This window comes from Apodemus sylvaticus, chromosome 5 (assembly GCF_947179515.1).
Source record: "Apodemus sylvaticus chromosome 5, mApoSyl1.1, whole genome shotgun sequence".
Classification (NCBI taxonomy): Eukaryota; Metazoa; Chordata; class Mammalia; order Rodentia; family Muridae; genus Apodemus; species Apodemus sylvaticus.
In genome coordinates this window covers 139,316,273-139,457,866 of record NC_067476.1, presented here as the reverse complement: position 1 = coordinate 139,457,866, position 141,594 = coordinate 139,316,273, and the positions used below count along the sequence as shown (strand labels likewise).

Genomic DNA, 141,594 nt, shown 5'->3' with positions numbered 1-141,594 from the left:
TTGACACAGGCTGGAGTTATCACAGAGAAAGGAGCTTCAGTTGGGGAAGTGCCTCCATGAGATCCAACTGTGGGGCATTTTCTCAATTAGTGATCAAGTGGGGAGGGCCCCTTGTGGGTGGTACCATCTCTGGGCTGGTGTTCTTGGGTTCTATAAGAGAGCAGGCTGAGCAAGCCAGGGGAAGCAAGCCAGTAAGAAACATCCCTCCATGGCCTCTGCATCAGCTCCTGCTTCCTGACCTGCTTGAGTTCCACTCCTAACTTTCTTTAGTGATGAACTGCAACGTGGAAGTGTAAGCTCAATAAACCCTTTCCTCCCCAACTTGCTTCTTGGTCATGATGTTTGTGCAGGAATAGAAACCCTGACTAAGACAGTGAAGAAAGGAAACCACAGAAGACAATGGATGGATAGATGGTTGGATGGATGATGGATGGGTGGGTGGGTGGATGGATGGATGGATGGGTGGGTGGCTAGCTGTCTGTCTGTCTGTCTGTCTGGATGAATGGCTCTTGATGTGTGTGTATGTGAGTGTACATGTGAGAGAAAGTGTGTGTATGTGAAGGTGGGAAGGTAGGAATGTGCTCATGGAGACTGGAGGTCACTCTTGGGTGTTGGAACCCTCTCAATTTCATTCCCAGGAGCTGAAATTACAAATATATATCACTAGGACTGGCTTTTTGATAAGAACTCATGTTTGCATGGTTAGCACTTTGTAGGCTAAGTTACGCCCAAAGTTCTGAGGTATCATTTTATAGATTTTAAAATGTGAAATTGGAGAAGAGTTCAGTCAGCACAGAGAAATCACTAATGAGTACATGGCACATGGATGAATAGTCTCAGCTCCTCTTAGAGAACTTCCCCCAGCATCACTCTTGTAAAGATTGCCCCCTATATGTACCAAAACTTTGCATTCCTTGGTTTAAAAGGAGAGCTAATTCATGCCTAGCTCACACTCATCCACATATTCATACTGTACCTGTACCCAACAGGGCTTCTTCTGTGTTGTCCTTCACGGCTCATCTAGAAATTCTCATTCTCAAATCGCCTCTGTCTTCTGTCAGCTTAACAGTTACCACCTTCCTGCTTTCTTAACCCCTTGCTTGGTATTCCTAAAACACCAAGCCCTCTGTGTGGTGTTGTTGGCTCTGAATTTCTCCATTCATTGCTTTGGCTAGAATATAACAAAAGCCCCAGGAACACAGAGAGCCTTGTCTGTGTTCTTCATTGTGGTGGCCTTAGGATCCAGAACAGTGGCTGGCATCTTGTAGATGAGTGAAGGGAGGAGTGACATACATGCTGATGCCAAAGGTCAGAGTCCACCACTCTAGGTGTTCTCACATCCTGCTTTGTCACCACATTGACACATGCATTGCTCCTTTGCTTTGAGGCTCCTAGTTCAGGGGCTCAGCTGGACTAACTGCTGAGCTTCGTGGCAGGACTGCGCTTAGCATTTAAGAGACCTCTAATATTGGTGAAGGAGAGGAATAATGTGAGTGGCTGGGATGGCTTTTTCCTACAACAATTAATGGAAGCAGGGTTCTTGGAGCTGGAGACCCGAGGCAAGAGCTACTGGTTAGCGACTGGCTGGCTGGGACCACTTCACTGACAGCTGTTCTTTATTCTTTCTTCACTTCTGGCCATCCAGAGGAAGCAAATGCTTTTTGATGGAACTCCTAATCAAGATGTGATGGCATTCAACATTCCAGGTAGTGCATGGATTGCAGTGTGCCTCTCTGGCTGAGCAATGTGAGCGCTCTCTGACTCTGCCATCGTCTTTCTTTCTTTTTTTTTTTTAAATTTTATTCGATATATTTTTTATTTACATTTCAAATGATTTCCCCTTTTCTGGTCCCCCACTCCCTGAAAGTCACATAAGCCCCCTTCCCTCCATCTGTTCTCCCACCCATCCTTTCCCACTTCCCTGTTCTGGTTTTGTCTTATACTGCTACACTGAGTCTTTCCAGAACTAGGGGCCACTCCTCCGTTCTTGTACCTCATTTGATGTGTGGATTATGTTTTGGGTATTCCAGTTTTCCAGGCTAATATCCACTTATTAGTGAGTGCATACCATGATTCATCTTTTGAGACTGGGTTACCTCACTTAGTATGATGTTCTCCAGCTCCATCCATTTGTCTAAGAATTTCATGAATTCATTGTTTCTAATGGCTGAATAGTACTCCATTGTGTATATATACCACATTTTTTGCATCTATTCTTCTGTTGAGGGATACCTGGGTTCTTTCCAGCTTCTGGCTATTATAAGTAGGGCTGCTATGAACATAGTGGAGCATATATCCTTATTACATGCTGGGGAATCCTCTGGGTATATGCCCAGAAGTAGTATAGCAGGATCTTTTGGAAGTGACATACCCAGTTTTCTGAGGAACCACCAGACTGATTTCCAGAGTGGTTGTACTAATTTGCAACCCCACCAGCAGTGGAGGAGTGTTCCTCTTTCTCCACATCCTCGCCAACACCTGCTGTCTCCTGAGTTTTTAATCTTAGCCCTGACTGGTGTAAAGTGAAATCTCAGGGTTGTTTTGATTTGCATTTCCCTGATGACTAGTGTCTAATTTTTAAGATGTTTCTCCGCCATCCGAAGTTCTTCCCGTGAGAATTCTTTGTTTAACTCTGTACTCCATTTTTTAACAGGGTTATTTGGTTTTCTGGGGTCTAACTTCTTGAGTTCTTTGTATATATTTGGATATTAGCCCTCTATCTGATGTAGGGTTGGTGAAGATCTTTTCCCAATTTGTTGGTTGCCGATTTGTCCTTTTGATGGTGTCCTTTGCTTTACAGAAACTTTGTAATTTTATGAGGTCCCATTTGTCAATTCTTGATCTTAGAGCATAAGCTATTGGTGTTCTGTTCAGGAACTTTCCCCCAGTACTGATGTCCTCAAGGGTCTTCCCCAGTTTCTTTTCTATTAGCTTCAGAGTGTCTGGCTTTATGTGGAGGTCCTTGATCCATTTGGAGTTGAGCTTAGTACAAGGAGGGCTGAAATCAGTCAAGTGGAAACAAAGAGAACCATACAAAGAATCAATGAATCCAGAAGCTGGTTTTTTGAGAAAATCAACAAGATAGATAGACCCTTAGCCAGACTGACCAAAGGGCACAGAGAAAGTATCCAAATTAACAAAATTAGAAATGAAAAGGGGGATATAACAACAGAAACTGAGGAAATTAAAAAAAAATCATCAGATCTTACTACAAAAGCCTATACTCAACACAACTGGAGAATCTGGAGGAAATGGACAATTTCCTAGACAGATACCAAATACCAAAATTAAATCAGGACCAAATAGATCATCTAAACAGTCCTATAACCCCTAAAGAAATAGAAGGGGTCATAGAAAGCCTTCCAACCAAAAAAAGCACAGGACCAGATGGCTTCAGTGCAGAATTCTATCAGACCTTCAAAGAAGACCTAACACCAATACTCTTCAAACTATTCCACAAAATAGGAACAGAAGGAACACTACCTAATTCCTTCTATAAAGTCACAATTACGCTGATACCAAAACCACACAAAGATCCAACAAAGTAGGGGATGCAGGGTTGGTTCAATATACAGAAATCCATCAATGCAATCCACTGCATAAACAAACTCAAAGAAAAAACCACATGGTCATTTCATTGGATGCTGAAAAAGCATTTGACAAAATTCAGCATCCTTTCATGCTTAAAGTCTTGGAACAAACAGGAATTCAAGGCCCATACCTAAACATAGTAAAAGCAATATACAGCAAACCGGTAGCCAGCATCAAACTAAATGGAGAGAAACTTGAAGCAATCCCACTAAAATCAGGGACTAGACAGGGCTGCCCACTTTCTCCTTATCTTGCCATCTTCTTTCTACACACGATCAAATTTTTATTTCCTTTTCTCTGTCCTTCATCTTTAGAGTATAAACAGTAGTGATGCACACTTCAGGGGTCTTTCTAGACTACTACACAATGCTCATTATGCCCTTGTTCACAATAAATCCTTTACCAGGCCCAAACTCTTTTTTTTAGTGTTTCCTACAGAAGAATCATGAGGTGCTTGCATCCCTGGTTTTAATTATCTTAACCATGGTTTAGGAACAATGGTTTTCCCCAAGTTACATGGAGGAGTCCATCTCCTAGCAGGTGATCCTTTTGAATGGCACAGTGGAAGTCTTTACTGTTGTAGGTCATCTAAATTTGCCTACTCACCTCTCTAAAATGGTGGCCCACTAGAGAAGAAAGGGTGCTGCCTGGGCTTTCTTCCTCTCATTTTATCTTTCTCTGCAACTGGGATAGCCTGTGTCTCCATAGTGTTTATGTAACCCCACCCACATTAGCTTCCTGTATTATAATCTGGAGAGTCTAAGGGAGTATTAAGCTGGCACAACCAAGGACTCTGTGTTCCTCTCTCCTTCCTCTTGTTTAAGGCAGGAGACAAACCATGCCAACCTCTTTATGAAGGCATGCAGTGCTATGAATTTTCCTCTTAATACTGCTTTTACTGTGTCCCATAAGTTTGGGTATGTTGTGCCTTCATTTTCATTAAATTCTAGAAAATCTTTAATTTCTTTATTTCTTCCCTGACCAAGTTATCATTGAGTAGAGAGTTACTCAGTTTCCATGAGTATATGGGCTTTCTGTTGTTTCTGTTGTTGTTGAAGTCCAACCTTAATCTGTGATGATCTAATAGGATGCAAGGAGTTTTTCAATCTTCTTGTATCTTTTGAGGCTTGCTTTGTGCCCAATTATATAGCCATTTTGGAGAAGGTTTTGTGAGATTATGAGAAGGTATATATTTTTTGGTTTGGGGATGTGTGAAAGGTTCTGTAGATATGTTAGATTCATTTGGTTTATAACATCTATCAGTTTCATTGTTTCTGTTTAGTTTATGTTTTGATGACCTGTCCATTAGTGAAAATGGTATATTGTGGTTCACTACTATTAATGTGTGGGGTTTAATGTGCTATTTGAGGTTTAGCAATGTTTCTTTTACAAATGTGGGTACCCTTGCACTAGGGGGCATGGTGGTTGGAATTGAGATGTCATTTTGGTAGATTTTAAATTTGATGAGTGTGAAGTTTCTTTCCCCATGTCTTTTAATGGCTTTTGGTTGAATATCTATTTTGTTAGATAGTAGAATGACTACTCCAGCTTGTTTCTTGAGTATGTTTGTTTGTTTGATTTAAAAAAAAAAAACCTTTCCCAGCCCTTTACTCTAAGGTAGTGTCTATATTTGTTGCTGAGATGTGTTTCTTGTATGTAGCAGAATGGCAGAACCTGTTTATGCATCTACTCTGTTAACCTGTGTCTAACTGGTGAATTGAGTCCATCAATGCTGAGAGATGTTAATGACCAATGTTTATTAGTTCCTGTTACTTTGATGTTGGTAATGATTCTGTGTATATGTTTTTCTTTTAGTTTTTCTGTGAGATGATTAATTTCTTATATTTTCTTGGGTGTAGTTACACTCCTTGTATTGTACTTTTCCTCTAGTATCCTCTGTATGGCTAGATTAGAAGAAAAATATTGTTTGATTTGGTTTTGTCATGGAATAGCTTGATTTTCTCATTTATAGGATTGAAAGTTTTGCTGGGTATAATAGTCTGGGCTAGCATCTGTAGTCCCTTAGGGTCTACAAGACATCTATCTGTTCAGGCCCTTCTGGCTTCTAGAGTCTCTGTTGAGAAGTCAGGTGTAATTCTGATAGGTCTCTGAAACTATTGATACTGTTATGCTTGTAGACAGGAGCCTAGCACAACTGTCCTCTGAGAGGCTCCACCTAGCAGCTGAATGAAAAAAATGCCAACACCCACACCCTAGCACCAGAGAGAGCTCAGGGACTCTTACAGAAGAATTGAGGGAAGAATTGAAGGCCCTAAAGGGGATAGCAACCCCTCAGGGAGACCAACAGATTCAACTTACTTGGACCCTTGCTGGATCTCTGATACTTAGTCACATACTAAAGAGAATGTACATGGGCTGGACTGAAGCCCCTGGCACATATGTAACATATATGAAGATCAGTGTTCATGTGGGTCCTCCAACAACTGCAGTGCAGACTGCCCCTAAAGCTGTTGCCTGTCTATGGAATCTGTTCCCCAATAGGGCTGCCTCACCTAGCCCCAGTGGGAGAGGATGCATCTAACTCTTCAGAGACTTGATGCACCAAGGTGGAGGGGATACCCAGGGGACCCCTACCCCTCAGAGGAGAAAGGGAGGGAGGATTGTAGGGAGGGACTCTGTGAGGGGAGACTTGGAGTGGAGGCAGTAATCAGGGGTATAGAATGAATGAATGGATGAATGAATGAATGAATGAATGAATACAAGCATGCATGCATGGAGAGTGAGGATAGGAGACAGGACAATTGGTTCTCTGCTGTAATTTTTTTTCAGAAGGTTTAAAGACACAAATATGAGTGATAAATGAAGGGCTGCTGGGACCTCCAGCAAATCTCTACTAATTGGAGTGAGGAGAGCTTCTGAAAGGGCTGAGGACTGACCTAGGCAAAGAACTCAGAGGGATCCTAAGACCTTGGCAGGGATACTGCTCCATGTGCTGCGGAGGATGAGTAGATCCTAGCCACGGTTCTTTGGCCTGTGACCCTGGAGCCTTCACTGCTAGCCAGATCTGCTCATCCCTTGCTGTATGATGCTGGACTGCTCCCAAGATCTCTCTCAGTCTCCCACCTGTCTGCAGTGAGAATTCTGGTTTCTTTAAAAACTCAGTTATGTTACATGAATGTGTGTTTGTTTTAATCCCAGGTATGGGATAATGAGATGCTTCAGATTGTCCATAGCCATAACTATGATTTGTCTTATGCTCTAGGAGAGATGGGATTTTTGCCAACTGCAGAGAGTTTATGTTTAAAATTATGGAAATTCTTGAGAGGGTATAAATGCCAAATCCCTGAGAAGACCAGTAGTGGCTGCTCCCCATGCTATAGACCCCAATGCTGCTGGTTACTGCTACTGTGTTGGCTGATTTTGCTATTTCTGATTTGTTATACTGCTGGTTGCTGGTTGGAGATAGCCTGACAATGACCATTGGACTTGCCCCTAGGAACTCAACACCCCTAATCAGCAGGAAGTAATCTAAAGAGATCTATATCCCCTTTCTCCTCTAAGCTTCCTTCTCTCCAACCTAATGTTGGGGGCTGGAAGGGATTAATGTGGAGTAAGGGTTGGAAAGCTGGAAGACGGAGAGCACAGAACAGAACAGCAGGCCTACAGCTGTCACACAGGGGCCTCCATTTACAGGGAATTTTCACAAAGACTAGTTGAGTCTTCATAGGATCCTTCAGATAGAGGAGCCCTTACTAGCCTGAGCATTCCTGACACCATGGCCACACTTCCTACTGCACACAGGGCTCCACCTAGATGCTGTCATGTTTTAAGTATGAAATGCCCCCATAAAGGCTCATTTGTTTCCACTTTTGTTTCCAGGCTATTGGTACTAGTTTTGAAGACTAGAATCTTTAGAAGGTAAAGCCTTATAGGAGACAATGGATTACTGAGAGTGGGCAGTGAGGTGTTATAGCCTGTACCCTGTTTCTACTCATGCTCCTCTTGATGCAATGCGACCAGCTGGCCTCTGGCTCCTGCCTGCAATGCTTCCCTTGCCATCGCTGAATGTTTACCCTGGAACTGTAATCCAGACTAACCTCTTTAGGAAATGGTTTCTAGCCAGTTGTTTATTACAGCCATGAGCAAACTTCTAAAATGGGTATCTACAGGTCTCCTTGGAAGACATTCCACATTGCTGGCATCTTGGATTATCAAGTGTCACTTGGGCACACCTACATAGATTTATGCACCACTCCCCTTACTTCACTAAACTGTATGTATCTTCATGTTCTGATAATTGCTCTGGAATTTCGCAATACGCCTGGCTAAAAGTAGCCGGTCACAAGCATGGCATAACCTGAGTGGTGTTCTGTCTTGATATTTTCTCTGACAATCCAGTTAGTCCACTACTTTAAAATTTGGCCTCATTCAGATTGTCAGGGCATGGGCCAAGCACAGCCATACCCTTACCCTGATGTAGCTGAATGGCTTCTTGTTCATTTCCCCATAGGTTCCTTCTTATACCCTCTCAAACGCCACATGCTCAGGTTTTCCTGTCTGCCTCTGTGTGAGCATTTGGGTTTTCACAATTCCCATCAGCATGGTGTGTTAAACTATTCTTCAAGAGCTGTGACATTTCTCTAGCCCACAGCTTCAGACCCTTCTACTTGTCTCTTATAAATCAGTTCCAAAGCCCCAAAGTCATGATCAAACTTGCTAGAGCAATGAACCTGAACTCTGGTACTAATTATCTGTACCGAGTGTTTTCTTGTCACTGTGACCAAACACTTAACAGAAAAAAAAACTTAATGCAGGAGAAGTTTGCTTTGGTTCCATTATTAGGTGATATAAGTCTATCATGGTGGGGAGAACGTGAAAGGTGGAGAGGGATAGTCTGTGGTAGCTGGTACCATGCCTGGGTCATATCTTGACAGATGATATAGCAAAAATTGGGACCAAAGAACATCCAGTCTCAAAAGCCTCCAACACAGTGTCACCAGGAGGAGGCTCCATGTTCAAACCTCTGAGCCCATGGAAGGCTTTGCAGATTCAAACTATAAAATCCTTCTAGGACACCAAGGATGAGGCCAACAGATACTGTCCCTGAGTTGTAAGCTTCTCCATATAGAGGCTTTCTAAGAGAGGTGGATTGTCCTCCAATTCTGTCCCAAAGAAATTTCCTCACACCCTTAATAGCCTATGGAAAGTGAACAATCATGTATCTAGGAAACACAGAGCCCTCCATGCTAGATAATCAATGCAGAGTATCAGAGTCCCTTAATTTTGCCTTGTGCCTAAGAGAGAGCTCATGCTTGGGAGTCTCCTGGTGCTGAAGCCCAGGGATAATGTTGTTAATGGCATAAACCACAGTTACATAAATGTTAGATGAGGGTCAGTATAGTCCTGGCTCTGATCTTTGCTCACTCCATGACCTGAATGAATCACTTCACCTCTGTGAACCTCAGTGTCTCCCTCTTGGCATCAGGATGTGAAGTATTAAGAAGACCTCTTTAGATGTAGCCTCCATGATAAGGATGGAATCAGGAACCCCTGGGTATCACCAGAATCACTGGTGTTCCCAGGGAGACTACTGGAGGTGATATCCAGAAACTAAGTAGCAATGGAAGGACTAAGAGAAGGTGGAGAGCATAAAGTCTTGAGATGGCCCTTAGGAAGAGGCAAACAGGAAAGGTCACAAGCCACCTAACCCCGGCTGTTTTCCTGGGTCTCATCAGTCAGGATGGCGCCATTATACGCTTGTGCATGTATAGCTGGCTGGATCGTGTTTTGCCACATTCACACAGTGACTGTGCACTCACTCTCTCAATGTGTCTGCAACTCTATACATTTCTTTTGAAGCTATGAGGTATCCTCCAAGTTCCTTGACACTCTGGCTTCAGCCACTCACTTGAAATTTCACCAGGCACACACCTCACCCCCTGCCAACAGCTCTTATTGCAAGGACTAAGGCAAGCGACACACCAGGGTGCAGTTAGGATTTTAATGCTGGGATGGTGGTAACAGGTGTGGAGACTACTCAGGGAGGAAGGGAATTTGGGAGGGTCCTTTGGGTGGATGATTTCTAGGGAGAAATGCCACCAGAAGTAAGATGAAACCACTGGAGAGTAACCTGGAATGTAAACAGAGAATCAGGACATTGGCCGTCTCGGCAGAAGACAGAGTAGGCTTTTACTGGACATTAATTAGATCCATGGTAGCCTAGCCTCTCTGTGCCCACTCAGTCCTTCTGTGCCCAGCATGGCTGGGGGCATCTAGAGAGGAGATGCAGATTTGCGGTCTTGTTCTTGCCCCTTTGTCCTGATCACTTCTCATCCATTCCTCTGGAGCAGAGACACATGGAAAAAGATTAAGGAGAGACCATGCCCAAGCCAGGGTGAGGATTCAACCTCATGGTCAATGGTCTATGCACAAAGTTAGCACTCAGTCAAGAAACTCCCAATTCATTTAGTAACACAGATCCCGGCTCACTCTGGGTTCATGTTACTGGCTCTGCATTTAGTCTGTACTCATACTCAGAGTTCAGCCTGGAGTCAAGATCAGGTCTCAATTTCTATGGTCTTGTGACAGAAACAAAATTAGGTTTGTCCTGGATTCCTGACAGGCTGCTGTACACAGAGACACAGAGTGCAGAGCCTACTTGTGTTTGATGAGAACCACCCCCATAGACTCATATAATTGAGTTATATTTTGTAATAACAGTTACAAATACTATTTGGGAAGGATTGGGAGGTTTCAACTTATTGGAGAAGGTGTCACTGGGGGTGAGCTTCAAGATTTCAAAAGGCCATGCCATTGCTAGTTTAGCTCGCTCTGCCGGGTGATTGGCTATCGCACGTAAGCCCTCAGCCACTGCTCCAGCTCTAGGGCTTCGAGACCATGGTGTGAGGCGGTCTGTAGCCTGGTTGAGCAAGGCCACTCTGGAGACCCAGTAGAACATTCTACAAGGGATGGAACCTGTAAGCTATGTTCCCAGACTGTTGACTCCTCAACTCTATAATCGTGTGGCCATCAATCTCGTATGGCCACGTCCCAGGCCCCTAATGTTCTGGCTGGACTCCATCCCTACAGTCACCTGGCTACAGCCAGGCTGGTGCCAGGTAACCCAGCCTACTATTAAAAAAAGGGGGGGGCTTCTTGCCCCTCCTCGCTCTCTCTGGCCTCTTATCTCTCTCTGTTCTCTCTTGACCCTCTCTCTCTGTTCCCCCTCTCTATTCTTTCCCCCCTTTCCACATGGTTTGGCCATCCTTCTATCTTCTCTTTCTCTCTTTACTTTTCCTTCCTACCTTTTTACAATAAAACATTAAAACTATAAACTGTCTCTTCTTATCAAATCCCGCTGTGTAGAAGCATAGAGCAGGCCTCAGCGTTTCCAGCCACCAGGAGAGAAACCAGCCTCTCAGCCAAGCTTCCTCAACAGGTACCTGGGAGGCCCATGCCAAAAATGGTGCCACCTTCTGAGCATGGACCCCCCCTATGCCCTCCCCCACCCCTACCCCCGCTAGCCAGGCAGTCTCATGCTCTACAGGCACTGAGGTGCCCACAGTCCCTACTCTAGCGACCCACCGCCCCCCCCATTTCCTCCCCCCCCCCACTTGGCTGCCTGCCTGTTGCCATGCTTCTTATAATGATGGTCATGGGTCCTAGCCCTCTGGAATTGTGAGTCTTAAATGCTTTCTTTAACTATTTCCCTTGGTCATGTTGTTTTCTAATGATAATAAAAAAGTAACCAAGACACTGCCCATACCAGCAGGGTTGTCATGGCATCCTCTTGTTCTTCCTCTTCAGAGGGAAATTGGTAATTGTGCTGCCGATATATTAGCTGAAGGAATCAAGTCAAGATGAGCCTCAGTCTTTGTCATGGCGAATTGAACAGAAGCCCACAGAACTCGTTTCTTCCCTCTAGCCCATCACTCTGTCACCTGTGTGACCTCAATCAAGTGCATCACTATTCATTTGTGCCCCACTGTGCAAACTCTTTCCGAGGACCCAATGAGGCAGTGGAAGACACAGAAGGACCGTGTGAAGGGACATATCTATAGAAGGACCACCTCCAGAGCCTGAAACTCTTGGTGCCTGACTCCTGTTGTCCAAGAAACTCTGCAAGCATGAGCAGATAAGGCTCAAATGAAGCCTCCAGTGAGAAGAGGAGGAATCAAAGGCCTGCTTTGGTCAGGATGCGAAGTCCCTGTATCCCTGTGTGGGGTACTCCTACAGCTCTAGCCTTGACCCATAGAAAACCCTCCATACCCAGGCTGTGACTTACAGAGGAGACCCTGAATAACATTTCCATTCAGATGGCTGAGGGCGTACTGGAGCACAGGACATACCTGAGAAACAAAAAGTAGGTGGGCGGAGGAAGAAGGGGAAGAAGAAGGAAAACAAATGAGACTTGGCTGGGAACACCTTGCCCACCCACCCCAAACAGAGCGACTCACTTCCAGGAGCCAAGAAAAGTTAATTTTGCAATCTGAAATTATGGAATTGCAGCAATCTGAATCAGAACTGTCCCAGACTACTAAGAACCCACCATCTCAGGATATCAGAAGTTCAGGATCTGATGATCCAGCATCCAGAACCCTAATACCCCAGACCCCTAAGAACCTTGAACTCTTGAACTCTGGAATTTTAAGATCCTCAGAAGGCTGAAGCCTTTGGGGAGGCCCAAATCCTAATTTCCTGCAGGTTCTCATTCCCAGGTGCTTAAATATAAATGTCTAAATAAGGGTGTATTGATTGCCAGGAAACCTTAGCTTAAAGGAAGATGTGCTGCATGTACGTGGTAAACAGCTCAGGGCAGGACCTGCACTTTCAGCCTCTGTAGCAATGGAAGAAGAGGAGAAGGAGAAGGAAAAGGAGGAAGAGGAGGAGGAGGAGGAAGAGGAGGAGAAGGAGGAAGAGGAGCTGGTAGACCTCTCAAAGAAAAGTCTTCCCCTACCAGAAAAAAAGTGTCCAGAGAACCCAACCTACAGATACATCTGCTTCCCATACCAGGCCTGGTTCTAGGTGCCAAAAGCTTGGGACTTACGATGTTTTGCAGCAGGACTGACACTGCATTTTTAAGGAGGCCAGATACAGCATCCAGAACAGTGTTGATGATGGCGAGTCGTCTGGAAAAGAAGGGGCTTACAAAGCTTGGTCAAGAGTTCAGCATAGATCAGAGTCTTCTGGATCAGGTGACCTACACCTTGCGCTGTAGTCTCATTTCAGCTCATCAGGACGGACCACCCTGGGCATCGGAGCATCTCATGCCTAAGTACCTACTGCCTCGGTGCCCGAGTGCTCTTCAAAGCCCTGACAGGGCACTGTTCACTCAGACTCTATGTACAGAGCACCAGGCTGAGCCTTGGCACACTGGGCAGCTTTTAGCCTCCCTCATAAACAGGTCTTGCTGAGGTTGCCTCCTCCCACCTTCAACTCCCATCCAGTTGTTATCTCCTGGGGCAGCCCATGCTGAGTGTCCACTGAAGAGAGAGGTTTCTTTCCTTATGTCCTACAAAGTTTGATGGTCTGCATAGGGTTCTTCATTGTTCTTGAGTTCATTGACAGACCAAATACTTTTCTGAATGCCTTTTCCTCGTTATATGTCTGTCTAACACAGAGCAGATTTTTTTTTGTTGTTGTTGTTACAAAAATGGACAGGGGGGGGGGCAAGTAGATAACTCAGTTCACAAAACATTCACCTTGTAAACATAAGGACAGGAGTTCCCTTTCTGGTGTTCATATTTTTAAAAAGAAAGAAACACCAGTTGATAGCAAATACATGTAATCTAGCACTGGAGAGACAGAAATGTGTAGATTTCTGGGACTGATTGGTGAGCTCCAGGCCACCGACATATGTGTGTGTCCACACACAAACATACTCCACCCACCCAAAATAAGTAAGAAAAGGTCCAATTAAATCTACAATAATACCTTGTATGGTGTCACCCTCCTTTGGACCCAGTCCTCAGGAGACAGAACAGGGAGATCTCTGAGATCTAGCCAGAGCTGTACAATGGGACTGTCTCAAAACATGCATGTATACAAAAGACAACAGAGATTAGTACTTGAAGGTTAAGGGTATGTTCTTATAAGAAAAAAGAGACGTAATCTAGCAAAGACCCTGAAAGATGAAAATATGAAAAGAGTTGGAGTACAGAGAATCGTGTTTTGCATAGACAGAACATCCATGCAAAGGTACTGTGGTAGGAAGAATCTTCTTTGAAGCACAAAACAAAAGCCAATGGGTCTAAATGCAAAGGTTCATTATGAGAGCCTTCTTGGCCATGTGCATTCGGAAGCAGTGGAACAGCATGAGTTTCCTGGGGCTCCTGAGCAAACAGGTCCTGTCATTAATTGAGATCAAATCTTTGGTAGAGGAGGATGGGTGGTCTTGGGACATGGCTGTCAAGGCTGGAAACAGAGTCCATACCTCCATTTCTGACCAAGGATCCCAACCCCAGCCCTTGACTCCGCCATGTTTTCTCTCACAGACACTGGGCAGTATAACCTCTTCCTACCCCTGCCTAAGCCAAACTGCTTTATTAATCATACAAATAAAGGTGCAGATTAAGGATCAGTGGGGATCTGTGATGGAAAAACACAGGGATAGGATGTCTGGATCTCACTGCAGAAAATTTTCAGAGGGTAAAGATTACTTCAGAATAACCAAAGCCCATGCTAGCATCTAATTTTCCAACTGTGTCCCACCTCCAGGTGGATGTAATGTTAACATCCTCAGAGGCATGAGGCACATTGACGCAGCTGAAAAACAACCATAGCTAGATACATGATTGTGGCTAGAGAGGTCCATCCTCCTCCTTCAGCAATGGAAAGGAACCATCCCTAGAGACTCGTGGATCACGGTTCTTGAGCCCTTAAGATGTTCCAGGCTCTTTGCTAAACATGTTTTCTTGTATCTTTATCCTAGTAGAGTAAAGGATCTCTACTGATCAGATGGGGAAACTGAGGCCTCAAAAGATGAAGCTGCAGAATAACAGTTGAAAATGTTGACACGGTTGATTCTTGAGGCTAGTATGATTGTGTGTTCTACTATGCTGCTTCCCAGGGGTAAGAATAGGACTAAATTCAGGGATCCGAAAGCCTCCCTGAGAGCCCAGCTCTGCTGGAATGAAGAAGCCTTACCTGCCCAACAAGGAAATGGAGATTTTGTCTGAATTACTGGAGCATTTTCCTATGGTTATCTCAGGAAGGCCAGTCTGGGCATTGGTTTGAACAGTGACTGAATTTATGAGGTCCAAGGAGACAGCAACATCGACCGCACTGCCAATGCCAGGCCTGTAGAGAACAAGAGTCACACTGCACACAGGTCTAGAAGCTTTTGCAGGTTCCCCAGTTTCCATCTATCTGTGTGGACCTAAGCCAGTATGTCTATGGGTGCAATGTCATAAAAGGATGACTTGTGTCCAATGTCAACATTGTAGCAGTAGTGGTAATATGTTACTTATTCTCTACAAAAGTTACACATTTATATTAGACTTCCTTGGGCCACGAATGTTTAGTACATGCAAGATTTTTGCTTGGCATGAGACTAATACTTAAAACAATTGTTAACATTCTGTAACATAATTGTAGCATAACATAAACTATAAACATTATATCTGGTTTAATCCATTTAATCATGACAACAGTACTAGGAGGCACTCATACCCTTTTTTAAAGTGAGAGATCCAGGCCATACAGAGGTTAAGTGACTGCCCCAGGATCTTACAGCTTATGCCTTTATAAGTACATCCAATACAAACATTCCCACCCCACAAATAGTGACTATTTGAGGCTAGGGTCACACATAACCTAGGCAAGTGTTCTCCCTGAAGGATCCCCCCTATCTCTAGAAAGTCTTTTGCATGGATTCTTGGACATTTTTCTAGATCTCTCATTTGAAAATTTAAAAACTTCAAAATTCTATTTTACTTATTCAAAAAAGTCTAGCCCAGATCAATGATTCCCAGGTTCTGTGAGAGATCTTATCTGAAAAATTAATGTGGCAAGCAGGAGTGGTCCCTGGTTCTGGAAAGACTCCGTGAAACAGTATTTGGCAAAACCAGAACGGGGAACTGGGAAGGGGTGGGAGGGAGGACAGGGGAAGAGAAGGGGGCTTACGGGACTTTCGGGGAGTCGGGGGGGGGCTAGAAAAGGGGAAATCATTTGAAATGTAAATAAATTATATCGAATAAAAAAAAAGAATGAAAAAAAATTAATGTGGCACACCACCACATTGAGGCAGATTGCTGATGTTGACCCTGGACTCCTCAAAGACAAGGGAGTACTTACACAAAGCTGTATACACATGCGTGCACACAAGAAACATACACACGAAGGTCGATCACATAGAACATTCTTTCAAAAGAGAATTAACATGGTCAGTCTTCACTAGAATACTTTAAAGGTTCGAATTTTAGGCCTCAGAGGGTCCCCTCTTTTATAGATTAGGAAACTTGAGCCGGAAGTCACATAGTAGCTGGGAAGTAAATGCCTACTCAAATTGGCCATATTGCACTGCACCCTTAAACTCCAAGTGACATATACTCACAGAATCACGGAGGCGTCCAAAGCCAGGGGCAGCTTGAGGTCGACGCCTTTGCCACTGGAAGACAGCCCCGCTTGAATATCCAGGACTCTGAGATTATTGATTCGCAACCTGCCCAAAACATACACACGTGCCCTCTTGTCCGGCCTCTCTGCAGCACTTCTCCTCCCCACCCTCTTGTCGCCCCTCCAACCTATGAGGAAGTGTGAGCCTCCACACTCTCAGGCACAGTAGGCTCAGGGAGGGAAACAACAGGCAGCAGAGAGAGAACCTGAATCCAGGACTCTGTGACTCAGAACTCCATGGAGTCAGTACTTGGGACTGGAGGCTATGAACTCTAGCTTGCTGTCCCTTGAAGAAACTTAGATTTTCACTATATTTGAAGAAGTAATGTGTTTTCATGGGAAAGCCTTTAGGTACCAAGATGCAGATGGAGATGAGACCAATGTAATGTTCAACTTGAGCCTTAAATCACTGACTGTGAGAACCCAGAGGTGTGAACTGTCCACACTGGCCCTGTAGCCCTGCCTCAGACTTACTCAAGCTCTAATAAGCCTTGCCTCAGAACCCCTCAGCTCTGTGGGGAAATAAGAGGCCTATCCATCTATTGTTGATATGGAGGAGTCAGGCAGTCCCTTTTCCTGAAGCAAAGAACATCAACTCACTGTAAACCACCGAAAGATAGAAAGCTTTTTGAATTGCCAAGGTTCGCTGTGTTCAACGTTTCTAGAAGGTTGTCCTTGGCTGATGACCAACTTGTGGCTTGCTGAAGTGACTCCACATTCAGATTCAGGCTCTGAGAAACATCTGTCAAAAGCAATCATCAGTCAGTGCCCTGCACCACTAGGGAGGGGGCATCCATCCTCCTGGTCTCTGAGAAGTCAGTTTTCCTGTGCTGTGTCATTCAGCCCTTGCAACAACTCAGTCGGGGCCGGATTGCCAGTGTCCTTTGTATAGACGAGGAACCTGAGACTCCTAAGGTTAGGAAATGTGTCTACACAGCTGGGTCCATGCACCTGGATAGGGGAAGGCTTGTCAGCAGCTGCCATAAGTTAAAATGCAAACCTCTTAAATGTTTGGAATCTTTTAAGACTGTATCCTGTGCCAATATATAATGGCAAGTCTCAGATAAGGTGATATCCCAGCACTGTTTTGTCTAAACTGATAAGAGCAACCCAGGAATTGAGTAGCAGCACATTTCTCAGTGAACCACCCATAAAAGACAACTCCGCCCTCTCCCAGCATCCTCTGCGGTTGCAGGCATGATGCTTATTAGAGTTTCTCCTGGGACCAGATAGCTGAAGAGATCTATAGTAACTCACCTCCAGAGGAAGGATTCAGAACGTTCAAATTATTCACAGCATTGCCAACTTCCTGAAGAAGTGACTCTGAGGTCCCAATGAGCAGGCCACACAAGACAACAAGGCCCCCAAGTCGGAACATCTTTGGTTCTGACAAATGGAGAATCAGAGCAGGAAGAAGAAACAAAAACCCGCAATTAATGCCTGCCACTCACACCCTTATCTTCCAACAAGACAGATGTGCTTCTCTTCACAACAGATAAGAAATGGAGCCAGTGGATGTGCCCACCCTCAGGAGTGGATAAAGTAAGGCCAAATCTGCAATGGAATTTTATTCAGCCACAATGAAAAATGAAGTCAAAGCATTTCAGGAAATGCATGGAACTGGTCGCCATTGTGCTAAGCAATTCAGAGAGGCAAAAGACCCTATTTCCTGTCATCTGCAAATGAGATTCATTATGTGTGTGTCTATAACAGGGTACATACATGTGCATATACATATGCAGCACATACCCCACCTTGCCTGCTCACTTTCCTAAGTTATAATTCTGTTTATCTATGTTTCAGTGAAACTTCACACCTTCTATAAAGCCAGACTCAGACCCCTCCCCCAGAGACCAGTTCTAGGTTCCTCGCTGTCTCCACCAAACTCTAGGCAAATAGGCCTTAGGGAAATAGCTATGTCTTCTGTCATTAATGAGCCTAGACTCCAGTAGGAAGCCTTTCTCTACATGCTAAGATAAGTCATTGATGAATAAAGTCTGAACAGTAAATAGAACCCACATGAGTGTAGGTTGCCATTAATTTGATACAATATCATCTATATCTTCAAATTTGTTAGAGTCAAAACTTTCCCAACACAAACAGCGCCTTCCCTCTGCCTCTTGCCCCAAAGCCTCCTGAGGACTCTCAGATAGGAACTCACTTTAGTGGAGTCACTACTCACTGCTTTGGAGAAGGATGCACACACGATCCTTGTTTCTCTGCACGATCTCCTGGGATTCTGGGGTGACCGTGGCCTTATATATTGTAGTCCCAGGACAAGAATCAAACCCCATTTCCAGAATGTTCTAAAGAGACTCCAAAGAAAATACCTAAGGTTAGCCAAGATATTCCAACCCAAAGGTCACCCAGGATGTTTGGGTGACAGTGATGGACCTTGTGCCAAGTCCAAGGCCCCATATTGTCAAACCTGAGGCTGCCAACAAGGGGTCAGTTCAATATTGTCTAGAAAGAAGATCCAGAGTGAATCGATGGAAGAATGTTCTGTTGGGATGGCTCATAGTATTTGCCTAGGCTAGCCGTGTCATCTTTTGAGAACTCATAGAAAAGCCAACAGCTTCTGGTTGTCCAGTTGTGGCCCTCAGGTCTCTTGGACCACCCTTCCTATGCACCTGACCTATGTTCAAGAGCTGTAACCACCTCTGCTGGGCAGACCCTGTCCCTGAGGGGGCAATAATGACATCCCTCACTCTTCTGTCAGTGACTCAGGCATCTGTATTTTAAACCAGCTTTCTAGATGATTTTGTTTAATGCTCCAAGGCTATTATTTCTCACCATAGAAAATTCCAGCAACCCTAAAAATAAAAGGAGGGGAAAAGTGGGTTCATGGCTACTGTGCTGTGGAGGGTTAGTCTTTCTTTGTGGAGTCAGCATGACTGGAGGAATGATTCACATCTGTCCTACCTTGGCATTGGCTGTGACTGAGGTGTGTCTCTGAGCCACTTGCTGCCATTGCATTAGAAGGAGATGACGTGTGAGTTCCCAAGCACAAATGGCTGTGGTCTAGAGGGAGGAATCCAGTTCCCCCTGGTTTTAGAATAAACCAGAGAAGCTAGGGGAAATTGTAAACTGAGGTGAAAACTCAGAGACTCCATCCAGGGTGGGGTATTTGCTGGATCCAGGTAACCAAATGATTTCATGTTCTTAATACTGGCTTCGTTCTCTGATGAACTTTACCAGATAAAGTAACTGAAAATGTTTCGGTGAAGAGAGAGAGGGGTGCGTGGAGATCCAACTTGTAAGTGGGTGTAGAGGTGGTTTACTGCCGTCAGTGAGGAGCTAAGGCATTACTCTGACAGAGACTCCATCTTCTAGGTAAAGTGTGTGTCAGCAAGAGTGTCAGCCCAACAGGCACTTGCTCCCTGGCATAAGGACCCATGTTTGTTCTCCAGAGTCCACGTAAAAGTGGAAGGAGGGACAGCACCTGATAGTTACCCTCTGACCTCAACATGTATGCTATAGCGTGTGCACCTGCACTCACACATGAACAGCACACACGCACACGTAAAAATAAAAAACTGATAATTCTTACGTCAGCTAGATTGTGGCCTCTGAACAAAGTTGAAGTGTCGTCTCCTCGGGATATCGGGAACAGAAGCAGCAGGACTATGGGTCTCATGAGTGACTTTCATCTCATGGTTACTGAGCTCACCCCACTGTGAAATTAGGAGCCCCAAATCTCGCTCGAATACTGCGGCTCATGCACACAGCTCTTCACAGTGTGGACTGCAGAAGCATAAACCCCCTATAAACAGCAATGACCACTGTTTTTTTTCTTTACCATCAGGAGCTGTCCTGCTCCATCTTATTCTATTTCCCAGTACCCTGACAGGAGGTTCAGACAGGATGGGACTTTGCTGCAATGAGAAGGCAGGGCCTTCTCCAGCAGAGCATGAGAGCAGCTGTTTCAGCAAATGGCCTCCTGGGGGCAGCAGTGAGCAGTTTTGTCCTGCCTGGCTGCAGGATGGGGGAGGGGTGTGCAGCAGATGCAGACATTTGCCTGCCGTCTGCCCTTCTGGATAGATATACCTCTTTAATAAGCCTGTTGCTTGTCAGAATGTTCGTTTGAGAGCCTCGTTTTTCAGTGGAAGAAATGGGTTTCTGAGAGGCCCACAGCTGTTAAGGTCGCAAGAGGGTAGAAACCCAGTACTTGGGTCCTATATCAGGTTGTGGATAGCCAGCCAGCAGGACAGGAATGTCCCTAGACTTGCGTATCCTGTCTTCCACAGGCCCCATTGTTTGAACTGGTCACCAAGTCCTCGGCCCATGAAAATCAGAACAGCACAGAAACAGGTGGGAGCTGGGCCTTGGGCTGGGGGACAGGACAGAGCCGGACCCCTGCTATTTAGCAAGCCTTTAGGGCATGGCCTTTTTTGTTTGTTTTGGTTTTTTTTTTGTTTGTTTGTTTTACTTTTATTTTTTTTTAATCCCAAATATGGCCCTGTCCTTGTCCCCTCCTCACAGAGTCCCTCCCCCATCTCTATCCCCTCCCTCCCTCCCCCCCCCCTCCCCGATATCTCCCTACCCATCAAGTCTCTGTAGGATTAGGGGTGTTTTCTCTCACTGAGGCCTGTTTGGGATTGGATACCACAGTCAGACTACAGCTTGACCCACATGGAGACTGAACTGCATGTCTGTTTCATATGTCCCAGGGGCCACAGACCAACCTGTGTATGCTCTTTGGTTGGTGGCTCAGTCTCTGAGAGCTCCCATGGGTCTCTTAGTTGACTCTGTTGGTCTTCCTGTGGGGTTCTTATCCCCTTCAGGGTTTTCAATCCTTCCCACAACTCTTCCATAAGAGTCCCTGACCTCTGTCCCATGTTTGCCTGTGGGTATCTGATTCTGTTTCAGTCCATTGCTGGGTGGACATCTCTGAAGTCAGTTATGCTAGGCTCCTGTCTGCAAGCATAACAGAGTACCATTAATAGTGTCAGGAATTGGTGCTTGCCTGTGGGATGGGTCTCAAGTTGGGTCAGTTATTGTTTGGCCAGTCCTTCAGTCTCTGCCCCATCTTTGTTAGGGCCTGTCCTTAACAAGAGATGTCCTTAACAGAGGATGCAATTCTGTCAGCTAAGGTAGTCAGAGTCTGCTGCGGCCTTGCCATGGCTGGCTTCTGTATGCAGATCTTCTTTTTGGCTGTCTGCCACCGTGTTCCACAAATCAATGAGAATCCTGTTTCCAGCTATAGGTCACAGAGCCAAGGACAGTTGCAAAATCTTGTTAAGTAGGGGTTTTTACACTCCAGGAACACAGACTGGGGGTGCTGGAGTAGTGACATCAGGCCTGCTGCTGGCGTCTGTCCCCAGTTGCCTCAGCTACTGCATGGGTAAACCCCTTGTACCTGCATCTCCTTAGTATAAAGGGGGTGCAAGGATCTAAGACATCATGAAGATGGTGAGGGGACTTTTCAAGGGATGCTCAGAGTCTGTCAATGGGACTTGGAAGATCTGAGTTCAAATCCTCACTCTTTCCACTGCTGGCTACATGACCTGGGACGGGGTTATCTCTTCCTCTGTGGAGTGAGACTGGGAACTGCAGTTTACCTTCTTGCTATCCCTGTCTAGATAAAACAGGTGGGAAACCTATGTGAGTGCCCTTACACTGGGCAGGCGCTGTGCTGTGGACACTCCTGACAATGTCTGCCATTGCATCACATAGGAAACATAGAGGGCTCTTGTTGGGGGAGAGGTTAGGCTGTCAGAGGTCATCCCAGGTCTGTGCTGACTGTTCCAAGTCACCTTGTTGTGAGCGTCTGTCAAGTGTATAGGAAGTCTCCTCTAATGGAAAGTACTAGGCTGTTTGGGACAAAAGACTGGGGCTATATGGGCCATGTTTCTCATTGAAAATCTCCAGTGATGCATTAAGGATTAGCTGTCCTGGGGCAGGGCTTCCTACATCCAATACAACTGCTAATCCCAGTCACAGCAGCTTCCTGTTCCCACTAACACCCACACTTAAACAATGATCTGGTCCTTGTTCCCAGCCACTGCTCAGATCCCTGTTTGGAAAAAGTTACTGGGAGCAGAGAGGCCAAATGGTGAGGCTGGTGTCACTCAGGAACCAGGCCAGGCTGAAGGTTAGGGGCTCTGCTCCCCAGACTTCCCTCACTCCTAAGACCAGAACAGCCGGTCCCCAGACCTCCTCATGAGACAGCCCAGTCAGTCTGTAACACCACCCACCAATGCAACGCCTTTTTGTACTTCTGTAAGTTCCGTATTGCTGAGCTATAACCCAGATGCAATGTTTATTTTCTTTAAGAAAGGATGGAAGGAGAGAGATAGACAGAGACAGAGAGAAAGAGAAAGAGAACTCATCCACTTTACCCCAGTTCTCACAGTTGAATCAACAACAGGGAAGTTTTTGATGTATAAAAAAAGTAATAAAAAATGTTGAAGCACCTGTCATTTTATCACAACTAAAAGTAGCAATTAGTGAAATTGTACAAGCTTAGTGGCTGCAGATTTTTTTATTTCACTTTTAACAATGTTGAGACACACACACACATACACACACACACAATTTGTATGCATAACGCACTGCCTCTTGGGCCTGGAGAGATGGCTCGGTGGTGAAAAACCTTTCCTTTTGTTCAGAAAGCCAGAAGACCCACACTGCAGCTTACAGTTTCCTATAACTTCCTGTCCCAGGGGATTGAAAGCCCTCCTCTAACCTCATCAGGTCTCTGCACACACATGATACACCTGTATATCATGCAAGCAAACACACTAACACAAAAATAAATAAACCTTAAAAACAAAAATTGCTCTGAGCCCTGTCAGTGCGGGTTACACAGAGCCCCTCTGACCTTGGCCTGGAAGATGGCACCTAAGCAGGGGTCTTTCCCGCTCTCCACTGGGATTTTCGTCTTCTTGTTCAGTGGAATGTTCCCTGGGCATTTGCTGAAAGCTTTCAAAGAAACCAGAAACTGGAGACCTGGAGAGAGTTCTTGGTGTGTCTGGCTCCTCTGAGCTGCTGGATGTCTGAGGGTCTTGCTATTACCATCTTTGTCACTAGAGCTGGCCCCTGAAGTACAATGGGTGACAAGTAGTTGAGGGAGGAGAGAAGTGTGAGAGAAAAGGAAAAGTGGAGGGAAGACACAGAGAGAGCAGGGGCGGTGTAGAGAGGGACGGGGAGAACTAGAGCGAGGGTGTGAGGGGGAAAGGAGAGTGAAGAAACAGAGAAGAGATAAATGAAAGGGAAGAAGAGGAAGAAGGGAGGAGCAAGAGACAATGGTGGAGTGTCCTGAGGGTTCAGGTGCTAAAGGCTGGACCAGGGTCCCTAGGCTCTCCATGTCTTCCACGGGCCCTGGCTGACAGCTTAGCTGCTCCTACAGGGAGGATTGGTTTGGTGGCCCTGAGCTGCAGCCATTTGGTTGAACCCCTCCATGCTTCTAGCACCTCAAGATTTGGCGTGTAACCTGTCCGTTGCCCTACATCAGCCTCCAGGTCCTTCCTGGGGCAGTGGGCCTGCCTTCATGACTCCATCCGTCCTTCCTCCGTTCTTTCATGCCAAAGTGTCCTGCACTGGAACCTCTGATCCTGCTGATAACTATCTGTTAGCTTCCGCTTGACAATGAGTGCTGTGTTGGAGTCAGTGATGAGGAATCCACAGAGGCCTTCCTGGACAGTCCACAAGGCCCAGTAGTTAGCCAGCTCACCACTGAAGGGGAAGCTTCCTAGCCTCTCTAGCACTGTGTGTTCATGGAGGAAGACCTGGGTGATGGGGAAGGGCCTTTGTGTAGAGGTAAACATCCAGACGGGAAGACAAATGCTGTGTAGTCTTGCATACAGGTAAAGTCTGGGAATGGTAACACTCAAATACACAGAGGATGACATGGGAGTTACCAGGGCAGTGAAGAAAATGACACACTCTATCAAGGCAGAGGTGGGGAGTGGGAATGAGAAAGGGAGATTAGGAGACCAAGTCCCAGGTCTGTGAGATGAGTGTGTCTGGGTATGTAGTGTACCACGAAGACAGGATTTCACTCCAGGTGGGAGTTGTATAGGGCTCAGGTCTTCTCGCTCATAACACTGGAGAAACCAGATATTTTAAACACATGGGCTTGTCTCTTTAGCAGAAGAAATTTATACCCGTGTTTGCTCAGAAAGCTGGAAATGGATGTAGTTCACAACCTGGTGACTTTTGCAATCTGTAGGACTAGACCTCACTAAATCTCCAGGCTATTATTCCGTTTATGCTAGACTCTTCCCGGACGCCTGAGCATTGTGTGTCAGTTAATAGAAGCCATCGCTATGAAAGAGGATCCATGCACTTTGCAGAAGAGTTCAGTATTTTACTTATCCCGGATCCTTCCTTCCTTCCAGGATCTTTATCCTGAACATTTTTCTCGGTCAATAAGAACCATCCTTGTGGAAGAGGGCCCATATACTTTGCAAAGGCATTTTAATGTTATCATGCCTTAAGCTTTAGTGTGATAATTTTCCTAAGAAAACTTCTTTTCCCAAAGTTGTGCTGTGCTTAAATATGTCAAAAATAAACTGCCTGCTCTCATCCTCTTGTCTCTTGGCACTCTCACCTCTCTGCCCCTTGGGCTCTCCTCCCCTCCCCCCTCTCTCCACATGGTCTTGGCCGGCCTCCACTCCTCCATTTCCCTTCTCTTCTCTCTCTCTCTCTCTCTCTCTCTCTCTGCCTTTCTCTGCTGCCACTTCCCATTAACTCCCATCCTCTAAATAAACTCTAAATAAATAAACTCTATTCTATACCAAATAAATAAATAAATAAATAAACAAACTGCCCATGGTCAAACTCTAGAACTTTGAATCAACACCAGATATAACTAAGGCGCATTGAACCAGACTTCCTTCTTGCCTCACATGGTCTGTTCCTCTGCCACCCATAGCACTTGAAAGGATCCCCACAGGGAGTTGGGTTACCTGAGTAAATTTTACTTCACTCATATATACAATATATGTGATATAACATATTTGATTTTCAAGACATAGTTGGTCTTGTGCTGGTCTTTCTTTTCTGCCAGCATCTGACTTCTTCAGGCTGAGGACCCTCATGCTGCCCTCTATATCCACAGCTGTCAGCCTGGCCTGGCTTTTTCTGGATCCCAACAAACACCATACTGAGTATACATGGCAGAAGAAAGCTACGGAACAAGCTCGTGAGCTGACTGGGTGATCGGGTGCTGGTGATGAGACCCAGAACCCAGCCAGCATTGATCTTCCACCCTTGCTCCTGTGAACCTCCCTTCTCCATCCCAGGCCTCCGCTTCAGCCACAGACTGCGCATGTCCATCCTCAGGCAGGGCATAGAGGAGGCAACACACGAGAAGATCTCCTCTACAGCGACAGCCTCCAGGAAATGACCTCTCACTCTTTTCTGCATCAGTTCCTCCTGGCACCAGAGCAAGGCCTGAGGATGTCACATGTCACAATCGCAAATCCCCTCTGTCCTTTAGAGCACCTCTTATGTAACCACCTCACTTTCTGCTATACACACACACACACACACACACACACACACAGGCCCTGCTCTGATTTCCACTTCTCTCTCATTTCCCACTATGCCTTAACAGAATGAACTAAATGCGTTTGTCAATTGCCTTTCTCAGCCCCTTGGGTTACTCGTAAAGTAGAAGATACAACCCCAAATGACTGAAGGAACAAAGACGGTTCTTGAAATGTCGTGGATTCCAGACACTCAAAGGAAATCTTCAGGCCCGTATTTACTCTGTAGCTGGTTTCTAATTTCTTCTGCACTGGCTTCAAGGTGACTTAAACAAGAGGAGGGCAGAGGCAATCACCAGGAACTCAGTAACCTCAGGAGTGAGAGGACATCTCTTCCCTAGCATCCCCTAGGAGCCTTCTAGAACTCATTCCTACCAGCCCTGTAAGGGTCACATGCTGAACTCTAAAGTAAACATCCTATCCAGGGTGAGGAAAACACCATATTTCAATATGAAGATATTAATCCTGCAGAGAAAGTCATGGCAGAGGGCAGGGGAGGAGTAAACAGCAGAAACCGCGGCCAGGAGTAAACTAGCCAGGGTGTGGTTGTCCCCACCCACTGCCTCCCTGTGGTTGTTCCTCATGGAAGACCCACACAGGTGAAGTGGGTGCACCGAAAACAAGCATTTTACTTTTGTACCACCAGTCTCTCCCCATCTTGGAGTCTCTACCCAAAGCTGTCGCAAGCATCTAGGTAGTTTGTATGGGTGGCCAAGACTCAGCAGGGAGCTTAGCTGAAAACTGAGGATGGAGGTAGGGGGGAAATAGAAAGCATGAGTCCAGGGTGACCTTTATTGTTCCTGAATAGAGACACTTGATACTATTTCTGCTACAGTGACGTAGGAGGAGGGACTTGCTTTATTTAACTTTCTCTTCACAACATGACACTTCATTAATGCTGCACAGGACACACTGATAGCTCCACAATAAGCAAAAGCCCGTCAAGTGTGTCGTGCAGGAAGGATGCATGTCTCGGTAGAGGGATTCCCAGGAGTCTCCCCTGGCAGAGCCTTGGCTGCCGCAGGTCTTGCCTTCCTCTTGAGCGTTCATGGCTGCTCTGGAGACTTTGAGAGCTACATCAAGGTTTACCCCGCTTGCCCCATCTCCTTCTTTGCACAGTTGTCTGGCTTTAGAAGTCTTCCTCAAGCTAGCAGGGTTTCTCAACTTGTTTAGGAAGAAGGAGCTGACAGGAGAGAGATGAGAAAACAAATGCTGTTGTCTGCTCACCAAGCACAGCCTAGGTGTTGTTGGCAGCTCTGTAAGGGTGGGGAGACTCCAGAGGCTGACGTTATCCCTTCTGTGCAGGGATCGCAGGGTGTGGTCTCTGGGCTGCCATGATGCTTTTTCCCCCAGGGCAGAGCCAGAAACCCAGAGGGTGAGAAAGGATTCCCCACTTTATACACCAAGCCAATGAGGTGCAGGTGGAGAAACGGAGGCCAAAGCAGCCTGGGAGATTTCACTAGGACATAACGCTCACACGGCTTCTGTGTGTGGACCATGCCAGGAAACTCGGTAAGGTTGAGTGGGTTCAGAGTCCCTGGCACCCAGATAACCACCTGAGATGGTAGGCGGCTCCCGGCTCCCTACCGGATTCCGGGCCTGGAACACGTGCCACGCTTCCCACATAGGAAATGTGGCCTATGATCAAGTATCCCAGAACAGAGTTCTCCATGCTAATAAGGTATCTAGAGGCCCCAAGGACTTAGCCAATAAGCTTCCCTTCCCGGACATTCCTTCCTATAAAAAGTATTTCATCTAATCTCTGGTCCACCCTGAGAAGGTGGTATGCAACCGTTTTCCACAATGAATAACCAATAAACAATTTAGAACTGAAGACTGCTGTCTTTTTTTGTTTGTTTGTTTTTGTTTTTGTTTTTGTTTTTTGAGACAGGGTTTCTGTGTAGCCCTGGCTATCCTGGAACTCACTCACTCTGTAGACCAGGCTGGCCTTGAACTCAGAAATCCGCCTGCCTCTGCCTCCCAAGTGCTGCAATTAAGACTATCTTTTTCATCAAGAACCACCATGGGGAGCACAGAGAAGACATTCACTTACAGAGCCACACTGCCTACGCCTCCCTCAGAAGGCTCCTCTGCACTCCCAGACTACCACCACTAAGCTGAGCTAAGCCAGAGTTGCCCTCCCGCTAGGCCCAAGCTCTTTATTGCAGGCCTGTGGGCCCCGCCCCTTCATTCCCAACTCCATGCAGTTTCCAGAAGCAACTGGGAACTTGGGAACCTCAGCTTCGGCCTCCCACATCTTAGGCTGCATGGGCGGTGTATAGGTGCTTCACTCAAGCCCAGCACTGGACAACTACAGGAGCACCACAGGTAAACACAGTCTAGCATCTCCACTTTTCAACATTCCAGCAGCCATTCAAGACAGTTAATCTCTCTGAGCCTCAGTCTCCTGATTTATCTACTAAGAATAGTAACAGCTACCTGCTGGGGTAGCTCTAAGAGCACTGAGAAAAATGACTCATGGCCCCGAGTCTAAAGGTGGAGGTGTCACAATGCCTGACCTCAAACTGCATGACAGAGCCACAGTGACAAAACGTCATGATTCTGACACAAACCCAGACCTGTAGATCAAAGGACAAAGAAACAAACTCACACTGCTACAGCCACCTGGTTTTTGATGATACATTATTTAAAAATAAAATAAAACCTCTTCAACAAACAATGCTTTGTAAACTAGGATCATGTATGGAAGAATGGAACTAGTTCTATACCTCTCCACGCTGCTCCAAAATCTGTCCAAAGTGGATCAAAGATCTAAATGTAAGAAATGAAACTGAAACTGCCAGAAGAGGGTACAGGCACAGGCCAGGCTCTCTAAAAACCATTGTGATAGATCAGGCTATATAGTGTAGGAGTGGAACTGACAAATGAGATTCCCTGAAGTCAAAGGTTTCTACAGAACAAGGGAAGCAATTGCTAGAGATAGGAGACAGCCTACAGAATGGGGTGTGGGTTGGGGTGGGGTGGGGGGTGTGGACTCCTGGCAGGGGTTTAGCATGGAGAATGCACAAGAACTCAAAACCAAAGAAACTACATCCAATCAATACCAGAACAGATGTCGGGAACAAACAGTTTTCAAAAGAAGAAATGCAAATGGCCAAGAAATACTCAGAAAACAAGTTATACGGTCTCACACTGAGATTACATCCCATCCCTGTCAGAAGAGATGCCATCGAGAAAAATTACAAGTGGCAGTGGGGGTGGAGGAACTCTATTCTCTGCTGGTGGGAAGCAGTGTGTATCTCCAGGAGGCTAAATATAGAACTACCAGGTGACTCCTGAGTGGACGCCTGATAAAGAAAAGTGAATAAACCCACACTGTGAGGCGTATACACAACAGAATCCATTTTCCTTAAAGGAAAACTATCCAGTCATTTATTATGGACCCCAGGCTGATCCCACCCAGGTTGTGGTGAAGAGTGTAGCAGTGAGTATGGCTATGCAGGTGTCTTACTGACTTAGTCTCCTTTGGGTATAGGTCTAGGAGTAGAACGCTGAAGATCTATCTTCAGTATTTTGTTTTGTTTTGGTTTAATCAAGACATGGTTTTTCTGTGTAGCCTCCCCCCCACCCCCACCCCCACCCCCACCCCCGACTCCCACCCCCACCCCCCACCCCACCCCCCACCCCTCGCTGTCCTAGAACCTGTGCTTTAGATCAGGCTGGCCTCAAACTCAGAGATCCATCTGCCTCTGCCTCCCAAGTGCTGGGATTAAAGAGTGCTCCACCATGCCCCACCCTATCTTCAGTTTTGTGAGGATCCTCCATACTGATTTCCACAGTGGTCAGTGTTGCACCAGTGTGGGGTGTGTGTGTGTGTGTGTGTGTGTGTCCCTTTGGTACATCTTTGCCACCACTCATGGTCATTTCTTTTCTTGATCTCAGCCATCTGAGTGAGGTGTGCTGCTGTCTTGGTGTGATTTTGATTTGCATATTCATCTGACAGCTAATCATTTTCCTCCAAAATATGTTGTCCATTTCTGCTTCTTTTTCCTCCATATTAAATGAAATAAAAATCATTTAAGCAACAAGAGACTAAAAGGGAAAAATCATCTAGAACCCATTTTTAAAAGAGTACTTTTCCCTACCTAAAGACACATTGCCCCATATGTAACAGCAGTGCACAACAACATCTGCAATATTGTCCTTTTATAATACTAAATGAAACACATTAAAGTTCTCCAATCCAAGTACACACGGCTTATTATACTGTTGGGCCGAGCCAACTGCCGTTTCTAACTGAGAGCATGTGTTTGGTCTTTGGCAGCCTTCTGGACTGAGGTGGTGGGTGCACTTGTTTGGCAGGGCCCCTCACTCACTGCTGGTCCTCTCCTCATCCTTCTGCTTCCCTTTCCAATTGAGCAGGCGCATCTGCCTCACCATCTGGCTGCCCATCAAACTGGAAACAGATTGACCTTATTGACAATCCCCCTGTCAATCTGGCTTTCATCAGTTTGCTAAATGGCACGTGCCCCCTCGATTTTTACTGTCCCATAGAACCACCCGACTCCACCCCAGTCAACTAACACTGCCACTCTTCTAACTAACACAGTGCAGGTGTCTGCTGCAGTGACTTCCCATCATGGCAGACTCTCATTAGGAAGTTTGAGCCAAAATAAGCCCCTTTTCCCTGAAGTTACATTCATCAGGATGTTTCATTACAGCAATGAGAAGAGTACTTAAGACATACATTATCTGGTCCTCTACCTACCCCTGGGGAGACCCTACAGTGAACCTTTGAACAAAGAAAGCAGCTTGTGAGCATGTTTCTCACTTAAGAGAGGAGAGTCTGGCGCAGGCAGAGCTAATTGCGGCTCAGAATCCAGGGCTTTGTGCAGCATCTCCTCTGGTATCTGTTTAAAGCATGGGCCAGCCTCTTAGTTGGCACACCTTACTGGAATGCCATTTGTCTCAATGGATTCAGCATCAACTTCAGGTGATCCCAAGAGTTGTCAAGATGGTAAGTCCTGTCTACTGTCTGAAATGGAAGGCTGTTCGCTGTCCTGTCCCTTCTCAAGCACGTGCCTTTGGTTAGGTCTTACACGTAGGCATACCTGAAGCAGCTCCATGCTAACACACGGGTCTGCGGATCCTTTCCCCCTGATCGGCTTCTGTGAGTGAAAGCCCAAGGTCTAGAGAAGAGGCTGGTAGGGGGTGGCTATGGGAAATCACTGGAGGTAAGATCAAGGCCAGAGCCTGCCTGATCCTATTAATATCCTACAGGAAACGGGGATGGGGGAGATCACTGAGCATCTGCATATCACAGCAAAGAGATTAGAAGGGACAGCAGATCTTAAAAGATATTGGCAACCATGAGGAAGTCTTGTCATGGCTTGGATTTTTCTGGAAATTCTTCTGGCATCTGATATTGTTCCCTTCTCCACCCAATACTCTTAATTAGTTAAAAAGCCTTCTGAACAGATGGGGAAAGAAAGACCAGAGAGAGGGAGAACAGGACTCATAGAAGGGCCACAGGATGTTTGTTGGCAGCTATGGGTAACACTGATTCTCAACATGACAGACTAGAGCCACCTCTGGGTCCCTCAAGGCAGTAGTTTATAAGTTGAACTAATGGAGATGTGAAGACCCACCCTACATCATTCCACAGGCTGGGACCCAGGATTTATTCAGGAGAAAAAAGCATTAGAAAATAGCAGGAGAAACACTAGCATTCACCTATGCTTCCTGATCACAGATAGAACGTGACCCCATGCTCCTGCTGTCATGTCTTTCCTGCCCCAACAAATTGTACCCTCAAACCAAAGTAAACCCTTCCTTCATTCCATTGCTTATTGTCAGGTACTTGGTCACAGCATTAAGAAAAGTAACTATGATACTGGCTGGACTTGGATTTAAGCCCATCCCTAATTCCCAGCTCTGGGATGGCTGTTCTGTGGAGTAAGCTGTCCCAGGAACAATAGCCTAGCACTTCCCACTATGGAAGAAACTTCTTCAGGAATCCCTCTATAATAAGCATCACTGTGGATAAGAAAGTGTCAGAGTGTCACTGTAATCATAATTGCTATGGAGTGAGCTATCTCAGTAACCTACCTGCAAAACTGGTCAATGAGGAAGACATCCCACAGTCATAGAAACCTTAATAGTTGAAGTATAAAAATAACTCTAAAGCCTTCTAAGGTAGCAGCCACCTAGAACTGGACAACTCCAAGAATTTCTCTTTAGCATCAGTCACTGAATTGTCCTAGAGACCCGCTTAGACACAACACCTCTAGAGTGGACTATCTCAGGAACCCCAACTGTAGAATTGACTTTCCAGGAACCCAGCATCAAGAAGGTTTACCCAGGAATAGGTTCTGTATCTCGGGGTTTCATATTCATTTTCAGCACCCTTCCCAAAGGACATTCGGCATCGAAGGGAAAAGTAGGATTGTGGGATCCTGGGATTGATATGAGAAAGAACACTTACTTTTAACCAACCAGTTGATGAAAGAAGCTGGGAAGCTTTTGTTCTGCAAAAACAAACAAAACCAGGAAACTTATGGTAAGTGTATACCTACTGTGTGCCAGGCTCTGTGCCTCCTGCAAACCTGACACCAACTTAGCAAATGAGAATAACAGACAGGAAAAGAGACTCAGAGATTGGAATGGCTTTGCCCAGGTCAAACACGGAACTTTCACAACTCTGTTCCCAATCTCTGGACAATCTCAGTCCTCAAACAGCTGAGGGTGGAGAGGCTGGAGAGGCTCTGTCCTTGGACAGCTGAGGGCTAAGAAGCAGTAGACTGCTGACCCCAAGATCCCACTTTGTGATAGAATCCAGGAACTTCCCCCCAAGTTCCTGGCCATACCACAACTTGGAAAAATTTAGGGTTGGGAAGATATAGCCAAGGCCACTAGGACCACTGCTCCAGCACTCTGAAGGCTTCATGTCAAGCAATAAACTTGATTGGTTGTTTAACTCTTTTAAAATCAAGGTCAAATCAGAACAAGCCAATAGTGTTCTGAGTTCCTGCTCTGATCCATGTACAGGCACTCTCTCACCTGTGTTCATGTTCATGGTACTGAACACCACCACATCAAGCACACATTACTTAATGGGCCAGTAAGACACTGTAAAACTTGCCAGTTAAACCATGCCATCCCTTTGAGCAGAAGATACCAACTCTGGATATGCTATGATACAGGAAAACATGTATATGGGAGAAACAGATGGTGGAAACTGTGTGTGGCTGTGAAAATCACCCCCACCTGACAGATAAGAAAACTGGGGTTTATAAGTGAGGGCACAGTGCTCAAGGCTGCATAGTCATTCAAAATCAAAGCTCAGACTGGCTTTCTTGATAGTACAGATTGGGCGCATTCCCAGCCAAGGAGACCTCACTTGGGGATGCCCGGCTTCTCTGAGGAGGAGGAGGAGGAATTGACTCTTCATACCTTCAAGTCCAAGTAATAAGTGCGCTCATGCAGCATGGGTTTTGCGGCATCGAGCAGGTTGCTGTTCCCCGACACCCCAAATGAGGCGATATCTGATGAAGAGAACAGGACAGGTGGCAATGGAAAGGTCAGAGAAGACACAAAGCATTCAACTGATGGAAACAGGGGCTCATAAAACTCACTCGTCCGTTCCTGTCACAAGCAGGCATGTCTAAATGAGAGGTAATTCCTTTTCTGCTGAGTGTGTACTGGGGGCACAGAACCCCACCATCACCCAGACCAGGGTGGTGGGTGCTCATACCCTGGCAATGGCAATCCACCCCTCCTATGAGCAGACCTCTCCCTCTCCTGGCCCAGCAGCCTCCTTCCCTGCCTCTCCCTGTGCTTAACCATTGCCCTTCACCCCCTTCCCACTCATCTGCGCTGTTTCCTTCTCCCTTTTTTCTTTCCCTTCATTTAGCCATCTCAGTAGCTTATTTTTTCCAGTCACTTGCCCACAATCCATCTCGCCTCCCTTCATCTTCACACACACATCTGCTGACAAACCCCACTTTCCATTTGTCACGTATCCATTAATGATATTTCACATGTGTGCACTGCAACATCATTTCTCTTTGTCCATCAATCCTTCCTTCCATCTTTCCTCAAATTCTTTCACTTGTGTTTCCTTGCATTTCCATTTGTCTGTCTTTTATATCCTTCCATCATTCCTTCTGCCATCCCCCTTAACCCCATACTCCCCTCCTCTTCTGCTCTCTCCCTACCATTTTCTCTCCTTCCACGTTTCTGCTTTCCCACCCACTCATGCCCACCATATAACTTCTTTCCCTTTCCACTTCACACAACAGCAAAATTTATTTGGAGGGAGGTCTACACTGTACCCAATCTGGACTGTCAGATAAATGGGAGGGAAAATGCAACCAAGTCCCCTTCAAGGAGCTCTGGGCTACTGGGCTAGATAATCCAGAAGTAGACATTTCCACACAATACAGTGAATAGTAAATGGGTGTGCTCAAGGCCACAGGAGTCCAGAGGAGGGGGCTCTGCTGAGAAAGAGCCCCAAAGGCTTCAAGATGGACCAACCATGGTGATTACACTGCATTGTAGGGGAGTACCAGGACAAAGAAATAGGAGGGGGTTGATAGGAGAATGGGCAGAGGGAAGAGGGCTTAGGGAACTTATGGGGAGGGGAGAACTGGGAAAGGGAAAGTCATTTGGAATGTAAACAAAGAATATAGAAAATAAAAAAATATATAATAAAAAAAAAGAAAACAAAAAAAAGGAATATTTCAGGCATAGAAAGGTGAAGTGGGAAGTCTTGCAGAACTCAGCCATTGTGTCCCCATGCATTGTGGGATATATGGAGGTGGCTAGAGGAGGGTCAGAACACGGGGAAATTAGCTTCTAGAAAGAACTTGATGACATGCCCTGAGGTCTCCACTTGATTCCCCAGGAAATGGGAGATCTGAGGCATAACTCAGAAAGCTCTCTCTAGCATCTGTGTAGAAGTAGATATAGTTGCTACTATAGCAGCGGACACAAGAAAGCAGTGTGCAGGAAACAGTTCTACTTACTTTGGAGAATGGCCAACTGTTGGTTGATGATGTAGAACCAGAATTTGACCACTGGGCACAACTGCAATACAGAAGATCAGAGGCTTTACTAAGAGGGTACTTACACAAACCTACCTCACCAGTATATACATGCTGAATCCTTTGTAATCGACAACACTTTGCCAGACAAGTCTCTGACATAAGATGGAGAAGTCTATTATAAACATGTCACAATCTCCCTCTTACGCAGGCCTGAGCTGCCTGCTGCACAGTTACCCCTCTACCACTATCTTTTTCTCTGTCTCTTCTTCAGAAGCAGGAACCTTGGTAAAGGACAGTAGAAAGACTGTAGGAGGTTGCATAGCTCAGTAATAACGCTCTCCCATTTGCCTGCCTCTGTTCACATGGGCTGCTCCCCCATGCCACTAGATACAGTGCCCTCTCCACAACTTATGTTCAGGGTCTGCCAGGGCCACGTTGTCAGACTTACTATGTTAGGCAAGGAGATGTTCAAGGACCATTTCAACATTGATTCCACCATTGTGGAGAATGCACTGTGGAAAAGAAAGGGAAACATTGGAAATGATTGTTACCACTAAGGGCTTTGAAATTCTCTGCTATACAATCTTAGTAGTAGTTAGGCCTCTGTTGTTAAACCTTTCACAGGGTCATATATCAAATATCCTGCATATAAGATATTTACATTACAATTCATAAGAGTAGCAAAATTATAGTTCTGATGTACCAATGAAAATAATTCTATGTGTAGGGGTCACCACAACATGGTCCCCGCATTGGGAGGGTTGAGAAGCACTGTGTTAAATTAAATAAGTATACATTTTTAGACCTCCCCAGTGAACCTGGCTTAGACCTCTCAGGTAGACCACTAATGTCTTTTTAATATGCTTTTTATCTACTCTTTTTTAATCCATCCCTGAATCTATCCATGCCCATCCATCCATCCATCTATCCATGAATGTGTGCACTCACATACCTTCCATCCATCCATCCATCCATCCATCCATCCATCCATCCATCCACTTCTCATCCAATCAGCTTTCCATTCATTCTCCTTCATTTCCACTCACATATCTTGCCTGGTCTTATTTCCTTTGTGTCTCCAGGAACAACATTATCTATTGGCTCAATGTGTGCTGGATAAATGATGATAAATATGAGGCAACTTTTTCCCTTAAGAGCTCACACAGACACCTCGGGAGATGGCAGCCCAGCAGGAAAAGCAATGTGGCAGAGGTTCTACCCAGCATCTTTTCATGAGAGCTTGGAAACAGGAGCACCCAACATTCTCCCCAGGTGGGGTGCTGCCAGGGAGGTCTGTACTTCTGGCCCAAAGGTGTCTCCCTCTGCTTGGGATTCCTTGAGGCAGAAGCTTGACTGGGAGCGGGGCATTAAAACACCAGTGGCATAGTTTGCTGGCATCTTGGCATCAGATTCCATGGAGTCTGACAACTACTTGATGCATAGCACCATCCCATGCCATGTCCTGGGTGATGCCCAGATCTCCTGGGTTTGTACCCACCCTGAATTCACTTGGATACTGGTGAATACTGCCCGGCAGCTCTTCACAGAAAAGGAGATTTGGCCAGGCTCCATCTGTTGCAATTGCAAGGGGATCTCGATGTCCACATCCACTGTGGTGCCATTGAGAAATGAGAGCATCCTAGTGGCATGGGAGAGGGCTGTTAGAAGCTGAATGCATGTCTGGGAATACCTAAAAGGTTTCACTGGAACTTGCAGAAAGGCGTGGGCATTTATGGGTGAGAGGTAACTGATACACATACTTTTAAAAAAAAAAAAAAAAGGATTCCTGGTGGCCTATATATGCTTTTAATTTGTTTTTATTATATGTATATATAAAGTCAATGAAATAATCTATTGGAATAAATGCTTATTCATAGCTCAAGACTCATTTTAGTAATGAGTCTCGTGAAAGGCTGCCTCTTTTCCTGTCTGTCTAGAGCTCTGCCAAATTCATGCACATCTCCAGTATTAGTGTCTCCTCCTGGACTTACATGCATATCAGTCACCACCCATGTCAAATGTGTCTGTGTGTGTGATATGTGTGTAAGGATATGTGTGTGTATATGTGTGATGTTGTATATATGTTATGATGTGTATGTGGGGGAGAGAAAGAGACGGTATGTATGGGATGATGTATACATGTGTTGTATGTGTTTAATTGTGAGTGTGCAATGGTGTTTATATGATGATGATGGTGATATGTGCATGTATGAGAGATGGTATGTGTGTGATAGCATGTGTGTGTGGTTGTATTGTGAGGTGTGTAATAGCATGTATGTGTGTATATGTGTGTGTGTGTATGTATATATGATGATGTGTACCCGAATCTCATCTATTTGTCTAGGTCGGCCAGTGAGCTTCAGGGATGCAGCTCTCTGTGTCCTCACCAGCACCAGGATGACAGGCACAGATCCTGAACCAGATCTGAGTTCATGTCCTCAAGCCTGTGCCACAGGCACTTTTCCAACTGAGCTCTCTCCCCATCTTCATATGTAATCTGACTGAATTTCTCTGAGCTTCTATCAACCATTTGGTAAGATGGAAGTAATAGCGACCCCCTCCCTTAGAAGCCTGCAGACTGAGAAGAACATTCAAAGAAACTACTGCCCAGAATCTGGACTGGATGAAGTATTCAAGAATGTTAGAAACATCACCATCGCCAGGTTTCTGTAAGATAATTTGGCAATGGTTATCAAAGTCTATAAATTATAGGGAGGTGATGGAGCGTGGTCACTGAATGCCTGCCTCGTACATGTAAAGTTCTGGGCTCTCCACCCAGCACAGTAAGTATGTAAGTAAGTAACTGTACGTAAATAAGTAAGCAAGCAAGCAAGAAGCTATAAATTGTGCTCGTGAGACTTTGTAATGATTAGAGAATTAACAGATTTATTATTTGTACCAATCACAGAGTTTTTTTAAAAGAGTGACCTAGTGAACAATCCTGGTGTCTGTCCACAGGATAGCTCACAAGTACCATGGCACATATGTGGTATGAAGCGCTTATTGCCTTACAGAATGGTTGTAGGAAAAGATCGGCAAAGAAGCCAACTGAGACCTTAAGTATAAGTGACCTCCTCAGGGTAGGACTGGAGGAGGGTTTTTTTTTTTTTTTTTTTTTTTTTGGTTTTAATTTCCTCCCCACAGACTGTGGCAGAAAAGCACAAAGGTTGGCTTCCGCTTCTGTCCTGCCATCACTGCCACCCTAAGAAACTGTATCAAGATCTTGGGAAATGCCAAGATGTCTGTTGAAAGAAAGAAAAACCTCCACTACCAATAAAACCACTTGCCTTCCCTAGGAATTCCCTCCACTCCCTTCTCCCACTGCAGTTAGCTGCTTTGCAGCACTGTGGCCAAATGCCCAACAGAAACAGCTTAAGGCAGAAAGTAGGTGTTTTGCCCTCAGTGTTTCAGAGACATCCAGTTCATCTGCTGGGGAAGGCAGATCAGTGGGATCACATGGTGGTCTCTACAAGGGCAAAGCAAGAGGCTGAGGAAGCAGGAGCTCCGGGACCTTCTCGGGCCTGCTTCTAGTGACATGCATGACAGCCAGGCAGGCTCAACCACTTAAAGGTTCCACAGCAACCCCAAATAACGGCAGAGTTCAATGCATGAGCCTACAGAGGAATTCAGATTCAAACCATAACATTCCCCATTTTGCTTACCCTGGGAAGTTGATAGTCAACTTGGTCTCCAATCTAATTTCGAGATGAGTTGAGGCGAAAACCTTCCATGACAGCTGGATGATGTCGAAGCGGGTGACATTGAGCCTGCGCAAGAAGAGTGAGATGAAGTGCAAAAGCCAGTTTCCAGGTCCACTGAGGCTGCAGTGGCTTCCCTTCCATCCATCCCGTGCCTGCTCCTTCCATCCTTGCTCATCTCTATAAATTCCAGATCAGGATAGTATCAGCCAGTAACTGATGTTTCTGTTTGATTAAAATGGTAAGAGAAAACACAGATACCATATTGAAAACTGTGGGGTTCACTTGGAACAAAGGGGTTCTTTTCCTCACTGGGGGAATGGAGAACAGCTAAGGAATAAGTGGTCAGAGGATCTGTGATAGGCTTTCCTGGTATAACTTACCATATAGCAGGGCTCAGACAAACCTTCATAAACACAAAGGACAGACTGTGTTAGATAAACACTAGGCAGTGACTAACTTATGAAGAGGAGGTTGGTGGCCTCTTTCTAAACTTTCAAAAGAATGAGTGAGACCGATGTCTTCAGGTACCTAGCCTTATCTGATCAATGCTTGAGGAAGTTGTCTTAATGCTAACAAAAGAAAAAGAGTCAAACTCACCAGTTGTTGAGTTTCCTAGAATTCATGGTCTTCAGAACATCATTCATGCCAGAGAGACTCCCATGGCCACAAAGGCCACCCAGGGGGCCTTTGCAGACCAGGCCTTCCACAGCATTGGTCCCTGCTGCCTCCAGGAGATCATTTTTGATACCAAATGCCACTCTGCCACCCAGGAGTAGCATTTGTAGCCTTTCCCTTTCTGTGGCTAGATTCTGGCTGGCGAGGATAACAGCACCCAACAGCCCTTCCTGGGCCAGCATGTCCTGGTTGAGGACAGGGGTTGACAACTGTTGGTTAAGGAGGTTGCTTAGTTCTCTTTAGACTGCCTTCATATTAACTGTGAGGAACTAATAGAGCCAGACCCGTTATCCACTGGAGTTCCCCTGTGGACAGGACATTCAGGTAGTACTTCCTCAGTGAGACCAGGCTGGTCAGAGAGACACCAAGTCTTGATCTAAGATGGTGGGTTACAGCTCTCTCCAGACACACCTCATAAGAGAACACACTGGACTTCACAACTCTTATACATTCAGTTTCTTCTTCCCACAGCCGGGAGCCTGTCCACACCCCCTGATGTCTAGACTAAGGACAATCATGAATTATAACTTCATTTTTATCAATGCTTGCAAGACACTGGCACCTAGACAAGCAAGGCTAGAATATGTGACATGGAGTTGAAAATCTGTAAGGCAAAAAAACACTTTTGTCTTACAGGTTTGAAGGAATGGTCCTTTCTCCCTTCAAGGCTCCATTATGTCTGCTTATGGCCCAAATGATTTAACTCTCTCCAACATGTTCTCCCACATCAGGGCCTTTCATGACTGCCCTTGGTGATGAGCCTGCAACTCTCCTTATAAAATTCATCCAAAGGTAGGTGCCTGGCAGCACCTTTTAATGAATCTGCTTTAATTTCTAACGTAAAAATGACCTTGCCTCAGATGTGACATAACCATTATGTAACCTACAGTCAGAGGAATCAGAGACAAAAGATACTCTAAACCTAAACTAATCATGACTGTGGAGTGGTCATTAGTCTAAATTGGTCATGGCCATTGGATGAACTAGAGCCAGGTTCCTGTTCCAGACTGATTAAGACCCCAGATAACCCAGCTTCAAACTGACTATCCATTGACTTTCCTTCAAACCTATTACATGACCTAAAGCCACAGTTGGACATTTACTGGTCCTGATCAAATCTTCAAGAAGATTGATCCAGCACCACCTTGACCACAGCAAAACCAGAATGACCTAGTATAGGTCCAACCATTTGTTAAAACTGTTCATATTGATCCTCATCACAAGATGACCCAGTCAAGCCAGGCAGTGGTGGCACACACCTGTAATCCCAGCACTTTGGGAGGCAGAGGCAGGCGGATTTCTGAGTTCGAGGCCAGCCTGGTCTACAGAGTGAGTTCCAGGACAGCCAGGGCTATACAGAGAAACACTGTCTCGAAAAAACCAAATCCAAAAAGCAAGCAAACAAAAAAATAAGCCAACAAGATGACCCAGTCTAAGACTGACTCTTTGTTGACCTTGCTTCAGATCAACCTGGGCCACCAGGTGACATAGCCCTGTACTGACAAGAACCACCACCTCAGACCTGGAAGCACGTCCTAAATGTAAAGCTCATGATGCCCACTACAAAGGGCTAGACTCTCTTGAGCATCCATGGCCATGGTAACCAGGAATGTTTATACTCTTTTGACCCAGCTGCCCAAAGGATACTTGGCTGGCAATGCCACTTGGGTCCAAGTTTCCTGGAATTTTCATCTCAGGTTGATCAAGCTTACCCACAATGTCTGGATTGATCTCAGGGACCTTTACAGGTGAAGCAACAGTCATAGAAGCTGGGAGTTCTCCACTGCCACCTCCCAGATTAATGTATTCACCACCATTACCATTCAGCAACCCTGTATCGCCTCCACTTTTGATGCCTGCTGAGACAAAGGAATATGGCTAAGTCCTGGGGCACAAGCTCCCACAGGGGACAGAGAAAATAGGTGTTCCATGTAGGGATAGCAGTGGCCAAACCCTGGAGGCTCTTTGCAAAAGAAAAACCAAGGTTTAGGAATGCACTTGAGCCCAGGAGGCAATTAAAGGTCAAATATGTGCAAAACACACTGGGTCATCTATGATGGAAGAGAGGTGTATAAAGAGAAGACAAATGAGCAGAGGTACTCTGACAGACAGAATAAAGCCTCAAAGAGGAAGCAGCTGTTTTAGTTGTTCATAGCTTCCCAGATCTTAATTTACTTATACACACACACACACACACACACACACACACACACACACACACACACACACTTTATTTACTCTTTTACTTCAGTGCCGGTGATGAAGCCCAGGGCTTTGTAAAAACTAGGCAACTACTCTTGTCTACTACCCAGCTACATCCCCTTCTACTTCTAGACCTTGGTTTTTACACCCTAAAGGGGACTTCTGAACTTTGAGACTTATAGCTCTTCTTCCCCTTTATCAATATCTTCCTTTTGACAGATGAAGTATCTGTTTCCGACATTAAAACTACACCTAAGGCAAAAATCTGTCCCAGGAATGTGATTTCAAATGAAGACTCTTCAGAGACCAATGAGGGCCAAGCTGTAGACCAGGTGGGAGTTATCTGCAAAGATGTTGGTCATCACACCGGAAGCTGTATGCTCCCCAGGAAGATGATTACACTCCTACCTGTGTTCTTAGGAACTTGGGCTGCTTTTGATAAAAAGCAGAGATGCCTCAGTGAACCCACAGGATAGAAACCTGACTTCGGGGCTTTGACTGCAGACTCCTGCTTGCTGCCTCCTGGACATGTTAAATATCCATCCACCTAACTTAGCTCTTTCCTATGCAAGGTTGAAAGCTCAGGGATAGGCCTTTGATTTAAACCTGCAGACATCTTGGATTCCAGGAAGAGCAAGCCTCAGAAGACGGACACCCCTGCAGATGAGGACAATTCACAGCAGAAGTGATGTCTTGTGAGAACCAGATGAATCTCCTCAAATGCTGACACTAATAACAACTTCAGAACATCTTTTAAAACCAGGATGGAGAACCGAGCAGACCACACCTTGACTCTGATTCCTCATCAAGCAGACCTCTCTTGCCCCTCATCCCAGGTCTTGCTCTATTGAACTGAAAATTCCAGAGTCCTAAAGATGAGCTCGGGGGCATCAGTTCCTCTTTGAAATTTTTTCAGTTAAGTCCCCTCTCTCTGCTTTGCTCGCCATTGTTCTCAACTTTAATTGGCACATTGTGGCAGGTGGATGAGCCTGCCAATATTGGGCTGCCAGAGCTCAGGGTTTTGCTCTTTAGGGCAAACTTTCACGAGACTGAGACCATTAGAATTGAAGACTAGAAGGACCTACCTGGGAGATGGGTGTAAAATGGAAGTTTACATTGAGATGATCGATAACAGGAAGAAAGTAGTTTACTAGATCTAGATGCCAAGATGTGCCCCCAGAAGGAACAAGGTGTCTCTGGGGCAGGAACAGTGCCTCCAAGGAGATACTGGCAAATCTGCATTATTCTGATGGGTTAGATACACTATGGGGTGTCAGTTTGTCTCTTTTGGGGTTTCTTTGGATAGAACTCCCAAGAAAAATGGAGTGGCTCACCTGAGGCATGAGTGGAATCTTCCAGTAAAGTATGGCTTCTGCTAAGCAGAGAGCCAAGGGAGAGGAGTGTCCACAGGAGTCTCATGTTCACTGCAAGCACCTGTGGAGACAACGCTGGTGGGTAGAGTAACTGTAACCTGTGACCCCAGAGTCCCAGGGTCTTATGTAAAACTCATAATCATTCTCTATGTGGTTTAGCCAAGCCTCAGTTTCCCCATCTGTAAAAGCAGACACTTCTTACTTTCTTTATTTGGAAGATCCTGGCATTGGATGTGGTGGTGGGGGAGGAAACCCTCTAAGCAGTGAGCTCCTCTGCTTAAGTAGTTAAAGCCGGGAGGTTGTGGGGTTTTTCCTTCAAGTTTGTTGTATGACAGCAAATGTGGATAGTCCTTTTTCAAACAGAATTCGGAGAAGAAATAAAATATGGGGATGTAAAATGAGTTGCCCAAGACCACATAGCTAGTGACAGAAAACTCCAAAGTCAGGCAAACTGAGCCCAAACCCCAACTATGTTATAACAGGGGAGCTGGTAGAAGTGACTGGTCACAGAAACCGCCCTGTACTGAGGACCTAGTTCACGTGCTAAGTGCCCTTTATTCACTACTTAGCAGAATTAAATCCTTCTAACAACTCTAAGATGAAATGAAAACAAAATGAGCTGTCAAGAGCCCCTCAGTGGCTCATAGTAGAGATGTCATTGTGTGAATTCACTCTTAGCTATTTGGGCCAGAGGGTAAGGGATGGTAGGGTAGGTTTTCAGAACTTTTCAGAGAGGATTACATGGTAGACTTTTCTCCTAGGTGTTCCAAGAGGTAGGAGCTATGTTTCCTACCCCTAAATCTTGATGGGTGAGGGTTGGTGATCGTCCCAAAGAATGGAGCATACATAAGTGATTTTGTGACCCAGTGGCTGTGCTATCAAAGGGCATGCTTCTGTTCTATCTTTTCTTTTCCCTCTCCTTCCCTGCTTGCTTTTCAAACTCCTCATAGTGAGGAAGTATGGACCATGAAGAAAGTGCCTTGGCCATGTTGGAATTAAATAGTCATGTATCTTAAGAGATGACAAGTAATCCTTATGAAAGAAGCATATCATCAGGGCATGGCTTAGTGCAATGGTTCAAGGGTATAGCCCTTCTGTTGCTGGATGGGGAATGGAGCCATGCTACTAGAAAAGATTCCCTTTCGGAGAACCAGAGGATTCCATGCTAATGCAAAATGGAGTTGCCTGTCAAAGTCCTTTTGCCAAGGTTAGTTTGACCCTCCTGTGTGGGCAGCCTCTGAAGTAAGGTCTAGCTTACAGCACTGAGAACAAGAGGAGGAACTGAAACTCTTGGATTTAATATGCTAGCAACTTGTTCAAATTTTTAAAATCAATTAAACATACTTTGTAATCACATGTTTCTTACACGCATCTCTCCTGGGATTTCCAGCTTGAGAATTAAGCCTAGGCTGTGAGGGACTGAACCAGATGGAGGAGAGGGTAGCTTCTGTGAGCCTGGAGGTTAAAGAAAGGACGAGGGCAGGAGGAGGAGGATGGCATAGAACAGTGGGGTTAAGTGTGTATCTGATACCAGCCCGAAGGTCCTGAACCTGCGGCCTTCGTCAGGATGTTGGCAAATGGGGGAAGATGGGCTATGGAGCTACTAAGGCCCCAGATGCCAAGAAGGTAATTATGTGAGGACATCACAAACAGCCATTACTTTTTCTCACAGACTAGGTGAAGGGGTACATCAGAGCAAGACCAAGCAAGGAGAATTTGGTTCCATGATGCCCCTATAACAAGCACTTAGAAACAACTATGTCTAAAAAGCCTCATCATTCGCTTGGGTCCGTGACTTACTTTGGACTTAAGAGGAAAGGCTCAGGGAATTGTCTACCTGCCAACTGAGAGCAATTATCCATAATGATAAGGTTATACCCTGGAGCAAAATTTATCTTATGGGAGCCAGCCAGATTACTTCAAGTGCTGGCAGGGTTAAAGATGTCTTTGACCTGGTGACCTGTCAGAACCAGAGCTGAGACAAAGATCAATCAGACCACATCTTAACTAGGACTTCCCACCTGCTCACACCGTTTGCCTCAAGCCCCACATCCTAGTTAGCATTGTCAACTTGACTCAATCTAAGTCATCTGGGGGGAAATTCTCAATTGAGTAATTGTCTTTATAAGGCTAGCCTAATATGTCTATGTGAAAGTTGTCTTGATTACCAACTGATGCAGGAGGCCTGGCCCACTCTGGGTGACACCATCCCTAGTCATGTGGTCCTAGGCTATACAGAGGTTAATGATTGTGACAGCAAGAAATGTTTCTCCATGGGTCCTGTTTGGAGTTCCTGCTTAAGTTCATGCCTGGACTTCCATCAATGATGTATTGTGAGTTGTCGGTGTAAGCCAAATGAATCCGCTTAAGTTGCTTTTGATCACAGTGTTTTTAGCACAGCAAAAAAACATTGAAACTAGATCACCTCGGTTCTTCCTCTACTTAAACCTAAAACTGACATCAACACACCAAAGATGACTTGGAAGTCACTACTCCCCTTTATCTGTTCTTCCCAGTGAGCATGCAATGAGTTCATCTCTCGTACTTTTCGTCAGTCCTTATATCTTTACTTGGTATACACATGACCAAGCCTCGCTCCTATGGTTTCTGTGTCTCAAGACTTTGTCTTATAACTGGGGTTACAAACTTTGGTGAGCCAAATCAGGAGAAAGGACATCTTTGGAGCTTCCACCAACTCTAAGTTAACACCCGGTGGGAAGACTTCTTAGATGTCCATACCCTGGCTCCTCTGTTTAAACTGCAGTCTCACTTCAGGACCCCAAACCCAGAATGACTGTCCCATAGAGTTTCTGGGGTCAGTTTTTTACGGGGGCTTTTATCTTTTCACTTCCATTAGCTGTTTCTACTACTGTCCAGTGGGCCAGATAAACAAGTGCTCAGACTCTAAAAGCCCTGGAGTCAGACCTTGGTAAATTCTTCTGGATCTGCGTACCTCAGCTCTTGCCTTCCCCCTTCCCTTGTCATTTCTGAAGGGCTGGAGAAATGACTCTTAAGTTAATAGCACATTCTTCTCTTGAAGATCTGAGTTCAGTTCCCAGAGTACACATAAGGTCACTCTCAACTGCCTGTAACTCCAGCTTCAGAGGATGTGACATCCTTTCCTTGCTTAGTTTCTGAGGACATTGCATGCACAAATTCACACAGTGAGACATACCTGTGCATGCAATTGAATATAATAATAAAATACTTATCATTTTTGAGTATCCTTTGGCTTTATTTTATGAATGAACTTGAGTTCTGTCATTTGTCTCACAGAAAGGTGGTTTCCTTGTTTGGGGAGCAGGGACTCTTCTGACCCATTAATGTTTTTTTGAACTGTTTGGGTACCTCCTGGTATGTAAGGAAAGCCTAGTTCTGTAACTTGGGATGGAAACTACCAGGGAAGGGGTTGTAAGTACATAGAGAAACAAGGGTGTTTGGTAGATCCCTATTGTGGTTTGAGTAACTGTAACTATCCGGGCGAAGAAATTCTAAAGAGACACTCATGTCTCAAAAGTCTGACTATCAGAGTATTGAAATGATGAACTCCAGTTACATTGTTTTGGGGTCTTTTTGTTATTTTGGTTTTTATCTTTTTCAGAGCTGAGGACTGAACACAGGGCCTTCTGCTTGCTAGGCAAGCGCTCTACCGATGAGCTAAACCCCCAACCCTAAAACGATGAACTTCAAAGAAATGGGAATCCCCCACCCCCAAAGACTTATACCAGGAGAAGAAAAGTGCCACCAGAGAAGAAACCTGTCCCCTAGAAAAGAGATTCTACACAGTCCTAACAATTCATCAGACTTCCTTCAGGATGAGATTGAAGCCAGACAATGGTGGGTCAACAGTGAACAAGACCACACCTTGACCAGGACTCCTTAGATGGGCACATCCTTGATCCTCTATTTAGATTTCTATCTTACTTTAGACCCCAAACATGGACTAGGGGTGTGGTGGTCATTGATTCCTTTTTTCCTCTTCCCAATGTGGTTTCATTGATTAAATCTCATTTTCCTGCTTTTCACTATTAATTTAGCTCTTTTAACTTTTCTATTAAGAGCAGGGGGCCAGACCTGGCTTGGGACACAGGCTGTGAGCCCAAGACTGTTAACATAACTGCAGACAATTCTAAGTCTGTACTATCTTACTGGCCCCAGTGAGAGTTCTGCCTGACTAATCTTTATGAATCTATGCTGATTTATCTAAGGCTACATGATAAGTTAATATGATGTGTGTGCTCTACCCCATGTACTAATCTAATAGCTGTCTCTGATAATTGGATTGACAAAGGCTGAAAATCTGATGGCTATAGCAATAATCCCTGAAGAGACCAGTGCTTCTTCCAGCCCACTCTGATGATGATGGGTGTTTTGGGTTAATTTCTATTGCTGTAAGCAGCATAGAGGTGGAAGGATTTGTCTGGCTGACTGTTCCATCCTAGAGTCCTCTGCTGTTTAGAAACCAAGGCAGGAACTTGAGGTACCACATCCATAGCCAAGAGCAGAGAGAGTAAACACGTGGACTGTTACTTGCAGGCTGCTATTTAGTACTCAGCTTGTTTTCTCTACTCTTGTGTAGTTTAGGGCCAAGCCCATGAAATGGCGGCACCTACATCCAGAACAGGTGTTCTCACCACAATTAACAGTCCCTGTAGACCTGCCTGCCCATAGGCCAACCTGATCTAGATAATTCCTCAACAGACATCATTCACAGGTGACTCTAGGTTGTGGCAGGTTGACATTGAAACCAAAGATCAGAGTAGGTGATTAGGGTCTTAGTGGGTATCAGTGGTGTACAACCCCAGGACTTGCCTCCTGTCTCATAAAAATCACACCAGGTGAACCTATCCCATTGCTGTAGGGGAGGTGTGGATAGTAGGGTCTGGTTCCATAACTGGTTCTTGATTTGGTCAATAAAAGAGGCTGGGAGCCAATTGCTGGGTGGGACTTTTAGGTCCCATGAGGGTAAAAGAGATGCAGGGAAAGAGAAGGGGCTTTCGCTGCCATGCATTGGAGTGAGGAGAAAGCAGCAGTCAGGTAAAGCCTCTGGGCAGCTCGGGCCTGCAGCCTCCACCTCAGCCCAGGACAGAGGAGGTTGGCAGGAGCTATCTGATACAGGCTAGCTGATAAGTCTAGGGCAGGAGATTCTGTGCCCAGCAATTGTGCTAGCAGGCAAATGCTAAAGTAATAAAGCTGCCTGAGTCTTTTTATCTTGGAAACAAAGGCTGATAGAAGAGAGAAGCCATGTTGGGGGATGGTTGAGACTGATCCTGGGCTAAGCCTGATGGAGCAAAGGGAACAGGAGGGGCCAGAGCATGGTCACCAATCCCAGAGCAAAGGTGGCGATCAATCTGGAGCTAAGCCAAAAGGGGCTGGGAGCTCAAGTGCGGCTCCCGGGAAAGGCAGTAGCATGTTTTGAAAATTACACCGAGGAAGTCCAGCAGTTTAGCAGAGGCGCACATAAGGGTTGTCCACCCACACGCCACACAAGTAGAGTCTCCTGAACCACTTAAGAGGAGCTAGCTGACCTTTTGTGGCACTCTGGGAAGGACTTTCCATTATGCAGCAATGATCTCAGACATTCTCCTAGCATCCATTCTTGTTAAGCCACCATGATGAGCATCTAACCCAGAAGAACATGGTGGAAATCTTCACCTCCTTCTAGAATTCTTTAAAATAACTAAGTAGCAAACATATGACTGCTTGATTTTTTTTTTGCACACTTTCAACAGATTGCATAATAAAATTGCTATTCTTGTCAAGCCTAATTAAGGCACGTATGTATGAAGTAACAAATATTTTGGGCATGGCTTTAGGTCTTCCTCGTAACATTGATATACAGGGGCTGTTGCCTCCACAGTTTTGCTCATTCCTATCCTCCATGCTGATTCTGCCTGTTACACAAGGTGTTTCCTTATCTTAACGAGGGCCTCACTGTCATTCAAGAGTTCTCTGTTCTCTGCTAGCTCGGGGCTAAAAAATAAAGAATAAAACTGGTTATTTTAAAGCCAAGTTGTTGTTGGCTGCTAAGAGGCATTGCCAAAGTTGCCTACGTGAACGGGTGGCCTTAGTGTGTCCCATTCCTTCATAAATATCATCTGGATTCAGCTCAACTTTGTAACATACTTGAGCCCATTAACAACTGTGTTTTCATACATTGCTAGCATGTAGAGAAATGGTTTCTAAGATTGCTTCTCTCTAGGTCTTCCCTAAGACTAAAACTATTCGGGTAAATACTAATTAGCAGAAATGAAGGGAGGCTTAGTGGTGAGAGCACTGGCTGCTCTCCCAGAGGTCGTGGTTCAGTTCCCAGCACCAACATGCTGGCTTCCAACTGTCTGTAACTCCAGTTCCAGGGGATCTAAGGCCTCTAGCCGGCCTCTGGGGCACTGCGCATATGTGGTGCCTGTAAACACAGAGTCAAACACCCATACATGTAAAAAAATTAAAGATCTAACATATTCAGAAAATATGAAGAATTAAGACATATATTAATGAGAAAAATAAAATATGTAATAAAATATTTTTCTGAATTCAAATTTCAAAATAAATTTAAGTTTTCTAAGGTCAAGATTCAATGCACTAGTGAAAACTGAATAGAGCAAAATTATCTGTGTCTAAAGTAACAAGGCATTCTCAAGAATATTGTTTTGCTCTTAGTGACATTTGAGAACAATTGACTTGAAGGACAAAGGTTTATGCTTTATCAAGATGATTGTGGTTTTTCTGACTTTGTCAACTTTGAACTACTCAGGAAATCAAGTCTTAACAAAGTCAAGGGTCACTCTATGCTACTATTTCAAACATCCATCTTATAAGCAATTACTCAGAAAATTTTAATATAGTCAATACCATATATATGCATTGCTAAAGGTACATAGAACTGTGTGTCTAAACTTCATCCAAGTCTTATGCAAAACTTTATGGAATTAAAAGCATGTGAGTTAAGAATACCAACATTAGCCAACAAATGCTTGTTATATGCAATATTGCATCTGAACTTTCAATACATGAAATGACAAGAAGGAAGGAAGGAAGGAAGGAAGGAAGGAAGGAAGGGAGGGAGGGAGGGAGGGAGGGAGGGAGGGAGGGAGAGGGGGAGAGAGGGAGAGAAGGAAGGAAGGAGTAGAAAGAGGGAGAAAGGAGACAGTCGTTCATGGCTCCTTGGTCAACTGTATCACACCATCAGGATTTTCAGTACTGTATCTCATTAGCTCAAAGACATGTTTTTCCCCTTATTTTACCCTAAAGTGGTATTGCATTTCACAAATGGATGCATATATAGGAGGATGTCTGCTATGCACTTGATGACATTTCAGTCCCCTCTGAAGGACCCTCGAGATGAAGTAGATGGAAAGAATTGCTCTTATACATTGGACAAATAAATGGAGTTAATACAGCTCTTGTTGTTGTTAAAGACCCAACTTAGTAATTGCCCCATCAATAACTCTCGCCTATCCCCATCCACTGCTGAAGCCTGAGCTCAATTCTGCAAATGACGTTGTGCATGCAGTACTTGTGCTGAAGTACAAGAAGCATCCCTGTTCCCACCAGCCCCACTGAACGATGACAGTAAGAAGGATGCTGTTGAAATGCCAGGCCCTGAGCTGGCTCTTGGCTCACATCAGGTTTTGTGCCCTGCTTTTCAGGAGTGCACTATCATCAGTTCAACAGCTCTAGGCTGGCATTTTTGTTACACTTACAGAATCATTATTTTAACTGTCAGAGAAATAAACCTGATCCCAACAATATTAGGGGGTGATAATTTCAGGGTAACAACATGTCTGTGTCCTGGAAATGTCTGCATAGAGATGAACTAGATGGCACAAGAGTCCTGAGATCGTCTGGTTTTATCTCCCTCAAGTATGGTGTCTGCTGTTTTGACAGACATGATATTCAAAGGTGATGGTTGCCATCTTAAGGCCCCAGGGTGGCCTGAAGGGTCAGTGACAAGGCAGGAACATAACTCAAGTCCCTCCTCACCTACATACTCTCTTTGCTTTGGGAGTGGGAATACAGGAACCTTACCTGGGTTACAGCTCTAGCCACTTAGGACATGTGGGTCTCTTGAACCTGCCTCCAAAGTGAAGGCAGAGGGAAGAAGAACACTTAAATAGGGACTGGTCACAAACAGGGGGCTGGGCCAATGTACCAGAGACCTGAGAAGGCTGTTGGAAGATGGGCCACTTCTGCTAATACAAAACAGAGGTGGGGCGGGCAGAGCTATGCCCTGGAGACCTGAGGAGAACGAGACCATAGGCCATGCTTATCAGTGACTTGGACAGGAGTGTGACTTCCTGAAATTGCGGAAATCCAGGCTGGCTTAAATGCATCTGTGTGTTCCTAGGTGGGTCAATTCCTGTGTGACTGTATGTGTGATTGGGGGTGAGAGTGGTGGTGTCTCTGCTCTGTTTGAACATCTGCAAAGCATCAAAAAGAGTTTTAGCTTGGCCTGACTCCTCAGAGTTCCCTAACCATCCAGGCAATCAGTTCTGATTACCACATGAGCTCTTGGGAGTCAATATGCTGGGAGAGGGTTTCTGGCATGGAGGAAACTCTCCTCCTGTGAAGATCTAGCTACTCCTGAGAGACATCCTGAAATTGCCTCAGAATGCTGTTCATACATTTCTGAAATTATCTCAGAATTCTGCTCACATGTCCTTGAGAGGAAACATGGATTCTTAAGAATCTTGAGGTGGTTTGTCTTTCTTTTCCTTTTGGGTGTGCTAGGGACAGAATTGAATTTCAGAGGGGCATGCCATTGCTTTTACAAGAAAGTGAAAGGCTATAACTCCTTCCAGTCTTGTGGGGAATCCAGGGACCCAAAAATGTTCCTATTGTGGGGTATTCACCAGAGAAGACTGCTTGGATGTGGATTTAAGCCACTAGAAAGTCTATGTTAGCAGACCAGTGACTGGGTGCTGGGGATTCCAGAGTAGTCTAAGTCTTTCCCAGGGTGAACTTTTAATCCCAAAAACTATGTCCTGAGTTGGCATACTTGAGTTAACAAGAACAGGTAGCCATAAGCAGAACTATAGAAGCCAAAAAGCAAGGTTAGAACACTTAGAGACTTTCCCAGAACCATGGACTATGATGGGTTAGGTCTTTGTTTTAGTTATAGCAGGTGGTGTTGTCTACACTCTGTGTGATACAGGCTGAAGGCCACTTCCATCATGGAGTCAGTTGTACTAGGGCCTCAGGGTAGGCCTGCTAAGGTCTGCGCCTGTGACAGTACTAGGATGTGTGGTATTCCTGAAGGAAGCTTGATCTAGCTCAATTCCAGGACATGTCTAGAAAAGCTGCCCTTGGTTTTCCTCCTCCAAGGGCATGGAGGGTCTCAGTGCATCCGGGCTGAGTCTGAAGTTCACACAGAGCATTTCAGGGAGGATCCTGCTCTATCACGGCCCAGCTGCAGGACCCTGACTGTGTCTCACCCTGCCAGGAATTCTCAATTTCCCCTAGGCCCTGTCCTTAGCACCCACCTCACTGGACAGGGATGGCAAGGTGTGCACTGAAAGATGGTACTGTGGGAGGTGGCTTAAAGATGGCCCCTTCTGCCACCTTTCACTTTACCTTAGCAGGGCTCTCCCTGTACCTATCCTGGGAGTGAGAGAAATGACAGAGCAGGAGGAGCCAGCAGCCCAGAGAGCTACAGGCCCTGAGCAGAGTCACACAGTGAAAGTCCTAGCCACAATTTCAACTATTTGCCTCTTCCAGATACTCTAGTCCCACAACTTCAGATTGCTGAGGGCACTGGAACCAGTCACAAGGTATCCCATGGGGTGTATGAGCAGGCATAGCTGGCTGGGCATGGCTGGCAGACCTCTGTGTGTCTGGGGGCCTATCTCACCACTTATTGTGCAAGAGGAAGAGAAACGTCTCCACCAGAGAGGGTGGCACCAGGCCTGAGGGCTGTCACAAGTCTTGCTTAGTCGAGGCTGAGGATGGTCAGGGCTGAGAAGGCAGGCCCTGCTGCGTGAGGCCTCCTGAGAGGCATACACTAGAGCACTGCCTGCACTTTGTGGCTAAGGCAGTCTCTCCCTGAGTTTCCATCACACCTTCATTGAGCAGAAGACAGCCAAACAGACAGACAGACAGACAGACAGACAGACAGACACACACACACACACACACACACACAGTGGGTGGTTTTAGGATATACATAGAGGGACAACTCGGGAGAACGATGACCATTAGCAATCCAAGGAGAGCAGGCTAAAGAGAGTCAACCCCACCACTTCTTGAGCTCAGACTTCTGCTTCCAGAAGAGGAGGAAAATGCACTTCTAGGGTGTAGTCACCAGACCGTGACACTTGCTTAGGACAACCCTGGCAGACCAATTCCTCTTGGGACCAAAATCCAAACAAGGACCAAGGACCAGAGCATTATCTATCTTCCCTACCCCCAGGCCTGAAGAAGTCTCGATTGAGCCCCTCCCAGCCCATCACTATCCCTAAGGATAACTCCTACTCCAACACCTCATACCAGAGGTCCATTTCTCTTGCCCCATTGTGTCCCATGGGTGAATGGGTACAGCATGTGCCCTTTGGGGTAGTTTCATTGTGTTTGTAAGATTCATCCATACTGTGTATACAGCCATGGTTTGTTCGTTTTCCTTGTCATATAATACTCCATTATAGTTGTCAAGTCTGCTGCAGATACACCCAGTACCTCCCATTGGTACCATGTGTGCACAGTGCACTTGGCTCATGTGTTGTGAGTGACCAAATTTAGTAGATTCTGCTGCTAAGGCCGTTTTCCGAAGGCATGCCTTCCTATACTAAAGCCTTGACAGCCAGCCCTGAGCAGTTCTGCCTTATTTGTGGCAGCCATTCTGTCTGTAGGGCCTCATGCTTGTGTGTTATATCAAATGTTGCAGCATGAGCAGTGGGCTTTAATCGTTTTTGGAGGACTGTAGACAAAGACATCCCAGGACCATGTCTTCTGGGTCTGCTTACGTTTACAAATGTGTGCAGCGGAGCCTGGACACCATAATAGCTCCATCAGCACCAGCATCCAATTGAAACAGGTGGGTTCATCCTGTGAGCTCAGAAAGGCAGCAGCTCCCCCGTCTCCCTGGGATTGCTTTGCCTTTCTAGCTCCGTACAGACTTCCAGCTCTAGTAATGTACGTTCGTCCACAAAAGCTTGGCGCTGGGCAAGCGAGCTCCTCGTTCTTCCTTTATTCTCTTTAGTTCACTTCATTACAGTTTGTTGAGTAAGCCAGGCATGGCGCTGGGGACACTGGTGAACTAAAGTGACTTAAAAACTGCATTTTTATAAAGCTGGTATTCTGGCTTGATTATAAACAAAACAAATATATGCCACACGTGTCTGGTGCCAAGTGGAGAAAAGATACTACAGAGGCTTGAAAGGGTTGGGGGAAAGGAGAGATGTTTGAGATACAGAAGTCAGAAGAGCCATCACTTAGAAAGTGACTGACAACTTCAGGAGACAAAAGAGCAACATAAATCTGTATAGAGGAAGGGTAAGCAATCTAGACACGTGCAAAGGTCCTGGGGTGGGAAATGCACTTTCCATGTTAGAGGACTAAACAGTGAAGAGGATGAGTTCAGACAGGCTTTCCTGTACCAAAAATACATGTCTTGAGGGGTAGAGTATAGGAAAGAGAGAAATTAGAGTATACATACATGTGCATATGCATATACATATAAACACACACAAACACACATGCACATATATGTTTGCATGCATACGTGTATTATATACATGCCTCTTGAGCCAAGCATGGGGACACGTCTGAAACCTGGCATCCTGGAGGCAACAGAAGAACTAGGAATTTGAAGCCAGCCCGAGTTACAAAGGAAGATCCTAGGAAGGAAAAAATCAAAGAAGGAAGGGGCAGGGAGGAAATGGAGAGAGGGGGAATCACGTATCTTGATTACATTTTTCTTAATCTCTTTTTTCCTTAATATATTCTATATCTAAAAAGTCTTTGGGCCAGTAAGAGGGCTCAGTGGGTAAGGATGCTTGCCACCAAACCTTGCTCTATGAGTTCAATCCCCAGAATCCACATAGTAGAAGAAGAGAACCAGTTCTCTATGTTGTTCTCTGACCCACCATGTGAATGTTGGAGCCCATGGTCTTCTATACACACATATCCTACCCCCACACAACATAAATAAAATCCAAAAATGTAAAACACCACAATTTTTCAGATTGCTATCATTAGAAACACATATAATTTATTAATATAATTTTTAAAAGTAATTAATCACAAGGGAATTGGAAAGAGCTCTCTCCCCATTCATTTCTTTATCTGCGAAATAGTTTACTAACTGGCAGACAAAGTAGGACCCCAGCACCCATCAGAGGCCTAACACTGTCACTGTCAGTGATATAAATGTTCTCCTCCCCACCCCCCAAAAAAGGTCTCTCTGTGCAGAATGTTACCCAGTGGGAGCCACAAGAGTTTCTCTGAGCAGAGTTGCTCAACCCTCTGGCCGTTCCAGGATCTTCACCAAGAAGCACATGATAGGCTGTTATCTGAACTGCCTCTCCAACACAGATCAACAGCAGCTGGCTGTAATCACAATGCATCCCTTTGTTTGAAAACACACTGCAAGGCACTTGGCTGATCTTCTTAGCCTTTGTTCAGAGTCTGAGTGCCAGTGTTCCCAGTCGTGCACTTGCATAGGGATAAGAGACTGTGATAGACCTGCCTTCCATGAAGAAGGAGGGAGGTGGGAGGGAAGGCGGGAAAGGAGGGGCCAGACTTGAAAGGGGGGGATCTTGGGAAGGAATGCTGATGTGTTCAGACTCTGGAAAGAGTTTCCCTTCGTTCTTTCTGTGAGGAACCTACATAAAGTGTCATGCATCCAACCCTGCTTGCCCTGACTTCACTTTTGTCATATGTGATATGTCATCCTAACCTCAAGCAACCTAGGGGGAAAGGGGGGGTTATTTGGCTTACAATTTCAGATTACAGTCCATCATTGAGGAGAAGTCGAGGCAGGAGCTTCAGCAGTAAGTCACATACAACCCCAGTCAAGAGAGGGAAATAATGCCTCCAATGCCCACCTGCTTGTGAGCTAGCTATTCTAATCCTATGTAGTTCAGGACTCTCTGCCTAGGGAATGGTGCCACTCCTCATGGGCCGTGTCTTCCTACATCAGTTAACACGATGACAATCCCCCAATGACATGCCCACAAGGCAATCTGATAAAGGCAACTACTCAAGGCAATTAACCACTTAGCAGGAAATTCTAAGTTATGGCAGGTTGACATTAAAAACTAACCATTGGGCCGTTCCAACCCCCTTATGGGGTCCATGCATCACATGGGAGAAGTGGGCACTGACTCCCCTACTTATTATCAGTGTTGATTGATTTGATTAGGCTTCAGCCCCTTGCCTGTAAAATTGAGACAAAAGTAAGGCAATACACCTTTACACATATATGTGTGCTTGCACACACATGTGCACACACACACACACACACACACACACACTAATATGGAAAGGATAAAAATAGTCATAAGTGGTAGTATACACCTGTAACCCTAGCACTGTGGACACTGAGGCAGGATGGTCAAGGTTAGCCTGGGCTACTTAGTGAGAGCCTATCTAAAAGAAATGTAAGGAAAGGAACTCAGCTCTTGACTCTTCGCTGCTACCCTGACAGCACCTCATCTTCTGTTGAGGAAGCATCATCACCATGTTTGCTGTGACAGGCCTCGCTCATTAGGGACCAAGAGGGCCTCCAGGGGAAGAGAGTCCAGACCACAGTACAAACGTGCCCGCTGCCACCTGGCTTTCCATCACTCCAAAGGGGATTGTTCTGGGGACCACTGATGTGACAAGAGTGACTGGTTTCCAGCTTTACCCACCTCCCAGGCACCCTGTCCAGATGGATGCATCTACATTTCTTCCCCAGATTGATGCATCTACATTTCTTCCCTAGTGTTTGTGCCTAGAAGTAAAGGGAGGTGCTTGGAAGTTAGGGCAATTGTTTCCGATCTCAGCTTTGTTCCTGGTATTCAAGGGCTGGGACAGGAGAGGTGAAGTACAAGTTGCCTCTCTGGGCCACGCTTTGCTTCCTGTAAAGTTCAGGCGATGGCTGCGCCTGCTCTGACCAGCTTCTGAGGCAGCTGATCATATGCCGCAGATCAGCAAAAGCAAAACCTGCACACTGCTGCTCTGAGATGCGCACTCAAGCCTGCCTCTGGGGTCAGGAGGCTTGACTGGCATCCAGCACCACCTTTCCAACCAGGTAGCCATGAAAAGCTATGGCTTTCCCATAGCTCAGTTTCTTCTTTGTGACATGGGGGTCCTCATCTCTCAATGGCAGTGGTCAGATGACATCACACTTTGTAGTGGTTTCCCAGGCCAAGGGTGTCCCTCAAACATCAGAACTGAACCTTCAGGGGCCACAGAGACATGCCTAGATCAGTCCTCCACCATACGAAATTTGGGAATTAAGACTCAATCAGGATTGATTCTATGGCCCAGGAGGGGAGAAAAATCATTCAGGGCTAGAATCCATGAAAAAGACCTGAACCAGGATACTACCAACAAAGTCGGTTGAATGGTTCACTCAGAAGAAATGAATGACAAGGGACAGTGGCAGGTTGGGGAAGCCGATAGAGCTGGGAATGCACAGAGTAAATAGCAGGAAGAGAATATGGAATTCCCAGGGACCAAGAGGATGGCAGGGCTGGCACTGATAGCGGCCTGGGACAGCAGAATTCAGGTGGGACAGGGAGAGAAGTGTGCACTCAAAGCTTAGAACAGGGCTCCTTAGAATGATCCCTGCCACTCCCTGGGGGTCCCTGCCAGGCTGCGGGCTGAAAGCCAGGGAGTTGTCTCTGTCAGCCCACACCTGGGGGCAGTGGGTTTGAGGAGAGAAGGCTTCTTGAACCATCTTCATAAGCCAGCCAGTCACATCCAGCTGTTTTCACAGCTAGGCATCAAATCCCTGAGTTCTAAACCATCTCTGTCACCTGTTTTGATGTGTGCCCCTCACTACCCCAAGCCTCAGTTTATCCAACTATACCTAGGGATTGGTGGACAAGGACAATGTTTATGTTTCCGCTGTCCCTCTGCATCCAAACAACATGAACACTCATTAAGTCAGCTTCCTGGTCCCCACCCAGGAGCCAGGAATACTAAAAGAGATCCCAGAGAATCTGCCTGTTTCCATCTTCTGCAGTTTCCACATCGAATAAGGAGCTCCTGGGTTGCACCCCCTGCCTCCGGAGTCTCACACCCTCACGTCTAAAAGGTAAGAACTAAATATTGGACAGGGTGTCACATTTCTTAAATTTCCTAGCAAGCACCTCGCTCTATGTCAAATACAATTCAGGTATGCTGTGACTTGCAACCACTGAGACTCCATTCCAGAATCACATGAAAGATAGTAAAGTGTCTCACTGTGGTGGGGAAAGGCGGCAGCCGACTGCTTTCACTCACATATTTCCAATGTCCAATGGGATGGACTAGACTTCTCCATGTCAAATGGGAAGGAACAGGAAGATTGTAAGTGAAGACCAAACAAAACAAGGCCAAAACACATCGGGACAAACAGCAACTCCTCGAGCTACAGGTCCTACATTTGGGACTCATGATAGAACCTTCTGGGCTCAACAGCCTTGGCAAACCTTGTCTTCTCATTCCTCCACTGCAGCACTTCTTGAGTTGGTCCCACTCCATGCCTGAAGCGTTACTTAATGAGCATTCCACATTTCCAATATCTCCAGTGTCTTAAAGTCTCTACTAAAGCTTCACCGCCTCCCAAAATGACCTTTCCCGGAGTCTGCAGTGGAGGTCCTTGGGCCCACTAGAGAAACCAGAAATGTGAAACGGGCAGGCTCACCTCTTCAAACAAAGGCATTAGTAACTTGATTTACACCCAAAATGCCGGGGATAGATGTACTTTACCACCTGTTGATCCTTTTCTCTATCCAGGTTTCACCCATATCCCCCAAACTACTCCGCTTGTTTATTCCAGACTCCTCACACCCACACCCCAGGTCTTGAGCATCAGTTCTCAGCCCATAAAACCCAATCTTATGAGAGATATCACCTGTACTTTACAAGAGCCTAAGTAACTTCTGTGTTATCTTAGCACGAGGGCATTCCTGACTCCCATAGGGTACTATGTTTACCTCAGTCATTCTCTCTACCTACAACCTTATCTTGGGCATTGTTCCTGACACTGCAGAACCCATCTTTATCGAAGAGGTCATATGTGCTTTATAAAGCGATTCAATGTAAACATCTCTGAAGCTTTGTTATACACAAGAGTTAATTGTCATCAGGAAACTTTTTTTCCAAAACTGTTCAGTGATTAAATGTGACTAAAATAAACTGTCTCATGTCAGACTCTAGATATTTGGACTAGGCCAGAAAACTAAGTCTGCTGAACCAGATCTCCCTCATGTCTCTTGCAGATTGTCTCTCTGTCAGCCATAGCTTTTGCAGGGACACCCACATACATGTAGGGACTATAATCTAACCATACATTACCTGGCCCCAGTTACTTTCTGGAACCTTGGTGCAAGCATCCATAACTCCCCCATTCTTGTATCTTTCAGGCTCTGACCCTAACATCTCTATAACAATTGACACGCCAACTAGAAGAAAGGACACCTTTCGAGCGTGAGGCCTATTGCAGCATACAATACAGATACAGAGGAAACTCTAATCAGCCCATGAAGCTGTTGTAATCACTTTATTCCCAGAACCATTTCCTATCTTTCAGCTTCAGTTGCCATTGCTGTCTTCTATCTTAGTAAACCAGAAATGAATGTTTGGATTCTCCTGGCCCTGAAGTCTGACCTTCGTAAGTTCCCCCTGACTGGTACAGCTTCCCCTGTTCTTTTTCTTCTCACTGAGGAGACTTCTTTGGGCTGTTCGTGTCCTTTACAAACACCATTTTTGTGTCAACTGTCATCTGTGTGACTAGCATTGCTTTTCTGGGCTCTTTTGAGCTACCTGGGCTCTTTTTTAGCCATTTGAGTGACAGCCACTTGGGCGACAGGTCTTGTCAGCAAATATGGAGTTCTGCCGACTATCTGCTATGCCAAAGGAAAGCAAAAAAGTAAAGTGTAAGGAATGTGGAGAAATGAGATTTGAGATTTCAGTTTCAATCATGAAAAATACGAAGTCTGTACTCCTTGGGCACCCCTTAGGGGGCCGCTAGCTGACCAGTCTATTGTAGTACGCCATAGCTTGTCCAAGAGTGCTTGCTGGTTTACTATGATTGTTTTCTAAGGTGGTTACAAAACTTTGCGATTCTGGCTTGCTGGTTTTTTTATTTTGTTTAGTTTTTTGTTTTTTTCTGCAGTGATAAAGTTATTATTCTTGGCAGCCCTAATTCAATGCCCCCGGTAAACATGGACGTTTGGGGGTGATTTTTGACTGTGTTAATAGAGTCGTTGTTGCTTCTTGGTGTGTGTGTGTGTGTGTGTGTTTCTTCTTTTTGAGAGGCTCCTAGCTGAAATGCAGGCATTTAAGAGTCAACTGTAGAACTGAGTTTGGAAGACAAACACTGGTTACTGGAGGTCACACAAAATGTAGGTGTTGAGATGACAACATGGAATGGTTTGGAAAGCTCTTGCCAGCTCTGGAGGAGTCACTACCCACAGCCTCCACCAAAACAGCATGAAGCCAGAGTTGGTGGACTAGAGCGCTGTACCAGCATTAGGCTCAGGACACTAGAGAGCAGGCCATGTGGGTCACAGAAGTACACTCTGCCTTTTCCAAAGGTGAAGACGTGTCTCTGGGGCTTTGTGGGGAGATGAATAGAAGAGTCCCATGTGCAGTGAGGTTCCTCTCCTCCAGGATGGTCTTTGAAGGATTTATAGGGCAGAGGCTAGCTCCATCTTTCTCTTTGGAATTCACCTTTCACTCCAGCCTCCTGACCTCCTTTGGATCAAGTTGTACAAATCTCAGCTCCCCCAGCACCATGTCTGCCTGCACGCTGCCATGCTTCCTGCCCTGATGAGAATGGACTGAACCCCTGAAGCTGTAAGTCAGCCCCAGCTAAATCTGTCCTTTCGAAGAGTTGCCTTGGTCACGGTGTCTCTTCACAGTAGCTCTCTCTCTCTCTCTCTCTCTCTCTCTCTCTCTCTCTCTCTCTCTGTGTGTGTGTGTGTGTGTGTGTGTGTGTGTGTGTGTGCACATGAGTTCAGGTGCCTACAGAGGCCCGAAGACGGTGAGTATGTCAGATCTTGGAGCTGGAATCCCAGGCGATTATGAACTACTCAGCATGAGCACTGAGGGCTAACCTCAGGTCCTCTTTAAAAGTAGTATATGCTCCTAACCCCTGAGCCAGCCCCTTGAGTCTCCTTTTCTAACTCCAAATCTCTCTCTCTCTCTCTCTCTCTCTCTCTCTCTCTCTCTCTCTCTCTCTCTCTCAATGAGCTCCTGATGTAGGCTGCCTGTTCACAGGAAGAGCCGCTATAGAACACTATGTGGTCATTTTTAATTATGAAGAGATAGTCATTGCACTCTCGTGTTTCTAGAAGTTTGGGAATGTATCATCTGTGAGGGAGTGAGGGAGTGGCCAGTGCCTTGAATGTGCAGTCATTGATGTTTAGAAGCCATAGGTAGGTCCCTGAGGACTGCTTTAGGAACCTGCTTGTTATCAGAACAGTTGTTGTGTCCTAAACCCAGACAGGAGCTAGCTGGTACTTTTACAAGGTGGGTAAGGAAGCAGTACAAGCCAGCCCTTCCGCTCCTCCAGCTGCTTCTCTGCCTCCCCTTAGTCAGAAGAATACAGAAAAATGTGGTCATGCGTTTGTCTGCTTTTCTCCCATCTGGGCAGGCCAGGCCCTGTCTCTAGTGAAATATGAGCAGATTGGTTGTGTCCAGAAGAAGCAGGCTTGTAACAGCTGCCCACACTCCATCCTTCCTCTGAGGATCATAAAAGCTTAAGACCACATGAAGCCTGCACCTTACAACTGTATGCAGCAGTGCAGTGAACAGCTAGGATGACCCTCAGCTGTGTGACACTGGTTAAGTCCCCGAGTTTTTCAGCGCCTCTGTTACACCATCTGGGAAATGAGCACCATCCTGGTTCTTGCTCCCTGATACTCCCATGGGGTTACATGCCATCAAGTACTAATAGCCCAGAACTGGCCCTGCAAACTTGGTCTCTTGGGGGGTGAGTTAGGAGAGGTGAGGAGAGAGAAAATGTAGGTCAATGTGTGTGCATGTGTGTGTGTCTCTGTGTGTGGGGGGTGTATGTGTGTGTGTGTGTGTGTGTATTAGTCTGAGGGAACCTGGGATATGTCTGCCTGCCTGACTGTACAAGGGCAAGCCACAGTTGAAAAACAAGAGGAGGGTAGGGGGAGAGAAAACCAAAATTGACAAGGGTCGGGGACCCTGATCATAATGGCACCAGGAGGCAATAACAGTCTTTTACTAATGTGATGTTCAATGGTTTTGAATTTGTTGCTCCTGAGTCCAGGCCTCCTCTGTGCACTGAGCAGTGCTGGGGAAACTGAGGCAAGAGGAATGCACCAAGGTGAGTGCAGAAGGAAGGCACTAAAGCTGAATCCAAGTCCCCACCCCATCTCCGCCTGACTCCACCCCCACCCCACCCCCACTAGCTCCTCCACAAGCCCTCAGTGTGTCGTCCACTGCCCAGGTCCAAGGCACAGACAAGGAGGGAAGGAAATGCTAGGCCCCAGGAGAGTCCCTCATGGAAATACCCCAAATGCAGGGAAAGTGAAATGTTTTATTGAAAGCACAAGATCTCAGTCCCCAGGCTGTCCTGAGCATGGTGTTGTTGGCCAATGGGGAGTGGCTGGATCCTTTCCCAGGTTAAGGGCAGGAAGGGGGAAGGGTGGGAGGGTTGGGCAGGGACCTGTCGTGAAGGCTGAAGAGACTTGGGACCAGGACGGTGTCCAGGACCATCCCCTCCGAAGCTGCTTGACTTCTTCTCTGTCGTCTACCTCTGTCACTCATGTGCTCAGCACCAGAAGGTCCTTCAGGGAAGATCAGAGAACAGGGTGAGCGGGTGGATGGCACTGGCTGCAGCCTTGGCCACTTGCTCGTCATCCCGTGGGATGGACAGGGTTAGATGGCCTGTGGACCAGAGGACTTTGGGCAAGGTGTGTGACACCTCCCTTTTCAAGCATCTCCATTTTCAACCAAATCAGAGAAGTGGGCCCATGACTCTGTTTACAGACTTCCCAAATCCAGGACACATGACTGAAATAAATAGAACCCAGATTGTACACCAGAATAAAATGCCCTTTGTGAGTCTCTCCTCTTCCAGTAACTCATGAGCAATGGGAGGTGAGAGACAGCTTTTTCTTAGATAAGAATTCTGATCAATAAGCATAAAAGGAATTCCATACACATAAAACAGCAGCAGGCGAACACAGAGAGGTAACTATTGCTAACAGGAGCCAGAGTGAGTGAGGGGTGAGAGGGAGGTGGGCCACGGAGGCATCTGCGAGCTTCTGTATGTGTGAGTGTCAGAGGGACAGACAGCGGCTTCACAGTGGGCAAGCCTGGCAGGACAGTGACAACCAGACAGACTGTCCAGGAGAAGCCAAGTCGATCCACTGTGTCCTGGCAGGTGACAGTGGCAGAGACAACCCCGGCTCCACCCACAAACAGAAAATGTCACAGCCCGTGAAGTCAATGAAACAGTGGATCACCACGAGGTGGCAGTACTCAAAGGAGACAGGACAACACAGGGTGACACGGGACACCAAGCGGACCCTGAGCAGACAGAGGACACTGGGGGAGCTGATGGAGCCTTGTACTGGTGCTCACTGCCCGGCTTTGGTCAGTAGGCTCCAGTTACATGAGGATTCCGAGATGAGGGGAAGCAGGAAATGCCATTCTCAAATGACCTGGCCGTACTCTTTTTTTTTTTTCAAAACTTTCTGTAAATTTAAAATGTTATTAAAAGAAAAGGATAAAAACAAATAGCTAGATTCAGATAAAAAAAAAAAAAACTGAGAGAAAACTTTACTAGGGCCTACAAGGCCAGGCCCAGAGCTAACCTTACCTTTAAACTAGCCCAACATGTGTTTACACGTGAGTACAATACTGTGCTGCTTCCTTATTACTCTGAATAAATTCTAATCTTATAGATTAATACAGTTCCCTTACTGGAATATAAAGGAGAAATAAAGAGAAGTCATTTATAAAAAGTAGTATTTTGACGTGAAAATAGTCGTGGGAAGGAGAAATCCATTCCTACCTGCTTCCAAAACCCTGGGGTGGGGGTGGGGTAGCCCCAGGCAGGGGAAGCTTTTGGGGTCACTGCATGTTGTTTCTCTGCAAACTCCAGCAGTTTGGGTAAGCGGTCTGCCCGCTGACACGCGGTCTCTCTGCTAGTGTGTGAACTGACCACCATTACAGGGCCACCATTATAAAGGGTCCTAATGTCAGCTGTAGTGCTGAGCCCCAGGCTGGGGCTGTGACTGAATTCATGACAGAGCACACAGGGCACAGGCTTAGCAAGTGGTGAAATGATGGCAGGGACTATAACTCCATGCCGGTTCTGTTCTTGTGTCTCAGTCCTTGGGTGACAATAGCCATACGGCTAATGTCGGCTCATGAGATTATAGTGTGTGGCACAAAGTAGGTAGTCAGTGAACTATGCCATACTTCGTTGGCACACTTGGCAGTGTTTAGCGCCTCATCTTTCCCAGCTGGAAAATGGGAGTGCAAGCTTAAGAGTTTTCAGCTTTGTACCTTGTGTCCTCAGCCCCAGTTCTGTGCTATGAAAGGGAGCAACTTAAGTCACTGTCCTCCTACAGACCCCACCCACCACCCACCACCCACCACCCACCACCACTTCTTCTCGCAATGGACAATGTTGACAGCAAGAGATGAATGGGAAAACAGCCTTTATCTCTTCTTACCTCCAGCACATCAATGTCGGCGTTGCTGAAGTCAATGTTGAGGATTTTGGGCAGAGGGACTCCAGAACCCAGTATGGCTGTAAAGGGGGTGGGAAGAGTCAGGTCAGCTGATCCCATGAAGCCAAGGGCTGGCGGCCAAAGGCAGTCAGCATTTGTAAGGCCACAGCTGTCCTTTTGTCTTCCCAGCCTTTGACTCTGGGGTTCCTGTCTAGATGCCCAGGCTGGCCTCAGACTTGCTATGTAACTGAAGATGGCCTTCCTGCCTCCATCTCTGAGCACTTAAACATGGTGCACCACCATGGCTACTTTCTGGTGCTGGGACCGAACCCAGGTCTTCATGCTTACAGGAAGCAACTGAGTGACATTCCCAACCCCTCCTGTGGGCTCTGAACCTCCCGTGAAGCTATTCCCAAGTCTTGTCATCTACAATCCCCCTAGACCTTAGCCAGTAACTCTAGGCAGCTGCTACTCCTGCCCCACTCCTGACTCCTGTCACCAGAGAAACTAGAACACATTGATTCTGTTTCTGCACCTGTTATACTTGCCCATGCCAATTGCTTAAGGACTGTGTCCCTAGCACTAGAAACGAGGAGACATATTGGCTGAGTGAAGAAACAGAATGGTGCAGGTGGGAGCCCAATATGTGGCTGCTGTGGGTGTTTGTTTGATTTGAGATTGTCAGAGTCAAAAAGAAGGAAGAGGGTGGATGGCTCAGCAGATAAAGGGGTGTGCGGCATCAGCCTGGAAATGTGAGATGAATCCTCAGAACCCATATAAACAAATGGTAGAGAACCAACTTCACACCACTGTCTTCTGAGCTCCACACACACACTGTGGTACATATACCTTCCCACACACATTGCACTCACATTATCATTATTATTACTATTACTATTATTGTTATTATTATTAAATGAAACTTTAAAAACAAAGTCAGAGGCTAATAGATATGCTGGTTGATGCTCTGGAAAGAAGAAAGGAAGAGAGGAAGGTAAAGGAAATGGTAGATAGAGGTTGTGAGTAACTGAAGTTAGCCTTCTGAACCCCAGTAGGCTTCAGCTGGGATGCTTGAAGCCTGCCCTTTATGGGTAACTACACTGTTTCCCAGTCTCTCTTGGCCACAGAGCACTTTTATTAAGGTGCTAGAATTTGGAACCTACTCTGGGAAGCATTTAAATCTCTCACATCTAGAAAAACTAAAATAACTTGTTTCAAGTGTACCAAGCCAGGTCAAGAGTCTCCAGCTCTGGTGTGTCCAGTCCTGACACTTCCCTCTCTCCCTACCAGACTGCTGTGACACATAAGGAGTCAGGGGTGATCTTGAGGGGCCAGAAATGGAGAGAAAGAGTTTAAAAGGAAATGCTAAATGTTCTGATGTTCAAATGACCCATACCTGGGCGGCATCTTCTAAAACTTATTCTGTGTTTTTGAACATTTACATACAATCCTGATAGGAATCAGAAAATACAACTGCCAGCTAAACAGGAAATATATGCGGGAGCTGGGGAGCAATGTTATGCCCCGTCAACAGAATTATTACGGGCATTTGTTACTTGCTAAGTAAAGATAAAGCTATTTAACTGGGTACAGAGGCATACATACGCCTATAATCCCAAATGTAGGCAGATAAAGCAGGAGGATCACAAACTTGGATTACACAGTGAAACTCTGTCTCAATCTAAAATTGGTTCTTATTCATTTTAAAGCTTGAAGAGCATAGAGACTTAAATCTGCTTTTAATGAAGTCCTTGGAAATGCTACCTTACTGGGTATATACACTCAATATACTCAATAAGCCAGTGGACACTAGGTACCCAAGCTGTGTGCCCCAGAGAGGCATAGTGCCCCACCCTTACCATTCATTGCAGGCATAAACGCTAGGTCAAAGATCTTCTCAACCAACATTTCCAAGATGAACACCTGAGGAAAAAGAACAAAGCTCAGGCAGGGCTCAGCCAGCTCTGACAGACCCTGAGGGACCTGGAGTACAGGGTGGAGGTCTAGTGCTGCCTTGAGGCACCCCCAAGGCTTCAGATCCCAGCACCTCCATGCACTTGATCCATTTGCTTGCATACAGAAAGAGAAAAGGACCAGATCAAGGCTGCAAGGAAGCAAGTGGCAGAGAAAGCTTAGCTCTCTGAATCCATGTGCTTCACAAAGGATTCAATCTGTGTGCTTCACAAATATTGGGAAACAGAATTACATGTAGACTGAAGCAGGAAGATGGTCATGAGTTCGAGGCTAGCCTGGGCTAACAATATAAGATTCTGTAACAACAACAGAAACAACAAAAATGAATCTTCACTAAATGTGTTTCAGGTCTTCCTTCTCTTCCTGATTCTCTAAGCTATGCAGATAATAACCACAGTTGCATGTCACATGATCTAGATCAGAAGGAAAATAAACAGAAGGATTGCCCGGCCACATGCAAACACTCCACCATTTACACACAGGCCATGAGCATCCACAGATTTGGGCCACCTCGGGGGCCCTGGAGCTGATGCCTCACTGATGCTGAGGGCCAGATGCACAACTGTCCGCAACTTCTCTAGGCTACGGGTTCTCCATCTCCAAAGAGGAGTAGATGATCCCTACTACATGGGGTGGTACTGAAAATCAGAACAAACAATGTGTGCAAATACCTACCATGGGGCTCTGCACAGGCAAGTGTGGGCACTCAGTCCCCAGTGCCCCTTTCGTGGTTCTGACAAATGATAAATCACCTATAGTGCGTCAGCAAAATCCCTGAGTTTACTGTTCTTATTTGGAAACGGGGGAGATTTACTAACTGTCGAAAGAAGTTTGGCAGGACCACATGAGAGAAGCTATTCACGGAGGGAAACGCTAGCTTTGAGCTGATGCTGTGCCTGGGAACTCTGCATATCCATTGAGATCGTGGGATGTGGTACGTACGCCTCCCCATCTGTTCTAGTTGGAGCTCTGCCCAGGCAGCAGCGAAACTGGGGACAGGTTCTCTGCCCAAAACTGAGCTGGTGGCATCAACTTCACTGCTGCAAGGCTTGGGGTTGGAAAAGCTCAAAGATAAATGACAGGATGAATGGGCCTGCCTCTCTCAGCATGGGCACAAATCTCATCCAAGTCCGCCCCAAATCAGTAATTACTGAGAGAGAGAGAGAGAGAGAGAGAGAGAGAGGAGAGAGGGGAGGGGAGGAGAAGGGAGGGGGAGAGAGGGAGAGAGAGGAGGTAAGCACACTTCTAAAGCCTTAGGTGGGGAACCCAAGAGTAAACAAAAGAAATGGGGCTGGGTATCAGTCTTTGACTCCAAGCACCTCAGATCTGTGAACTCTTAAAAGGCAGCATGCTAGGTCCTGATATTTAGAAGAGAAATGAGTCTATACCTAGTTCCCTTTTGTAGAAGAAAATGGAGACTCAGCATGAGTAGGCAATGCTCACAGTAAGTCACACATGGGCCCTGGGCCCCCAACTTCAAGAGGAGAGATGGGCCCCTGGCACCCGGTTGCCCTTGTGCCTCCTCCTTCTGAAGAAGTAGGACTTAGGTGAGGTCCCAAGGCATCCACCAAACCAAGCAGCGCCATTGTGGCTGAGCAGGCACAGTGTGTTCACTCCCCAGCCCTTCCTCGTGCATGCGCTGCAGCCTCAGTCGCCATCCATGAGAAAAGGTGACAGCGGAATTGCCAGGCGCCTGCAAATCCCAGCCTTGCCGGGCTCAGCTAGGCCCAGAGGGCATAGACCTCTCAAAAGGTCTTTTCTGATGCCTAAATTCTGATACTTACATCAAAGTTGCCCACATTTGAAGTTCTGAGGTTGAGGCTGGTTCTGCAGAGGAAGAATATGGCCCATTAAAAGCAATAGTGTCCCAGAACTTGTAACAACTGTCAGAAGCCTCTCCACCAGCATCCCTGGGAAGCCTCTCCTGGCAGAACCAACTAGTACAGTTCACTTTCCTGTACAAAGCACTAGGAACGTTTCAGACACCATGCTGATAGATGTAACCCTGACAATACAGCTTTACCACAGACTGGTTGTGAGATCCTAGGAACCTCACCCATCTGTGCCTCAGTTTCCCCTCCCCTATGACAGTCAGAACTTTTGTGTGTGATATGTAGCCAGCGCTTTGTGTGGACACTGACTACAAATCTCATCCAAGGCTGTTGTCATCAGATGAGAAGACTGAAGCTCAGAGAAGCCATCTGGCTGACATCACACAGTCAGTGATCGCATCTGGATCTGAATGGTATTTCTGGACTCTAGATTCAGGGCTGCCCATTCAGGTTGGCAGACACCTGGACATGTACTGGCTCCTAGCTTCACTCTGGTGGCCTTGAGTTAGCACATCCACCTCTCTGAACCCTAGTTTCTCACCTCTAAAACGGGATAATGGAGGCCCTGGTGTCATAGACCTTTAGGAAGGCCACAACATGTGTATAAAGAACTAAGAGTAATCTGACAACTCATTGTCACCAGCACCGTGGTGACCCTTGATGTACTTCCTGACACAGCAGGTTTTCTTGTCTCTTTTGCTGGCTTTGGTCCATGGTGGTCTCAGCAGACAGGACCATAGTCAGTCACCTCTGCAGCCTCTTGGATTTACCCAGCTCTGACAGCCACCTAGCCAACCTCAACCCCCACCTGGTGGCCCTGCATGATCCAACACCGACCATCTCAGTACAGAAGACATGCTCTGAGGAGCAGAACCCCACCACCACAGACCCTCTTACTTATCCAGCTTCGTATCGATCATGAGCTTATCTCCTTCCACAGAAAATGAAGCCAAGAGGTCCGTGTCCTGGAGGTGGGGGTGGGGTGGGGGAGAATAAGCGCATTAATGTCATAAGCATTACTTTACTGCTATGTCCTCACAGTGTCTGCATATCCAGGACCTGTGAACTACTTCTAGGCTGGAAGGTGGAACTCCTACCAGAGCATGGCAGTGGCATGACAAGCCACCGTGGTCAGGGTCAGGGGTGGGGGTGTGCTCCTTTCTTGGCAACATCAGATGTGAGTTGGGAATGGGACTATAGTAAGTTTCAGCCCAAGAGTGTGAGTCAGCTAAGGACGCTGACACAGTGACCCGCCACTGAGATGGCAGTCCTGGCTCCTGAGCCTTCAGCCTGGTCTGGCCCAGATCATTCTACCTCAGCCTCAGCCTTCTCTCACCTCCTGCTGCCAATTGAGTGCTCACAGTATGCAGTGCTCACTGGTGCCCCATTCACCCAAATGGTAAGTCACTCTGTCAAGAGGCCTGGCCCCGCGTAAGCATGAGGCTGCCAAGAGCACCCCAAAACTATGGCTTGCACACAGGAGTCAGCCGACACCCTCTGCTGTTTTCACACAAGTCTCTGTAGGGGCTCAGTGAACATGCCCAGGACCAGCACGGTGGGTGTTGACAAAATTCCCCAAGGTCCCTTGGGGATGGGACTTGCAGATTTGAAACTTGCTGGGAATGATCCACTAAACATGCTATTAGACAGCACCCCTACCAGTCATAATTGGCCTGCCCTTAAGAGAGGCACAAAATGTCACACTACTCTGCCTCTTCAAACAGAAGCTTCGTCAAGGGAAACTTTCTCACTGTCCCCTTGACTGCTTTCCCCTAATAGATAAAATGAAACAGCCTTATGAAAATTAATATCTGCTTCCAACAAACATAGGGTACAGCATTGGTGGTCTGTGGTAGAGAAGAGTTGGGGCCCCAGTGCCTGTCATAGGAAGTCATCCTGTGCTTGGTGTTTGTGCTGAGGACTGAAGGGTGAAGAGTTTGAACAAATGACAAAGGGTGGGAGAGTCATCCAGGCTCTGGGGAAGGCATGTGCAAAGGCCCTGGGGCAACAAAGAGGGAAGAATTATACAACAGAAGCCTGGACAACAAGAAGGTGAGAAAACTCTGAGGCTAAAGTAGAATGATCTGGGCTAGACCAGGCAGGGCTGTAGGCTCAGGAAGCCAGGACCACAGTCTCAGTGGTGGGTCACTGTGTCAGGGTCCTTAGCTTGCTCACATACCTGGACTGTTGATGGAACTCACATGGAAGGCTCTGCACGCAGTCCCACCCCAACCCACATCTGATGATGCCCAGAAAGGAGCACCTCCCTAACCCCACCCTGACCACAGTGCCTTGTCAATCTTCAGCCCAGAGCACCACCTTCCAGCCTAGAAATAGCTCAGTGGTCCTGGAGCTGCAGGCACTGTGGAGACAGCAGATGAGACCAGAGCCCCGAGTTTCCCCCGCTCAGAGGAGGGAATGGCCCTTATCATATATTCCTTTGCAAAATTTACTTGGTACCTACTATGTATTGGGCCTGTGCTGGACTCTGAGGATCTGACAACGAATGGGATTAATCACTACCCAGCAATAAAGCCACAAATGTATTTTGTAATATCAAATAAGGCTTCAAGCCAGGGCGATGTAGTATGGGAGGGCTGCATTTTAGATGAGTGATCCGGGAAGATAGGCGCGGTGTTTTCCATGTGGAGGAGCCTTTGAGAAGGTGGTATTTGAACAGAAACCAACAGTAAGCAAGTGAGTGAGCCACACAGACATCAAGGAACAGCCCAAGCAAAGGCCCTGAGGTTGATTCTTCTGAAGAGCATTGGGGAGCTGAAATGTGACTAAGAGAAGACCTTGCAGAATTTGGGGAGGGGGCATTTTTAGAAGGTTGGCTTTCTTCTGAGGGTTTTATGAAGCAAGGAAGAAGGATTATTTTCATTTTAAAAGACTCCTTGGGAAATCATCTGTAGTACAGCAAAGTGACAGGGCTCACAAGAATTTATCAGACCTCGGGAGAACTGGGAGGGAGAACCTTTATTGTTTCCAGTGCAAAGAGGAGGTGAGTGTGTGAGCTGATGCGTGTATGAGGTGGGGGGTGGGTGTACAAGTATATGAGATTGTGAACTGATGGCTGTGTGGGCTGATAGTGTGAGTGTGTGAGTATATGAGTGTGTGAGTGTGTGAGTATATGAGTGTGTGAGTGTGTGAGTGTGTGAGTGTGTGAGTATATTAGTGTATGAGTGTGTGAGTATGTGAGCTGATGACTGTCTGAGCTGTTAAGTATGTGATTGTATAAGTTTACAAACTGATGGGTGTGTGTGAGTGTGTGAGTACATGAGTGTGTGAGTGTGTGAGTTGTGTAAGTGTGTGAGTGTATGAGTATATGAGTAAATTAGTGTGTGAGCAGAAGTGTGTGTGTGAGTGTGTGAGTGTATTAGTGTGTGAGCTGAAGCATGTGTGAGTGTGTGAGTATATGAGTGTATTAGTGTGTGAGCAGAAGCGTGTGTGAGAATGTGCGAGTGTATGAGTGCATGAGCTGAAGCATGTGTGAGTGTACAAGTGTAAGTGTATGAGTGTGTGAGTGTATGAGTGTGTGAGTGTGTGAGTGTATGAGTATATGAGTGTATTAGTGTGTAAGCAGAAGCGTGTGTGAGTGTATGAGTGTGTGAATGTGTGTGTGTATTAGTGTGTGAGCAGAAGCGTGTATGAGTGTGTGAGTGTATTAGTGTGTGAGTTGATGCATGTGTGAGTGTGTGAGTGTGAGTGTATGAGTGTATGAGTGTGTGAGTGTATGAGTGTGCAGCTGATGTCTGTGTGAGCTGATGTCTGTGTGAGCTGATGTCTGTGTGAGCTGATGGGTTTGTGAGCTGGCACTTGCGTGAGTGAGGGGGTGTGCTGATGACCCTGCTTTCCGTTACTGGAGGAAGGTACAACACACAGTAGCATCTTGTGCGTGTTGCCTCTGTGGTCTGTTTGAACACTGACTGATACATTCAATACTTTTGTGATCTTCCCAAAGCTGCTCCAAGAAGCTTCTTAATGCCCAGCTGACATGCCTCAAGGACATCAAAAGGCCAATCCCAGAGACAGGGAGACACTAGCCCAAAGTCACACAACCAAAAGTGATAAAGGTTTGGTGTGAGCCAGCTTCCCTGTCCCCTAAGCTGGATGGGTCACCACTGGTGGGGTTGTGGGCTGCAAAGAAGACAGAAAGCCTGGGAGACCTTATGGCTCTGTCTTTAGACATAGCTCTGGGTGGGGGCTTCACCACCAGACACATACCACATCAATGAGGCAGATGGTGGTCTCTACATCGTTGGGCTGGGAGACCACCACTTCAGAGGTGGCAAACACCTTCACCAGCGCCTTGTCTTTCTGCAGTGTCACAGTTGGGGGGTTGGGCACCTGGATCCTGATGGTGAGTGGGCGGGATTCAGGGTATTGCTGGAACACCTGTAGGCAGAACCAGAGTGGGTGGGCAGGGTCATCGGGAATAGACTTTCATCAGTCAACCTCCAAACGCAGAGTGGGCAGAGTATGGGAAGTTTCCTCAATACGGGATGCCCGCTCAGTCCTGGCGAAGGCATGGACCAGCCGTTGAGTAGGGCAAGAGGCTGCTCTCTCTGATCCCCTCACATGGGACCACCTCACAAACTACCTGTGACAAGGTGGGTGGAGGCTCAGAGACAGCTGTTACAGCTTACTGTCCATGACCAGCAGAGGGCGCAGGGCCTTTTACATCCTTCCTGGGATGTGAAGGTAATCCCAAATCATCTTAAGGTATTGAGTTCATCAGCAGGGACTGGCTGGGTCCCCTTGGGGACCCCAGTACAGGCACTTGGGGGCAGATCATCTCCCCAAAGCTAACACGCTCAAGGGACAGCTCATTAAAAGACAGGTTTATCACTGTTACTAAATACCCAGTTAATTCCATATAGAACTCTAAATATGGAAAGCAGGCCCTGGACACTGCACAAACCCTGGACACTTTCAGAGGGAGTGGGAAGCAGATTTTCTCAGGCAGATTTTGCCCGTGGCTGGGATGAGGATGATTATGCTGAGAAGGCACAAGAGGGCTGACAGTGTTCTGTATGAACTCTTGGTCCTCAGTCATTTAACTCATCCTCCAAAATCACCCTCAAGGGCATGAGCACCAGCTAATCAGACATTTGGCCACCTGGTTATTCACAGATATTTTCAGGATGTTTTCCCAGAGAAACTTGGGGTCCAAACACCCCAACCAAGGGGCAATGTCTCTGAGACTTAGTAATGCCTCCTTCAGAGGCTCCAAGGCAGCTGGGACTGTGTCCCCAGAGCAGCAGCACCCAGGAGGCCACCAGAGCTTTGGTCAAGCTGCTCTCTATGGCTCAAGCCACTTGTCACCTTGTCTAGCTTCAACCCCATGAGACCATCTTGAGTCATTTAAAGCCCTGTGTTCTTGAAAATGGGCTCTGGTTTCTGTGTGGTCGCTCTGTGCCTGTTTCCCGGCTGAGAACGGGATCTGTCTCCCAGTGAAAGAGGGGATTCTGGGACAGTCTCATGAGATATCAGGCAGTGTGCACAGGAAGTGGTCCAGTATCCGAAGTCTATGATGGAGCGGCAGAGGCATAGATTCTGCTATTCAAATACCAACCACACGAGGGCGGTAATGATCACTCACTGAGTTTCATAGACAATCACTTCTCTATCTCCTGAACTAATGGGGCAGATGGAAAGAGATGGGTAATGATACAGAAGGCTCTAAACAAGTATCCTCCATCCAGTGAGGCCTCTCCTACCCACAGAGTTCTTTGATGCCCAGAACTAAAGTCGAGAATAGAGACCTCTGTTCCACTTTTACAGGAACAGAAAGGGAAGCTGTAGATATCAGCAAGAACAGCTGTTAACATCTGCAAATGCCTACTCTGGGCCTTCATTTCCAGATGAGATAAACAAAGGCTTAGACAGGTGAGGTCATTGGCAGCTGTAATAGGCTGAGTCATGCCTTTCTCTAAACACCTGACAACTCCTCCAGAACTGCCCTGTGCTCGTCAGTACCCAGCCCTGGCTGTCCCTCTAGACAACTTGGACGAGCCTCTTTTCTACAAATGAGAAAAATAAACTCAGAAATGCTAAGACTATGTCCAAAGTCACACAGGGGGAAAGCACTTGTCTGACATATGCAAGACTCTGAGTTCAAACTCCATCACTGCATAGTCACCCAGGCCAGGAGTAGCCAGGCCAAGGCAAGACTGTACAGCCTGGCCCACCGCCAGGGTTCAGGGTATATCATTTTCAACCCTCCTGTGTCCCCTCACAGGATCTGGCCTCCACACCCATCCTGAGTCCCAGGAAGCCAGGTTAGGTTCTGTCCAAATGAAGGCCAAAGCCATTCCTGTACCATCATTGTCTGCAGAGGCCTCCAGCCATGACTCCTGTTTTCTCTTAACCAAAGGGGCACCACTTAAAACTGCAGAGCACTAACTATATTACAGTGGCATGGAGGCATTCCCCTCAGGACATAAAAGAAGCTAGAGTGAGGCCAGCATTGGCATTGCTTACATACCTTGGGAATCAAGGCCCCCAGTGTGGAAGTGGTAAGTGGAGGGAGATCTTCAAACTGTGGGACAAAGACAAGGTCATGTGAGTCCTGAGATGATGGGGACAGACAGGTGCTGGGACACCGCGCTTAGATTCCAGTGCACCCAAAAGCAGACGCATCCCTTGGAAAGCCCAACACTCCGAGAATAGTCCAGAGTGGCCATTGTGTGGCTAAGTGGGTAGGGCCAACCACTTAGGCTGTCCATCCACACACGGCCTGATGTCCCAAAGCCCAAATCCTTCTTCCCCAGCAATTCTTTGTAACATCCAGGAAACCCTGGGCAAGTGCATGTGCACAGCCTAGCCCCTGCTTGGCCTCCTTGGCTGTGCTCCGTCATTTCTTCTACTTGTCCACTCACTTCCTAAAACCTCAAGGATGAAAGGTCAGACCACTGGCCAGAAAGAGAAAGAGAGGGGTATGAAGGAGAAGAAGAGGGGGGATGGAGGGAGGCATGGAGAGAGACGGGGGAGAAAGAGAGAGATGGTGACCATGGAAGCAATGCAGCAGATAAAACAAAGTCATTGCCTCCTGCATAGGTGCACTATCAAGGCAGGGCCATGGTCACATGCTCAATAGGAATACTAGACCTAAATGGGCACTTTCTTCTTGGCAGAATTACAGATTCCTGTGTTTTGGGTAGTGATTTTGTTTTTCTGCTTAGGAGATACAGTGAAATGTATGGTTTATACTGCCGCATCTCAAAACCTCAAACCATCCCAGAGTATTGGAGGATGATGGGTAGACTGATAGATGGATAATGGATAAGTGTATAGGTATATAGGCTGAGAGAGAATGGATGGATGCCTGGGTAGATAAGAGATGAATAGGTGAGTGGGTGTGTGGATGGGTGAATGGGTGGATAGACTGAGGATAATGAATGGGTGTCTTGGTAATGGATGGATGGATGGATGGATGGATGGATGGATGGATGGATGGATGGATAGTTGGATGTAGAGATGGAGGGATAGATGAAAAGATGGAGGGATGGAGGGGTGGATGGGTAGATGAGTAGATGGGTGAATTGGTGAGTAGACCACCATCAAAAGGGTTAACTGGAATACAGGGTAAAAGGCAGGACCATCCTCAGTCCTTCCACAAAAACATGGGCTAGGAAGGACCCAGGCCAGCCACTCAGTGTCCTGCTAGGTTGACTCACCATGCCATCAGTGATGTCGATATCCATCGCACCTTGCTTTTGCAGCATGGTCAGTACTGAGCTCAGGAAATTGGCCGAGATGGCCAGCTGAGAGTTGGTGTTGTCGCCCATGGGGGGTAGATCTGGCATCTGTGGCCTGGGCAATATAGCTGGCCGCCCAAGGGGATAGTCAATGAGGTCACCTCCTGCCTCCCCAACTAGAGTCTGAGGAGCATAGAAAAGGGGAGGGAAAAAATGAGTCTGGAGGTTAGAAGGAGGTGTCTGGACAGTCCTTCCTGGTTGCACACATGATTTTGAGTTACTCTTATGGACAGATCTTCTTCTGCTTGAAAGGGAAGGGGGTCATTGCAGCTTGTGCTTTATGATCAGGTACAGCTACTTGCACATACCCACATGTGTGCATACATACACTACGGCACAGATCCAACGTCTCAGCCCATCACAGTGAGCCAATGTGTGCATGGCCCTGAACCTGCACGGTCCACATTGGTACACCCATCTCCAAAGATGATGCCCTGTGCGACACTCCAGGGACCTCTCTGGACTCAGAGGTTAGCTACCCTGCCTTCACCTTCTTTCTGCCCTTCAGCCACCAGCACCAGCACTGGGCCAGGCCGCCTCCCACCTCCTTAACACCCCTCCCATCCTCCCCTCAGTACTTGTTGCCTTCCTCTTATCAGACAGGCCGCAGACGGTGCAGGTGCCCGTGCGTGCACACATTGACAGTTCAAGGGCTGTCTCCTCTTAGAAGCCCTCATTGGCTTCGCTAGTGCATCCCAGTCTCTGTTTTAGGTTCTGTCGTGGCGCTGGCTCTGTAACTGCCTGTTTGCTTAAAGAATTCTCACGGCTTCACCTACAATAGATCAGAAATTCCCTCAAAGCAGAGGCTTTGTTCTATTTCCTGCTTCTCATTCAGCCAGTGCAGGCCAGGAAGCACGTCTCTGCAATGGACACGTGTCTGCACCTGTCATAGTACAACCATGTGGCACGGGCATGCACCTGCAGCTCTGTGCTAAAGGCTCAGGGCAGCATCATGCCCACGTGATGCAGGGATGGCCTGCGGCACAGATGCCCATGCACAGTGGGTGCCAGAGCCATGGGATGCTGGAGGCTCTGCTCACCCCAGCGCACAAGATCCAATCTCCCAATTTATCAGTGAGGTCCTGTTTCCCAGGTTCTCGCTGGCCATCGTGGGAGTGTTTATACTATGCGAAGCAGCAAACACTGCCAAACAGACTTCTGTTAACTTTGGACTAGCATGCTGATGGTCAGTGCTCCTCCAGTAGACCCAAGCCCCCAAAAGCAGCTACAGACACTAGCAGCTGGATGCCTGGGTTCAGAGCCCAAGCATACATCACTAGCTGTATGATCTTGATAATGGAGCTATCTCTCTGCCAGAAAAACAAGTCTTGCAGGTCTGAGAGTATACCGAGCTCACCAATAAGATGCACTTGCTTGGGATGTGCCTGGTTCATAGTAAGTACTGAATGGGTGAGGATGCGCCCCATCTCTGTCCTAGAAGGTTGTTAATCCACGAAGGGTCTAGATCAGATGTTGTTCCCAGTATGTGTAAATACCTCTCGTGTATGTGTGTGTGTGTCCATGCTAATCCCGCACTCAACTTCAGAGAGAAGGTTTACAGTCTATCACTTACATTAAGGTCCAGCTCAAGGAATTCCCCAGTCACCAGTGGAAGGCTGGAGAAAGTGTATTGCACACTCCCAAGTATTCCCAGAGGCACCAAAGCTGTGAGCAAAGAAGAGGGTCACATTATGGTTCCTTCCCTACACAACATGCCTGCAGTGTTCCCATAGCTATGGTTGTGGCTGGGGGATGGTGTGTGGACCAAGGCTCCACCCAGCTTACACGTCAAGGAAGAGCCAGTTTTGTTCCAACCCCATCTCTGGCTCTTCCTTGCTGTGTGACCACAGACAAGTCTCTGCACCTCTCTGGAGCTCACTTCCTCCTTTGGAAAGTGTGTTTAATGGTCACCTTTTAGATTCTGTGGCAGAGTTGGAAGAGACACCCCAGTGGTTGTGAACCATGGTGCGCTGGGGAACATTTAAGGCTGCGCGATGTGCTCCTCAGTTGGACCCACATTTCCTGACTGCATGTAATAAACACATTATCTTCTTCACTTTCTTTCCCTGTCTTGAAAGTCATCCTCAAGGTGCCCGACGTCCAGAAGACATGAGCTCCATAGCAAACAGGGCTGCACTGTGAGGCTGCAGGGGTTAAAGCCTGAACCTTTGTGCATGCTGCCATGTGAGAGAAGATGCTGGGACTGCCTTGCTTTCAGGAGCCGTCTCAGAAACCCAGGACTGGTGGCTGCACTGCAGCCAGGTGCTTGGGGTCTCGTCAGGGTCTGCACGGCCTTCTTTTAATGAATGACGACACTTTCCACTTCCATAGCTGCCAGGGCAGAGCCAGACTTCCACCGAATTCTATTGTCTAAGCCACACCCACAGGCCCTCAGGGGAGGGGCGTGGCAACACCAACAGCCAGTGTGGGAGGCCTGACTATTCTTGTGGCATTTCTGGGACTTGCAAGGGCAGCCCACCACCCTGCCCCCTCCTCCCAGCTGCGTCAGTGTCTCTGGGGCTAGGTCAGGCAGGCATCAGTAGACATTGGCAACCACGGCAAAGAAGGAACACTTACAGTCCACGAGACCCAGCTGGTCATTGACAAGACCCAAAACCACATCCACAATGGGGCAGAGCTGTGGAAAGAGACACCAGAGAACTCAAGAGGTGTGGAACAAGCACACGTGGCAGAAGCAGCATGCAGTGTGGCTGGATCTTCCCTGTGGATCATGTCCTCACCATAGCCCAGGAGAGGGCATCTCTCCTGATACCCATCTTTAAGATGGCAAACAAATTTAGAACTGTCACTCAAAAAGAAAGCACCCCAGCTTGGGGCCCAGAGATGTGGGTGCTCAGATTGGGCCTCTCGTCTTGTCACTCAATGTTCCCAGCCAACATGAGCATGGTGGCCCTGGCCCTTTCCAACCCACTGGGTCACCTGAGTGATGCTGGGGACACAAACCCCTCTCACCCATCCTTACCAGGTCAGGGAGTACGTTGGCCAGCACTCGGTTCACTAAGTTGTCCACCAGGTTGGGGAGAAGCCTACAGAGGGAGGAGCAGGGTGAGGCGACTCACAGGCACGGAGGGCTCTGGGCTGTCCAGCCACACCAGTGCCGGCCCCAGCTCTGAGCACTGAGAGCCCCTGAGCCTGGACAGTGGCACCAGACAGTGGCTCTCCCTCAGGCCTGCCCACCAAGGCCAATAGCAAGCTTCCTTCCCTCCTTTAACCCCTCCCCCCTTCCCCTTTCCTTTCCCTCCTCCACCATCCCTTCTATTCTCTCTTTAACTTCTCTTCCCCTTCATTCCTTTTCCTTGCTTTCTTTCTTTCCTACCTACTTTCCTCTCTCTCCCTTTTCTTCCTTTTTTTCCACAAACCACAGATATCAGGCCTCTGTCGTACCAGAGAGGCTGGACATGCCGGATTCCTAGCTTCCCAGACGTTCCCTCTAATTCTTTCTGTCTTCTGCAGGGCTATTGGCTTGTCATTTTCCCTGGGTACAAATGAATATGCTACTCTATCTAAGTTCACAATATGGCATCTAGAACATTCCAGGGGCTCAAAAACCATGGGTGGATGCAATGAGAGAAATCTAGCTAAGAACATGTGCCCACTGGGCTCACACTCAAGGACAGGTACGTAGAGCTGAAAACGTGGGTGGTGGAGCTATTCAATAGAGCAGGAAGGAGGCCAGAAACCTGACCAGAGTGGGTCACCAATGCTCACCTGGATCCTAGCTGATGAAAGTCAGAGATAGGTCATGCACACAGATGATGCACAGACAGACAGACAGACAGACAGACAGACAGACAGACAGACAGACACAAAGTCTCCCTGGTGGGCTCAGTCCCTAACACCACTCCTGCTCACCCCTTATACTGTAGCTGGACCCCTCCTCCACAAATAGCCAACTGCCACTTCCCTGCCAAGCTGTGGAGCAGCATCCTGGGAGGAACAGCATCTTGGACACCTCCCCAAGGCTTGCGGCACATCTTTGTGAGTGGATTCATCTAAAGGGGGCTGATCCTGTCCTGGTTCTCCTGAGGTCGCTGGGGGTGTGCCTGAGGGCACTACATGTAGTGGTGTGTAGTGGTGTGTTAGAGATGGTGTGCCACTGATCTCTGTATGCCTCCGTGTGGAAAGTGATGAGATCCACCAGGCCTCCTGTAAAATGGCATCTCTAGACAGCTATAGATGTCACCGAAACAGATGGATGAAACAGGGCGTGGGCAAATGAATGACAGCTCATCCCGGAATGACATGCAGCCCTAAGGAGTCAGACAAAGTCTCCCAGCTGAAGGAAGGGAAGGAGCCAGGTGCTGCAGGCTTCAGAGCAGATGCCTGTGTGCGTGAAGGGTGGGGCTGTGGAGCCACACTGCCTGACACAACTCAAGGAAGCAGGAGAACGGCCACGGGCAGCCATGGCTCTCTCTGCACCTCTTGTCAGCTGACACTCTGAACAGAGTGAACGAGAAAGTCTGGGAGGACCTGTGTTGGACCTTGGAGCCTTGTTGTCTCTGTCCCTATCCATCCTGAAGCACAAGGACAGAAGCTACATGAGGCAGGGGGTTGGAATACTGGTTGCACACAGTGAGTCTCTCCTAGAGTGCACATGAGTTGTGGACTGAGGTGATAAGGCCAGAGGATTAGTAAGACAGGAGAGAAAGCAGGGACCAGAGACCCCAAAGACTGAGGGAGTGAACAGACAGGCCTGTGTCCTGAGCTGTCATTAATGTGCCCTCATCCAAGATCTCCCAGACCTGGGGACAGCATGCGGGCCAAGACAGCGATGCCTGACAACTCTCTGTACAAAGGATAGGGGCTTAGTCACTTTGTAGAGAAGATAGAAAAATCTCTCACATGCAACCCCAATCAGGTACATTGACTATAACCAGACGAGAAACTTCCCTATGGATTGGGACACTCATGGACACATAAGCCCTCTAGGATATATTTTCATAAACTCTGACATGACAGATTCAATACCAACTGCCTTATGCTAGTTATCTTGGTTCCCAAAGAAAGGATTTTGTCCATTTCCCAGATGCAGAATCTGGGACTCAGAGCTGTTCAGGGTCACACAGCAAGGAGCATTGGAACTGAGATTTGAATCTGGGAAGGTCTCTCCAAGAAGGATGGATGCCCACATCTTGGGCTCAAAGGCACAGCTCTTGAATCACCAAGTAGATGTCAGTCTCTCTGTAGGTGTGGTCCCTGTGTGGGACCATCTTACTTCCCGGAATGGGTGACTGCAGTGCCCTGCAGTTCTGCCCTGCCCCTCTCCACCTTGCACTCACCCCCGAAGCAACTTGACTTTGATGCCTCCCAGGAGGGTGTCACAGCGCTCAATGACCAGCCTTGGGTAGCCTGTGCGGTCCATGGTCAGCCGAACTTTGGCCGTGATGTTTACCTCCACTGCAATATCCAGGAAGCCGATGAGGCTGGAGGAGACCAGGTGACCAATGAGACCGTCAGCCGCTCTCACCATGTCTGCCTTGCACAGGCCTGTCAGGCACCTGTCGCCTCAGGTCTTAGCACCAATTCTTCCTGACATCATGTCTCAGAGCCCCAAACCAAGTGCTATCCCACTGCCTCAAGGCATTGGGACAAATCTCCCTCATCCTTAGCCAGTGAGAATTGTAAAAGCCAGGAACAGGGCTTGGTACAAACTCTGGTTTGTAAGGTAACCATCCTAATTTTGTAGACTCAACTGTACCCCACCCCGAGGAAATGAGTCCCACTCTCCAAGGTCCCCACAGTGGGTTTACTAGGAAAGCGCTCTTCCTGTGACCACAGCCAACCAGAAGCAGAGTGGCCTTGCTAGTGAACTCAGAAGGACTCGGTGGCATTAGGAGACTTGTCTAAGTATTGGAACTACCTCCAGACTCCCAGACTGTGACCACAACCCTGGGCTGCCTTTCCTACTAAAGGGACCACCACAGGCTGGCTTGGAGTTCAGACACTTGGTCTCCCTGCTTCTCCCACCATGACAGAATCAGCAACCACACATGATGAGAAGAGGTAGCTTGCCCAAACTCTTCTGTCAGGGACCACTCCTGGACTAGGGCACGCACCTCTTTCCGTTGATGGCCACACGGGTGTACAAGCTCAGGTAGACACCCACACCAGGCAGGAGTCTCACAGACACCCGGGGAAGGGTAAGTTCCACAATACGCAGCCTGCAAGCAGTCAAGAGAGGTGAGCTGGCAACTGCCGCCATCCACAGCCACATCCCACCCCGTGGGGGCATCTGTTTGCAGTTCTGTACCCTTCATTTCCTTTGAATCTTTTGTGAACACACTGCCCCCTGCTGGAACTTCCCTGCACAATCCTCAAACTTCAGCCAGAGTACTATTGCATGAAGCCACCTTCCCTGCACCCCAGGATGGTGACTCTCCCTCATTCTGTGCATTCTTATTCACCAGAAGCTTCTGCCAGTCCTTGTCGACTGTGTGACTATCAGGCCCAGCTTCTTTTGCTAGTCCCACACACCCCACAAGCCAGCAAGTTCCCTGGGAACTGAGGTGTGTGTCTCCAGGCTAAGTGTCCCTCACATCATGAGAGCACAATATATTTGTCGAGTTAAATGACTATGGCAGGGAACCTGGGCATGGCTATGATTATAATTATAATTAATTATAAACATAATTATAATTAATAATTCTAATGTGTCTCATTATGAGATGATAGCATATGGTATAACATATAGTATAGCACACGGCATGAGCTATATATGTCACATAGTTTTAAATCCTTGATTTTTTTTCTTCATAAACTGAGTTACTCTGATCGTTCTACATTCCTGTAAACGGAAAGACAGAGAGATGAAAAGAACTCCCTAATGTCAGACACAAATATAAGAGGCAATGCTGCCTCTAGGCTTCTGGCCTCGTTCGTGCGAACACTGCAAGCTGTATAACTTGGACCAGCCAAGATGTCCAGTCCTAGCCTCCCCTCAGCCTCAGGCCACGGTTGCCTGTTTGTGGCTCACCTGTCAGTAGGTGGAACTCAGTTCCTTACCCAGTGATGCCTTGTACGGTACTCAGAATGCCTCCTTCACCCAGCACACCGAGCACACCACCTCCTCCGAGAAGTCCTCCATCTCCAAGAAGACCACCTCCTCCAAGCAAGCCCCCTTGGCCTGCCAGAATGCCTTCATTTGCCAGTATGCCCCCTGTGCCCAGCAGGCCTCCGGGGCCCAGGGCCCCAGTGGCCACGCCAGCTGGGATCTCTCCAGGTCTCAGTTCACGCCGGTGGAGTCTGCCCACCGAGGATGGGTCTGCGGCGGACCTGTACCGCCCGGAGCCGCGGTGGTAGGCATAGTCTGAAGGGCGGTAATCTTCATGCCGCAGGTCCCTGAGGCTCCCATCAGAGTCCAGGATCTCCCCATAGCGGTATTTGCCCCCCAGCTGAGCTCTGTTGTCGTTCGCCTCAATGTGACCATATTTGTAATTGCCACCAAGCTGTCTGCCATTGGTGTATTTGGGGGGAGGCTCTCGGACATGGAAGTCGTTGTAAGGGACACCACCAACACCTCGGGGGAATTCAGCTTGTCTGTAGTCATCGTAGTGGTGCCTGCCACCACCCAAAAGGCCACCACCACCGCCACCCAGCAGTCCCCCACCATGGCTACCACCACCCAGAAGACCTCCACCGCCACCCAACAGACCCCCACCATGGCTACCACCACCCAGAAGCCCTCCACTGCCACCCAACAGACCCCCACCATGGCTACCACCACCCAGAAGGCCTCCACTGCCACCCAGCAGTCCCCCACCACTGCTCCCTCCCAACAGTCCTCCACCATGACTATCATCATCACCCAACAGTCCTCCACCGTGGCTACTACCACCACCACCCAGCAGTCCCCCACCGTGGCTACCACCACCTAGCAGCCCACCACCACCACCACCCAACAGACCCCCACCATGGCTACCACCACCTAGCAACCCACCACCACCACCCAACAGTCCCCCACCATGGCTACCACCACCCAGCAGCCCCCCACCACCACTACTACTGCCACCCAATAGGCCTCCACCCAACAGGTCACCACCACCTCCTCCACTCCCACCAAGCAGGCCCCCCAAGAGACCTCCTCCCCCACCACTGCTCCCTTCACTTCCACCAAGCAGTCCACCCAAGAGGGGCCCTCCACCATCACCACGGGCTTTACCCACGGGCACCTCCCTCAGGGCGGAGCGGAAGGCATCACTCTTCTGAATTGTGCCTGAGATGGCTGTGGAGAGGCACAGGGGTCAGTCAGGAGGCTCCCCTTCCCAGTCCCCAGACACCACCTGAGAGCATCACCCTACTTGTGGGGCCTCATCCTGCCAACCCAACTCTCGGGGGAATAAAGCAGCAATAGATCAAGAGGATAGACCAGCACCCAGTGCGCTCACGCCCTGGTGTTACTCCCATCCCTGAAGCTAGATTCTAAACCTTGATGGGCTTCCCTTCTCTTTCTCCCTTTTGAGTACCCCTCACTTCATGGCTTGACAACATCTACTTTCTCATGAATTATAAATTCCTGGGGACTTACGGTCCAAAGGCACCTTTACCTGAACCTCTGTGCCCCAGGAGTCACATGAGTCTCCACCCGTCATCCCACTCAGCTCTCCCGTGAGACCAGTCCTTTCCAGATGTCTCCACCCACTTTCCAGATGAAGAAACTGAGACTCAGGTTGTATAAACAGGGTTTGAATCTCATGAATCCTGGCCCTGGGGCCCAAATTCTTAATCTCTGCTGTCTACTGTCTTGAGGGAATGAGTTAGTGCCTAGGGAGTGGCATCAAAGAGAGAAGAGAAGATTCTCAAAAGGGAGAAGTCACCCAGCCATGGAGCACGGGGTCCTCTAGCATGGGAGGCTCCTCAGGGACTGGGGAGTTGGCTCACCTCCCAACCCTTTCCGTGACACCCATGACCCTGATTGGGGCTGGACTCACCATTGCCCAGCACATCTTTTGTAACTCTGAGGACCGTGGTTGTGTCTTGGCGGATGGCACACACAGCTGCCACAGACAGGGCAGCCATGCACCACGCAGTCCACATGATGTTGCTTTCCTGCTGAGACAGTGTGTGTCACCACTCTGACTAGCCTCCCATCCATCCATCCTTTTATTCACTCACCCATTCATCCATCTGTCCTGATATCTGTCTGTCCACCTACCCATTCACGCATCTGTCTACCCACTCACCAATCCACCTTTCTACCCAACCATTGGTTCTCCTATCCATCTTCCTACCCATCTTCTCATACATACATACATCCACCCATCCACCCACCCACTCACCCATCCATCCACCCATCCACCCACCCACTCACCCATCCATTCACTCACACATTCATCCACCCATCCACCCATCCACTCACACATCCATCCTTCCATCCACCCATCCACTCACACATCCATCCTTCCATCCACTCACACATCCATCCTTCCATCCACTCACACATACATCCTTCCATCCATCCATCCACCCATCCACTCACACATCCACATCCATCCATCCACCCATCATTCCATTATCCACCTGTCCCCCTTTTCATTCATCCATCCAGTTCTGTCCAGTAAGCAGAGATAAGCACCCTCAGCCTAGAAGTCATATTAGAATTTCAAGACCCAGAGACAGGAAACTGACAAGAGTCACACAGTAGGTCACAATCAAGAATTACTGATACCACTTTTAAAACTTTCAAATAAAAAAATGAGCAAATTATTGAGCAAATTATTCCAGAAATCTATAATAGAAATTAACAGAAATCCATTACCCAAGATGGAATTTACCAGTTGAGCTGTGGAGGAAGAGATGGGAATTCCAACACGAAGATCACACTGGCAGCTAGCAGCTCTTTGTAGCTCTCTCTCTAACGTCTGTCCATCTACTCACCTGTGACCTCCCCTAGCCCACTGTTCTCAAAGAATAGCAGTCAGCAACCTGACCACCCGCCTCCTGAAGAACAAGAAAAACTGGTTTCCAGCCTTCAGGGGAGGGGCTTGGCCTGCCTTTGTATCTTGGCAGAGATGGATTAAAGATGGAGAGCTGAACCAGAAGCCATGTTTTTGTCTCTCTCCACGTGTTTTCTCTTGCCACCCTGTCCAATTCCCATCTCTCCTTCCAGGGAACCTGCTGTTAGAATGTAGGAGCTGGACTCTACACTCACCCCGACTTTCCTCATTCTTCTCCTCCTACTCAGGCATCCTTTGGCATTCTACCTATTTGCCTGTCTATCTGTTATCCAAATAGCCACTAAATTGTATCCACCAATCCATCCATCAATCCATCCACCAATCCATCCTCCAATCCATCCACCAATCCATCCTCCAATCCATCCACCAATCCATCCTCCAACCCATCCTTCCTTCCATCTATCCATCTGTCTATCTATCCACACATCAATCCATACACCTACCCAGTCTCCCATCTATTTATCCCTATATCCATCTATACATCTACCTTCCATCCACCCATCCATTTTTTCTATCTGTTATGTAAGCATCTAGACTATCCAATCATGTAGCCAGCCATTCATTTATTCTAGTGGTTCTCAACGTTCCTAACTGCTGTGACCCTTTAATACTGTTCCTCATATTGTGATGACCCACAACCTTAAAATTATTTTTTGTTGCTACTTCCTAGCTGTAATTTTTTGCTTTTATGAATCATAATGTAAATATTGTTGGAAATAGAGGTTTGCCCAAGGGGTTGTAACCTACAGGATGAGAATCACTACAGTCCACTCGTCCACTAATTCATCCATCCATCAATCCGTTAATGCACCTACCTATTCATTAATCCCTCCACCATGCATTAATGCATCCATCCATCCATCCATCCACTCACCAACACCACCATCAAGGCTCTTCTATACTTCCAGTCAGCCAGCAAATACTCTCCCCTCCCTTAGAGCAGTAGGAACCACACCATATGCTTAAGAACATGGCTCTGAATTAGTGAGATATCTAAGCCAGGCAAGCTGCTGTTTTTCTTGTTTTAGGGCAGTCACCTCAGACCCTTACGAGGTGAGAGGGAGGCATACTGAAATGGAGTAACACCTGATCTGGGCTCAGCTGATTGGCTTCCAGGAAATGCTGGCAGCCTCCCTGCCTTTGCCTCCTTCACCCATTCCATCTTCCCAGGTTTCTTGTTCATCTGCTTCAGAGTATCAGCACGCCACAGTCTCCCACAGCTTCATCAACTCCTTCCACCTGGACACTCTCTTTAGCTTGTTCCCACCACTCCTTGAGTTTCACTGCACTTCAGAGCTACATCTGCCCATCTCATCCCAGGAGATTGAGAAATACTCATTTTCCTAGAATATTAAAAATAATATGCCCAAGATTGTTTTCTGTCTTCTTCACTTCAGCCTCATCTCATGCCTAAAGAACTCTGCACTTTTTTAATGAGGATAATCAGAGGCATTTCCAGCAGCCACAAGCAACTGAAAAGCACCACTGAGGTGACAAAAATCCCAGGGGCCGCATACCCCTGGAAAAGCTGGATGCAGCTTCTGCATACATGTGTGTTCTGATTTGGGCCTACTGATATCTGAGGTCCTGACAGCTGGCAGGGCTCCCTTGCAGGCCTGCAGGGCGGAGTTTCTCATCCCCTTACCAGGTTTCAGCCTCCCCTTCCAGCCTGGACCTGTGACAGGGACAGAACTCCTCCTTACCCTTGACGGGGTGTGCAAGTCAATCCTCAGAGGTCTGCTGCCCAGGCCTCTGCTGTGGATTGAGCCTGGTCACGGATCAGCTATATAAAGTGGTCTCGGTCTGAGTGGAGACCCAGACAGGGAAGGGCCATGTAATTATGACAGCCTAGAATTATAAGACCGGAATTCAGATTTTCCCTACAACTTGAGCATTGAGCTCCAAAACCACAAGAGTTTGTGGTTTGTGGCTAATTCCAAGAAGGGTGTTTAGCTCTGGGTGATGTCACATGAGCTGGGCTTTATCGCCTTGATCTGGCTATATTTCTGGAGATTTCAGGCCTTCAGGTGAACACATCTGGGTTCTAATCCCCCACCCAAGGCAGATATTGCTCATTCTAGGTGCCCTGGTGGGTAGATTGGACCTGCTCCACCTCACAGGACTGAGTTTCACTCTGTGACCCTGTTCTCTCCAAGTCTATCCTGTCTCTATAGGACAAATGGAGGGGTTGTGTGCCTTGAGGTTTGGAGACCCTGGGAGGCAGCTATGACTCCAACTGCTGGCATGTGGGCAGCTCACAGGAAGAATGCTTTAGACCTACAGAAGATCCCCCCACCCAGCTGTTTCATCCTGAGAGGAAAGAATTCACAAGTACAGCAAAGCTGAGAGAACCTCCAGTGAACACCACACACCCGCCAGCTCTCATCAGCCTCACCAACATCTGCATTCCGTGCGCAGTGCCTGCTCTGTCACAGTTTTATCCAACCATGGAGACACTTTCTATTTTCATGATTTCTTTAACTTATGTACTGAGTCAAAGCCTCTTGTATCCCAGGCTGACCTCCAATTCACCATGCAGCTGAGGATAACCTTGAACTGCTGAGCCTCCTGCATTCACACCCTGGGGATTGCAGCCAGTCGCCACCATACTCAGTCTGTGTGATGCTGTGGATCAAATCCAAGACTTTCTACAGAACACTAGTGATCTCTCAACCAATTGAGCTCTGTCCTCAGCTCTGATTTTGTATATGGCTGACAGCCGAATGTAACACTACTCACTTCCACATACAGGCTACAGTTTTGTATATAAATTTCCACAGTGAAAGGCCAAGCCTATGATGATTTTGTGTATTCATGTAGCCTGCATCTTACCACACTATAGTTCTATATTCCCTCACTCAAAGCCCCCTCCTTCCTTCCCCCATCACTCCCTATTCTCCTAGAGGTATCAGTTGCCCAGTCTTCTGCCAGGCTTCCCTTGACAACCAAGACTCCACATACCACCCCCCCCCCCGTCTTCTCCTTGTGCTCTGCCCTGTTCCTTGTTAACCTCACTCTCTCTGCCTCTGGGCCTTTGCACATGCCAGTCCTGCTATTTACCATGCCTTTTATTCCCCCTCTGGACCACTCAGCAATCCCTGGACCCCATCTGAGATGTGAATTCCCAGGGAAAGCCAGGAAGGTGGCCAGCTCACAGCCCAGCAAAAGCGCAGTTGCCAATGTAACCACAAGCGGTGACTGAGTCCCCACTGGCCTGGGTGCTCACTGATGCCTTCTGCTCTCCACACCCAGCCCCAGACCAGGTCCCGTTTTCACATCTATTTGTTGCTGTCTCCTCCTGGCCCCAGCCTTCCCACTCACTCCTGAGAGAAGGCAGGATGTTCTCTGTTCTCCCTGGCAAGCCTCGGTCCTTCATTGCCGCCGCCCCACCACCACCACCAACAGATGCTTGATGCTTTCTGCCCTTCCCTAGCAGCCAAGGGGCTTTGAACACAGGTGACACATATTCAAATCCCGACAAGCCTGGCTCGTGTCAGCACTGCATCCTCTGTTTTCCTGGTCGGGCTCTTCTATGGGACTCAGTTCCCCATCTCCAGCAGGTACATTAATGGAGTAATTAAAGGCCCCATGTGGGCTGAGTCCTGCTGCCAGCTTTCTGCCTGCTTAAAATGAACTGGTGATCAAATCCATCCTGGTCCACAACACCCTTCTAGGGCAGGGCTTTCTCAGCATCAACACCATCTAGGGTCCTTGTGGGCTCCACAAAGCCACCCGAGGGATGAGGAAGAAATCTTTTTTCTTTTTCTTTTCTTTTCTTTTTTTTTTTCTAGACAGGGTTTCTCTGTATATCCCTGGCTGTCCTGGAACTCACTCTGAAGACCAGGCTGGCCTCGAACTCAGAAATCCGCCTGCCTCTGCCTCCCAAGTACTGGGATTAATCTAAGATGAGCTGTCTAAATCCCACGAGGGCCAGAAGGGCTTTGGAGTTTACCCTTGAGACCAGGTGTCTTCCTCGTCCCTGGCCTCAGTCTGGCTCACCACACTGAGGAATGTAAAGGGTTAGGTAGGAAATGTCTGGATCATGCCTGAAGCCCCAGAAGGCCACAGTCCCTCGTGACTCCCCCAGTGAGAGCAACATCCCTGTGTACAGTGGTTTCTACCCAGCTTGTTCTGAGCACCACGTGGAGCCACACCTGCCCTTCCCTGTGTTTCTATCTGCACCTGTGTCATGGAGAGATTAGGAGTGACATTTGCAGATGGTGACCCCATCTGTGTCCATGGGCCTCCATTCTACAAAATCTGACTTTCTACTCCCTGGCAACCGTGAGTTATGACCCAGATTCTGCTAAGCAAACATGATTATTACCATTTAATCTGAGGTAAAAATCCAAGAGTCCAAATATGCTTTTCCCCACCTCAGGAAGCAGGAGCCCATGCTACCTGCAGAGGCCCAAGCATGGTGGCTGCCTGGGAGTGGCTGTTGTCCATCCTCCAGATTCTCTTACTGCCTCAATTTTGAGGCCAGCCCGGCCCGGCCCCAGTGGCTCTGAGGCTGGCCTGCCTCCTGGGGCCACCTTGGAAGGATTAGTACAGAGGCGCCAGGGAGATCACCTGGGCTTAGTGTCCAAAAGGCTCTTTGTCTAGAGCCATGCTGTAAGGAAAGCATGGCGGAAGGACATCCAGATCTCCCAGGAGGTGACTCACCCTGAAGGTGACCCAGCCATCCAGGGAACCAAGTGTGTGCCTGCGTACAGGGTTACACCGTTGAGACAGAAAACAGCCCCAGCTCCACGATGAACTTTCCTTCAGAACTGCCCTCCCCCCCCCCCCCATATGAATGGTCAGTTCACCGGGAGCGCCAATAGGGGGCACTCTTCACACCGTATGCTATCTCCTATCCTAAAAATGGAAGTTCAGAAGCTGGGCATTATATCTGGAGGAGAGATACACTGAGCTCAAATCCCGACCTGTTGTAGTCTTGGCTTGTTCCCTGTGCCTCAGTTTCCTGTACAATTACTAGAAAGTAGGGCTAATTCAGGAAATTAATACTGTAAGAATGCAAAACTATATGAGTCTGAGACTAGCCCTTAGTGAGGGTGTGACAACATCATCACGGTGACACATGACACAGTGACACAGTGAACAGCCCTGCTTTGGGATTAGGGACAGGAGGATCTTGTTTGAGTCACAAACTGCCTGCTTCTGCCACTTAGGGGCTGTCTGACCCTTCTTGGAGCCTCCATTTCCCAGTTGTCACAACAGGATATGTAGCACCAGTTTTCCCATTACTCTGACAAAACACCTGATGAAAATCATTTAAAAGAAGAAGCAGTTCTTTTAGCTCAGAGGTTTCAATGTCAACTGGCTCCTTCGCTTTTAGGCCTGTGGAACGGTAGAATATCACAGCGGAAGGACATGGGGAAGGACCCCATGGAGGCTAGAAGGCAGAGAGGGCAGTGGAAGAGGCCAGGGATAAGATAGACTCTTCAGAATATGGCTTCCAACTAGGCCCAGTTGCTAAGTCCTATTAAGCTCTGAGCTCATCTATGGACCAAGCCGCTGAAGACAATGTCTTCATCACCCAATCACCTCCCATATGTGCTGCAGCAGTGGATCAACCTTCAACATCTGAGTCCTGTGGGGACTTTTCACACTTAAGCCATAGCAGCATGGAAACCCCCAGCCAGTCTGGGCACTGTGCCTGATAGGGTGGTAAGCGGACTCTGACCCTGATTTTGGGAAACTTTCACTCAAGTATGAGAATTAGACCAGGTGTCTTGATGGGGACTCTTGGAACCCCAAGGGTGGGAGCAGGGGTTCCAGCCTAATTCTGGAAGACGTTCCAGGAAGAGGCGGCCATGTGAAGGCCTGGCCAGGCTGCTACTCACTTGCACGTGACTGGCCCTCTTCCCAGCACCTGACAAGGGCTGGATGACCTGGGTGAGAACCCTGACCTCCCTGTGCCACAGACAGGCAACTGCTGTGGTCTAAGTGTGTTCCCCGGGTAACGGGGCCAGCAGATGGGCCCAGTGAGGGGTGTTAGGCTTTGGGAGGCTCCAGCTTTGTGGATGGATGAATTCCACTTCAGTGGGCAAGAACTGGATTCCACAGTGTGGGAATGTCTCCTAAAGAAAGGATTCTCTCTCTCTCTCTCTCTCTCTCTCTCTCTCTCTCTCTCTCTCTCTCTCTCTGTGTGTGTGTGTGTGTCTGTGTGTCTGTGTCTGTCTGTGTGTCTGTCTGTCTGTCTGTCTCTGTCTTTCTCTCTGTCTCTCTCTCACACACACTTACTCTCACTTTCTCTATCTCTACCTCTTCATCTCTTTACTGTCTTTGACCTTTTGCCTGGCATTATGGGATGGCACAGCAAGACAACCCCAGCATACACCAGCCCCTCCATCTTGGATGCCCTATTCTCCAGAAGGGTGAGCCAGTAAATTCCTGTTCGCTGTAAACCAGCCAATCTCAGATGCCCTGTTACGGTCCATCAGCACACATGGGACTGAGTCAGAACCCAAGGCCAGGCGTCTGAGCCCCCTTTAGCTGCAGTAGGAGGCTGCCTGGACCACTGGGTAGGAGCCTGGATGGCGCCCGGCCATGTACATTGGGTGATGCCGGAAAGAACAGTAAAGCCTGCTGTGGATTTGTTTGAGCTAGAGGGGAGACCTGCCAGTGTAAGCAGGGCCATCCTGTAAGCCGGAAGCCCAGGAAACAAACAGGGCAGGAAGGAAGAGAAAAGAATTCTCCTGCTGCCTCCCAACAGTGGGTGAGCATCTCCTCCGACACATTCCCAGCACCTCGATGTCTGCCTCAGCTGCAGTCCATAGCAAATATGTCTCCTGGGGAGTCGTCACACTGGTGAGTAAAACTGACCACCATGTGTGTCAGGAGGATTTGGTAGTGCTCTCTTGTTCTAGGAACATCTCTGTGTTCTCCTCAGTCTACAGGGCAGGGCGAGCCTCACTCAGCCTTGCTTCATAAAGTTCCAACTCCTTTTCTCCCTGCAGAACTCCTATTCAACCCTCAAAAATGCAGCTCAAATGCCCTTCTGAGAGGTTTCCAAACCTCAGAAGCAGTGGTTCTGACAGAGGGTGGGGAATGAATGAAAGAGAGAGTCAGAGGCCGGACAAGGACCAGAGGCTGCCCAGGCCAGCCAGGTGGGACTGGGACTCGGCACTCCATTAACTAGGCTCCTTTTCCCCTCCTTACCCCTTAAGAGCTCCCGTTTAGAATGAAGGAGATCATTGGAGGCCCCGGCCAACAGCGCTCCTGTATGGTCAGGGAACAAACCAGCCAGCAGGCACAAGACCAAGGATCAGTTTATTGAATCTGGGACTGAAGCAAGGTGCTGTGTGCTTTCTGAAGCAGATCTGTGGCTGTCCACCCATCCCTACCCCCCAAACAGGCATAATCACAGGAACAGAGGGCAAGCTGGGCCGGTGAGCAAGGGGCACTTATACTGTCACCAATGCAGGCTGGAGACTGGGAGGGAAACTGAGGCAGAGTGGGCAGACAGATAGGACTGTAGTGAACAGGGAGAGCAGCAGCCACACTGCCTCATGGAGCCACTGTGAGCACAATCGCATTCTGCAGGAACAGGAATTCTCAGTTAGGTCTCTAAGCCCAAGCCCAAGACCCTCGTGGCTGCCTCACCTGCCTTGTGCCTGGTCTCCTGCTCTGCCTGAGACCCAGCATTAGATAAGGGATGAGAAGGTGAATATGTCTGGTAGGGTCAGGTTACTGACTCAGACTTAAGTTCAAAGGTCATTTTTACCAAAAACATACTGAATAACCTTGACACCCCCTGATCTTCATCCTCAAAAATTAATACAGAAACCTGCATTGTGCTCACTTCTAGGAGCTATACCAAGACTCAAACGCGTGCTGATTTGAAAAGGGTTGTGGCATAATAATAATAATAATAATATATGGAGAGGGGGTGGTGTCATGGTCTATTAGTCATGCCTTCCATAAACACAAAATGAGGAAAGGACAGCACAAGTATTTGCTGTCTGTGAACCAATCACTGCTATGATTCTGTTCCTTCTTCAGGTCAGACATGTCTTAATTCAGCAGAATTCTGTGATTGATTGACAATGTCTGCTGGAGGCGAGGAAGGAAAGGATAGAAATACATGTGCCATATATTTGCTATTTCTGAGGCTCATGATTCTCTGAGCTTTGTAGAGATGAGACAGAGGCAGGTCAGAGGGTGAGGCATGGCATACTCCTCAGAGGGGTCAAACAGGTCTCTCCAGGCCTCAGCTAAACTGCCATCCGGGGACACACCCACAAGGGAAGCTCACCTCGATGATATCTACTACTGAATTGGCAAAGTTGACGTTGAGAATCTTTGGCAGGGGTATTCCAACCTCCAGGTGTTCTGTGAAGAAAACAATGGTTAAAAACAAAGATGGAGGTGTCTCGGACCCTTCGGATGGACAAACATTTCTCCCTGTGGGAACTCGACTTCTTGTTAGCAAATTCCGACTTAGCCCATCATACCCCCCAAAAGACAAAACCCCTGTTTTCTATGTCATGTCTGTGGCTCCCCTTTTGCTACATCTCCTAGAGGCATCAATCGCTGCATCCCGGGCCGTCTCTGTCCTAGCCCTTGCTTGGTATAGCTGTTTCCCACTTGACTGTGAACACATAAGCAGGGTCCAGGGAGGTTAACTCCTGAGGAGAGCACAATGGCACTGGTTATGCTGCAGGAATGGAAACCCCGGCACCTCTCTGGCCTCAGTATTCTCATCAGAGTAAGGGAGCGAGGAGCAAATCGGTCTCCAGTTCAGCCGTACCATTGAGCCTCTGCACGTAGGCAGCCCTGACCACATCACTGAGCCATTCTTCTAGACGGGATGCCTGCAACAGAGAATGGAATAGGAGGGCTTCATGGGAAACCAGAGCCCAGAAGCTGCCTGCAAGCCTGAGTGAACTGTTCCTGCTAGGTAATGGGTCCCTCAGATTGGGCTGTGTAAGGGCTTCACCCTTAGTCTGGGATCTTGCAAGACATTCTCTTCTAGAAGATTCTGTGGGCTAGGGCAATTGTGCCTGAGAGAGAGAAGGGAATGTGCCCAGCTCCAGTAGAACTCTGTGAAGGCTGACCTTAGGATCTAAACAGTTTGGGAGCCCTCAGAATGTTCTAGAATCTGAAGCTGTCCTGAGATTCCAGAACCTAAGAAGTCTGTGAGAAGCATGAACCTCAGGGCTCTGTGGGGCTCTGAAATGCTAGAACTTTCAGGGCTCAGAATTTTGTGTGAATTTCCAGATCCTTGCAAGCCTTTGGATGTTTTACAATTGTGAGGATCCAAGACCTTGTAAAAACATGGGTTTGGCTTTCCTAAGATGTGGAGTGTCTCACACACATACACACACACACACACACACACACACACATGCACGCACACACGCGCACACACACACGCACATACACACATGCACACACACAGGTTCACAGGTGCACACACATGAACACACACACACATGCACATACATACACACACAGGAGAACACACATAGGTTCACAGGTACGCGGGCGCGTGTGTGTGTGTGCACACACACACACACACGCATGCACGCACACACACACACACGCGCATACACACAGGTTCACAGGTGCACACACATGAACACGCACACACATGCACATACATACACACACAGGAGAACACACATAGGTTCACAGGTGCGCGCGTGCGCGCACACACACACACACACACACACACACACGCATGCACACTGGCACATTTCCTCATTTTTCTGCTCTGCTGAGGCTGGGCCCACACAGAGGCAGCCTTGACTCAGTCCCCACTCCCCACCCAAATGCTCCACCCTTGGCCAAGCTCCTTCTTCCCAGGAACTTACATCGAAAGGTTGGGAGAAGGAGGAGGCCAGCTGGACACTCAGCCTGGCAGAGAGAAGAGAAATGTTAAGAGGTCCTGACCGCTCCTCCATGCTGAGAGCTGTCTGGCCCAGCTTACCCGAGCCCACCCCAGGCATGGCTTTCCAGGAACAGGAAAGAGGACTCAGGCCTAGCTCATCTCTCTCCAGCCTTCGCCCAGGCTCTCTGTTTCCCTCCCTGTGAAACAGACTGAGAGGGCTTCGCTTCCCTTGTGAGAGCCTTCCTAGGGGTCTCCCAGCTGTCAGTGTGTTTGAGTGGCCTTTCTCTAGCCTAACTCGGCACGTGGGCCAGTGTGCATCCAGCAGGTGCTCGCTGACAGCAGTGTACACCAGATGGCCCCAATGCAGTCGGTGGCAAGCCTAGACCTTTATCTTCACTGTTGGAGTGCTGTGTCATGAACTGCCACCAGGAGGCAGAGGTGAGCAGGCAGCAGTCCTGGTTGAAGAAGGCAAGAAATGGAACCACAGGGAAGTTCCAAAGCAGGGAGATGCATACTGGGTGCTGTGGCTCAGGACCCAAAGTCAAGTCTCAAAGACATCAGAGAAATTCTCTACAACTGGGATGGAGCAGACAGACCTCAACATAGCCAGAGGGAGCACCAGCTGGAGAAGGCGGCCCGGATCACAGGCCCATTGCCTGAGCCTGAGCTACAGGGAACTTTACAAATGAAGTGGCGTGTTGGGAAGCATGCAGAAGTATGGGGCGAATGATCTTCCGCCTTCATCTTGGCTGTTTGGAATCTCTTGATACTCAGTTAACAAGGGACAGAGGTGAGGGATCTACGGAAATGTGTATGAGGCAGAAACATCTGCCAGCACTCTGGGACACAAGTCCTTGTGGTCAGCCTCAGGCTATGACACAGTCTCCATGTCCTGGGGCAGGCTCACTGCCAGAGGCAGTGTCTGAGCAGAGGGAGCAGCGGAGGCTCTAGTCAGGGCCACCTACTCTGAGCCCTGCTACTTGATCTGCAGTGACCACCATGTCCCCTCCCTGCAGGCCCTAGGGTGAGACAAATCTGCTAAGCACCCAGCTCAGTGGTGCTTACCAAGACCAAGTGGCCCCTATTTTAGCCAGCCCCTGATTCTTGCATCTAAAGGGAGGGGCAGACCATCCTAGGACCCCACATTACCGTTCCAGGGACAGGGATATATGCAATTTGGTGGTGGATGGAGCCAGGTGGGCATTTAGAGTCATAACCTGAAAAGAATAAGCAAATATTTTCCCTGACTCTGCAAGGCATAGAGACAGTCACCCAGAGGCGCCTCTAGCCATTCCTCCCACGGCAGCTCTGGTCCTACTGTGTGGCAGAGTTAGTGGGTGTTTGGGGCTGCAGACCAGAACCTTCTGTTTAACCCAAGAGGGGGCTAAAGTCTCCCCAGGGGCACTTGAGCTAGCCTAGGAAGAGAGCAGAAGAGACAGCCAGGGCAGGCAGAACGCAAGGAATGCTGGGACCAGCATACTGAGGCACGAAGCAGATTCCCCCAGGAGACAGCTGAACAAGGCAGGTCAGTGGGGAGCAACTCCCAGGACGTGAGGAAACAGAGTGGGCCCACTGGACCGAAGAAGAGCTAGGGGCTGGAGAGAAGCTGGGTAAACAATGGACTTAGTTCATTGATGATGCGAGGAGGGTCTTGCTGTGCAACGTGGGGCTCCCCGCCCACCCCTCACCCACTCACCCCATCCATCTGGAAAAGGGCTACAGGAGTTCCTTGAGGGACAGAAGACTGCACGTGGATGATGACTGGGATGGAGACTGTGGCCTTCTTGTTCTGCAGCAGGACCATGGGTGACTTTGTTACCCGCAGCGAGAGCAGGAGGTGCTGACCAGGGGGCAGTTTCCCCAGGGCCTGGAAAGAACATGGGGTGAAGACAGCTTAGATGCCCAGGCTCAGAATCAGTCAGTCCGGAGACACATTACCCATCTACTAGAGGGTACCGTACTAGAGGGTGGCAGCAAGGTTATAGCCTAGGATAGCAGGCACTCTGCCCCATCAAAGTGGTAAGACTCCAACCCTTGGGGCCACCAACTCAGGCTCTGTCTCATACACAGGCAAAATCTTCCCCGCGCAAGCTGAGCCTGGTGGCACACATCTAAAATCCCAGCGCTTGGGAACTAGAAACAGAAAGACCAGGAGTTAAGGCTATCCTTGACTAAACAACAAGTTCAAGAACAATCTGGGCTGCATGCAGCTCTGTATCAAAATAAAACAACAAACATCTGCAGATGTGTCCTGAGGGATCTCTCGCTCGTCTCTGCCACCCAACCGATCTTGTACTTTCCTCCTGCCTTCAAAAGGCTCTCCTGAGTGTCCACCGCCAGCCCTCCTCTCCTGAGATCCCTCTGCCCTCCAGTCCAGAGACTATGAGAGATGCAAGTCCCACCTTGCTCCCTGAGGCTACCTGAAACTATCCCTTCATGGGTGCACAGACCTTGTCCTACATAGCCAACTCTGTTTCTCTGCCCAACCCCTCTCAGACGCTTCTGCTACTCTACCATCCCTAATGTAGTAGTAGTCATTTCAACTTCAAATCATTTCTAATTCTCCCAGCTGCAGAGTGGTGGGTCCAGAATCATCTGAATGACTGGGAAGCTGAGCCCTCGGATCATGTCCACTGTCCCCACCTCCATGACCCCTGACCCCTCTCCTTTGTCTCTCTCCAGGACAGAGAAGACCAAGAGCTGGGGACATCTTCTAGTCTGAGGAACCCTTGAGGATGGATCTTATGATTCTCTGTGTTGATCATTCAGTAACTTCGGAATCCAGGTGTGGGACAACACTGGTCCCCAAACGCTAGCATGCCTCTGTCTTCTAAGTGACTGTGCTATCCTGATTTCTACCACTTCTCAAAGAGTAGATGTTACTAGGAGACTCAGAATGGTCACATTGTGAATCAGTAGCCTGGGGAAACTCTCCTGTCCTCTGCCTGCTAGAGTTGCTGTGACCACAGCACCCAGGTGGCTTCTGGAACACTCTGCTTCTTTCCTTGATAAGTCAGTTGTGCTATCAGAAAAGGATATGGTGTTAGTGTTTCACACTTTATTATAAATTTGGGGTTGATCATGGGTATGTGGAGAGATGCCCTGGGAAAGTTTCTGGAGTCAATTCAGGAAAGAGCTACGCTGACGGGGCCACTAAGAGGACCCACTCACCTCAGGGGCCAAAGCTGCTAGGTCAGTAGTCGTCAGTGGGATATTCCTGGGAACCTGGATTTGAGAGCAAACAAGAGGTTAGTGAAGAAGGAAGCCAGGTTCAAAGCAGGCGAGTGTGTCCCTCCCACCTCTGTTCCTACAGACACTCCTGGAGTCTGACCCTGCACCAGGTGCTCTTCCCAGCTTCCCAAGCACAACCCACACAGCAGCTCAGCGGCTGGACTGATTGCCCTCACTTTACACAAGTGATGGTAAGACTTGCCCAAGGTCCATCCTTGGCTAATGGTGGCCCAGGATGAGCAGGGTATGCAGCTGAGCTGCCTAGGACTCTAATGAGTGCTGTCCTTGCTGCCAGACCACGTGAGAAAGGCAGCCAGGTGCTCTTATGTGTCACCTCAGTCGTCACTTACAAATATGACCACTTCCAGGCTTTATAAATCGTAGGTTCATGTAAGTCTACCAGCTCTGGGTAACTTAGGAAACGTCGGCTCTCTGGGCCCATGCCCCTTCTCCCTTGGAAGCTAAGCAGAGGACACCAAGGTCCTGCCAGGTTGCTAAGCAACGGTGGCCCCATATGAACCACTTGTCAGAACACATCTGTCCACACTCTGTCCCCAGAGCTCCAGGAGCACTCTTGGGCTCAATTAACACACCGTGATGGGGACAGTGTTAGATGTGTCCTGGGAGGACCAGTCATCACAATGCTCACAGCCCCGTCCACGGCCCATTCAATGGCACGTTCCTTTCTTCCGATTCTGCCTTCTCCCCAGATAAAGACCCCTGCTTCCAACTTGGGGCCCCATTCAGGTCTCAGAAGCTACCTCTGTCCCCTAGGGACCCCTCCCCATCCTGTACAAGGAGAGAGGTCAACTCTCTTGCCTTGGGCCTAAGCTGTGTGTGAGGCATCCAAATAGCTCAGAGCTCCAGGTAGGGATGAGAAAAAAAAAAAAGGCCTCTGGTGGGGCTTCTAGAGGTCGGGCCTTCTGAGCCATTGGGGAAACGAGGGGCCACCAGAGAAGCAAGGAGATCCCAGAAACTCCAGTATGAAAGTGCAAGTGACCTTCAGCAAAGTCTAAGCCTGGCTTTCTTTTCTCCAACTCAAATCTACTCTTGAAAAAGTAGACAGGATGTTCGCCATTCCCACTTTAGTATAAAATAGCTTAAACTCAAGAAAGATTCTTCTGGTGCAAGGATGGAGGGGCACCCGACTCTGTCAGTTCTGGCTGTTGGGAGTGGCTTTCTGGAAGGTTGAGGTGAGAAGGCTTCAGGGGAGCCATGCAGACGGAGGGTTATTGACACGCTCCTCCAGAACAGGGTGGACGACAGGGTGTATGCTCTAAGTGTGCCCAGCCCCCACTTACAGAGAACAGGCTCAGCAAGGCTGTGAGAGACAACATGGGAAAACAACCGAGAAGAGGCAGCCCTGCCACAGCCGGGAGCAGATGTCCCAACCCTCGTCTCCATAAGCCACTCACCATCTCAGGGGTGATGTCCAGGTCGAGGGCGCCATTGCTTTGCAGGAGCCCAAAAACAGTGCTGAAGAGGTAGAGTGGGACGGTCACTTGGGAGGTGTGGTCCTCTTTGGGGGGCACCTTGACTGGGAGGTGTGGCTTGGGGAAATCAATGACATCGCCAGCTATGCTCTTCACGATGGGCTGCCGGGCAGGAGAAATAGACAGGTGGGTCTGTGACTGCTCGGCCTCCTGGCCTTGTCTGAGATCCCCGTCCACCTCTGTGGCTCCACCATGGACCCTGCTGCCCTGGCCCTGGGACACTCACATTTATATCCAGCTCAATGTACTGGTTGGAGATTAGGGGCAGTGTAGCCAGAGTGAACTCCACAGACCCCAGAGGCCCAAGGGGCACCAGGCCTGCAGGAAAAAAAGCAGTCAAAAAAGACCTCAACCCAGCCCCCACCCCCCAGAACAGCACCACTGGCATTTATTGAGCACCTGTTGTATGCTGACCCTTTACCCAGAATTCATTTGGGTGCTGCTGTCACCCCCATTTCACCCCGCTGATGGAGGGCCACAGTCCAAGGAGCACACAGACTGGGAAGGCCTGTACTACTGTTTTCAGAGCTGCTGTGGCTGACCCATGCCTGTCTGGACTCTTTCGCAGCCTCCCTGATGGAGGGGTGGCCACAGCAGCCAGTGTCTTCTCATACTCCCCAGAGTACAGAGGTCTCCATGAGGCAGAGAAACAGAGTCACTGGGCTGCAAGGCCATGGCTGCCTTGCTAAAGCCCTCTGGGCCTGTGGCTTTCATATCCACAGAGAACATTTAGCTCCTGTTTCAGCCCCAAGTGCTCAGTGAGTGTCTGCAGCAGCCGGCACTGCACGTGGGGATCTCAGATGTAGAAGCTCTGAGCCTTCCCCGCTGGGCTAGCTGGGCTCCTCCCTAAATAGACATCCTCCCTTCCTAGGTCTCCACCCTAGGGGGTCCCCCAGAGGGCTCCCCAAAGTGAAATGGACAGTCTGCGGAAGAAGAGAAACTTCCCCCTCCTCCCTCCATGGCCATCTGCTCAATGGCGAGGGTGAGGGAACACAGAGGACGGGACGGGCCCCAACTTACTCAGTGTAGCCCCCAAGAGCTCATTCACCACGCTCAGCACACTGTCTACCACAGGGCACAGCTGTACGGGAGGAGACAGAGATCACTGGAGAGATGGGGTGCACCGTGCTTGGGGCAGGAGACCACCGCCTCTCTCCAAAATGGCTGTGTGGTGGTGAGCCTCAGAGCAAAGCAAGGCATGAAGGCAGGACAGGAAGACGGACACCCAGGCTCCCATCTCTTGCACGAGCCCCGTTAGAAAGTGCTAAAGGTTGCTGTGAGGGGGAACAGTAGACCTTGCAGGACCACTGGGCCAAGGTGACTGCTGTCCCCTCTATGGTCGCTGGTCCAGCCTGCTACCCAGTGTAGAGGCAGAAGGCTTGTGGTCAGAGGTCCAGCCTGCTACCCAGTGTAGAGGCAGAAGGCTTGTGGTCAGAAGCCCCAGGTACCTCATCTTCTTTGTCATCCAGAAGATCCACACACGCTGGCCCTGCACTCACTCAACCCCCTATGGTGAGTGTAGCCAGCGAGAGCTTTACCCACCCCAGTGGGACTCCAGTCCAGCACTTCAGTCTACAGTTGGGGTCAGAGACTAAGGGCTACCTGCCAAGGTCACGATTGTTGGTAGACACAAAAGACAGAGCTGAGGCAAGGCTGCTGCCCCAAGCCCCAGGATTGCACTGGGAGGAGAACAGATGTGGGCGGCCAGGCAGGAGAACTGCACAGGAGCCACGGCACAGCCCTGACCTCAAAGGGCTCTTCCAATCCCACCCAGAGTGATGGCTAAGAATTCTGACTGAAAGAGCTTCCAGAGCCAGATCCGCCTCACACACACACACACACAGAGAGAGAGAGAGAGAGAGAGAGAGAGAGAGAGAGAGAGAGAGAGAGAGAGAGAGAGAGAGCCTAGGATGGACCTCCTTGAATCTACCTGAGGTGTTTTCTCCCCTCCCGTGGCCACACTGCTTTCTTCAGCCCAGGGCAGGAAACCCACTGCCACCCCACGCAATGCCTTTGGGATGCCAGCTACCTGCCCTCGGCAGCCCGGCGGGGGCCACACTCACCAGTCCAGGCAGCACCTTGCACAGCGTCTGTTCTACGAGCCCAAAGATTGGTGCGGGCAGCAGCCTGGGTGGAGGAGACATGAAGGCAGATGGCAGGGTAGGTGGACCAGGGCTCCGCGTCTCTCCCTTTTGTGAGGTTGGCTGGAGCTTTGGGGACCGGTGTTTAAGCCTTGGCCCCGCCTTACCATGGGACATCCAAGGTTTTACCTTCCTTGTCAAGATAGCCCCACCCTATGTCATGCCACTGCCAGATGAGAGAGGAGCCCACACAGGCCGACCAGGCAGCCTGTGTACAGAACACCCAACAATTGATAGACAGAGTCATTAACGTGTGCAGCAATGCCCGATTTAACTTGGGACTCAATAAACAATGAATGGATGAATGAATGAATGAATGAATGAATGAATAGATGCCCTAAGGATAAGCAATATCTATAGTTTCTCTCAGGCCTGTGTGGAGACCATGTGGGTACAGGGTCACACGCCCACAGAACCGCATCCCAGGACAGCACAGTACCCGGAGCTTACTGCCTTCCAGAGCATCAAGAGACACTAAATTTTAAGGAGTCCAAAGCCCTGACCTGCAATCCCTTTGTCAAAGCCTTTACAAAGGGCCCCTCCCACCTTATTCCTGGAGCTAACACTAAGCCAGCAAAGTGGGGGAGCTGAGGCTTGGCCTGCGATAAAGACAGTGCCAGGGAGGCAGAGGAAGAATGGGCCAGGGGAGGGCAGTGCAGTGGTCAGAGACTAGCTCCCAGGCCTGCCTCATCTGTGTGTGACAGTGTGAGCAGAGCCTTTGCTCTCTGTGGGCTCTGCTTTCTCCCTGGAGTGAGGCTGGACATGAGTATGGGCAGGGCAGTGGGTATCCCACAGGAAGGGTGGGTGTGAAGGCGCTCACAGATACACACAGGAGACACTGAGGTCTCAGCATGGAGAGACATGGTTCTGGAGTCCCACAAGCCAAGGGGTGAGCTGGGGCTCTTACATGCTGAGAGCAGAGATTGTGGGGGACAGAGAGCCCTGAGTGAGCTACAGCTTGGGTCTCAGGCCTGGGGCAAAAGCAGGGTCATGCAGGACGGCATGACACTCTCAGGCAGAGCTGGAGACAGGCACCCCGTGCTGGATGTGTGCGAGCTGGTCCCAAGCCAGAGACTTACCCTGACATCAGACTGATGTGGCCCAGGAGCGTGCTGCAGCGCTTAAGGACAAGGATGGGTGTCCCCCGCGGGCTCATGCCCAGTGCCACTTTCGAAGACACGTTCACCTCGGCAGCCAGCTGCAGGAGGCCCACCAGGGGACTGCGAGACCCCCAAAATGAGCATGGCCTGTCTCCCAGACCTTACCCACCTCACCATACCCAGGCCATGCCCACTCCACCCCTGTGGATGGCAGGGTCCTGGTCCCCAGGCATCTGCACTGCCCCCCTCCCCACGTCAGACAGGGTCTGGGACCTTCTGACGGTCACCAGTGAGGTGGGGTCCTCTAGAGGAAGGTAATAGAACAGGGGCCCAAGAGAAACAAGATGGGAGTACGCTGAGGGGAGTGCGGCAGAGGAAATAAGGGGGCGGGTGTACAGGGGCTCCCAGAAGCAAACTTACCCGGAGCCATGCAGGCTAACCTTGGTGTGCAGGCTCAACTGCACCCCGAACCCTGGCAGCAGCTTGATTGACACTTTGGGCAAAGTTAGTTCCTCTATCTTCAGCCTGGAGAAGGGGTGGAGTGGGCTCACTCCTACATACCCGGGTCCTGGGTAGACCCCAAGAGACAGAGTCCCCCTATGGTTGATGCTTAGCAATGTGGCCCCAGAATCACAGTCAGGGGCCCTACTCTATCTGGCAGCCTCAGCCCTGGTTTGTGTGACCTTGGGTCCCATCTAGAAGACACCCCACAGGGGACTCCTCAGTCAGGCGTCCTTCTAGCTCATTCTTGCTACCCCTATCTGGAGCACCCATTCCTGATTCTATTCAACATCCTCCCCTAATTCGCTGAGTGCTCCTGGCTCTCCTGATTTCAGCCAGACCTCCTCCTCCGTCAGGAAGTCCTCCTTCTTGGCTCCCAGGCTGCGGCTTACAGCCCTGTCTGAGTCTTAGGGCTCTGTCATATCAGGTGTTGGCACATTCTGCAGCTCCCTGAAGGATGGACAATGTGAAGTTCATTCAGCCAAGGAGGTATGAGGAGATGTGCAGTCTAATAATAGTGATAGCATTTATTGAGTGCTCATTGTATACATGATTTTATTTGGTCAAGTGCACACAGATTACTCCTGTCTTGGTGCCCATGGTGTCCAACCAGGATGCTCACATCTGTACTCTGTGGCTGCCTAACTGTGACCCTGGCTGTATCGCATTGCTGCTGTGCCTCAGTGTCCAGATGTGCAAAGCCCAGACGCTGCCGAGATCTACCTGAGGGTGACTCAATGAAGCTGAGCACTGCAAGCTGTCAGCAGCCCCTTTGTAGATGTGGGTGCTGCATGGGGACCTGCCATCTCCTGTCATCACAGCCTATGTTCCTCATCTGACTGACTGACTGTCCTTAGCCCAAAGAGTGTGGTCTGCAGTCATATTCACAAACGTGGTCCCTGCACCACTGAGTGAGCACAGTGGGGGTGAGGGGACTGTCCCTGTGGGGTTTCCATCCCCTGTGGAGAGATCTGACACTTGTCCTATCTAACTTACCAAGGTGCCTAGGACCCCTGCTGGTGACTGTTCTACTAAAAGCATTGAGCCACCTGCTCATTTTTCCATCCTAACACCATCACAAAGCTATTATATGAGGACACTCTGGTGAGTGGCCCAGATGGAAATTCTGCCCCTCCTTGGGTTTATAATCTGCCATGGTGACAAAGAAACACCAGCACCATGTATGTTGTCTCCAGAAAGAGTGTCCCCTAGAGGCCCTGAAGGTGGAGAGGAGCTGAGAAAGGGGCTCATCAGGACAGAGTCTTCTGACCAGACACCCAACAGAGATGAGGAAAGGAGCCAGACAGGCATCTAGGTCACCCCAGAGAAATCAAGCAACCTTCCAGGGTCACCCAGCAGGTAGCTATAGTTGTCTCCAGGACCCCCTCTCCTCCCCTGTGACAGAGGTGTGTGGCTATCCATGCCCTTCCTGGCTCAATCACACACACACACACACACACACACACACACACACACACACACACACCTTCCTGCACCACCCTCACTACCCAGCAGTGATCACATTCCCTTGTCCCCCTTTCCAGCAGCAAGTGGAGACAAGCCCTTCCTCCTGCAGGGACCTTCAGGGCCCTGGGGCCTCACCCAGAGAGTTCCTCCACAAGACTAAAGATGCCACCATAGCTCAACAGGCCACCACCTCCAAGCAGCCCTCCTGCGCCCAGGAGGCCCTGGTTCACTGATGTCACGGTCCCCAGCACGTTTTGCAGAATAGGGCCCCCAACTAGGGAGTTCTGGATGGCTGCAGAGAGGGAGGGAAGGAGGGATAGTCAGCAAACTGCCCTTTCAGTCTGAGGACCAGGGCCGTGGCTCACGCCCTCTCCTTGAGCTTCAGAGTTTTCATTCGGATTGGCACATCACATTCAAGAAGTGGGAACTCCCCCCACTGGCCCCACTCATGGTACCCAAGGAGTGTCTGGAATAAATGGAGACACACCCCTAACAATCCCTTCATCTACAGATAAACAAAAGACCAGGAAAGGGCAGATGCTTGCCCAATGTCCAATCAAATATGCTGTGAAGGCTGAGTTACACTTGGGATCCGGATCCCAAGGCTACCCTCAGCCAAAATAGAGACTGGATGCAGGGGTTTGGTGGTGAGGTCCACAGGTCCAGACCAGGGGTTTGGTGGTGAGGTCTGGCTCTGTGACTGTGGGAAGGGTAGCATGGAGGAGCCCTGCTGTGGGTAGCACTTCACTGTCCTGTAATGATCACGCCAGAAACATGAGGTGGGAATATGACCCACCCAGTCCCTTCTCCACCCGTCCATAGCACCACATGACTACACACAGCCCAATCCTCTGCTCAGAGGGAAGGACATTAGTGACCCCCGGAGGAACTGCTTCCTAGGTGTGTGCTGATGGCCCCTCCAGGATCCCCACAAACCAAACCAGAGTGTGTCCACTGAGTCCTGATAGCCTCCGCTCAAACATCTGTCTCTGTGGCAGGCAGTTGCAGCAGGGTCCCTTCTGGCCTGGCCATGAGCCCCCATGCCCCGTGCCCACATGCTCACACGCCTCCGGCTCACCTTTGCCCAGTTCATCTTTGTCGATCCTAGCAAGTGTGCCCACCGTCTCGAGCAGCCCCAGGCACGGAGTGGCCAGGCCCCAGAACAGAAGCAGGGTATATACACCGCACATCGTCAGCTGCACACCTGGATGGGGGAGCGGGGGAGACGTTATCAGGTCTGCACACCCAGCCTGTCCCCTCCTGCTCTCCATCACTGCTGGTGCTGCTGGGGGTGGGTGCTGTCCTTCCTTCCTGAACAATGGGGGGAGGGGTTGCTCTATGCAGCCAGCACACAAGGGACAGCTTCCAGGGACAGCACACCTTCCAGCGCCTGAATTGAATCAGGTGAAAAGTTGAGGCCCAGAGATTGGAGGAAATTCACCCAGGGCCACAGAGCCAACCACCAACATTCCAGTCTGAATCCGCAGGACTTAAAATTTGTCATATGGCCCTTTGAGCCTGGCAGGGTCGAGGGCAAATGCTTCAGAGGGACGCTCCCCTCAGTGGCTCCCACTACCATAAGTGAGGCCCAAGACTCCTCTCCTCGTTCTCGACAAATTTCTTTGACCACCTGAGTTCTAGATGTACTAAATCCTGCCCCACCCCAGGGCCTTTGCACTTGTTATTTCAGTTACTAGACAGTCTCCTGTGTGTCCCCTCAAGGCTGACCCCTCCTGCTTGCCATCAATCCTACGCCATCAGGTTCACTACCTTCTGAGAGAGTCCTCTCTGTTTGCCTTGTCTGGGGAATCCTGCCAATCACTGGGATGTTGTTTATTGAGAGACACTCCTCACAAGTTGCATTTATGCAAATGTATCCATATCCTTGCTGGCCAACTCTGTAAGCTACAGGAAGGAGGGGACTGGGTCTTGGGTCCCAGTGTGGCTCCCATGTGCACTGGAAAAGTGCCTGTCACAGGGTAAGGATGGGACCGAGTAACTCTTCACTCACCAAGTTCTGTTGCAGACAGTGTCAACATAGAGCAGGCACCACACGACCCAGCAACAAATTTGACTGTACATCTTGTTTACTAAGATGTGACCCTGAGTGACCTAGGGTCACTCACAGAAGGAAATACCACCATAGTAGGAGATCCGTTAGAGAGGGGGAGGTTAGCCTGGATCTCTATGTGGGCCTTTCTGACCCCAGCCCAGTCAGCCCTGCCTTGGCCTTATATAGCAAGGGCCCCAAATCTGTAAGATGGGAGAAATTCCATCCTGCTACCCTCTAAGTACTCCTAGGCCTCTCTTCCCTCAGAGTAATTCATTCTGTGCCCATTGTCCAGATGGGCAGCAAGAGACGCAGTCTGTGGAGGGGATTAGCATGGGAGCAGGTCACCAGGGCCACCTTACCAGCCTGTTCCTCCTGCTCTGTAGGTGGGGTCCCAGCCTCCTGCCAGCCTCTCTACACCTGAGCCGAGGGGCGGCCCTTATATACCCACAGCAGCTTGGGGAGACAAAGGGGTCACAGCCGCCAGAAACCCGTCAGTATGTCAAGTCGGGAGCAAATTGCGGTTTTCCCGGAGGGCTTGAACTAAGCCTTCCTTCTTCTGCAAGGAGAGCCAGGGGCTGGGGTCAGCGCCCAAGGGCTGGAAAAAATGCACAGGGGCCCCAGAGGCCAGCCTCTCCCCCCCCTCCCGGCTGGGATAGGTGAGGCTCGGGCAACCCCAGGGAGCTCCCTTTGAGTCCCAACAGCCACTCCAGTAGTGCAGGGTCCACCTTGACTCACTTGCCCACCATCCTAAAAGGCCTAGAGGGAAGGAAGCTGCTTAGAGCAACTGGACTCGCCTGATCCCTCATCCAGCCACAAGTCTAGCACAGAGAAGTCCAGGCCTGGGGAGTGGAAGTGGGGCCTGCTTGGGCAAGGGCCACCAGCTCCAACTATCCCTCATGGCTTGGGACCCCCAGGACTCCAAAGCAGGCAGGGTCAGGAGAATAGCACATTCAGTCAGTCAGTCAGTCAGTCTGGGTCAGTCAGTCAGTCAGCCAGTCACTCTACAGCAGGCACTTGTGGGGAGCCTATTGTTTACCAGATGTAGGGTACCCCTATGAACAGAAGAGCGACCATGCTCCCGGGGGCTGCCACACCATTTGGGGTTTTAGCAGCCATAAATTAAAAATGTCAAATGATAATAAAATGAATCTTTACAGTGTGATTCATTTAACCACACACAGAGTCAGTGTATTCCCATTTAATGTGCCCTGAGCAGACAGTGGGGATGGGGGTGGGGCTTTCCCTCCTTCTCCCATATTTTACCATATCTACTTGCAATACTCCAAATTTGCAAGTCAACAATGACAGCCTGTAAGCACACAGCTCCGAAGGGAACAGACACACACACACACACACACACACACACACACACACGGCAGTCAGAACCATCCAGGGCCATAAACCAAGACTATAAGTGGGGTTGGGGGTACTAGATACAGTCAGATACCATGAGTGGGAATGGGACCAGATTGACCCATTGGTAATGGAAGGGAGTCTGATGGGTACTTGGGGAGGAGCTTGTCAGGCAAAGCAGTACTGAGCCCTGGGGTGAGTGCAGCACAGGAGCAGGGAGGCCAGTGGGAAGCATGGAGGTGTGACCTGGCAGGCTGCACTGTACACCCAAGGACTGTGGCTATTTATTTTTTCAATCTTTTTTTTTTTTTTTTTTGAGACAGGATCTCTCTGCAGCCCAGGCTGGCCTGGAACTTGTGACAATCTTTCCTCAGCCTATCCAGTGTCTGAGTCACAAGCCTGGCTGGCTTTGGGTTTTATATGCACCCAGTTCTTTAGGTTTCTGCCCCAGCATCACCTTCTCCAAGAAGGCGCCTGGAACTCTGAACTGAACGAGGTGCCACCTCTGAGCCCATCTCCATCCCCTGGGCCTTCCTGTCTGAGAGCCTGTGATGTCTCAGGTGGTCACTGTGCATCTGTGGGGTGCCCTTCAGGGCCTTCCTGGGAGATGTTCCTCAGACATGTGTCTCTGAACAGAAAGTGTCTTGGAATACAGGATCAGAACAGAAAGGGGCCCTGGGTTCCAAGGGTGTAGCTTGATGGACTTTAAAACTTGATGCTTACAAAATCCCCTGGTCACCCCTCCAAATGATGGCCCACCAAACTTTACCACCGTCCTGACACAGTGGCTGGGGTATAGAGTACAATGATGTCCATTCCTTCTGTGAGCGCCTTCCTCCTGCACACTCTGTGCCCACACATGTGCTTTCATACGGCCATGTGAGGGGCGGTCGGTATCTCTCTGCCGGGGGCCACTCCACACATGGATTCTCCATCCATGGCCGTCTTCTGTTCACAAGCATTGGGCCTTCTGATAGTTGGCTATTATGAATGAAGCTACAATGTACATTGTCTTACATCTTGCTATGAACATGTGCTGGTACTTTCCATTTCTTGGGTGAAGAGTTAAGAGCAGAGTCCACAAGTCTGCTCACAAGCCCGAGTAGGAGTGAGGGACTACTGTGTATGACCACAACAGTTATGCCTCTCCTGAGTGACCGTACTAAGTGATCCATGCCCCCTCAGGTGTGTGAGTGCCACCAGTGCTGCTGCACCGTGCCTCCCAGCACCTGTAGCCACAATGCCTTGAAGACATCCTGAAGGAAAAAGAAGGAACAGCGCCTCCCTCATTCATTCCCTGACTACGCAGTCTCTGCATGTGCAGCCACACCTGGTGCCATCCTGACCCAGTGACCTTAATTCTATTATCCTGTCCTGCCCTACCAGGAGCCACGGGCAGGCCAAAGGAAAGCAGCCTCAGTCTCCAAGTTACTGCCCACCCAATGAACTACATAGACATGAAGGATCCAGGGAACCACTTATAGAAGGGCACAGGCGCTACTGCCTTTCGTGATCGTTATTTAGCATGTCACGAGGACTGGTGTGCATCTGAAATCAGCCTAAACTAAAAGCGGCAACACACCTGAGCCCTCCCATTCCACACTCACCATCCTGACCTGCCTAGCCCAGCCTCTTAGAAGGCAAGAAAATGGAACTAGTCTCTGGCTTGCTTGCTACCTTTTCCCTTTTGAGTCTATACCCCTTGCCCCAAGGTCTCCATCCCTACTTGCAGCCCAGGCATTCCCTGCTACTTCCTGCAGGGTCGGGGAGTGGGCTTGTCTGTGGAGGCAATGCATTAAAATGCCATCTCTGGGTCCTACTTTTCACAGACCTCACCCAGCAGGCTGAGAGCAGAGAACTGTTGTAGCCTTTGCGTTAGGGAAGGTGGTGTGCAGGCCTGGAGGTGGTTGTGCTGAAAGACTCCCTCCCTGGCATTGGCACCTGGGCATCCCGAGGGTTTGTCCTTAATGGCTGACACACCTAGCAGAGCCAGTTTTTACCACCTGCAACGGGCTCACCTCCTGAGATTGCTCCTACTGCATGCAGACTGGCCCTGGACAAGAACATTAGGGAATACAGGAGGCAAGAGTGCTGGAGGCTCCTGTGATGGTAACATCCTAGAAGGCTTTGGGTGAGCAGTGGACAGAGGATCGGCGGGACACTACTTTGAGGAGCATCACTATGTCCTTTCAAGGCTGGCTAGCATGGCAGGTCCCTGGAGCTTGGTAGCTGTGGCTCAGCATTGAAGACCTAGCTCAGCTCCCTGCCTACTCTGGGACCTTGCACCTCAGTTTCTTTACACAATATATCCAGTGCTCGGAACTTAAGAGAGGAGCGGGGAAGAGACTGGGACTCAGATGAGTTCAAACCCAGCCTCCCATACACATGTGAGTCCTCAGGGAAGTTGTCTCATTTCCCCTTCATGGGCTAGGGTTGGGGAGTCTTGAAAGGTGAGAGAGTCCAGAGGCAGAGGACATCTTTCATAGATCCCCCCAGGAGAAGGGTCATAGGGCAGGACTCCCTTGCCTGGTCTGTGTTCTTCTCAGAGCCAATCTGAAGTGTCTGACCACACAGCCAGCATCCAGACCTTTTCCTACAATACAAGACCTATACAGGGACTGCCATGTGTCAGAGGCCACCCTGTGCTAGCGTCCCAATAGAACCCAGGCCTTCCCTCTAACAGCATTGAGCCTTGCCTTCCCAGTTGCACACCGGACCTGGGAAGGTGGCTGTGAGGCTGTAAGTGGCCGTGTATTCTTGGACACACAGGAACAGAGTTAAAGCAAGGGAGGAGACTCTGACATGCCCGTGTCAAGTGTCACCACCCATGGATTAACTAGACACCAGGACCTACCAGCACTGCCTCAAGGTTGCTATTGTCCCGCAGCCCAGAGGATGACGGCTGATGGGATTAGGTGGTGGTGAAGGACAAGGGCATGGCCCTGGCATCCGGGCCTTCCTCCTCTGTGGTGTGGATCCATGCCAGACTGGAGCAGGGCCACCTGCTAGGCCCCATAGGCTTGAGAAACACTGGCCTCCTGGCCAGCCTCTGCATACACACAGACATGCGTGTGCCAAACTTAAGAGCACCCAGAACCATCTGTCCCCAACTCCCACATCGAGACTTGTCATATGCAGGCACAAGTGTTGTGACAGATGTACACCCCAGAGTATAGGTTCCCAGACACTAAGCCGACACCCTGATGATCTCTGGGACTTAGCAACAGTAAGTCATAAAAAGTGTCAAATACACGTGTTTTTCAAAGATGTGGCTGGTTTTGTTTGATTTTTATGCTCTAGCAGGTTATACTAACTTTTGGCATCAATTTAAAATATATACATTTAATTTAGCTATGTTTAAATGTGCATTTAGATTCAAAAGAGTCAATTTAAAAATCATGAAAGTTAGGGAAGTTGTTTGATGGTAGAGCACTTGTCTGGCTTATAGTAAGAGAGAAACACACACACACACTCCCAAGAAAAGTGATGGGAGACAGAGGGAGGCACAGAAACACTCTGTCCAGGTTGTGTGTCAGTGGGCTGCAGTGGGGGGGAAGAACCTAGACACTGCACACACTGTGGACACAGGCAAACACTGCACACACACACAGGCCCCTCTTACACGTGGCCTGCTGGTATTAATGCTGGCCCCAGATCCCAAAGCCACAGTACACAGCCAGACACTGACACTTTCCATGATGCCCAGCCACACCCTGGCCCACAGACACCTGCTCAGATTCCTGCGGCCTCAAAGCCACACTTGAGCTAGCATTTTTTATGCCAGATACTATCCACGCACTCCCTCTGGTGCCATTTACAAAAGCTTTGCAGCCTGCTGAGATTGCTTCTGGCATCATCTGTGGTGCAGGTGAGGAAAACAAGGCTCCCATTAGTGCCATGATTCAACCAAAACACTTGGCAAAGAGGCAGAACTGAGTTGAGCCAAGGCAGACCAGCTGCAGAGTCCAAGTTTGAATCCCAGCCTGTGCTCTGGTGTGCCCTGCTGTGCCCTGTTGTGTCCTAGTGTGTGCAGATGTGCCCTAGAGTGCCCCAATGTGTCCTGCTGTTCCCTAATGTGCCCTGATGTGCCCTAGTGTGTCTCTAATATGTGCTAGTATGCCCCGATGTGCTCTGACGTACCCCTGATGTGCCCTGGTGTGCCCTGGTGTGTGCTCTGGTGTGCTAGAGTGCCATGGTGTGCTCTGATGTACCCCTTATGTACCCCTGATGTGCCCCCTGTGCCCTGATGTGCCAATCAAGCCACTATGAGCCTCAACCCTCCCTGTTGTGAAATGCTGACAGTCACCTCCCTAGACTATAAGGACTAACAGAGATAACATGGAGAGAACCCTGAGGGTGCAGGCTTCACATGAATAGAGGCATTTTCAGGTTACAAAGTCCTGGGGCACAGCGCTGAAGCAGTGGGATGGCCTGGTGTGCCCTGGTGTGCCCTGGTGTGCCCTGGTGTGCCCACACACAGTAGGATGGCCCCACCTGTCTCCCCCATGGGCTCCAGATAAATAAAAGCAAGAAAAGCATGGAGAGTAACTACAAGCACACCCGCCTAGCTCACCCCAGGGCTGAGCCAGGCACTTCAGATCCCAAGCTGGTCCTAGACCCTAAAACGCATCATAGGGGACTAAAAATCACATCTTCATTGGCTACAAAAAAGAGACAGAAACACTGAACGTGTGTAAGGGTCTTCCTCCTGTTTATTGCTGAGGCCTATCAGACCTCGTACTTTCTCCTGATCACAGGAAGTAACCGTTGGTGGCAGGGGCAGGCCCATCTGGCTCACATCTGGGCTCCTCTGCTGGTTTAGAACAATGGCAGATGAAGGCAGTTGGTAAGCGTCTTGCATGATCATTCCATCTTCAAGCCCAGCACCAGGGCATCCTGATAGGAGAAAAGAGCTGGGTGAAGAAGGCGTTGGGAGTGGCAAAGGGGCCATCCGGGGTCAGGAACAGATGGAGCCAGCCATGGTGGGGAGATGGGAAACAACACTATATAAGCAAAGGCCTCATGGCCTGGAAGGTACCTTTGCTCCATCTGAGCCTTAATTTTCTCTACTTTCAAATAGGAACACACCCTGCAACCTCGTAGAGTAGAGAGGGAGCATGCAAGAAATGTCCACTTAATACTCCATGGTCAAAGCCTGACATGCAATGACAAACTTGACTTACTAGATGCCTCTACGTTCATTGTCTCAGAAAATCAGGACTGCGCTATGAGGTTGATGCTCACATTCTCACCCCCATATAAAGCCAGAAAATGGGAGGGGGCATAGAGAGATCACGGTGGCAGAGTCAGAGGGTGAAGTATCCATGCAATCCTGGCCAAGGCCCTTGGTCTGGGGCTGAGGGATTACAGTGATGGCCCTCTGCCTTTCCCCACCTCCTCCCTCCAGGTGGCCAGAGGTCAGCTCTTGCTGATCACCCATTGTCTAAATGTGTCTGTGGACATGGCCTCCCCAAGCCTCTCCCTCACCTCTACTATGTCCAACTCAGCCAGGTTGTAATTGATAGCCAGAAGGTCTGGGAGTGGAAGCCCAACACGGAGTGCATCTGAGAAAGAAATAGAGGGAGAGTCATCTTGGCCCAGCTACTTGGCAATTAATAAAGAGGCTGCTTAGAGAAGAGTGGGAGAGATTCGTGTAGGAACTGATGCTGTGATCGATCCGTGATGTCTGCTGGCTACACAGGCAGAGAGCACCCATTTGCCCTGTATTTGTAACACAGGCCAAAATTCTCACTCATGGTGGAAGGTCAAAGGCGGGGGTGGGGGGGTTGGTCTCAGAGCCCAAATGGTGAGATGGGTTTTTGTTTCCAAGAAGGTGACATTAAGACTACATTGGCCTCAATGCTTAGGCATTGGTCATCGACTCCCAGGTCTTTGGGACCACAGAGGTGGAAGCCTCCCTTTGGTGAAGGATATCCTGATTCTTGGAGAAGCCTCACCGTTCACCACAGGGATGTAGGCCTTCTGGAGATAATCAGTGACGAAACCAGATAACTCCGTCTCCTGGAAGAGACAGATGGGAAAAGACCCCAATACAGTTGAGCACCCCTCCTCTGCCTACCCTCACCTAGGTCTGAAGAACACAAGGAAAGGACATCAAGGACAGCAAATAACTTGTCCAGACAGCCTGGGGGTCAGGCCCTTCCTTGTTCCTAATCCCTGTTCAGGTGGCATACAGGGCACTGTGTCATGAGAAATGAGGACACTCAGGAGTCAGGAGGGGCTATGTGTTCTGTGCTACTGGTCTGATACAAAACTCAGGTCTCAGACTGACCGTACATCACCACCTCCTATGAGTTGTGGCAGCTCTAACTCCTGGGCTTCTAGGAGAGCTCATGTGTCCACATAGGGTATTTCCTGATGTCATATTAGTATCTGATGGATTGGCTGCTGTGATGGGACCCTGTGGCTAGAACATAAAAATAGCAGCCTGGCCAATCAAGGCCATCCAGGCCGTTCCCCCGGTGATACTTCTATAATCAACCCATAGAGATGACCAGATTCTATCTGGGAAAGGGAACAAGGACTCAGAAAGGTTAAGGACCTTCCCCCAGGTCTGATGATGTGTCAGGAGCCCCACAGCGTGTAAGTGTCTTGCTCTCTATTCTGGCTCATTATAGGGCCTGTCCCCTGCAGGCTGACTGTCGCCTTCAGATGACCAGGCAGAAGCACTTCGGACACTTACGTGGAAATCGCCAATTGAAGAAGATTCCCGGGACAGGCTCAATAAACTATGAAGGAGGGAGAGGGTAGAGGAGGTGTGGTCAGTGCTACTGAGAAAGGAGTTCCTCACCTCACAGCTGCCTACAGGTGTCCCTTCTGCAGTCTGCTTCTGGTTGACAGTGATAGGATGGTTGACACCTATATTACCTCTCATTCTGTCCTCACAGAGCCCCCTCCTGAATGGCCTCACATGAACCCTGCTGTCCCCAATTCTGGGTTCTAGGTCATGTCCACCACTCCATTCACAACCCAACAGGCCAGACTCAGATCCTTGAAGAACACAAGGAAGTGTTTCCCTTCCCCTCTCCAACACAGCTCCCAGGAGACACTAAGACACACCAGCAGCAGGACAGGCCATGGATGGCCGTCTGGATTCTGCATGTTCAAACCCCCATCTCAGCAGACTCTGGATCTCCACAGACATTTCAGGCCAGCCACATGGGCAAACAAACCCCAGAAGAGACAACAGCCCAGGACCAGGACACCCAAACAATCTATCTCTTGGTAAGTATGATTGGTCTAGCCTTGCCCACCTGACCCAAAATGAGACTCCAAAGCCTTGGTGACTATGAAAACTCCTGGTCCAGGGCACCTCTTGTTCTTAGGTTCCTTTACTACCTAGTGGGGAGGATCTAACCAGCAAAGAGCTCAGCAGAGAACGGGAATGAGGGAGCACTTTGTGGGCCCGGATCCCACCATGCCTGAAGCAGACAAACAACTTTATATCATGTGAGCCGAAAGTTTCCCTCTCAGGCTGTAAAGCAGTTCCAGCTGGAACTCTGCTATTGCTGTTGAAAGAATCCTGACATAATTTAAGTCAGATGAATTACTGAGACAAGAACAGGAATCAGTGAGTGACTGGGTGGAACCAGGTGTGACGAGTCCTTCCCTCAGGGTATAGGAATAAAACAGGATGTGGAAGTGAGGTACACGGCCAGCACTTCCCTAGGGAAAGCAGGTAGAGCTAAAGACACCCTGGAGGAAGTAGCATTTGAACTGGGCTGACTCATTTGGAAGAAATGATGAAGGCCTCTGGAGAAGACCAAGGTCCAGAACCAAACTCACAGTGGAAGGAAGAGCACAGTGTAAGAGCAAGGGCAGAAGATTTGAGAAAGGCTCCGAGTGTCAAGTGAAAATTTAAGAGAAGACCATGTAGGCAGTGTGTAATCATTTGGGGTTCTAGGGCAGGCTAAACGGCCAGCACAGCCTGGTAGTGTGGACCATAGTGGACAGATCTTGGTAGGAACATGGATGGGTCTGGGTGAGAACCTGGAACTGGAGCCCAAGAGGCGTCACCAGAATGGACAAGAGGAAAAACAGACAGTGGCCAGGGGACTACAGTGACGGTGGGATAGAGGTGCGCTTATCCACCAGTCTGTGTGATAGACGGTGTGGAGAGGGAGAAGGGCATGCAGCCAGGAATAGAGCCAAGGCTACCACAGGGAAGTCATCATGGGACCAAAAGCTCCTACCTGTCCAGAGAGGTGGCCATCTGCAGCAGGTTCTCCTGCACTGAGTAGTGGATTTCCAGTCCAATGTGCTAGCATGGGGGAAGGAGCAGAGAAGGCAATGGGTCTTTCATGGTTGCCTCGACTTCCTGTCCTGTCCCAGGACTGAGCCCAGCAGCCTCTCCACACCCCTAGCCCAGGATCTTTGACTCTCCTTCCCCTGGATCAGCATGAACTTTCAAAAGGACCTGGCCCATGGTTAATGTCTGCACATGGTCATAACTGGTCCTGGCCTTTGCCCTCTGTTCAGGGTATTCCCCAAGCTCCTTAACATCAGGTCCCTCCATTTGTGTCTTGACTCTTAACTAAAACCCTAGCACCCTCTAATAAAGTGTCCCTACGGCAAGAGCGGCTACTGATGGTCCCCACTCACGGCTTCCAAGCGGAAGAGTGACTTCGGGTGCTTGCCGTGTCTACGCGCTGCAAACATCTCCAAGCTGCAGTGGAGGTGCATCAGGCTCTTTCCGGCCTTCATAGTAACCTTGGGGGGTTTGTTTATCTTGACCTTGATCAGCAAAGGCTTTGGTTTGTGGTATGTCTTGGCCACCTGCAAAGGCCAAGGCACAGTCTTTTGGATTTCAGTCAAAGGATGTCTCAGAAAGCGGCTGGTTCTGCCAGAACTCCAATATGTGAAATTCTGGTTGTGTCTCTTAAGAAATGAAAGGGGCAAAACACATATTTTGGCTATTTTTGTGCTAGATACAGAACTCACAAAACATTAAAGATAAGCTGTCTCTGGGCCAGATCTAAGAAGAGGTGGGCCTGCACGCTGAGTAGCTGCCTCCCAAGTCACTCCCCTGTGCCTGGAGAGAAGAGTGTGTGCAGTTGGTCACAAGTGACCAGGGCACTCACCTGTGGGATGAAGCCAGCTAGTGTCCTGGTGGTTTGTGGCAGCTTACCAACCTACAAATCAAAGTCAAAGTGGGCACTGTGTAAAACTGAGTCATCCCAGCATCCATCTCTGCCTCAGGAAGGTAGGGTGTCGGAGTCTCCCTTCCCTGGCACACACAATTCTGTGCTCAGCTAGGGGAGGAGCCTCACACACCCCAGTGCCTGTGGCTCCTGACCAAGGTCAAATGCTGAGAAAAAGCTGAATGGAAAAGCAGGAAGATAGGCGGGAAAATAGCCAGGTGTGGTGGATACCAAGGCAAGTTTATAGACAGGTAGGCAAACGGAAGGGCATCTCTGAAGAAGGAAATGGAAGAGACCTCAGAAAATGGAAAAAAATCCATGCTCATGGATTGACAGGATTAATATAATTAAAATGGCCATCTTGCCAAAAGCAATCTACAGATTCAACGCAATACCCATCAAAATCCCAACTCAGTTCTTCTTCATAGAGTTAGAAAGAACAATTCTCAAATTCATCTGGAATAACGAAAAACCCAGGATAGCTAAAACTATTCTCAACAACAAAAGAAATTCTGGGGGCATTAGTATCCCGGACCTCAAGCAATACTACAGAGCAATAGTGTTAAAAACTGCATGGTATTGGTACAGTGACAGGCAGGTGGACCAATGGAATAGGATTGAAGATCCAGAAATGAACCCACACACCTATGCTCACTTGACTTTCAACAAAGGAGCTGAAAACATCCAGTGGACAAAAGATAGCCTTTTCAACACGTGGTGTTGGTTCAACTGGAGGTCAGCATGCAGAAGAATGCAAATTGATCCATCCTTATCTCCTTGTACTAAGCTCAACTCCAAGTGGATCAAGGACCTCCACATAAAACCAGACACACTGAAACTAATAGAAAAGAAACTGGGAATGACCCTTGAGGACATGGACACAGGGGAAAAGTTCCTGAACAGAACATCAATAGCGTATGCTCTAAGATCAAGAATTGACAAATGGGACCTCATAAAATTACAAAGTTTCTGTAAGGCAAAGGACACCATCAAAAGGACAAATCAGCAACCAACAAATTGGGAAAAGATCTTCACCAACCCTACATCTGACAGAGGGCTAATATCCAATATATACAAAGAACTCAAAAAGTTAGACCCCAGAAAACCAAATAACTCAATTAAAAAATGGGGTACAGATCTAAACAAAGAATTTTCACCTGAAGAAATTCGGATGGCTGAAAGGCACCTTAAGAAGTGCTCAACATCATTAGTCATTAGGGAAATGCAAATCAAAACAACCCTGAGATTTCACCTCACGCCAGTCAGAATGGCTAAGATCAAAAACTCAAGAGAAAACAGGTGCTGGCAAGGATGTGGAGAAAGAGGAACACTCCTCCACTGCTGGTAGGGTTGCAAATTGGTACAACCACTCTGGAAATCAGTCTGGTGGTTCCTCAGAAAACTGGGCATGTCACTTCCGGAGGACCCTGCTATACCACTCCTGGGCATATACCCAGAGGATTCCCCAGCATGTAATAAGATACATGCTCCACTATGTTCTTAGCAGCCCTATTTATAATAGCCAGAAGCTGGAAAGAACCCAGGTGTCCCTCAATGGAGGAATGGATACAAAAAATGTGGTGCATATACACAATGGAGTACTATTCAGCCATTAGAAACAATGAATTCATGGAATTCTTAGACAAATGGATGGAGCTGGAGAACATCATACTAAGTGAGGTAACCCAGTCTCAAAAGATCAATCATGGTATGCACTCACTGATAAGCGGATATTAGCTTAGAAACTTGGAATACCCAAGACATAATCCACATGTCAAATGATGTCCAAGAAGAGCGGAGGAGTGGCTCCTGGTTCTGGAAAGGCTCAATGCAGCAGTGTAAGGCAATACCAGAACAGGGAAGTGGGAAGGGGTAGATGGGGGAACAGGGGGAGGGAAGAGGACTTAAGGGTCTTTTGGGGAGTGGGGATCAAGGAAAGGGGAAATCATTTGAAATGTAAATAAAAATATGTCGAATAAAATAAAACAGATGAATGACAGAATGTGAGAGGATGGGTAGATGAGTGGATGGAATTGTGGCGGAGCTGTGTGGGTGACCGTGAGTGGGATGGGTCACTGAGGAGAAACCAGACGGTGCCTAGGAAGAAAATGGATTAGTGATGATGAGTGAGCCGTGAGTGGATGGTGAGGGAGGGCTGGTAAGATGGTGGACTGGGGCAATGGAGGAGGGAAGGATGAACAGGTGGGTAGGGTGGACCCTGGCTGGGCGAACCCATGAGTGGCAGAAAGGACAATGCCAGATGTGTGTTAATGATGGCAGAGAGGTGCACTTACCCACCAGCCTGTGGTGGTAAGGGCATAGAAGAAGAGTGTGAGGTGGGGAACTGAAGCAGGTTGTGAAGACACAGTGGATAGTGATGCTTTGGGTAAAAGGAAAGCGATGGCTGCAAGAACCTGAGAAATGTGGGGGCAGGGCAGGGATCTCTGAGGGGGTAAAACCTCTTGCCGCACAAGCCTTGACCTGATCCCAGGCCCTGGAACCCCCGGTGGAAGGAGAGAACCAACAGAAAGTTATCGTCTGACCTCCACAAGTTTTTAAACTTTGAAGAAAAGAGATGTAGGCGGACCACTAAGCGGTTGGTTGTATGGAAGGTCGGATATGCACGAGGTTAGACACAGGTCACATGGGCACAGGAGTGAGTGATAGGCAGGGGTAACTGCCATTGAAACCCCAAGCAGCTCCACATCTCCTGTGACAGTTTTGCATCCGACTTCTGGACTATTCCCAGGTGCCCCAGGCAGGCAGAGCCTGGCACTCCAGGAGCAGAAGCGGGTGGGGTGTGGTGGCAGCTCACCCTCTTGTCCTTGAGTTTCACTTCCAAGGACTTCTGCAGAAGGGCCAGCTCAGCTGTGAGGAAGGTGGCTGGGAGCAGCAGCTGCGAGTCCTTGGCTGGACCCTCAGGGAACTCTGGGGCTGACCCGTTAGCGGCAAGCTGGATACGTTGGCCTCCCTGAAGCTGCACCACAGGCTAGGGTACAATAGGAAGCACGCAGCGTCAGCCATGCAGGAATGAAGGCAGGGCAGGCTGGGTTCTCTATTCACTGAGGCTCAAGTCGGACCTCAAGCCAGCAAGACAGAGATGAGCGGGTTGCAGGTGGGTGGGTGTGGCTTGAGAGGACAAGAGCATGAGTCACAAGGTCCCTGGCAGTTTCTCCTAAGAGCACTTAAGTCACCTTCATGGCTCTGACTCTGGCTTGGGGCATTTGCGCAAACTGTGCTATGACTCCTACTGCATCATTCTCACAAGCAAAGAGGGTGGCCCAGCCCGGCAGGAAGAAGGGGGGCGGGACTTCCTGGTCCTATTATCTCCATCCTTACAAGTTCATCGTTGGTCACCTGGGGCTTGCTCATGTAAGTGAGAACTGAACTCTGCCACTAACTCACTGCAGAAGCCTCTTTAAGCATGGTCTCTTCCCAGTCTCAGTGTCCCCATCTATACAGTGGCAGGGCATAGCCACGCTCTGAGAGACATACATGGTCCTGCAACAAATGAGACTGTAGCCACCAGGCCCAGCAGCTTCACCTCTAGCAGAGTGAGGGTCCTCAGAGCAAGGCTCCTACTCACCGCCTCCCAGCCACCTGTCAGATAGAAGCAGTCACAACATCCCCGCCAAGCCTGAGCTCAGTGCCCTGGGGACCCTCACTACTTACACTAAAGTCCACCTGGACGTGGCTAGCTGTAGTGGTTGGTGGGGATGTCAGGGCATATTTGACAGTGCCCATCTGGTCCACGGGCATGGGATCTGTGGAGAAGAGGTTCCACTCAGATGGGCACCAGCCCATCTGGCAGCTAGAAAAGTCAAATGCAGCCACTGCTCCTGAGCCTGCCTGTCCCTCTGTGCGACCCAAGAAGTAGCATAAACCTGGACCTGCTGTTCTGCTGGCCCAGACTCCTGCATTCATCAGGGCCCTTTCAATAGCAATAATGCACATGAGATGGGAATTATGAGATGTCCACACATGAGTAAATGTTGACTGGGGGACGTGAAGTGACTTCTCCCAGACCCCACTGCTGAGGACACTCAGACAGGGAAGGGACTTTAGGTTCAGCCATTAGGACTTCCATTTTCACACCCTGAGGTCCCTGTGGTAGAGACAGCAGACCTCTTCAACAAAAGACTCAGGAATGCCCAGTCAGGACAACCTATCAGGTCATGAGGTCTGGGGTTGTGTTCAGAGTGGCTGCCATGGAAGTCAGGAGGAGAAATGAAAGGACCCAGGCACTCCTTGGGGTTTCAGGCTTCTCATTTAGACAGTGGGGGAAACATCATGATCTCAGCCATCTTCTTGTCCTGGAGACAGGCTGGAAGCAGCTATGTGAATGGAAGGGCATGGCCAGCGAAATCAAGCTAATCTGACACCCTGTGTGGAAGAAGGCTGTTCTCTCACCAGTCAAATTGATCCATTTCTTGTTCACATATACCAGGACAGCATCAATGGCTGGACACATCTGCAAGCGAAGAAGGCACCATCCTAAGTAGGTTATACACAAGGAGGCTCCACAGTACTCCATGGGGAATCCTAAGAACCCTGGCAGGGCTTGGGGCAGGAGGCAGGGGGCAGGGGCCAGGAGGAAGGGGGAAGGGGTAGGGGGAAGGGGAAGAGGCCAGGAGACACTGAGGCTCAAGTCATGAGACTAGCAACACCAGAGCCAGTATTGGAATCCAAATTATTTCACAGTATGCAAAATTACCAAGGACTCATGCCCTTGGACTGGCCATCTGAGCAATGTTGAACACACTCTGTGCTGCCTATGCCTATGCCTGTGCCTATGTCTGTGCAGACATCACTAGATGATCATTGTGCTTCTTCCTCCTGAGCCAGCCACAGACTCTGAACTCCTCTTAGCCACTCTCAACATATCAAGATCACTGACTAAGGGCAAAGGCTTTGGCCACAGCAGTCCCACCAAGAAAGGATAGAAGCTTGCTCAGGGCGACTCACCAGGCCAGGGAGGACTTTACGCAGGGTACTGTCCACAAACTTGTTGATGGCCTTGCTGAGACACAGGCATGGGGAACCAGGTGAACAGGGCATCAATGACACCAAATGGGACAGAGGACACAAGGGACATGGTTACAGGAGTTGAGCGGCCCAGGAAGAGGAACGGTGGGGAGGAGCAGTGAGGGCCCCATGCTCCCCAGACACGGGACCCCTTACTTGTTAGGCAGATTGGTCTTCACGCTGACCAGGATGACCTCACAGCCCTCACTCCTGAACATGGGGGTGCCTGTCCCCTCATCTTGCAGAAGCCGATCGGTGGCTGTAATGTTGAGGACCACGTTGATCTCCATGTTCCCTCCCGTGAAGCTGGAAGACCAAGCAGGCAACACTCTGGGTATCTATCCCCACTCCTTTTGCCCATACTCAGAACCGGAGAAGGCAGAGGGCAGGATCTACCCCCACATGGTGAAAAGCCAGAATGGGGCCTACTCACAACCACACAATGGACCTGTCCATTCCCATTACTTCCATGAGCTCTTACACATCTGAAACTTTGCTCAGCTGTAACCCCCTCCCCAGACTCTCCCTGACCTCTTCCCCCACTGCTCAGTCCAATCCCCTTCTGTGCCTCGCTTTACCTGGTTCCTGTCAACACAGAAACCAAGTGTACAGACACCTCAGATCCCAGGACCCACATAATGAGCAACCAATGAATATGTATGGAAAGGGTGAGACAAAGGGACAGTCCCCTCCCCCCAACTTCTCCACGCCCACACCAACCTCTTGCCAGTGATGGTCATGCCTGTGGACACACACTGGAAGATGCCCACTCCTGGTACAAAGCTCAATGTGATGACAGGCTCCAGGACATCCTTGACCTTCATACTGGGAGGGGCGCACATGAGCAGTGATAAGAACTGAGCAGGCAGGACTTAGGCCCTCAACGTGCTCCCCCGCCACCTCGCTGGGAGGCTGGGCGAACCTCTAGCCCGGTCTACTAGGACCTTCTGAAATGTAAACCAAAGGCTTGGACATGAAACACTGAGCAGAAAACCCTCGTGTGTGAGATGACACATGTGGCTGACTCTGAGTGACCTAGGGCTGTGTTCTTTCCCTCTTTGCCTCGATTTCTCCAACAAAAGATTAGGAAAGTTGGGTTGGATCCAGGTTTCTCAACAGTGTCACCTTTGATATTTGGAGCTTCCTGTCAACATAGAACCCACGCCATGTATACTAACAGCGCTGCCCTTCTCCTTTGCAAACTGAGACAACAAAACGATTCTCTGGGCATTGCCAAATATGCCCCTAGATACACAGTCACCTCTGGCTCAGAAACGTCATTTGAGAATCATGATTGCAAAGGTGTGGCACATAAACCTTCCCATCTGGGCTAACTGGACATTGCTAATCTATTCTAGTCCTGCTAAATCCAGGTAGTGCCTCCAAACCTTCCCCAGGACAGCAGTCCAGGAGCCCCAACCAGCTACGGTGCTAGCAAGGAGCCTGTTCCTCCCATTACTGGATGACTGTAGACACCTGTCCAGCTCTACCATTTGAAAACTGTTTTTCCATTTAATTTCATGGATATTCAGTGCGTTCACTTTCTTGTGTAAATGACTCCAGGCAAGAAGTTCCCAAAGCAGACTGAGGAGTCTCCAGATAATGCAGAAGAAATGCTTGCCTGCACCAAATGCCCCTCATGCCTCATCCCCCTGGGCCTATCCCGACCCCTGCTTACTTGCTGAGGCCTTTAATGGCCTTTGCCCCTGGCGGCGGATTGCTAGCCTCGGCGGCCATCTTCTCCAGGATGTGGCTCTCTTCCATGGCGCTCTGGACCTCTGGAGGAGAAAGGGGCCAACAGACTCTCAGCCAGCCGTCTGCTGCTCTTCTGTCCTTCAACAATTTCTCTGGCATCCTGGCCACTTATGACTACTTCCAGCCACCGTGCCCAACAAAGTTGTAGACCAGAGGTGAGCCACAGGCCCAGCTTCCGGCCTTTCCCAGCCTGGGGGGAAGTGACCAAGGGACAGCTGCCATCAAAGAAAAGTGCAAGAACCACATGAAGAGTTCAGGCAGAAAGGGGACAACTGCCAGAGGGAGGTGGCAGTATCTCCTGGTCCTTGGAAGAAGGATGGGGATCTTTAGTGGGCATGATGAGACACGGAACAAGCAAGTCAGGCAGAGGGCATGGCAAGGACAAAGATGAGAAGGAGGCAGGTCAGCCAGGGAAGAGGTGGCCTGAGACAGTGGGGGGCTGGGAGCATTGAAACAGGCCTAAGTGAGGAGAGAGAGGGGGGGGGACAGAAGGAGGGGGAGGGGCAGTGGGAAACCTAGCTAAAGGGTGAAGAGGTAGCTATGGGAACATAACCACGGAGGCGTGGAGTGACCGCATAGTGGATGACTGGAGTTCTCTTCTGGGAGATGGCCCCCAAAACTAGGGGTTTCAAACCTCAGATGATGTCCTGATCTCTCAGTCACTGAGCCACCAACCCAGCAGCATACGCTAGCTGGTCCAAGGCCCCCGGCACATATACAGCAAAGGACTGCCTGGTCTGGCCTCAGTGAGAGAAGATGCACCTAGCCCTTGAGAGACTTGAGGCCCCAGGAAATGAGAAGGCCTGGGGGAGGGGTGCAGGGTGTGGACAGATGGAACAAGAGGAATGGGATGCGGAACTGTTGAGGGCAGAACAGGAAGGGAATAATGACTGGACTGTAAAAAATTATTAAAGATAATTTTTCATAAAGAAAAGAAAAGAACCTCCCTCCATAGAGCCACAGGTTAATTTCCAGAGAGGGAGCAAATACTGAATAAGCTACCATCAACCCCTTGCACCTGAACTCAACTGTTTCACGGAGCTGGGCACAGGTGAGGAGAGAAAGAAGGGAAGAAGGAGGGGGAAGGGCAGGGGTCAGGCCAGGCGTAGAGGTAAAAACAGTGAGAAGAAAGAGAGAAACCTAGCTAAAGGGTGAGGAGGTAGATACGGGAAGACAACCACCATGGAGGCCTAGGGTCTCACGGAAAATGAGTCACGATAGACAAGGTTCCTCTCACATGTCAGAACCTGACACTGCCAGGGAAGAGCTGCCCGCGTTGTTTGTATTTCTCTACGTTACGAGTACACAGACAACATACACAGGGCACCAGACTTGCCTGGGCTCACACAGCAAGTCCACAGAGCTGGGATTTGACTCCCACCTGTCACCTCCACAGCCCGCGCGTGGTACCAGCCCCTTCCATTAGAGCAAAGAAGAGACTGGAAGGGAACAGGATTTATGACTCCATGTCTAACTTGAGGGGGCTTGGGAGGTTGGCTCATGTTCTCTGGGCCTCCACCCCCCTTCTGTAGAATGGGTCCCTGGGAGCAGCTCATTGTGACTAGATTGGCTTTGCAAATCCTAGATGTTCAAGCCCAGTGCTCTTGAGAAATCTCTACCTATCACCTGCCCCATGTCCCCTGGCCCAGCCCCAGGGCCCACTCACTCACCATGGTTCATAATGTCCATGCCCAACCTCAGAAGAACCCCAGGGTCAGCTTGAGTGCCAGCCAGCAGGCTACAGAGGACGAGGCACAGGCTCCACAGCATGCCTCCACTGTGTAGAAGGCCCAGAAATACTTCAGGGAGACTGTTCTCCCTAAATTCCCTTTTCCTATCGGCACAGACCAATGGCCAGCCAGCCGCACAGTCAGTGGGCGGGTCAGCTGCAGACTTGTGTGTGTGCAAGTGCAGCTCAGTGCCCACGGGAGTTCAAGTGCCCACAAGGAAAGCCCAACCCATCCGCATCAAGGAATTCACCCTGCAGTATGCACATAGCCACCAGGTCTCTCACTTCCTCCAGACCAACTTCACTACCTCTGCAACTCAAAACCCAACTCATCTCCTGAGGAACTGGAGGTCCCCTTCTAGCAAGGACAAAGGAACTCTGAAAAGTGTCTTCCAATTTCACCCATCTCATGGGTGGGCATACAGCCCTTCCAGAAGGCTTTCATTCCCAGGCCAGAGCCAATACCACACACTTTACTGGTGGTTCCAGGAGAACGGGAGGTCCCCTGAGACACAGTCTTGCCAAATGGGGAAACTGAGAGACAACACAAGAAGCCTCACAGCCAGAGAACACCAAGCCGACTGATGGTCTCCTATCTAGGTCCCTCCCTGTTCTTGAGAAATCCATGCTCTACCCTGGCCCTCCAGGAATCCTGTCTTCTACTTACCAACTCCCGAAGTCCTCCCAGCTGGAGCCAGGTATGTGGTTCAGGTCTGAGCTTTGACTGAAAGGAATCAAGAAGCTGGCCTGTGTCTTCCTGGAGAGGGAAGTGCCATCTGGACTTACTACAACACACTCAACCCACTGCTTTCCAACCCCCAAGCAAACCTCTCCTAAGCAAACCTTCCCAACCCAGGTATAAGGTTATATTCATTCATTCATTCATTCATTCATTTGTGTATTTGTTCGATTATTTGTTAATTCTTCCATTGGTTCATCTATTCACTTCTATGTTCATTTTTTACTTCATTAGTTCATACATTTGTTGATCTAGCCATTCATCTATTCATTTGTTCTTCCATTCACTCCTCTGTCCAATGATTCATTCACTCATACATTAGTTCACACATTCATTCATTTACTCATCACTCATCCATTCATTAATCTGTCCACTCATCTGTTCATTCATTTCTTCACTCATCCATTAGTTCAAGCATTCATTCATTCATTTATTCATCCATTGCCTCATCCAGCTCTTGCCTATGGCATATTGCTGCAAAGTGGCCCCTGCAGACAGTCCTGCTGCTTGTGGATCTGAAAATCTGGAGAGCAAGTTGGTGAGAAGAGTTAGCACGACAGTTCGATCAGAGAGCTGCTAAGGGGCCTGGGACCCAGAGGAGGAGAAGAAGCAGAGTCTGAGCAGAGGCAGAGCAGCCCTTTGGTCCTAAGTGAATGTGAAATCCATTGCAGCATTGCACGCCCGTCCCTAGCATTCACAGAGCCATCTGGATTCCCAAGCCTAAGTGAGTAATGACATGCGTGTGCCCCAAGCACTCTAGGCTCTGTGCAAGGACAGAGGAACTCTGAAACGTGTTCCTCCAATCTCACCCATCCCAGGGGTGGGGTATGCAGCCCTTTCAGAAGACGTCCATTCCCAGGCCAGGGCCAATACCACACACTTTACTGGTGGCTCAGACACAGTTTCCACCATTTTAGAACAAGAAGGCCATGCTTCGTTCCCAGGAGATATGAAGACAACAGGATTCTGGGTTTAGTTGTACTTTTGCCTGAGCTCTGCCCAGCTTTTACAATCCCTGCCCTCTGTCCACCTACCATCTGCTCACCCCAAGGGCTCCTTCCAGCCTTCACCTCCACCACTAGCAAGCTTCCCCGCCACCTGCACCTGCTTACAGCTTCAAAGACCTCAAAACCAGTAGGAGCCCCCTAAAGGCCCACACAGAAGGCCACCCACCGTGACATGCCACCCGTGCTGCCCACCCCAGCCCCTAAGGGCCAGATGAGCTCTCAGCTCTCATAGTGAAACTTCCCTGCTCCTTTCACTGGGCCCCTGGATGCAGCCACAAAGGCCTGACAACTCTGCTGCGCACTTGGATACCCTAAGCCCTATGTGTTTGAAGATGGTGTCCGGGGGCTGCCTGTGAGATGAGAGCGTCTGGGAGGGGTCAAGGATCTAGATATGGGACCCAGCCCCACTCTCTGAGCAAGTGCAGATTAGTTCCTTCTCCTCCTGTAGCCTCAGCTTTCTCGTTTGTAAAGTAGCAGTGTGGATGAGACACTCGGGAAGAGCCACGGGTGGGGGACTGCTCTTACCTTACCAGGCTTGGGGAAGGACTGCAGCTCCCTGCCCCTGCTTCCAGTCCTGTGACGAGGAAACCCTTATATTCAGGAGCCTGATTAGCCGCTTGGATAATTAAGGGCTTAATAAGGGACAGATAATTATCTAGAGGCGTAGAGAACAGGAGACCCAGGGTTCACATGAGTATTGTTCTGTTCCAACATAAATAGCACAGAAGATGAGGGTGGCTGAGGAGCCCAGGGACCACACTGAGGCCAGTACTAGGGACAGATGTGACTGTCCCAGAGGACATTGGTGCCTCTGCTGTTCACTCTCCAATTCGTATCTTCCCCCAAGGTGGAACACACAGTGGATACCATTCACAACTTTAACCAACCCTTATTGAGGACCTACTGTGTTCTGGGTCTGTTCAGGGTGCTGGGATGACCACCGTGAAGAGGATAGTTGGGGTTCCTATCCTGAAATGGACATGGGGCAAGTCACCAGCACAAGTCCACATCATTCCTGAGGGAGATGAGACAGGTAAAAGCCACTAAGGCAGGGATATATTACAGATGGAAGAACAAGACGCTGTGGGGACTAGGAGACCCCTATAACTGGGATGTTGTTGTTGATGCCTGGACGGGGTGGGGCGGGGGGGGGAGGGGGCTATGTCTCTGGCGGGCAGGTGCAAAGGCCAGTAGCCTCTGGCTGGGTCCAGGGCACTCATCCTGAGAGTTCCCCTCTGGGGACCTTGAGGAGATAATGATCAAGTTGATTACGCTGGGAGGGATCCTCCTGGAAGTAATATGGGAGCCCTGTGCCTCTGAAGGCAGAGATGACTCCAGGGACACAGGCCTCCTTGTCCCCAGCTCCAGCTTTGTTCTCCAGAAGTTCCTGGGAAGACACTATCCCGGGGACACTCCAAGGGTCTTTGTACTCGGTACACAATCCAGAGAGCTAATGAGATCTGGTGTTTTCCCATCCCCTGCTCAGAGAGCCCATAGTATGGAACACGGTAGAAACCATGTGACCACGAGTGATAAGGGACTGTCAAGAGACAGTCCCTTATCACTCTCTGAATCATAAAGTTCCTTAGATTGGGGAAACCAGCAGCTCAGGGAGTCAGAGAGCTGCTTGGGTAGCGTGGCCTGGGAGGGCAGCGCCTGGGACTGGGACCTTGAGTGGAGGAGACCTTCTGAAGTCATGACAGGGTTGGTACAGGGCAAGTGCCAGCTCCAGGCAGCCTGGCCAGGCTCCACCTTGATCTGCAAGGCACAGATGGCATCTCTCTCCCTACCACTGCACTCCACCCCACACACAGAGGCCAGGCAGCTCACAGCATGAGGTACCCACTGGCCTTTGGCCAGCCTGAAAGTTCCAGAAGGAGTCATTGGGAAGGACAGCAGTGTGGGAAGGGGTCAAGGGATCTGAAGCCCAGCCCCAGGCGCTGCCCTCCCAGGCCACGCTACCCAAGCAGCTCTCTGACTCCCTGAGCTGCTGGTTTCCCCAATCTAAGGAACTTTATGATTCAGAAAGTGATAAGGGACTGTCTCTTGACGAGCTCAGCTGGACCATCCACTCTGCGAGTCAGAACTACCCAGCAAGGTAGGCACTTTGGCAATCTCTCCCGTTTTACAGAGAGAGAAATAGGCCAAGCCGTTTGCTCAAAATCACGCAGCAAGTAAGTAGCCTGGCTAGAGGGTCCCTCTTCACCCAGGAGCTCCAGAACCCAGCCAAGCATCCAAGACCACACCCCGTGGACACCTGCCTACCTTACCTTTCTGACATCTCTTCACGGCGTTCTCTGCCAGGAACCTTCCATCTTGTCCCACTGATGCTCCAAATCCAGCTACCCTTCTCCAGCCAGTGAGATTTCCTCCTCCAGGGAGCCTTCCTGTACTTCCCCCTGGCCTCTGTCAGACTTCGGAGACTCAGTGTCATCTTTGTTTCCCCTCAGACCCTAAAGGACCCAGCAAGGGTGAGTCAAGCCCAGCAGCCCCTCTTCGGCCCCACATGGCTCCCACACGTGGCTCCTGTGCATGGCCGCAGCACAGACATGTACAAGCAGTTCACCTGCTGCAATTTATTATGCACCTGCTGTGTGCTGAACTCTGGGAAGGGTCGGGATGGAGAAGCAAATGTGAAAGAAGTCCCTGCTCGTCTACTCCAATAACTACAGAGTGCAGTTGAAGAACATCAGAGTGACCTGGGAAAAGGCTTAAGGACTAAAGGACATTATGCCACAAGGCCCAGCATCTGTGACTCGGTGAGGCCACATCAGAGCTGGTACCAAGGAACATCAGGCTCTGGCGAGCATCGCCACAGAGAGCAAAGAGGCACAGCAAGCACCTCAGCGGAGCTGTGTGGGCTCTGGGTTGAGGGTTAAACGGAGACCATGCAGGACAATGGTCTGTTTGTTGAGGAGGCAGACTGAGCTGCCCTCTGCTCTATGGTGGTATGCAGCAGTTTGCCACTGCCCTGCGTGAAGTGCCCGTGGTCCTGAGCCGTGGACTTCCCCTTAGAGGGAATCTGCAGAGTAGGTGCTCTGCCAGGAAAAGGCAGCCATCACGTGAGTTCTTGACGAATCATCAAAGCTACCCGGTGAGGTAGGCACTTGGGCAGTTTCCTAGTTTTACAGATAGAGAAACTGAGACTTGGAAAGGCCAAGCTGTTTTCCCAGTCACACAGCAAGTGAGTGAGAGAACCACGAGGGAAGCTTTCGTCAGCAACAGGCTCAGAACAGGGTCTTTCGGAACCTTACTGTCTCGGCCTGCAAAGGCCCCTTCTATAGCTTTTCCACATAGATGCCAGACACACCTCCCCTCGTCCACCCATGTAACCCTTCCACTCTACAGGCCGCCACACGGGGCCAGGGCCCAGATCCTCTGTAACGACTCCTCTGCGGCCTGCAAAGCCACAGCCCTCCATCATGACCCCACTGCCACTTCCCTGTCACTTGCCTGTGGGCTCTGAAAGCTGCCTGCTGTCTACCGAGTGCCTGGAAGCTGTAGACAGCTCTCATCTGGCCGGCCAAGCAGATGCTTCTGCTCAGGAAGGCAGAGCAAGCTTTTCTCCAAGGACTCGTGAAGTCCTCTGAGTTTGGTGCTTCCTTGGTACTAAAGCTCTCAGCCCCAGAGCAGCAAAGAGCCTCCGCAGATCAGTGGATTGCACAGCCTCAGTCTCAGCTCTGTGGTGAGGCTTCCTGCTGAGCAGACCTGTTGATGTGCTCTGTGTCTCTCTCCCTCCCAGCTGGACTCACCCAGCAGGACCTGACTCAATACTGCCCTGATGACACTTAGGGCTCCTTTTGGGGAGACCATGAGCATCTTTCTAGACAGGAGAGTTTGACTAGTTGTATCCTTTTCCTCTCAAGGGAACATGCTCTAGAACTGGGTGCATTGCGAATGCAAAGCCTGGTGGGAGTGACAGAGTAAGGAAATAAATGGATTGATAAATCGGGAGGAAGGAAGATAATGGGTGGAGAAGGGAAGATGAAGGATCTAGGTAGGTGGATGAATGGATGGGTGAGTAGGTGATTAGATGGATGGACAGATAGGAGGTGTGGCTAGCTGAGTAAATAGATAGGTGAACAGGTAGATGATGGATGGATGGATGGATGGATGGATGGATGGATGGATGGATGAATGGATGGATGGATGGATGGATGGGCAAATGAATGTAATGGTTTAAGAATTGATAGGTGGATAGATGGATTAATAGTTGTAATAATGGGTGGCTTGGGCTAGTGAGGTGGTACCACCTGTAATGCCATTGAAAAGGGAAGGCAAGAGGAAGCTTATCAATTCATTGCCAATCTGGACTAACTATTATAGTAAGACCCTGCCCTAAAACAACAAAATGCAGGTGGGTGGTTAGAAGAAATGATGACGAAATGAAAGGGTGGAGAGGAATGATGGGCAGTTGCGGGGCGGGGAGCGGGGAGTCCTGCATATTGAGTTTACAGTCTTTCTCTGTGGGATTAACTTCCTTAAGGCCTCGGGCTGTGTTATAGTTTGAATGTGAACTCTCTAAATGTTCTCCCAACACCCACTGGCGCTTGTCTTTGAACACTTGTCCCTGACTCGTGTTGTTTCAACGGGTATGGAACCTTTGGGTCCCTTGAAAATTATGGCTGTTCAGATTAGCTCTCTGTTCCCTATCAGCTGACACCATGTAAAACAATGACAGCCCCAGGTCTCTGTTACAACAGGAGTTTCTCCTGCATCGCCTGGCATGCCTTGCCTGGTAAGACGGGGAAGTTCACCGGAACCTGAAGAAGACTCCAACTCTCTTCCCATAAGTGGCTTTTATCACATCTTTCCTCACACTGAGGAGAAAAACCACCAACACAGGTTGTATCTTGGATTTTTGTCTGTCCAAACCCTCAACCACCCAGCTTAAGGTATAGCCTACTCAGTAAATATAGAATTGATAAATTAATTAATTAAGCAACCCCACCCCTCAATAAAAGGCCCCGGGTGAAATCACAAGGAAAGATGCTGTAGCCTGACCTCTTAGCTCTTTCACACCTCCCTGATTCCTCTCCTCACCAAGATGGAGCTGAGTCCAGTCACTCGCTGCTGCCCTTTAGACTACACATAACCTTGGAAGAGGTGGATGGATGGGGTAGCACCATCCTGTCCCAAGGTTTTGCTGGCTTACGTTGAAAATCCAGGCACCTTCTACTTCCCCTGAGAAAACACACAGAACATGAGCCCTGTGTTCAGCCAGGAAGGAATCCGTGGCTTAGAGATTAGCCTATCAGAGGAAAAGATCACGAGGCCTTGGCTTACAGGTACTCGAGTCCCTTGCTCTCCCCAGCTCGTGCTGCAATGAGTCCTCACTGGGTCTCAGAAGCTCTCCGGTGAGCAAGAGTTAGACACGTGCCTGAGAGCAGAGCCCAGAATCATGTTTGCTTCCTAGAACAAACAGCTCAGTGGTGATGAGAAAGCCAAGCATGGAAGGGGTGACTGAAATGATTGTGAACTTGCCACCTGAAATTTTGGAAGCAGAGACAAAAATGGGCATAGAGGATGCTGGTAAATGGAGGGGGGACCGGACATATTCTTCAGATGCTAGGAAGATTATAACTGGGGATCTCCAGCCCTGGGACTCCGGGTGTTTCCCCCCTCCTGGAATACCACCCGGAGAAAACACAGTGCCTGACCAGTCACATACTACTCCTAACCTTCAATTCATCCCTGTGACTCTCCAGGGTCCTCTTTCAGAGAAAGACCTTCCTAGACCTTCCTAGACAAGGAGGTGGGAGTCAATGGGCATGGTGAGCAGAAGTAGGTCCCTGTGTTCCTCCTCTCTGGAGCAGCTGGAGTGGCTCTGAGGATAGCCAAGACCCACAGGCTATACACAGAGAGCTAGCCTGGGTTACACAGAGTCAGATGGGAGCTGCAGCTCAAGAGAAGACATTTAATGCTGAGGGAAGCAGGTCTGCACAGCTTACATCCGGTAGCCCCCTCCCCAGGAGGGGGCACAAGAAGGAGAGAGGAAGCAGGAGAGGGACCCAGGCGTCCATCAAAGACTAAGCAGGCCAGACAGGCCGTGTGGCTTGCTGATGAAGATTCCATGTGGCTCTGTCCTCAGGCTTGTGGGGGGGGGGGGGGAGTCTCTTGAGCAACTGGCTCTTCTCATGGTTCTCAGCGCTGGTAGGCAAATCCGCTGGATACCACAACATAGCCCTGGAAGACCAAAAGGAAAAGCACAGGCAAGCTCAGGAGACTGTCCCTCCGTCTCCAACTCTGTCACTTCAGTAGCAGCACAAACCTCATAAGGCTCTTGAGGAAGGCAATGAGAGCTCTCAAGAGTCAGGCCAGGCAGGAACCCCAGTGGAGCAACAGAGACACCAACCGCCCATAAGACTTTTCACCCAAAATTTATCCTGTCTACGAGAAATGCAGGCTCAGGAAATGGAACAGATACTAAAGGAATGACCAACCAATAACCAGCCCAACTTGAGACCCATCCCATGGGCAAGCACTAATCCCTGACACTATTAATGATACTCTGTTATGTTTGCAGACAGAAGCAAGTTGTTCTCTGAGAGGCTCCACCCAGCAGCTGACTCAGGCAGATACAGACACCCACAGTCAGTGGATGGAGCTTGGGGACTCTTATGGAAGAATAGGAGGAAGGCTTGCAGGCTCCGGAGGGGATAGGAACTCCACAGAAAGACCAACAGAGTCAACTAACCTGGACCCTTGGGACTCCCAGAGTTGGGACCACCAACCAAAGAACACACACAGTCTGGACCTAGGCCTCCCTGCACATATGTAGCAGGTGTACAGCTTGGTCTTCATGTGGGTTCCAAACAACTGGAATGGGGGCTGTCCCAAAAGCTGTTGCCTGTACATGGAATATGTTCTACTAGCTGGGATGTCTTGTCTGGCCTCAGTGGGAAAGGAAGTGCCTAACTTCTCAGAGATTTGAAGTGCCAGGGTTGAGAGGATACCTGGGGAGGGCCAGCTGCCCAAAGGAAAAGGGGAGGGGAAGGGGGAAGGATTGTGGGAAGGGTGACTGGGAGGGAAGCAGTGAGTGGAATGTAAAGTGAATAAGTAAAAATAAATTAAATTAAATTAAATTAAATTAAATTAAATTAAAAAGGCCAGGCCAACAAGAGACCAGCACATGCTCCATGCCCCAGGCATGACCCAAGCCACTGCTGTTTCCTGACTAGGAGTCAGAATCACTGGGTTCCTTCTCCCCAACAGAGATGGGGGCTCCCTGAACCTCTCATACTTTCCACACTGCACTACTGAAATGAGCACTTCTAAGTGCTGCTCACCATTGCTTCATTGTAAGCCTATGCATCTAACCATTCATTTAGCAAACTCGACTGAGCCTCCACCACACACCAAACAAATGAGACCCAGTTCATGTCCACAGGAGCTCAAAGTCAAGGGTCAGTGGTCCTGTACGGCAACCATTAACCTCCTGTGGCTAACACTTTTTTTTTAATTAGGAGAGGGGAGAAGAGGTCTTGGATTAGCCTCAAACTCTGATAGCCAGGGGTGACCTTGAATTTCTGATCTTTTTGCCTCCATCTCCCAAGTTTTAGAACTGCAGGCATGCACCACCATAGCTAGCTAAGTTTTTAAAAAATTAAAATTCAGGTCTTCATGTGCAGAGTCCCATTTCAATAGCCCCACATGCCAAGTGACTGCTTTGGACAATGCTGATTCCAGTCACTGTAGAAAATTCCATTGTGTCGGGCTGCTGTGGGACATGTGACACATTCCCAATTTGTGACGATTCCCATCAACAGTTCTGACCACTCTGTGGTTGACTTTCCCTCCTTTTTATCCTTTTTTTCATGTCTATGTGTTTGTGGTGTGTGCATTCATTGCATACATTCACATTCACATTTGTGGAGGCTGGGGTAGACATCTGAAGTCTTCCTCATTGCTTTCTGACTTATTTGCCAAAGCAGGGCTATAAACCTGGAGCTCGCATGTGAGTCTAGCCAGCTCACCCTAGAGATCCTGTATCTCTGCTTCCTGGCTGCTGGGTTTTCAGGTGAAGCAGCAGAGCTGACCACTGTGAATACTGGGACTCTTAGAGTGTTCATACTTGCACAGCAAGTCCTTTCTACTGAGCCATCTCCTCAAACCCTGGTCTGTCCATCTTCATGAGAGTGGATCATCAGAATATTAAGGCCACCATTCTTAAGGAGTTAGATAGGGTAAGCATCCTCCCTGGACAGACACTGGCAGGCACCACTTTGGACCTAGATCCCATTTCCTGTCCTGTGCTCAGCCTGTTTAGGGAATTTTCTCTTGAGTTCCCTGGGTAAGACAGAAAGAGATCATAGGGTATCATCCTGGCTGTGTCAGGATGAATTTTATGCTGGGCCTATGATTCCAGACCCAGGAACAATAATCACAGAAAGTTCAGGAAGTTGCCTAGTTCACCTGCCCAGCTGCATGCCTTCCAGGCTGTAACAAACCTCTCTACCATTCACCTTAGACACCAAGAGGCCACACCCATCTCAGGACACAGGAACATGAGCCAGTTGAAGACCTGAAGCCTCTGGTGTGAGGTGTGACACGGCACAGAAAGCCCCTCCCAGCAGGGTTTCTCAAGTCCTCACTCCTCCATCTCAATACAGTTAAGGTTTGATGTGTGATCTTGAAAAATGAGGGGTGAGATCCCAGAGGGGTGACCCTCCCTCCCCTATAAAGAAGCTCCCTGGCCACTCACAGGCTCTTACCTCACAGACCGAGACTTCAGAGTGGACATAGTGGAGATTGAGCACGCTGGGGAGGACAATCCCCATGCCCAGGAGAGCTGCAGAGAGACAGAAGTATGCACGTTAGTGAGAAGGAAAAGTTCCACCTGCAGACAGCCCTGTGCTGGCAGAATGGGAGCACTATAGGGGCTAGAGTGGGAGGCAGGATCATCCTCATCCTATTGAAGGGAAACCGAAATGAGACCAGGAGCTTTGTGAAGATCATATATTGGCTACACGTATATATATCAAGAGGCAAAGGCAAAGACCACTGCCTTAACCTTTGAGCCTGGAAGGACTTGGGACATGGACAAGCACAGAGGGTGTGGGCTCAACTAGTGGGGCCAAGCAGTAGAGAGCAGGACTCACCATTGAGGTGATCCAGCAGGGGCTTCTGGAATACAGTGCTTATGAGTGTGTGTACTTGATCCATCTGCAGCCACGGCCAAGGGTTGGGTGGGGTGGAGGGAGCAGCCATGGAAGAAGACCAAGAGAAAGCAATTAAACAGACAGATGGACAGACATCAGAGGCACGGGGAAAGAAGGGAGGGTGTATCTCCCACATCAGCTGAGTACCAATCAAATCCCCAACTAAATCAGCCTGGGGGTCAAGCAGCCGACGGAGAGCTCTAGACCTCATAGCAGAGTTACCAACAGTAGGGCTGCCCAACAGACTGCAGGATGACAGATGGAAGTTAGGCTGGCAAACTGACACCTAGTAGTGAGTTGGCTTGGGTATACTAACTCACATCCCACGGATGCATGGGGACAAAAGAACATGTGCATGGTGGCAGGAGCCTGACCACGTGACATGACGAAGGACTAGCCAGTGCCAACTGTCCCACTGACCAATGAGCTCTGGCTGAGGGCAGAGCTGAGTCAGTCACCCGCCTAGAGGCAGAAAGTCAGGCAAGGAGGTGGGGACAGATGGAGACCAGGTTAGGTCCCCGCCCCCAGGGAAGTCAAGTTATGGTGGCACTAGGGTCCATTCTCAGGTTTCCACTTCCATTCTCAAGGCCTAGGGCAGCGCAGTGTCCCACTCACATCAATGGAGCCCACATTGGAGGTGGCCACAGAGAGCTGGAATCCCCTGGGGGGGAAAAAAAGGCAGCGACAGGCTCAGGGAGGGCCAGCTTCCCCTGAGGTTCTCATCAGTAAGTCTGAGAGCGCGCTGAGGCTGCCGGGTCAGAAGGCCCTCTCACCCCAGCATGGATGTGCTCCCCCGAAGCTTCGCCTTGGACACGGAGAGCTGAAGATCCAGGTTCACCATCTGTACATCGTCGCGAGGAGAGCGAATGAAGAGGAAGGCTGTGGAGCCACCCGCCCCTCCCCCACCGGGGCAAACCACGTGTGTTTATGGAGTTCACGCAACAACAGTGTAAAGATGACAGGTGGGCGCCCTTCCCCGGGAACCTTCCAGAAATAACGAGAGAAAGGAACCTTCCAGAAAGTGGAGGCTGACACAAAAGCAGAGGGGTGGTGAGGACCTTCTTACACAGGCTGGCCCAGGAAGGCTGCTCTGAGCAAGGCCTCACGTAAGCTGGGAACTGAAAACAAAGCAGCAGCAGCCATGCCAAAAGCAAGGGGAGAGGGCCCTAGGCAGAGGTCTCCACACGTGCCAAGGCCCTGGGGCAGAATGTCCTGGCAAGTTCAGGAGATGGATGTGGATAAAACAAAGCAAAGGAGGAGAAAACAGGGGCCTGCGAGGTCGCAAGGAGCGTCAGCCCAACTCACCACATCCAGAGAGAAGAGGAACTGCAAGGCTAGGTTTGGGGGTGCAGCAAAGACCTCCACGAAGGGCTGCAGCTGCAGAGTGGAGTTGCTGGTGTGGAGAGTGACCACGGGTGTGGCACCCAGATGCACCTTGAGTACCACTGGCGTAGGCTCAGGGAACAGGTGCGCCACCTGGGACGTCAAAGGAGGACAGGGGAGCACAGGTTCCGGCTTCTCGCTGTTCCGGGTTGGCTGTTAACAGGCCATCCCCTTCCAGTCTCGACTAAGCTCAGAGGCGGCTCCAGCCCAGGCTTCTGGGCCAGACTTGGACTCCTCAGAGGGGAGCCTACGCTGCCATTTTGTTGGATTTTAAGGCACGATCTTACTATACACCCAGACTGGCTTTGAGCTAGTGATCTTCCCGCCTCCCAGGTCCCAGCATTACAGGTGCGTGCCTCTGACTCTGAGCTAGACCTCACAGGCAGGAAGGGAACAGGAGACGAGAAAATGTCTCAGTAGACTATGGGCAGACACAGAGAGGAGGGAGTCTAGCTGACTGGGATGGGCAGAGGACAGAGGGTTAAATGGCGGGTGCGGACACCATCACCACCATCATCACCATCACTACCTCCTCCTCCTCCTCCCAACCCCTCAAGTACCGTGCCTGGGGTAGATGGAGCCCCTGGAACTCCTGCTCTAGGCGCTGAGACTCCAGCCTACAGTAAGCAGAAGCATCACCTACCTCAGGGATGAGCTGGCCCAGCACGGAGGTGTTCAGAGGATTGTTCTTCGAATTCTGAAATCAGCCCCCATCATGGCAGGGTTTGAGGCAGTTTCCCAGTCAAGGCCACCACTTGGCCTCCTGGGTAGGGTTCCTTACCCCCAGGTTGCTTCCAACAGCCATCCTGTAGCCACCCCACCCCCACTCTGGCTGCCCACTGCCCATGATTCTGCATCTACAGAATGACCCCAGAATAGGCCCCAGGGCACCCTGCCACGAGACCAGGGTGTCAGACCCAGCCCTCACCAGCTGCCCTGTGATGTCCAGGTTGAGCGAACCGGCCTTCTGAAGCATCAGGAGGGCACAGTCAAACAGGTGCTGGGAGAGCCCCACAGTTGCCATAGCTCCTTCATCACCCGAAGGCCATGGCAACACGAAGGGGTGAGCACCATGCAGAGGCAGGAGGATGGGCTTGCCAAGCAGAAAGAGAGTAGCCTGGGCAGAGGCAGGACACGTGCAGGACATGAGGGGCCAAGGGCCCTAACAGACCCAGGGCTCCAGGGCTCCAGCCTGGCAGTAAAGACTTAGCCTACAGTCCCACCCGGAGTACCAGCCACCTTCCTCCCTTCGGCCTCTACATCCTTAGGACCCTTCCAGGACACCAGCAATGCCGGCAGCAGGCTGACCAACAGGTACTTACTCTGATATCTAGGGATATATAATTACTGGTGATGGTGGGTTTGCTGGTCGTGGAGTAGCGGATCTGGGACTCAGGGCCCACAGGACTGAGGCCTTCATGAAAACAGAAGAGCATTGGGCACCAGTCCCTCACTAAGCCAGCACAGTTACTGACACCTTTCCTTAGCCAGAACCAGGCCAAAAAAAAAGGCACGAGCCCAGTGAGGCCTCCTCAAAGGCACATGCCAGAATCTGCCGATTGGTTGGTTCAGACATAATTCCAACAGGTACATTTGCTAACTAACGTACGTCCCAAATCAGTGAAAGACTACTGAACCCAAAATGCAGAAGGGAAAGGCTCAGTCCAGGCGCAAGTACCATCTAATGGAGGCAAGAAGGGGGAAGGAGAAAAAGACAATTTCCACTGATCAGCCAGACATAGCTTCCACTGTCTCTCCATCACCATAGAGTTCACCACAGTTGCTTCTCTCTCTCTCCTCTCCTCTCTCTCTCTCTCTCTCTCTCTCTCTCAGTCACACACACACACAGTATGGCCAGCTCATTCTTGCCCAGACTGCATGCACAGGTCAGTCTGCTCCCAAAACTTAGGTCTCTTCACCTAATCACATGTCTCCTTTCAGGAACTGAAATGCCAGAGCAAGGCATTACAGATCTAACCTCACACAGAGCCTCAAGGCAGCTCTGAGAGGTCTGGGCTGTAAGTGTCCTTTCGGGTCAGAGTCTTCTGCCTGGGAAGCTTACAAAGGTAGGCAGCACATGCCCAGAGATGGCGGCAGGCACAGCAGGCCAGAGGCCCTCCAACGGAGAGCCTAGCTCAAGCCATAGTGCCACCCTCAAAGCCCTGGTTGGCCCGGGGTTTTTAATGGTTTTATTTTTTATATGTGTAAGCGTTTTTGCCTGCTCGTGTGCCTGGTGCCTGCGGAGGCCAGAAATAGGTGTTGAGTTTAATTCCCTAGAACCAAAGTAACACCTGTACATGTGTATGCTATGTGGGTGCTGGGAATCAAACCCATGTCCTCTAAAAGATCAGTCAGTCCTAACTGCTGAGCCACCCCACTAGCCCCAGTGGCCCAGGTTTTCAGGGATATAGTTATGTGTATGAATATGCATATATTTTACATA

General features: G+C 49.0%; 6 protein-coding genes across 6 annotated transcripts in view; all 6 read right to left on the bottom strand.

Moving 5' to 3' along the window:
* Window positions 1–11,354: 11,354 nt before the first annotated feature.
* On the bottom strand, window positions 11,355–17,545 carry Bpifa2 (BPI fold containing family A member 2). The gene is made up of 7 exons (XM_052181540.1): window positions 17,425–17,545; window positions 16,768–16,909; window positions 16,106–16,213; window positions 14,698–14,850; window positions 12,599–12,680; window positions 11,837–11,900; window positions 11,355–11,392 (listed from the first exon to the last, which is right to left on the bottom strand). The coding sequence occupies exons 1-7, from the start codon at window positions 17,543–17,545 to the stop codon at window positions 11,355–11,357; spliced, it is 708 nt and encodes a 235-aa protein (XP_052037500.1).
* A 14,069-nt stretch (window positions 17,546–31,614) lies between these two features.
* Window positions 31,615–42,666, bottom strand: LOC127684969 (uncharacterized). Its single transcript, XM_052181720.1, has 10 exons — window positions 42,582–42,666; window positions 40,693–40,901; window positions 38,968–39,254; window positions 38,332–38,436; window positions 36,168–36,308; window positions 35,118–35,181; window positions 34,649–34,709; window positions 33,075–33,166; window positions 32,107–32,149; window positions 31,615–31,658 (listed from the first exon to the last, which is right to left on the bottom strand). The coding sequence occupies exons 1-10, from the start codon at window positions 42,664–42,666 to the stop codon at window positions 31,615–31,617; spliced, it is 1,131 nt and encodes a 376-aa protein (XP_052037680.1).
* A 19,882-nt stretch (window positions 42,667–62,548) lies between these two features.
* Bpifb4 (BPI fold containing family B member 4) lies at window positions 62,549–85,091 on the bottom strand. The gene is made up of 16 exons (XM_052181539.1): window positions 84,986–85,091; window positions 84,217–84,279; window positions 83,061–83,574; window positions 82,115–82,219; window positions 81,338–81,481; window positions 79,021–79,084; window positions 78,615–78,675; window positions 77,611–77,702; window positions 75,957–76,160; window positions 74,765–74,818; window positions 72,502–72,672; window positions 69,172–69,239; window positions 68,227–68,269; window positions 66,328–66,391; window positions 64,472–64,548; window positions 62,549–62,572 (listed from the first exon to the last, which is right to left on the bottom strand). The coding sequence occupies exons 1-16, from the start codon at window positions 85,089–85,091 to the stop codon at window positions 62,549–62,551; spliced, it is 1,854 nt and encodes a 617-aa protein (XP_052037499.1).
* Window positions 85,092–93,526: 8,435 nt separating this feature from the next.
* Bpifb3 (BPI fold containing family B member 3) lies at window positions 93,527–106,975 on the bottom strand. The gene is made up of 15 exons (XM_052181538.1): window positions 106,864–106,975; window positions 105,921–106,077; window positions 104,238–104,342; window positions 103,797–103,937; window positions 102,640–102,703; window positions 101,597–101,657; window positions 100,803–100,894; window positions 100,499–100,678; window positions 99,024–99,077; window positions 97,549–97,719; window positions 97,002–97,069; window positions 95,836–95,878; window positions 94,770–94,833; window positions 94,275–94,351; window positions 93,527–93,556 (listed from the first exon to the last, which is right to left on the bottom strand). Exons 1-15 carry the CDS (start codon window positions 106,973–106,975, stop codon window positions 93,527–93,529), a joined length of 1,419 nt encoding a protein of 472 aa, XP_052037498.1.
* A 6,979-nt stretch (window positions 106,976–113,954) lies between these two features.
* On the bottom strand, window positions 113,955–126,902 carry Bpifb6 (BPI fold containing family B member 6). Its single transcript, XM_052181537.1, has 15 exons — window positions 126,803–126,902; window positions 125,056–125,155; window positions 124,098–124,202; window positions 123,534–123,683; window positions 123,318–123,372; window positions 122,763–122,823; window positions 122,025–122,116; window positions 121,168–121,341; window positions 118,293–118,343; window positions 117,814–117,987; window positions 117,405–117,472; window positions 115,895–115,940; window positions 115,149–115,212; window positions 114,679–114,755; window positions 113,955–114,087 (listed from the first exon to the last, which is right to left on the bottom strand). The coding sequence occupies exons 1-15, from the start codon at window positions 126,900–126,902 to the stop codon at window positions 114,055–114,057; spliced, it is 1,350 nt and encodes a 449-aa protein (XP_052037497.1). The 3' UTR covers window positions 113,955–114,054.
* Window positions 126,903–134,751: 7,849 nt separating this feature from the next.
* The window catches only part of Bpifb2 (BPI fold containing family B member 2), a 17,604-nt gene continuing 10,761 nt past the window's right edge, over window positions 134,752–141,594 (bottom strand). Inside the window, exons 7-15 of the mRNA XM_052181536.1 lie at window positions 140,474–140,565; window positions 140,080–140,268; window positions 139,795–139,848; window positions 139,074–139,244; window positions 138,542–138,609; window positions 138,384–138,429; window positions 137,709–137,772; window positions 137,322–137,398; window positions 134,752–134,793 (exon numbers count right to left, since the gene is read on the bottom strand). Coding sequence (XP_052037496.1) covers window positions 134,752–134,793; window positions 137,322–137,398; window positions 137,709–137,772; window positions 138,384–138,429; window positions 138,542–138,609; window positions 139,074–139,244; window positions 139,795–139,848; window positions 140,080–140,268; window positions 140,474–140,565 — 803 coding nt within the window. The remainder of the gene's footprint in view (window positions 134,794–137,321; window positions 137,399–137,708; window positions 137,773–138,383; window positions 138,430–138,541; window positions 138,610–139,073; window positions 139,245–139,794; window positions 139,849–140,079; window positions 140,269–140,473; window positions 140,566–141,594) is intronic.

Excerpts from the sequence above, each read along its gene's own strand:
- Bpifb6 (XM_052181537.1), bottom strand. The coding sequence starts at position 126,902 with ATGCTGTGGAGCCTGTGCCTCGTCCTCTGTAGCCTGCTGGCTGGCACT. Across the intron at positions 124,203-125,055 it reads GCCATTAAAGGCCTCAGCAA|TATGAAGGTCAAGGATGTCC; the intron begins GTAAGCAGGGGT and ends CGCCCCTCCCAG. Across the intron at positions 114,756-115,148 it reads CTACATCCCTGTGGTGAACG|ATGCACTCCGTGTTGGGCTT; the intron begins GTGAGGCTTCTC and ends TTTCTTTCTCAG.
- Bpifb3 (XM_052181538.1), bottom strand. The coding sequence starts at position 106,975 with ATGTGCGGTGTATATACCCTGCTTCTGTTCTGGGGCCTGGCCACTCCG. Across the intron at positions 94,834-95,835 it reads CCTTCTCCCAACCTTTCGAT|GCATCCCGTCTAGAAGAATG; the intron begins GTAAGTTCCTGG and ends TCTCTGTTGCAG. Across the intron at positions 94,352-94,769 it reads CTACGTGCAGAGGCTCAATG|AACACCTGGAGGTTGGAATA; the intron begins GTACGGCTGAAC and ends TTTTCTTCACAG.
- Bpifa2 (XM_052181540.1), bottom strand. The coding sequence starts at position 17,545 with ATGTTCCGACTTGGGGGCCTTGTTGTCTTGTGTGGCCTGCTCATTGGG. Across the intron at positions 16,910-17,424 it reads TCTGAATCCTTCCTCTGGAG|ATGTTTCTCAGAGCCTGAAT; the intron begins GTGAGTTACTAT and ends TGCTTTTGACAG. Across the intron at positions 12,681-14,697 it reads TCCATTTCCTTGTTGGGCAG|ACGACTCGCCATCATCAACA; the intron begins GTAAGGCTTCTT and ends CTTCTTTTCCAG.
- LOC127684969 (XM_052181720.1), bottom strand. The coding sequence starts at position 42,666 with ATGAGACTCCTGTGGACACTCCTCTCCCTTGGCTCTCTGCTTAGCAGA. Across the intron at positions 34,710-35,117 it reads ACATCTCCTTGCCTAACATA|TTGTGCCCAGTGGTCAAATT; the intron begins GTAAGTCTGACA and ends TCTGTATTGCAG. Across the intron at positions 33,167-34,648 it reads ACAGTTGGCCATTCTCCAAA|ATATCGCCTCATTTGGGGTG; the intron begins GTAAGTAGAACT and ends TCTCTTCATCAG.
- Bpifb4 (XM_052181539.1), bottom strand. The coding sequence starts at position 85,091 with ATGTGGACTGCGTGGTGCATGGCTGCCCTGTCTGTGGCAGCTGTGTGT. Across the intron at positions 79,085-81,337 it reads AAAGTCAAGTTGCTTCGGGG|GCTTCTCCCCAACCTGGTGG; the intron begins GTGAGTGCAAGG and ends CTCCCTCTGTAG. Across the intron at positions 62,573-64,471 it reads CCGACATTGATGTGCTGGAG|GACCTTCTGGTGCTGAGCAC; the intron begins GTAAGAAGAGAT and ends TCTTCCCTGAAG.